This window comes from Pinus tabuliformis, chromosome 7, assembly GCF_031772625.1.
Source record: "Pinus tabuliformis cultivar Carrire ecotype Pingquan chromosome 7, CPIR1, whole genome shotgun sequence".
In the NCBI taxonomy this organism is placed as follows: domain Eukaryota; kingdom Viridiplantae; phylum Streptophyta; class Pinopsida; order Pinales; family Pinaceae; genus Pinus; species Pinus tabuliformis.
In genome coordinates this window covers 829,550,597-829,694,775 of record NC_142293.1, presented here as the reverse complement: position 1 = coordinate 829,694,775, position 144,179 = coordinate 829,550,597, and the positions used below count along the sequence as shown (strand labels likewise).

The following is a 144,179-nucleotide window of genomic DNA, read 5'->3' as shown; positions in this document are numbered from 1 at the left end:
ATGTCCTAAATCTGGACCAACAATCAAATTATATTATTTGGGTTCACGACCATGGCTTCGAAAAAAACAAACGACCATACATCCAAGCCACAATTCTGTTTGCAAACCGGGGAGGAAGAAAATGGCATGGAACCTCGCCATCTCACCTTGCAGGCTGCTGTGAAGATTTGGACGACTAAAATACCACCAATTTTACGTCAATCTTGAGTTTGTATAGCGAGTGGTTTATGGCCATTTTTATGTGAATTGTAAATTTTGGAAATATTTTTTTATTGAAATAAAATAGATATTTCATCTTAATGATTTATATGGATTGTAGATTTCTGAAATATTTTTTACTGAAATAGAATAGATATTTTTTGAAAAGGGCTGAGACTCTCTAGAAAAAATCTAGAAGAAGCTTGGTTCATATATCAAATCAATTATATCATGATTGCGTCGTCTGACTGCAACCTATCCTGTCTCATCTGCAATTGGAACTTTGTAAGGAAGTTATTATTAAACCCTCCCAACTACCCTGGATAAGTCCATTGAAATAGAATAGATACCTCAAGCATATTTTTCTATCAAAAAATCTTAATACATAATTGTTCACAATTTAATTATAAAAGAAAAAATTAATTTAATCTAATAGCTCGAAGCTAAATTATTTTTTAAAAATTTCTGACAAAAAAACTCCTTTCTTCGCAAAGAAACTGTTTATTACATACTTGATCTGTTTTCTTCCTCAGCTGTAATTTTTTAATTACAGCGTCATTGATTATAGATTTTGAAAATATTTTAGAATCTGAATTAACTCTTTGGAAACATACTTACATCGATAATCAACCATATTTATTCATGGTACTCGTAATGATAATGATCGTCCTATATAGTGGAGGTATGGAGGAAATGGTCTGAAATAATAATCACTGTGAAGAGTGGTGACAATGGATGAGCTAATAACCACACAAACCAAACATGCATTTCTCATTCTGAGGGCACTGGTAGAAGCAATTCCCGCAATGCATGGGGTCATTCTTGGTATCTACGCAGAAACCTGCACAGCAGTCCAATCCAAAAGGGCATGGCGCTCCGCATTGACCACAGTTTAAGGCATCGCTAGTGAGATCTTTGCAGAAGGTGTGGAAGCAGCAGGTGGATCCGCCATTGGGATTCTTGACAGGATCCGAGCACACACTAGCGTTCCTTGCACACCCAACATAGCGCCGGCCATTGCCATAGCTGGCTTTAAGGAATTGAGCATGACCAGACTTCAACTGTGTAGAGTCCCCTATGGTAATGGAAAAAATGAAGAGAAGCGAGAGCAATAAAAGAATATGGAGAGTAAGCTGGGACGATGCAGGTATATTAGTTATGGCCATGGCTTCCCCACCCACACCAGTCCCCCGGTTCAGAGCCTGAAATAAAGGAATGTTTATAGCATTATGTGGGCATGTGCAGTTTTCTCTTGCGACAGTTTGTCCTCCAATTCCCTCGACTCGTGCTCCACGAGATTGCATGCATGTTCAATGACAATAATGGTGTGTTTCGTCAGAATGTGCAGGTCATGGGAGCCTCGTGCTCCACGAGATCTCAGAGCTTTTCAACGGGGACAAAAAAACAATATAAGCATCTTAGCCCCTCCAGCCGACTCAGGTCGAGACTAGCGACGCTATGTCCTTTATCATGAGTGGCCAAAGATTCAACAGGGTGGCCAAAGATTCAACAGGGAGGTGATTTTTTTATGGTCACTAAGTATACGCTTTACTGTATTGTGATAAATAATAATTTTAAATCATGAGTGGCCAAAGATTTAACAGGGAGGTGATATTTTTATGCTAGTGTGATAATAATAATTTCACATTATTAGTGACTCTTAATGTTGTTGTAGAGTATTTAATGATGTGTAATTTTGCAATACATGGATCAAATTTAATTTGATTGGATTGTTAATTCAAATCCAGATTTTATATAGTTTTTTTATTCTAGAATTTTCATTAGGTTGTTTTTAGGTGATCTACATAAAAGCAATCCATATTTTTTTGGTCAAAGGTATAGTAGTACTAGTACTTACATTATGGATCTTCATATATCACTTCAATCATAAAAGTAGTATGATTGATAGAAAAAATTTCTATTTGATGAAACTTTTTCTTATCCATAAATTTATGGAACTTACAAGGAATATTTTTAATAATAATTATAGATAAAAAATTATTCACACTTAAAAAATATGTAACATGATTTTTAATCATGGAAATTTACTTCATTTTTAAATAAGTTTTATTACAGTATATAGGCTCATACCATCTATATCATGGCTTATTAATATCATGTACCCAAAAAAGTCATAACTCATCTCACAATGAAACTAATTTATATATAATTTATTTTAATTTTAATTATCATTTTCCTATATCTCTACTACTAAAAATATTTTATGGATATTATGTAGAGGTTAAATCCTTATCATTCACTTATAAGTTATTAATAATTATATTTATACTTTGTAATTCTTCTTCCAGAATAAATATATTTATCAATTATTAATAATCAAATTCAAACTTTGAAATTCCTCTTCTAAAATAAACACACTTATCAGTCTATACTCATATACATCTTAACCACGGACTTGCCAAGCCATTAAATGAAAATTAAAAAAAAAAAAATTGATCCCTCTAGGTACTAGTAAATTCTACTTAAGATGGACACTCACCAAGCATGTGTAACTTTGTATTATTTAAATTACATTTCTGAATGCATAAATAGATTTAGAGTCTAAACTGAAGTTTTTAATATATAAATGGATTCAATACCTTAAAAAACTCTCTTCACATTTGGATTGTGTAGAAAGCTTTAGCTTGCAATTCCACTAATCTTCATTAAATTTTAAGCAAAATTAACTAAAAAATATCTGAAAATAAGTCAAAATACATAATATTAAAACAACTTGAAATATTTTAACAATAAGAATTGATTTTTTATTAGATTTATATAATCTATACTAATTTTTCATGTATATATATGAATCACAGTTATCTTATTTAAATGTTTTTTTGGTTATCACTTTATGTAAATAGTATTTCTATGGGTATGTTAAAATATTTTATTTGTCACTCACGTTGAATTTTTCATTATATTATATTTTGATAAATATTATAAACATTAATTTTAAATTAAAAATTAAATGAATTACACATCTCTTTATTATTAAAAAAGTAATTGATTTTTTTTTAGTTTTAATTATTTTTTCTCTTAGCAAAATCAAATATTTTATTATGACTAATATTAAAATGATATTGAAATATATTAGTTAGCATGGATATTCACATAGTTTATTTAAATACTATATTGAATTTTTTTTAAAAAGTATAAGAATTATATAATTTCTCCATACTTGAGAGTGTAAATATAAGAATTTTCAATTTTTAATGATTTTATATTAATGAAGTTTGACAGACAATTATGTTATTTAATATGGAGATCAATTTATTTGATTTATGAGTGAAAGTGAGAATGAAATATTTTACCACATCTTCTTCCGCCTAGGTTGTAATATCAACAACCAATCCAATGAACTTGATGTTTCATAATTCTTTTAATTATTGTTTAATTTTTTTGTTTTTACTTTTGGCTGACGTAGTTTTTATTTAGAAAAAGAAAAAGAAAAAAAATAAATATATATATATATAAATAATAGGTCACATTGTTTTTTATTTATAGAATATTTTATTTTTATTTTAAAAAGAATACGTGGCAACTCAAAATTGAGCACAAAAGGAACTACACATCCTCTTGTACTTATATTAACTGTAGAATGTGCCTTTGTACAATAATTTTAAATTTAATAAATATAAAACAATTTTAAATTTAAATTTAATGATACATTTTCAAGGATAAAGCATTCAATGATTTATAATGGAATATTTATTATTTATTGTCTTAAGAGGTGCTCTACAAACCACTATGGGAGAGATAGTGTCCCATAATGTTACATTAAAAAAAACCCATATAAGAAAAATTTAAAAATGTTAATAGCAAAAAATTCTTTAATTGTTGATTATAAATAAAATACTTCAATATTCATGTTAAATAACATAATTTTACATAACTTTATATATAGAAATAAAGTAATAAGTGTTTTTTACTTAGTAAGATTCGTAATTTTATTATTTCTTACTTCTTAATATATTGGAGATATGTATTTGAATGTGCATATTAACTGAAATATTTCAATATCAAAAGTATATACATGTGCATAAGAGAGGTTTCTATTTCAATGTAATTATGTATTATATAAAACAATTAAAACAAAAACCTTATGATTTAACATATTTTCTTGGAGTATTCCTCAAAATCAAGGAGATCCAAAGAGTTGAGACATGGTGATCAGGTATAGGTATAGGTATAGGTATATATATATATATATAAATTTTGGACATACAAACTTTTTTAAAATTTTGAAATTCAAAAAAATTTACATTTTAAGAAATTTAATTGTTATTTAATAAATATAATCTCAAAATAAATCTATATAGATCATGAACTAATATTAAATCAATGATCTTTATTGTAAATAAAATTATAGAATATGAGAAAATTATAATTAAAAATATGTTTTATAAGAATAGTTTATTATAAATTAATTTATGTTAAAAATATATAGATTAATTTAAGATTAATAAAATTTTAATATTATTCATGATTATTGGATATTTTAGTTATTGTAAATTTGAATATTATTTTTTTTCAAGATTTCTGGTTTATTTTCTAATCAAATTTGTTTAAATTTCGCAGGAATTTATTGACCTCTTCCCTATTGAAGTGCCTTACTATTTTTTAGAACACTGGATTTATATATACCAACAAAAAACTAATTTAAACAACACAAATCAAGATTTGATATTCTAACCACAAATCAAATAAAAACTCCAAAAAATCACGCTAAAAACTATTAAAAAAAACAAACCAATCAGCGCTATTCTGACCTTTGCTACCTTTAACGAATACCAATTTGGTTTAGGTAATTTCTATGCCGTATTCAATCACTAGTTCTCATTTTGCCAGGCCCCACACAACGTGAGCCTCTTAATTCTTTTTCCAAAACATCATACAAAGCCACATAGCATGTTTTACATGTTGAATTTATTACGATGGCAAATTCTAGAAATATGATAGGCATGTTCTTATATGATGATAATAATAATAATCTTTTAGATGTTGTTATCAAATTTTTAATAATCAATTTTTTTTATATATTATAAATTTTAAAATTTTTAATTAAGTTTTTGTTTTTAATTTTTGTATGAATATATTTTTTAATATTTTTATGATTAACTTATATTATATAGATATATTTTTTTTGTTTTGATTTGATTTAAGGAGATTTGCAGTTTAAATTTCATGGTTTACATAATATTTCATAATAAGGTGATTGTTAATTGAGCTTTTTTTTAATTCTAAAATCCTAGTAGAGACACTGAAGGGTGACTTGTCCAAAGGAATTTTGCAAGAATAGTTAGAGTTCTTTTTTAATCACTAGAAGCTAGATGTTATAGCAACAATATAGGATGGCCTACATAGTATGAAAACAAAGAGGCTTCTAAGACTCCAGTCTTAAAGCTAGATCAAGTAAAAGTGTATGACCGAGTAAACTTGATTCTCCTATGTTTGATTTTGCTGCAAATTGGCCTTTTCTTGGGAAGCGACAAACCAGATTATGGTTTGTGTCACCTTAGCAAACTTTGCGGTCCTAGTAAATGGTGAACTTACAAATTTCTTCAAGGCTATGTATGGAATTAGACAAGGTTTTTTGCTCTTGCCTTTCCTATTCCTTTTTATTGCGAAGGCTTTCACCATTCTATTAAATTTATCAAATAGGAGCACAAACTAAAAAGCATTCATATCACAACTTTTATCAAATTACTTCAACTATTGTTTGTGGACGATGTATTCATTTTTTGTCATGTCTCTCGGGGGAGTACACTGTTATAAGTGATATCCTTAAGTTGTTTTGAGATTCTTAGGGATGGTAATCAACGATACCAAATCCTTTATTTTCTACCACGGCGTTTTTGATCATCTTTTGCTAGACTTCAGAGACTTTTTACCCTTTCAGTTTTTCCCTTTGGATTTAGTTTTTAAATATTTGGAGTATCACTTGAAAACTAACAATTACAGATTTGCAGACTTAGGGAATTGGTTAGTCAAGAAGGTTGAACTCAATATTTCTAACTGACACAATAGGTGGCTCACCTTGGGTGGTTGACTAATCCTGGTCAAATATATTTTGGAAGGAATTATAGTATATTGGATGTCGTTGGCTAAGGTTCCCAAAATGATTCTCGAAAAAATATGGAAATTGTGCTTTTCTTTCCTATGGAAGGGCAATAGAGGACTAGGGTCCCATCTTGCAAGTTGGAAAACATTGACCAAACCAAAGAAGGAGGGTGGCTAGGGATTATGTAATATATTCTGCTTTTCAAAATCCCTAGTGACCAAAAGCTTTTGGTGGTGTATGTTCAACTCGAGCCTCTAGGGTTTCCTTATGAGAAAAAAGTACTGGAAAAATCAAGTGGTATCGAATTGGTTAAGGTCATAAAACAAGACGGGATAAGGGGGATCAAATGTATGGAAAGATTTGATGGCTACATACCTCCTAGTTATAAAATATGTGGCATGGTAGGTTGGCGATGGTTAAAAGCTCGAACTCATTTCTAAGCATTGGATCTTAGGGGGTGAAGTGTCACTCCTCTCTTTAAATCTAGCATTGGATCTCAAGTTTAAATGTCTCAACAGCTTGGCTAACCTCCCGGGATGTATCTAGTAGTAAACTACAGACTTGGTTCTCAACACATGACTTGGGTCTCTCTAGTAGGCTAGTTATTGAATGGGAGGACCTTACATGATCATTAGTGTTGAACAACAACACACTAAAGCAGAGTGCAGACAGGTTGGTGTAGCCTCACAATAAAGAAAATGGCATAGTCATGGCCAAATTGGCCTATGAGGCATAGGAGAACCCTAAACAAGTCCCAATATCTTTTAGGTGATACAAACTAATTTGAAAGTGGAGATTCCCTCTAAAGATCGAGTTGCTTGTTTCGTTGGTCCTAAATAAAAAATTTCTTACTCATGACAATATGCATAAGAGAGGATGGGTCAAGGCTAGCTGGTGTGCAATTTCCAAAAAGAAATCAGAGAGCATGGATAAGCTTTTCTAGTTGTCTACCTTTTCGTTATCAATTTAGTACAGAATACAATTTTATTTGGCTTTCTCAGGAATCTGAGAGGGTCAATCACTAATTAAGTTCCTAACCAACTAAATCACCTCACCTCTACTTTCCTCCTTTTCTTTTCTACCATTATTGATTTGGAACATTTGGTTGCTAAATAATGGTGTCATCTTTGAAGAGTGGTTGGCCAACTAGGCCACAATGGTCCATAAAATTAAACAAAGTTTTGCAGTTGAAGGATGATCATCAGCTGAAGCTAGCCCACATCCTAGTGGGACCTACAACCTTCAAAAGTTTGGCCTGGTCATTTTTTTACGATGCAAAAAGGAACATCCCCAACAAATGTGGTCTTAACATTCTTCTTTTTTACAAACCTACCCACTCATTCTCTATCAAACTGAGTTTGAGTCATATTGACGCAAGCTTTTGACCTTTGTCAACAAAGGGAATGTCTCCTGGACTGAGGCATTTTTGAGATAACTCAAGACCTTTAGGATGGTCACTCCCGACAGGTTTAAAGGCTCTATTGGCCTTTGGATCGTTTTCCTCTTACACAGAAAGAACCAAGGAACTCCTAAAGTCATTTAATTGTTATATGTACATGAAAACTAAATTACTATGTTATATTAATGTGTCTAATCTACCATTTACCTAATATAATATGGTGCAAAGAAAAGACACTAGAAGTGGATGTAACTAGTAAATATGAAGAAGAATGAATGATATCTATTTCATGCAATGTTGAATGTTTAAGATGCAAACTAAACACTAGATATAAATTATAAATGCAATTATAATTTAGAATATTGATTATTCTTAATGCAATATATTAAAAAATAGAAAACTACAGTGATGCAAACCTCCAATATTTTAAGCAAATGTAGAGTAACCTAGATTTGTTTCAAATTTCACATTAACAATAATATTAAATGTAGATAACTAAAGAACTACAAAATTTCTATTTATAGGCATAACCATGAAAATATGTAACCATAACCATCTATGTGTGAGAAATAATATTTTAACCCTTCATTCACGAAATAGTTTAGAAAACAAATGACAAAGACCATGATATCACACAAACTGTTTTAGTAAATGTATTAATTCAATTCATTTGAAAATAACATCCTCAAACAATCTAATTTCCTGGAAATAATTCACAGAAACTCAGACTTGAGCAATGCACAGGTCATAATCATCCTTAAAACATAAATCAATGAAGGATTGATAATATTGATTGCATGTATATGAAAAGCACTAACACAATGAAAGAAAAATGCAATCAAGACCACTCCTTGTTCATGGATCAAAGTCACATAAAAGTAGTGCTATCCCTTGAGGATTTTCCAAAGCTAAGTTATAAAAACTCTAGAAGAGAAAATTAAAGCAACTTTGGAAATGAAATGGCATATACGTAATCATTAATCGATTGAAATAATTCAAATCCAAAAACACTTACAATGTATGCAAATTCAAACCAATTTTACATTCACCATCAAAATTCTCCCTTGCTTCTCCTATAAACTACAGCCATGTGGGTGCGCCGCCCCCCACCCCCCGCAAGAATTCGTCATGGCCTTTTATAATACATTGATAAACCCTCCTGCTCACAAATACTGGACAGATTTTTAGGAGATTGGATCCTCTAAAATCTAATTCACTACCACAAAACGATCTAAAAATTTGATACATTTTTCCTAAATGATAATTTGGTCAAACTATTGATGAATTCATATATTAAGGATCTTGGGTCAAAGTAATGATGAATTCAGATGTTTAGAAAGAATGGAGGCTTCAATATTGAGTCAATGGTTTGAGAGTGAAAACAACATGGTGGCCTTGCAAGCTGGTGTTCACTGATCTATTAGTCTAGGAGTTTTCTTGCAATGGCAACATCTTACAGGAAATTGTCTCAGTCATGGCTCTCATCCACACATGGCAAATTTGCTTCTCTGGTTTTATTCCCATTTCCACTGTTATTTTCTCATTCACATGATGACGTTCACTCCCTACTACACTCTCCTATCTATTGTTCACTCTGAGGTCCTCCATATTGTCGTTCTTATTTGTATAGCCACTTACCTCCTTACTTGTATGTTTCGTCTACACCTTCTGTCCCCTCCCAGATGTCCACATGCCCCACTGGACTGACCTCCACTGTCTCATTTGTCCCCAGTACTTCTTAGGGGGGACTGATTGTCTCCATATCACTAGTTACAACATTCTCTATCATCGTTGGTTAAATTCATTCACCATCTATCGCCCTGGCATCTCATTTGGTCTCTGTCTTTGCGACAAATGGTGAACATGCCCTGGTTGTTGTTGTTGTGATGGACATTAATTTGAACCCAATCCATTGATCCTTTATTAATCTCTCTAGGCTTACCATACTCGGCTCTGGCTCGGTTTTGACCTGCATCACTTTTTTCTGGTACTGGTTGGCTCTAGATTTCGGCAATATTTCAAATTTGACGACAAGGATTTTCTCCCACTACAGTGACATGACTGGGTTCTCAATCCCACATTCTATTCTGACATTCACCATCTGCTCATCCTGATTGGGATCTTCAACCACCGTCCTTCACCATTTCTTTATTTATTCTTCTCTAACTCTAGGTACTTTCCTCATTTGGACTTCAATTCTGGCAGCGTCCCCACCTGTCTTCACCCATTTCGGGTTCCTTTTCCAATGTTGTTTTTATCATGGATTTGACACAACGGATCCCTAGACATTCTCTGTCAGTGGCTCATTTACCCCTCACCCACCTTCTGACCTCTCATTATCATCTGCTTACATTCTCCTAGCTGTTTTGACACTTTCCCTTCTTATCACGTGGCTATGGACTTTTTGGCATCAGACAACTCAACTCAGGAGGCGTTTATCCGCACCATGGTGGATGCTGAGAATACATTCGGGTGGGGGGACCCTCCCTTGGACACATGGTACTCGTCTTATTCATCGCATCCTTTTCTAGATGGCTCACATGCGCCCTCGCCGCTGCATGGACACACATACAGATCACGACTGTCGATCTCACCACCCCAAGCGTGCTATTAAAATCACTGAAACAACACCTGCTCTGGTTTTTTGCCAAGATGTGCTTACTGATCATGTAATTATCCTACAGAAATGGGTACTCATTGGGAAGTGGCACTTTGCCGAAATGGATGACATGGAGATGTGGGTCTGGTTAAAATCTAAATGGAGAATTATGCTTGATTACATGCCTATGGTGGTTCGTCTTCTCAATGGATGGTACAACTTCCATTTTCTCTGTCATGAAGACCTCATTAAAATAAAAACCATTCCTTGGGTAAATGGGCATAACTTCCTAGCTTTATAATCCTGGTACATTGGTTTCAACCTACTGAGGGATACCCCATAGAATAATCTTATTTGGGTCAAGTTGTCGGGCCTCCCCATTGAATTATGGTCAAAACGTGTTTTCACCGATATCGGTAATTCAATTGGAAAGTTCGTGTATGTGGATCCTTGGTGTCTCGGGGCACCTAACAAAAGGGTGGCATGGATTCTTATTGAAAAGGAATACAGGGGGGCTTTCTGGACCACATTGCACTTAGAGGGAGTGACACAAAATTGATACAATGACTGGACTTCTGGGGCGTCCCATTCTGCTGTCTAAATTGTCATCGCACAGGACACTTACTGGCCCATTTCCCTCAATGTTGGGGCCCTAGACCTATGGCAACTTGACATCCTTGGTAGGGCTTTTGGCAACAAGCCAAAGGTGTATTTGCCGATGTTTCGTCTCATGGGGGGTCTAAGACTCCAACACCATCACTCGGTCTCATCTTTCCACAACATGCAGGTATTACTCAACCCTCTACTCATTGCCATTTGTTCCGTCATTCTTCTGCTTTTCCGTTAGAATCTGCTGCAATACCCATATTATCCTCCTCGCTACAATCTGAAGAGTCGAATCACCCTTCTATTGATGCCACATTACTCGGGACTGTAACTCACATTCACACTCCACGTGATTGTCTATCACACCCACCTGATGCTCCACCTCATCTGACGCTTTGTGACCCTCTCTCCTCCACTCACATTATGTATGTCCTGGCGAAGACACCACCTCACAACATTTCCCCTTCCCCGACTATTGACCTGTCTCCCGACCCGACTCCCGTATTGCCACACTCATCCCTTCACTCTCCCACGAACTCTATGGACAGTGACCTAGACTTCATCCTCCAGAAGAAAACTTTGGATCTCCGGTCACTCACCATCCACAAACCACCTGGCTCCTCCTCCCCCCACATTAGCCCTACATCTGCTGGTAACATCACCGTCCACCGCAAAAATCCATGGGACAGTAGGCACTTTCGTGGACGACCACGTCCCCATCCATCTTTTAGTCCCACTGATTCTCATTCCCTTATTGATGTTCCCATTGTTGATTCTATCCCTACTCGGACCCTTGGAGCACAAAATCCCACTCAAGGACAAACATGACCTTTATTCTTTCACTCAATATGAGGGGATTGGGGGCCACCCCTAAATTTCTAGCCCTAAAGGATCTATTCTCTTCCCTATGCCCCTACATCATTCTATTACAAGAAACTATGCACACCGCTCCCCAGGTGATTCAATATTTTCAGAAGATGCTTCCAGACTGGCACATGGCTGCCACAGATGCACACGTCTCTCGGGTGGTCTGATCATTATATGGGATCCCAGATGGGTCAAGGTCAGGGCTTTCTCCTATTTTGTTGGGATTCTCCTTGTTGGACACATTTGTAGCCTCCTGGGCCACATTCATATTCCCATTCTGCTGTCTAAATTATCATCGCACAGGACACTTATTGGCCCATTTCCCTCGGCGTTAGGGCCCTAGACCTATGGCAACTCGACATCCTCGGCAGGGCTTCTGGTAACGAGCCAAAGGTGTATTTGCCGATGCTTCGTCTCACGGGCAATCTGAGACTCCAACACCATCACTGGGCCTCGGCTCTCCACAACATGCAGGTATTTCTCGGCTCTCTACTCATTGCCATTTGTTCCATCATTCTTCTACTTTTCCATTAGAATCTACTCCAATACCCATATTATCCTCCTCGCTACAATCCGAAGAGTCGTATCACCCTTCTATTGATGCCACATTACTCGAGACTGCAACTCACATTCACACTCCACGTGATTGTCTGTCACACCCACTTGATGCTCCGCCTCATCTGACACTTTGTGACCCTCTCTCCTCCATTCACATTATGTATGTCCTGACGAAGACACCATCTCACAACATTTCCCCTTCCCCAGCTACTGACCCATCTCCCAACTCGACTCCCATATAACCACACTCATTCCTTCACTCTCCCACGAAATCTGTGGACAGTGACCTGGACTTCATCCTCCAGAAGAAAACTTTGGACCTCTGGTCACTCACCATCCACAAACCGCCTAGCCCCTCTTCCCCCCACATTAGCCCTACATCTGTTGGTAACATCACCGTTCGCCGCAAAAAGCCATGGGACAACAGGCACTTTCGTGGACGACCACGTCCCCTTCCATCTTTCTGTCCCACTGATTCTGATTCCCTTATTCGTGTTCCCATTGTTGATTCTATCCCTACTCGGGCCCTTCGAGCACAGAAGCCTGCTCAAGGACAAACATGACCTTTATTCTTTCACTCAATATGAGGGGATTGGGGGCCGCCCCTAAATTTCTAGACCTAAAGGATATCTTCTCTTCCTTACGCCCCTACATCATTCTATTACAAGAAACTATGCACACCCCTCCCAAAGTGATTGAATATTTTTGGAAAATGCTTCCAGACTGGCACATGGCTGCCACAGATGCACACATCTCTCGGGTGGTCTGATCGCTATCTAGGATCCCAGATGGGTCAAGGTCAGGGCTTTCTCCTGTTTTGCTAGGATTCTCCTTATTGGACACATTCGTAGCCTCTTGGGCTGCATTCATATTCCTAATGTATATGATCCTTACCGTGATCAGGAGAACTTTTGGCAACATCTGGTTGAGTCAGAGTTACTTGACCTTTCTTCTCTTATCATGGCGGGATATCTAAACTGCACTGTCGGATCACATGAGATTTGGGGAAGCACTAGAAGAGCTGATGTCATGGCAGACATACTTAAGGATATTATCATGGATCATAATTTGGTGGATATTTCCCCTCCACTATTATTCCCACTTGGGATAACAGACGGTCGGGTGCGAGTTATATTGCAAAGCGACTTGATCACTTCCTCCTGCATGAACAAATCATTGAGCGGCTTGGGATGGTTTCTTATGATATTATCAGCTGCCACATATCTTACCATCACTCTATCACTCTCCACTAGCACTGGGACGAGTACCGTGGTGGCTTGCCCTTAAAATTTAACCGTATTTGGCTAGAGGATCTCGCTTATATTGATCTTGTAAATGAGGTATGGCACAGAGATGTGATTCGACATCCCTCCCATATGAGGTTCTTTCTGGATAAGTTGGGGATCCTGTGGAAGGAGACGAAGCAGTGGGAGATAAGGAAGAAGTGACATTTGAATAGAGATCTTGCAACTATTAAAAAGGAACTCCTGGAGATCCGCCCCCACTTATCTGGACACTCTCCCAAATGACATTTGAAGTTGCATACATGCACTAGAATCACAAAGGTAGAAACTACTACACATCAAGGAGACTACATGGAAATTAAAGAGCAGAGCTATCTGGATCTGAGAAGGGGACTGGAACACCAAGTTCTTCCAGAGATATGAAAATTACAGACCTTGAACCAACTCTATATGGGAGATCTATGATTCAGATGGAAATAAGTGCCATTCACAAAATGATATTAGTCAGACCGCCACCTCTTTTTTCAACAAGCCTACAACCAGAGAACATTGGACTACCCTGAGGATCAAATTTTGGGGATTCAACACTACCCGAACATGTTCGATGATGATGCTAATTGGGCCCTCTACAAATCTATCTTAACGGAGGAAATTCTGGAGGTCCTCAAATCTTTCAAAGGAAACAAAAGCCCCGGCCTCGACGGCTAGACTATCGAACTATTCACTCATTTTTTCGACCTCTTTCAAACAGATCTGGTAAACTTGGTTGAAGAATCCTGGGTACAGGGATATGTTCATCCCCTCTTAAACTCCACCTATATCGCTTTGATTCCGAAGAAGCCTCTTTCTCATACCTTCTCAGACTTCCACCCCATTTCACTCTCTAATATTGTCTGTTAAATTATCTCTAAGACCATTTCAAACTATATGTGGCTCACACTCTCCTCATTCATCTCCCCCTAGCAATTCGATTTTCTTAAAAATCAACAGATACATGATGTTGTTGCTATCACACAAAAATGTCTGCATTCTATTCATACTAAGAAATTAAGTGTTGCAATCATGAAGGTGGACCTTAAAAAAGCTTTTGACTGTCTGGATTGGGGTTATTTGTGATTGGTCCTCCACAAGGTGGGAATTCAGTCCTCCACTGCTGAGTGGATCATGGCATGCGTATCAAATGTTCAATTCGCGGTGATTATTAATGGATACCCAATGTTCAAGGCCGGAAGGGGACTTCGACAAGGTTGTTCTCTATCACCCCTCCTTTTTATTCTGGATTTTGATGGATTGAGTCTTCACATTTCACATGCTACTGCTGAAGGCCAATTTAAACCACTCCACATAGCTTCTTTGTCGATGACGTGCTCATCATGGGGATCCTCAACAGGTTTTCTTGGCTACACCTTTTCTATATTTTCATTAAATTCAGAAATGAAATTGGCTTAATAATGAACCAAAGTAAATCTTATATTGTTCATGATCAAGGCAATATGGATATTACTCATTTCATTGCTAGTTTATTTGAGATTGCTTCCGAGAACATGTCTGGTGGGATGAAATATCTTGGCTTCCATATTAAGCCATGTAACTACAGGATCCTAAACTGGCAGTGGCTTGTTGACCGATTCTATTGGAAAATTTCGGGTTGGGAATTTAGACGCGTTTCTATGGGAAGGTGCTTCACTCTTACTCAGGCTGTGATAACTCAAATGGGTGTGTACTGGGCACACTTATTCCATTTTCCCATCATCATTATCAAAACATTAAATGGGATCATTTCTCATTTCCTATGGTTTGGCATGCGACAGAATCACAAATATCATCTCAGAAAGCTTGATCATATTTCCATTCCAAAGTGGCTGGGAGGCTGGGGCATCTTACATTTGATGAAATTCGGCCATACTCTTTTGCTCAAATCATTATGGTGCGGGATCTTTGGAGAAGGCACTTGGAATTCAATAATAAAACATAAATACCTGAAAGACATCGACTTTAGGGTCTGGATGCGCAGGGGATGTATTGGCTGCAACACTGGCTCTTCTCTTTGGCACAGATTTACAAATATCAGTCATCATTTTCTATCATTTCTTACATGGAAATTTGGTACTGGACACCACATTGCTATTGGACAGGATTGCATTTGGGGCCTTGACGATATTGACGCAATCTCGGACCCCCTCCTACATGGTCTTAGTGACTCGGGCATATTCTTTTGGAAACAAGTTAGTTTGACTTGGCATAACAATTGCCCAATTTAGAAGTGTTCCATGGAGCTGGGACTGCATGGACAGCCTGCTGTGGAATGGGAAAATATTTGCACACAACTATAGCTGACCGAGATCCACAGGGACTTGGAAAGTGACTCGATCACATGGCGAGGCAAAATGAAGGGCGACAACATCATGGTGGTGGATACATATCAAAAACTTTGTTGTTGGGATGCCATTCAACCTAAGGTATGCTAGTTTTCCAAATTTTGGAATTCTCACATCCCCACAAAAAACACTCTTTTTCTCTGGTTAGTCTGGAGAAACAAAAAATTGACATGGGAAAACCTTCAAAAAAGAAATTGGTCTGGTCCTGGGATTTGCATTCTATGCAGGAGTGCAGAAGAAGATAATTGGCATATTTTCATCATGTGTCCTGCGGTTTCTAAAATTTGGCAAAATTTGGATGCCACATATGGATTAAAACTCCCACATTTCACTTGCATAACTGATTGCCTTGAATGGTGGAGTAAGCAACACAATACATGGCAGTATATTCCTCCTATTTCCTTTTGGGAGATATGGAGATGGAGGAACAACATTATATTCAACGACTACAGAGAAAAGAGTGCATTGGTATTGGAAAGAATTAGAAGCATAATCTCATCGAAACTACAACTGGGCATACCCACTATAAAGCCTAGAAAACTAAAACAGACCTAGAAATCATATACCCTATGGGGTTTTTTGATGGCACATCACACTACAGCACTTGCGGATGAGGTTTCATAATTCTTTTTTCAACCTGAGCAGACATATCATGTTCACTGGGGTGCGGGTAAAGGCATCAATACAAACGCAGAGGCAATAGCATTATGGGGTCTTCTCTAGTTTTCTCTTTTTCTAGATATTCCATCTATTAACATTTTCGGGGATTCAAAAAGATCATCATAGACTATGTCCGCGGCAAGGCTACCATATGAAAATCTCACTACAAGGTTGGTTATAATAGATCACAACACTCTGGAGTTCACTCCAACACTCCTCAATTCAGCGTATTGGCAGGGAGTTCAATATAGATGTGGACAGTCTCTCCAAAAAAGGTGTCATGGACAAACTAGATGGACTTCACATAGAGATCAAGATGGGTGACACTTGGTTTGAGGTTGGGATGCTGCCATTTCCAGGATAACATTTCTATTCTAGATATACTTTTTTTGATTATCAGTTTTGATCTTCTCTGATATTCTTTGTTTTCTATTAACTAGTTACAATATTTCAGAATTCCATACCATGTCTATTATCAGCTATACATGCCATAACAGTTATATTAGATCTTTCTGAAAACCACTATTACTATAGATCTGAATATTGCTACACAGACTGGTTATAGGGATATAAATTTGTATGATTGCATGATGGCTGATATGTACCTTTACTAGCTCTGATATTGCTGTTATTTTGGATGTTATAGCCATAGAAAAAATGTAACTATTTTATGATGGAATATAACGCTTTTTTCGTTCTGAAAAAATAAAAATAAAAATAAAAATTTAGTTCAAAAGATTGAGATCTCCCTTGTCACCCTATCACTCTAATCCCTACATGTTTGCAAATCCAAATCGCCATCACTTATAACAAACTCTACTAATAAAACATCCAAAATTATCAGTAAAATCCAAACAAATATATATGTAAACAAATCAGATTAAAAATAAAAGAGAGACTACAAAATAATTTTGTAGTTACTCTAAATTTAAACTAGATCTGAAACAATAATAACAGAAAAAACAGTTTGAACTCATGGTCGCAGCCTCAAGAATTCCTATCACGCCAGATTCCTTTGGTTGAACTAAAATGAAACCCTACCTACCTCGAGGTTTGGTGAATAGATTGTTTTTCATGTTGTGTTCCTCATAAATTCCCAAATAATCAAACATTTAGATTTATTGATCTAATTTACCGAGCTGGTGCATACCACATGCATTTTCAATTTTCATTTTATCACACTAGAATAACACAATAAAAAATTGATCCCATGATTATAGTGATATGGCGGTGATCTTAGAGTTGTTTTTGGTGCAACATGCAACCATATTGTTTGAACTACGTGGCAAATATCATTAATTTCGTTGGAATATAGCATTCCCTGCATTCAAACAATAGTTGAAACAAAACCTTGTTTATTCCCATATAAACATTGCACATACTAAATGTCCCCATAATATGTAAATGGCGGAGGATATTGCATGACACAATTTAGTTATTATGACTGGAGTGAATTAGTGGGACAAGTAATGTCATTTTTATTTGAATTTACATGCAATGCATCTTCGTGTCATGCTACATAGATATGGAATTGGGAGTACTCTGGTGAATGTATTAACTCCCCTGTTGCCGGATTGTTGATGGTTATAGAATCAATTTACACATGGGGCAACACCTAGGTGGTTGGTGTGGATGGTCACAAGAGCTGCCGAAACTGGCATTGGTCTACAGCCACCTTTGCGTTCATAACCCATGAGGATTACATTATCTTATTTTATTGCATGATGGAGTGCTTATAAACTCCTACGGCCCTTCACCTGTATAACGAGGGTTTAATCCAGTACTTCATATGTAATTACTTTATGTTATAAGTTTGTGATGTTTATTTAAACTCTCGTTTATTTAGCAATATTTCATATATATATAGTGCTATACATTGTATTACATGTTGCAAAGGAAACGCCATAAGGTAGTAGCATAGGAAAGAGTAACATAGAAAAAAGAAGTAAAATTTTTATGTAATTTTGTTTTGTTTTATCTATTGACGATTGTCATAAAAACTTTGAAATTTAACATTTGCATAATTGAGCTAGAATAGTTAGGAAGACCATATATGGATATTGTGGGTATATTAATGTCATCTTCATCTTCATCTTCACAATAGACATCAACGTCTAAATGATGATGAGTGTTTGTAGCTATCTCTATGTTTGAGATGTCTTTTACGAAGTCTATCGCCTTATCCAATATTTCTCCTTGGTTGGGTAATAAGTTGTTATAAATCAATGCGTTACAGAATGACACATTGTAGGCATCCAAGCCTTTATCTTGGAACCAATCCAAAAGGTCTTACACAGTTGGATTACGATGCATGACCCATTAGTCCCATTGAGACCAGGTTTGATTCTCATGTTTAGTTACATGTGGGGGAATAGGTTCAACCATAGAAAATAGAGCGAGTGCCAAGTTTTCAACATTGATGCAATACTTTTCAACCTTGTGGCCTAATATAACCTCGTAAAGTTCCAAACACACTAGACCAATGGCCATGGTAGTGTTAGTTGCAATAGCAAGAATTTTTCTGCTAGCTATGAACTTGGCCTTGAGCTTATGCATCTTAGGTATGTTATAGTTCCTTGCTCGCATATTAGCAAGTCCAACAATCAGATCCATGTGATAATTTGTATCATCATCCTGCATTGCAATGAAGCAATAGCGAAAATTTTAGATTGGTTTTTCTTCCAGTGGATAGTGTTGAATTGATAATATTTTATTTGAGGGAGGAGAAGTGTGTAATTAGTAGAGGATAATATGGATCTTTAATGAGAAAATTTAGAGAATACCTTTTCAAACTTAACTGGATTCATGTGAAAGCCTGAAGGTGGATTTTTAACACCACATTGCAGTGTGGTGATTAATTTGTTAATAAGTTTAGCATCATCATCATCATCACACAATGTAGAAGAAGGGTTCACATATGTAGCTTTCTCATATGTCACAATTGCCATCCCTTCTTTTGGCATGAAAACTAGAATATGCACTTTGTCAACCCCCTACATGAATCTATTTGAATTTGGATTTGAAGCCCAGTCAAGAATGGGAATGGGACTGCCATATGTATTAGCTTTTACAATGGAGGTTGCAATAATTAGGGACATGTGACTGGGATCATGGGAATAAAATTCAAGGGGCTTTGGGAAACACTAAGGAGTATACCAGAATGGTGCATCTTCTCTTGTAGTTGCATCCTCGGGGAAGTTGAAAGTTGATTCACACGATTTGAAAAATAATCCTTAAACATGAATACTTAATTGAGTCAATGATTTGCAAATCTAGTTTAGTGAAATTTGATCTTTTTGTAAATAGTAAGTTGTGGTAAGATTTGTTGGAATGCAAGATGGAATGATGGAAATGAAAAGTGTAAAATCATAGAAAGGGAGGGAAGATAAAAGGAAAGGGAATTTAATTACTTACTTGATTCTAGCCCAAGACAAAATCTTCAAATGTTAGACATCGGTGTGAAACCAAACAATCGAAAATAGACTCTAGAAGTTTTCCATGTTGGAAATATGTTGTCATTGATGGAAAAGGAAAAGGCAAAGGCATTGGAAAATATTTTAAAAGGCGACTGCATTGGTAAATATTTTGTCATTGGTGGCAAAGGAAATTGATGGCAAAGGAAAATATTGTTGGCAAAGGCAAAGGCCATGGAAAAATTATTGGAAAAGGAAATCATGGAAATTTCAAAGCACTATAAATGGTGTTGTCATTATTGGGAAAAGAAAGGAAAAGCATGGAAAAGGATAATTCATAAGAAAATCATCATGGATGAGAATGGTGAAGGGACTTTAGAGCTAGTTTTGGAGTAGCATATCATCTTTGAATTATGTGGAACCCACATAGATGGAAAGAGCTCAAATTTTTTTTCTGGTGGTATGTAGAAGTTTGAAAATGGCCTCCTGGTGTGAAAGTTAGAGCCAATTAAAGTTGGTGACCCAAATTCAAACTATTATAGAGTTAGTAGAGGTTGGATGAGCTTTGGTGCACAACCAAACTTGGTAGAAATTCCAAAATCAACAGAGATGGTGGCAGAGCCCTTATGAGAAGCTCTGGGATGACTTGGAGAGACAATGCAGTAGTGGGAAGCAGTCCCATTGGTCACAGGTGGAGCCCACCTAGAGGTAATACCCTAGCAGTGTGTTAACGATGCAAAAATCTTAGCGACTCGACAGATGTGGAAAACAAAATGCAAGTCTTAGCGATCAAGCATACATGGAAGCTACAATAGCAGTGGAGAGCCTTCCCATAGGACGCAGGTAGAGCCCACATGATACAGGGACATTTTGCTTATAGATGTATCAAAAGAATCACATAACATAGAAATTTAATGTGCACATGAGAGAAGAAGAAGAAACACATAAGGCATGAAAAGAAGACAACAAGACTTGATAACGGAGTTCGTCCAACTTGGACTATGTCTCCAGACCCTACTCGATCAATGGGGAGGCCTTCATTCATTAAATGGCATGAAAAGAAGAGAATACAATCATCAATTACATAAAAGGAGTCTTATACCTCCATTCTGGAAAATGGCTGAGAAATGGAGAACTTAGATGAAGAAATGGATAGCACCACTGTGTCCATGGTGTCGAGAGGGGCTAAAAACATATAAGAATTGTCCAATTCAGACAAAATGCAATTCGCCCTTTCCTGCAAGCTCTGCCTCGAACTGTGTGCCAAAAATCCTCTCCCCTTGCACTTTTCCATGTGCATCGTGTTTTATAACCATGGTTTTGTTACAATGCCGTTGAATTTGGGGGTTCGAATGTTCATAATAGAAGCCATTTAGATGGAAGGATTGGCGGGCGCAACAAAACCCCAAAAATGGCCTTTTTCCGCTCAAAGCGATAATATACAAAAACATAAGAAAATCTGACCAAAATCCTTTCAACCAGACTTCAAATATATGAAATCGGGCTTATAAGCCCATCAGGTCTGGCCCTTTATCGAAAATTGCTATCGTGGTGTTCAATGGCCCTTGTTGTGGGGATCCACTGATCGCCGATATGCCGATCGCCGATATGATCCTAATCGTTGATTTGTTTTCCAATCCGACGACTAAGATTTCACTTTGCTATTGACATATCGCAATCGCTACGGCCCAGGGTTCTTCCATATGTCATACGCTGACACCGATCGCCGATGTTGATCCGATCATCAATCGCAATCGCTAATCGCATGTCTTAAGTCCCGATATCGGCCATCGCTTGCCCCTGATTGCGATTAGTCAGAGATCGCTAATCGGGGATTTTGCTGCCCTTACCTTAAGCTCGCCTTTGACTTCTCCAATTGTGATTTGCCTTTATAAGGCTTAAAATCCATTTTTATAAGAAATGCCTCCTTTTTCAAAGTAACTGAGGCAAACTCTTTTCACGATAACTTCATCATCTGGACTCGGATTGGAGTGTCGTTTGCACTATTGGAATCAGGGTGACGAGCACTTCAATCTGATGTCAAGATACTTGCCTTTCTACGACTTTAAATTTTGAGATTTTCCATGCCATTATGTCTGAAGATCCACCTGGATCAATCCTCCCCATAGAGGAGATTTTGGACCGCCAAAATCTTTCATTAGTCAATAGGCAAGTGAGGGAATTGTACCCTCACGCTTTCCTTCTCCAGCGATTTTGCGTTGCTTGGGTGCATTCCCTTGAAACCAACTCGAAGGTATTCCACATCTCCTCGTCGTGAAGTCCTGGTTCTTCTATCAAGGATGATTTCTTCAAGTAACTCATTGAGATATTCTGGTGCAAAATCATCAACTGTAGGAACTGTGCCCACCTCATCGGTGTCCATAATAAATGGTGGTTCATACAGCTTTAAGTTCTCCATATTCACAATGGAGTACATTTGCATATATATCAACAAATCAAGATGAAAGGCATTGTTTCCAATATTCTCCAAAATGGTGAATGGACCATACCATATTGGTTGCAACTTCTTCCCTTCTCCCTTCATCCTGTCCTTGTTGATGTGGAGCCACACTTTGTCGCCCACTTGGAATTGATGGTCAAATCAGTGTTTGTCATGTTGAGCCTTGTAACAGGCTTGACTTTTCTCCAATTGCTCTTGTACTACTTGGTGAATCAACTGGATTCGCTGAATGAACTGTTGAGCTTTGTCCCTGTCATTACGTCCACTGGAGTCATCTTCCCTTCCAAAGACCATATCAAAAGGGTCCTTTGGCAGGTAACCAAAACATGTCTCAAATGGTGAAAGCTACGTAGATGAGTGCACTACTCGGTTATAGGAACGCTGCACATATGGGAGATGCTCATCCCACAATAGCCTCGTAACAAGTGTACCACGGTGCGGTTGACAACCTCTGCCTGTCCGTCAGTTTGTGGATGAAATGTCGTGCTTCTTTTCAACTTGGTGTCCATCATCTTGCACAAACTGGTCTAGAACTCTCTGAGAAAGCGAGAGTCCCAATCTAACACGATCGATGTGGGAAGCCCAAAATGGACCCAAACATGCTGAAAGAAAAGATAAGAAGTTTTCTCCGCAGTGATCTGCTTTTTACAAGGCATTAAAATACACATCTTGCTAAAACAATCAACAGCGACATATAAATAGTCGTGACCCTTTCTAGACAAAGGCAAACCTCCTACAAAGTCCATCAACACACTTTCCCATGGATGACTCGGAATAGGGAGTGGTGTGTAGAGCTCGAGTTTTCTATTAGAGGGCTTTGAAACATAACACATCACACAACCCTTTACATAGTGAGTCACAATGTTCTTCATATGAGGCCAAAAACAAAATCTCTGTACATGACATAAATTCTTTTCGACACCAAAGTGTCCAGACACAAGAGAGGTGTGGGCCTCTCGGATTACATGTACTCGTTCCCCTGTGGGAATACACAATTTACCAAGGTGATACAATAGTTTCCCCTGCAAGTGATAGTTGTCCACCTGTGAACCATGGGTTAGTTTTGCATAAATCTCCTTAAAGTCATCATCGTTAGCATATTGTTCAGCATAAATCTCAAAAGACAATGAAGCATTATGCAAAATAACAAAAGCAGAAATAGGAGGGTGAGATAGCATATCAGCCACTTTATTGCTAGTGCCCTTCTTATACTTTATTACCAGATGAAACTATTGAAGAAAACCCATCCACCTGAAATGACGAGATTGTTGCAACTTGGTTTGTGACTGAAGATACTGCAAGGGCTGATGATCCGTATGGATGATGGTCTCCTTGCCGATCAGGTAGTGTTTCCACTTTTTCACACTCTGCACCAAGGCATAAAGCTCCTTGTCATAAGTGGGATAGTTTATCACAGCCTAAGAGAACTTCTCATAATGGTAACATATCGACTTCTTTTGCTGCATCAGTACAGCTCCCATGGCATAACCACTGGCATCTGTTTTGATCTCGAATGGCTGTTGGAGATCTGGTAAGGCTAAGACTGGCACAATGCTGATCTTTTCCTTCAATGTTTCGAAGGACTTCTACTATCTTCCTCCCCATTGGAAGACCTATTTCACACTTGTCAATGTGTGCAGAGGTGCTGCAATAACAGAGAAATTGGCAATAAATCTCCTCCAATACTGGACTGCACCTAAAAAGCTACGGACCTTGGTTACACTAGTAGGCTTAGGCCAATTTACAATTGCTTCAACTTTAGAAGGATCAATTTTTAACTGACCATGACCAATAATATGACCTAGGTAACCCAAAGAGGTTTTCCTAAACTAACACTTTCACAATTTTACATAGAGTTTTTCATTTTTCAATACATCAAGCACTTTCTTTACATGACATAAATGTTCAACCCAACTTTTACTAAAGAAAAGTATATCATCTAAATATACAAGAACAAATTCATCAATGAAAGGCCTAAAGAGATCATTCGTGACCCTCATAAAAGTGGTTGGAGCGTTGCAAAGTCCGAATGGCATCACCATCCATTCAAACAACCCCTGTTTGGTCTTGAAAGCGGTTTTCCACACATCCTGCTCTGCAATTCGGACCTGGTGATAACCATTGCGCAAATCCAATTTGGTGAAATAAACAACATTCTTTAACTGATCTAATAAGTCATCAATGCGTGGAAGAGGGTAGTGATTTTTCACTGTGATTTTGTTTAGTGCACGGTAATCCACACACATCCTCCATGTGCCATCTTTCTTTGGGACTAAGACAATTGATGAGCCACATGGAGAAATTCTCGGCCTGATGACCCCTTGGTCCAACAATTCCTACACCTGCTTTTTGAATTCCTCCATCTCAATGGTCGACATCCTATACATGCCAATATTTGGTAAAGGAGCGTCATGCTGCAAATGGATCTCATGTTGGATTTCCCTCTTTGGAGGTAGTCCCTTCGGTTCCTGAAACAACTCATCATAATTAGAAATTAATTCACATAATTCCTATTTATGTTCCTAATCACAACCCTGGAAAGCATTAGCTAATTCTGCCCCTTTTTCCTTTACAACCATAAGCATGCAACCCTTACTGGAATTCACCATCCTCTTCATTTGTCCTACACTTACAAGGCTGGCATTGATTTTGTTTTGATGAGCCCTTACTATATATTCTACCCCATCTTTTGCGATTTGGTATTTGTTTTCATGACAGAAGAAGATTGTCTTTCTATCATACAGATATGGAATCCATAACACCATGCCACAAATATCCAATGGGATCACATCCAGTTCTACTTTATCCACTAGCTTAGAAGTGATCACAAATTTTACTTTATACTGCTTAGTTACATTCAGTTTTGCTTTATCATGTATCTATCCAAGCGGGTAAGGTTTCGGATGTGATTTTGTTTCTAAGCCGAGTTTCTTTACCAAGGATTCTACGATTAAGTTTGCTTGGGATCCAGTATCAAACAGAGTTTCAACTTTAGTATGATTTACAACAACTCTGATATGAAACAATTCAATTCTATTTCCATCATTAGGAAGGGACTCATTTACAGAACTAGTGCCTTCATGTGATTCAGAATTAACATGAGGTGTAAGAGTACCTTTTGTTCCTGCTGCTGTGATCTACGGTTCATCTCCTGAATCGAATCCAAGGTCTTGCTGCACAGTTGCCATTGTCTTTTGTTTGCCTTTTCCTCCATACTTCTTCGGTCTCTTTTCTAGGTGCATTTTCCAACAGTGATCGTCATTGTGACCTTCCTTTTTGCAGTGATTGCAATATGGCCTTTCTCCTTCTTTGGTTGCTGCCATTTTCTTCTCCTTTCCTTTCCATTTCATTTTAGATTTTCCATTGGGAGGTTTGAATGGTGGTTTTCTGGAATGATCATCTCTTTCATTTTTTCCCCTGTTTTCAATATGAATTGTCTTTACACTGGCTGAGTCAATAGTGGTTGGTTCAAACAACAATAATGAATGCCTAATGTAACTATGTAGTGATCCAATGTACTTAGTTACTACTTCAAGTGTATCAAGTGCAATACACAAATTAAGTGCTTGCTTTCTAAACTCCTCTGTAAAAATTTGAACATCCTAACCTTTGCCTTGCCTTAAATACTGCCAATTCATTAAAGCTCTTTGCTTGTAACCCAAGGGATAAAATTGTTCCTTTAACGCAGAAATGAAAACAAGCCATGAGGAAAAGAGGTTACCCACATTCTTACTGCTCTGCAATTTTCTCTCCCACCAAACGAGAGCAGTGCTGCTCATCCGTAGAGAGGCCAGCTGAATCTTTGCCTCATCCTCCACGATTTGTTGAATCTTGCAATAGACCTCAATCTTCCTAATCCAATTATTAAGCTTATCTGCTTTACATTCACCATTAAACATGGGAAGATCAAATTTAACATCTAATTTAAAGAAAGGTTTCTTAGATCCATCCCTGGGATTTCTATGATTATGGTGGTGAGAGGAAGAAGAACTTTCACTCGTGGAAGGAAAAGGTGGGGGGTATTCTCCACCATTTCCATGCGTTGAACCTTGTTCTTCTGGGTTTCTCTCTTCTTCTTTCTCCAGCCTTGAAAGAAACTAACTGACATTCTCTTCCATTGAATAGAATGTTTTGCGGAAATTGCACTCCTCCTCAATACGAACCTCTTCATCCATATTTCTCCTTCGATGTGTACGCCTCGCTTCGGGATCGAAAGGCTCTAGTTCCCCTTCACCTCTTCGGAGCCTGTTTCTTGTTAGCATACAAACATGCAATTCACATCTAAAAAGACCTACTCTGATACCACTTGATCCAGGGACCTTTGCTTATAGATGTATCAAAAGAATCACATGTGAAAATTGCAGTGTAACATAGAAATTTAATGTGCACATGAGAGAAGAAGAAGAAACACATAAGGCATGAAAATAAGACAACAAGACTTGATAACAAAGTTCATCCAACTTGGACTACGTCTCCAGGCCCTGCTCGATCAATGGGGAGGCCTTCATTCATTAAATGGCATGAAAAGAAGAGAATACAATCATTAGTTACATAAAAGGAGTCTTATACCTCCATTCTGGAAAATGGCTGAGAAATGGAGAACTTAGATGAAGAAATGGATAGCACCACTACGTCCGTGGCATTGAGAGGGGCTGAAAACATATAAGATTTGTCCAATTCAGACAAAATGCACTTTTTCCCTTTCCTGCAAGCTCTGCGTCAAACTACGTGCCAAAAATCCTCTCCCCTTGCACTTTTCCATGTGCATCGTGTTTTATAACCATGGTTTTGTTACAATGCCACTGAGTTTGGGGGGTCGAATGTTCATAATATAAGCCGTTTAGATGGAAGGATCGGCGGGCACAACAAAACCCCAAAAATGGCCTTTTTCCGCTCAAGGCAATAATACACATAAACATATGAAAAGCCGACCAAAATCCTTTTAACCGGACTTCAAATATATGAAATCGGGCTTATAAACTCATCGGGTACGGCCCTTTATCACAAATCGCTATTGCACTATTCAATGGCCCTTGTCACGGGGATTCGCCGATAGCCGATCACCGATCTGTCAATCGCTAATATATTGATTCGTCGATCATCGATATGTCGGTCGTCATTTATCTATATATTTTTAACATAAATGTTAAGAGAGCGTAAGCTTAGAGCAATGGAACTATCATTTTTGGTAGTTAAATTTGGCAGCTAAGCCAAATTAACTACAGATAAAAATAGTAGGCACACTACTAAATTCTGTGAAAAGGCAGAAAGTAAAAAATAAGCAGAAAAACTTAGTTAAGTTGCATAAAAGGTTGGTAAAGGTCAGTTTAACTTGGAGATTAATCCCAGAGCAACAAATACAGTCCAAAAGACTGAAATGAGCAGGACAAAGGCAAAAAATATTAATTCATGTAGCAGATTTGACAGCAAGATAACTAAAGATCAATCCAAAAACATTAGTTAATAATTCTTTAAAGGTAGAATTTGAGTAGCATAATTGGATGGTTCCAGTGGGTAGAAGCAACAGGTGGTTGCAAGGGTTGGGGTGTTTAATGAGAATTCAAGCAGTAGATTGTGCAGTATGCAGTAGAATTCGAGAGCATCAGAGGGTTGTTGGTTTTTTCATGAGAGAGAGCATAAGAGTGCTACAAAAGGCCTATTAATTTGAGTTTGAAATTGGATGGAAGATGGATCAATAGGGATGGTAAGTGGTAGCTTGCAGATCATGGGTAGTAACTCCTTCTAGTGGGTGCTAGTAAATATTTGGGGGCAACAGTTAGCAGCGACTGATAAAAAAACAGGGGAAAAAGTAGTTTATTATAAATTAATTTATGTTAAAATTATATAGATAAATTTAAGATTAATAAAATTTTAATATTATTCATTATTATTGGATATTTTAGTTATTGTAAATTTGAATATTATTTTTTTGTCAAAATTTCTGGTTTATTTTCTAATCAAATTTGTTTAAATTTCGCAGGAATTCATTGAACTCTTCCCTATTGAAATGCAGTGTTGTTTTTTAGAACACTGAATTTATATGTACCAACAAAAAAAAACCAATTTAAACAACACAAATCAAGATTTAATATATGCAGCTTATTATATTTCCTCTCATGTATGCAGCTGTATGCAGCTTATTATATTTCCTTAATATAATTTACATTGTGATTTTTCCTCTGAAAAAAATCGAAATTTAATATTCTAACTAGATAAAAACTCCAAAAGATTACGCTAAAAACTATTAGAAAAGACAAACCAATCAGATAAAAACTCCAAAAGATTACGCTAAAAACTATTAGAAAAGACAAACCAATCAGCACTATCCTTACCTCTATCCTTACCTCTGCTACCTTTAACGAATACCAATTTGGTTTATGTAAAACTATTCCTAAGAAATGAAACCAATCGCACTATTCTGACCTCTGCGACATTGGACGAATACCAATTTGGTTTAGGTAAAACTATTCCTAAAAAAGCAAAGCAATCGCACTATTCTGACCTCTGCGACCTTTGACGAATACCAATTTGGTTTACGTAAAGGTGGCATACCAATTTGGTTTAGGTAATTTCTATGCCGTATTCAACCACTAGTTCTCATATTGCCAGGCCCCACACAACGTGAGCCTCTTAATTTTTTTTCGAAAACATCATACAAAGCCCCATAGCATGTTAAGAAATAGTTGGCACATAGATATTTTTACATGTTGAATTTATTACGATGGCAGATTCTAGAAATATGATATGCATGTTCTTATATGATGATAATAATAATAATCTTTTAGATGTTGTTATCAAATTTTTAATAATCAATTTTTTTTATATATTATATTATAAATATTATAAATTTTTAATTTTAAAATTTTTTAATTAAGTTTTTGTTTTTAATTTTTGTATGAATATATTTTTTAATATTTTTATGATTAACTTATATTATATAGACATATTTTTTTGTCTTGATTTGACTTAAGGAGATTTGAAGCTTAAATTTCATGGTTTACATGATATTTCATAATAAGGTGATTGTTAATTGAGCTGTTTTTTTAATTCTAAAATCCTATTAGAGACTGAAGGGTGACTTGTCCAAAGGAATTTTGCAAGAATAGTTCGAGTTCTTTTTTAATCACTAGAAGCTAAATGTTATAGCAACGATATAGGATGACCTACATAGTATGAAAACAAAGAGACTTTTGAGACTCCAGTGTTAAAGCTAGATCAAGTAAAAGTGTATGACCAAGTAAACTCGATTTTCCTATGTTTGATTTTGCCGCGAATTGGCCTTTTCTTGGGAAGCGACAAACTAGATTATGGTTTGTGTCACTTCAGCCAACTTAGTGGTCCTAGTAAATGGTGAACTTACAAATTTCTTCAAGGCTATGTATGGAATTAGACAAGGTTTTTTGCTCTCGCCTTTCCTATTCCTTCTTATTGCGGAGGTTTTCACCATTCTATTAAATTTATCAAAGACGAGCGCAAACTAAAAAAAACATTCATATCACAACTTTTATCAAATTACTTCAACTATTGTTTATGGATGATGTATTCATTTTTTGTCATGTCTCTCAGGGGAGTAGAGTGTTATAAGTGATATCCTTAAGTTGTTTTGAGATTCTTAGGGATGGTAATCAACGATACCAAATCCTTTATTTTCTACCACAGTGTTTTTGATCATCTTTTGCTAGACTTCAGAGACTTTTTACCGTTTCAGTTTTTCCCTTTGGATTTAGTTTTTAAATATTTGGAGTATCACTTGAAAACTAATAATTACAGATTTGCAAACTTAGGGAATTGGTTAGTCAAGAAGGTTGAACTCAATATTTCTAACTGACGCAATAGGTGGCTCACCTTGGGTGGTTGACTAATCCTGGTCAAATCTATTTTGGAAGGAATTATAGTATATTGGATTTCATTGGCTAAGGTTCCCAAAATGATTCTTGAAAAAATACAGAAATCGTGCTTTTCTTTCCTATGGAAGGGCAAAAGAGGACTAGGGTCCCATCTTGCAAGTTGGAAAACATTGACCAAACCAAAGGAGGGTGGCTAGGGATTATGTAATATATTCTCCTTTTCAAAATCCCTCGTGGCCAAAAGCTTTTGGTGGTGTACGTTCAACTCGAGCCTCTAGGGTTTCCTTATGAGAAAAAAGTACTAGAAAAATCAAATGGTATCGAATCGGTTAAGGTCATAAAACAAGATGGGATAGGGGGATCAAATGTATGGCAAGATTTGATGGCTACATACCTCTTAGTTATAAAACATGTGGCATGGAAGATTGGCGATGGTCAGAAGTTCGAACTCATTTCTAAGCGTTGGATCTTAGTGGGTGAAGTGCCACTCCCCTCCTTAAATCTAGCATAGGATCTCAAATTTAAATGTCTCAAGAGCTTGGCTAACCTCCCGGGATGTATCTAGTAGTAAACAACAGACTTGGTTCTCAACACATGACTTGGGTCTCTCTAGTAGGCTAGTTATCAAATGGGAGGACCTTACATGATCATTAGTGCTGAATGACAACACACTAAAGCAGAGTGTAGATAGGTTGGTGTGGCCTCACAATAAAGAAAATGGCATAGTCATGGCCAAATTGGCCTATGAGGCACAGGAGAACCATGAACAAGTCCCAATATCTTTTAGGTGGTACAAACTAATTTAAAAGTGGAGATTCCCTCTAAAGATCGGGTTGCTTGTTTCGTTAGCCCTAAATAAAAAATTTCTTACTCATGGCAATATGCAGAAGAGAGGATGGGTTGGGGCTAGCTGGTGTGAAATTTGCAAAAAGAAATCAGAGAGCTTGGATCAACTTTTCTAGTTGTCTACCTTTTCGTTATCAATTTGGTACAAAATACAATTTTATTTGGCTTTCTCAGGAATCTGAGAGGGTCAATCACTAATTAAGTTCCTAACCAACTAAATCAGCTCACCTCTACTTTCCTCCTTTTCTTTTCTACCATTAGTGATTTGGAACATTTGGTTAATAAATAATGGTGTCATGTTTGAAGAGTGGTTGGCCAACCAGGCCACAATGGTCCATAAAATTAAACAAATTTTTGCAGCTGAAGCTAGCCCACATCCTAGTGGGACCTACAATCATCAAAAGTTTTGCCTGGTCATTTTTTCACGATGTAAAAAGGAACTTCCCCAACAAATGTGGTCTTAACATTCTTCTTTTCTACAAACCTACCCACTTATTCTCTATCAAATTGAGTTTGAGTCATATTGACGCAAACTTTTGACCTTTGTCAACAAAGGGAATGTCTCTTGGACTGAGGCATTTTAGAGATAGCTCAAGACCTTTGGGATGGTCACTCCCGACAGGTTTAAAGGCTCTGTTGGCCTTTGGATCATTTTCCTCTTGCAAAGAAAGAACCAAGGAACTCCTAAAGTTATCTAATTGTTATATGTACATGAAAACTAAATTACTATGTTATATTAATGTCTCTAATCTACCATTTACCTAATATAATATGGTGCAAAGAAAAGACACTAGAAGCGGATGTAACTAGTAAATATGAAGAAGAATGAATGATATCTACTTCATGCAATGTTGAATGTTTAAGATGCAAACTAAACACTAGATATAAATTATAAATGCAATTATAATTTAGAATATTGATTATTCTTAATGCAATATATTAAAAAATAGAAAACTATAGTGATGCAAGCCTCTAATATTTTAAACAAATGTAGAGTAACCTAGATTTGTTTCAAATTTCACATTAACAATAATATTAAATGTAGATAACTAAAGAACTACAAAATTTCTATTTCTAGGCAGAACCATGAAAATATGTAACCATAACCATCTATGTGTGAGAAATAATATTTTAACCTTCATTCACGAAATAGGTTAGAAAACAAATGACAAAGACCATGATATCACACAAACTGTTTCAGTAAATGTATTAATTCAATTCATTTGAAAATAGCATCCTCAAACTATCTAATTTCCTGGAAATAATTAACATAAACTCAGACTTGAGCAATGCACAAGTCATAATCATCCTTAAAACATAAACCAATGAAGGATTGATAAGATCGATTGCATGTATATGAAAAGTACTAACACAATGAAAGAAAAATGCAATCAAGACCACTCCTTGTTCATGGATCAAAGTCACATAAAAGCAGTGCTATCCCTTAGGGATTTTCTAAAGATAAGTTATAAAAACTCTAGAAGAGAAAATTAAAGCAACTTTGGAAATGAAATGGCATATACATAATCATTAATTGATTGAAATAATTCAGATCCAAAAACACTTACAATGTATGCAAATTCAAACCAATTTTACATTCACCATCAAATTCTCCCTCGCTTCTCCTATAAACTACAACCATGTGGGTGCGCCGCCCCCCACCCCCCACAAGAATTCGTCATGGCCTTTTATAATACATTGATAAAACCTCCTACCCACAAATACTAGACAGATTTTTAGGATATTAGATCCTCTGAAAATCTAATTCACTACCACAAAACCATCTAAAAAATTGATACATTTTTCCTAAATGATAATTGGGTCAAACTATTGATGAATTCATATGTTAAGGATCTTGGGTCAAAGTAATGATGAATTCAGATGTTCAGAAAGAATGGAGGCTTCAAGATTGAGTCAATGGTTTGAGAGTGGAAACAACATGGTGACCTTGCAAGATGGTGTTCCCTGATCTATTAGTCTAGGAGTTTTCTTGCAATGGCAACATCTTATAGGACATTGTCTCGGTCATGGCTCTCATCCACACATAACAGGTTTGCTTCTCTGGTTTTATTCCCATTTCCACTGCTATTTTCTCATTCACCTGATGACGTTCACTCCCTACCACACTCTCCTATCTATTGTTCACTCTGAGGTCCTCCATATTGTCATTCTTCTCTATATAACCACTTACCTCCTTACTTGTATATTTCGTCTACACCTTCTGTCCCCTCCCAGACGTCCATATGCCCCACTGGACTGACCTCCACTGTCTCATTTGTCCCCAGTACTTCTTTGAGGGGACTGATTGTCTCCATATCACTAGTTACAACATTCTCTATCATCATTGGTTAAATTCATTCACCATCTATCGCCCTTGCATCTCATTTGGTTTCTGTCTTTGCGACAAATGGTGGACATGCCCTGGTTGTTGCTGCTATGACGGACATTAATTTGAACCCAATCCATTGATCCTCTATGAATCTCTCTAGGATTACCATACTCAGCTATGGCTCGACTTCGACCTACATCAGTTTTTTCCGGTACCGGTTGGCTCTAGATTTCGGCAATATTTCAAATTTTCCGACAAGGATTTTCCCCCACTGCAGTGACGTGACTGGGGTCTCAATCCCACATTCTATTCTGACATTCACCATCTTCTCTTCCTAATTGGGATCTTCAACCACCGTCCTTCATCATTTCTCTATTTATTCTTGTCCAACTCTAGGTACTTTCCTCATTTGGACTTCAATTCTGGCGGCGTCCCCACCTGTATTCACCCATTGTAGGTTCCTTTTCTGTTGTTGTTTTTATCGCAGATTTGACACAACGGATCCTAGACATTCCCTGTTAGTGGCTCGTTTACCCCTCACCCACCTTTTGACCTCTCACTATCATCCGCTTCCTACATTCTCCTAGCTGTTTTAACACTTTCCTGCTTATCCCGTGGCTATGGACTTTCTGGCATCGGACACCTCAACTCAAGAGGCGTTTATCCGCGCCATGGTGGATGTTGAGAATACATTCGGGTGGGGGGCCCCTTCCTTGGACACATGACACTTGTCTTATTCATCGCATCCCTTTCCAGATGGCTCACATGCGCCCTCGCCATTGCATGGACACGCACATGCGAATCATGACTGTCGATCTCACCAACCCAAGCATGCTATTAAAATCACTGAACCAACACCTGCTCTAGTTTTTTGCCAAGATGTGCTTACTGATCATGTAATTATCCTACAGAAATGGTTACTCATTGGGAAGTGGCATTTTGCCGAAATGGATGACACAGAGATGTGGGTCTGGTTAACATCTAAATGGAGAATTATGCTTGATTACATGCCTATGGTGGTTCGTCTTCTCAACGGATGGTACATCTTCCATTTTCTTTGTCATGAAGACCTCATTAAAATAAAATCCATTCCTTGGCTAAATGGGCATAACTTCCAAGCTTTATAATCCTGGTACATTGGGTTCAACCCACTGAGGGATACCCCATAGAATAATATTATTTGGGTCAAGTTGTTGGGCCTCCCCATTGAATTCTGGTCAAAACGTGTCTTCACTGATATCGGTAATTCAATTGGAAAGTTCGTGTATGTGGATCCTCGATGTCTCGGGGCACCTGAAAAAGGGTGGCATGGATTCTCATTGAAAAGGAATACAAGGGGGGACTTTTTGGACCACATTGCACTCAGCGGGAGAGACACAAAATTGATACAGTGACTGGACTTCTGGGGTGTCCCATTCTGTTGTCTAAATTGTCATCGCACAAGACACTTACTGGCCCATTTCCCTCGGTGTTGGGGCCCTAGAACTATGGCGACTCAATGTCCTTGGCAGGGATTTTGGTAAATAAGCCAAATGTGTATTTGCCAATGCTTCGTCTCGCGGGGGGCCTGAGACTCCAACACCATCACTCGGCCTCGTCTCTCCACAACATGCAGGTATTACTCGGCCCTCTACTCATTGCCATTTGTTCCGTCATTCTTCTGCTTTTCCGTTAGAATCTGCTCCAATACCCATATTATCCTCCTCGCTACAATCTGAAGAGTCGGATCACCCTTCTATTGATGCCACATTACTCGGGATTGCAACTCACATTCACACTCCACGTGATTGTCTATCACACCCACCTAATGCTCTGCCTCATCTGACACTTCATGACCCTCTCTCCTCCACTCACATTATGTATGTCCTGGCGAAGACACCACCTCATAACATTTTCCCTTCCCCGGCTACTGACCTGTCCCCCGACCCGACTCCCGTATTGCCACACTCATCCCTTCACTCTCCCACGAACTCTATGGATAGTGACCTGGACTTCATCCTCCAGAAGAAAACTTTGGACCTCCGGTCACTCACCATCCACAAATTGCCTGGCCCCTCTTCCCCCCACATTAGCCCTACATCTGCTAGTAACATCACCATCCACCGCAAAAATCCATGGGACAGTAGGCACTTTCGTGGATGACCATGTCCCCATCCATCTTTCAGTCCTACTGATTCTCATTCCCTTATTGATGTTCCCATTGTTGATTCTATCCCTACTCGGACCCTTGAAGCACGGAAGCCCACTCAAGAACAAATATGACCTTTATTCTTTCACTCAATATGAGGGGATTGGGGGCCGCCCCTAAATTTCTAGCCTTAAAGGTTCTATTCTCTTCCCTATGCCCCTACATCATTATATTACAAGAAACTATGCACACCGCTCCCCAAGTGATTGAATATTTTCAGAAAATGCTTCCAGACTGGCACATGGATACCACAGTTGCACACGTCTCTGGGGTGGGGATCCCAGATGGGTCAAGGTCAGGGCTTTCTCCTGTTTTGCTGGGATTCTCCTTGTTGGACACATTCGTAGCCTCTTGGGCGACATTCATATTCCCATTCCGCTGTCTAAATTGTCATTGCACAAGATGCTTATTGGCCCATTTCCCTCGGCGTTGGGGCCTTAGACCTATGGTGACTCGACGTCCTCGGCAGGGCTTCTAGTAACAAGCCAAAGGTGTATTTGCCGATGCTTCGTCTCACGGGGGGTCTGAGACTCCAACATCATCACTAGGCCTCGGCTCTCCACAACATGCAGGTATTTATCGGCCCTCTACTCATTGCCATTTGTTCCATCATTCTTCTACTTTTCTGTTAGAATCCGCTCCAATACCCATATTATCCTCCTCGCTACAATCTGAAGAGTCGGATCACCCTTTTATTGATGCCACATTACTCAAGACTGCAACTCACATTCACACTCCACGTGATTGTATGTCACACCCACCTGATGCTCTGCCTCATCCGATGCTTTGTGACCCTCTCTCCTCCACTCACATTATGTATGTCCCAACGAAGACACCATCTCACAACATTTCCCCTTCCTCGGCTACTGACCCGACTCCCATATCGCCACACTCATCCCTTCACTCTCCCATGAACTCTGTGGACAGTGACCTGGACTTCCTCCTCTAGAAGAAAACTTTGGACCTCCGGTCACTCACCATCCACAAACCGCCTGGCCCCTCTTCCCCCCACATCAGCCCTACATCTGTTGGTAACATCACCGTCCACCGCAAAAATCCATGGGAAAACAGGCACTTTCGTGGACGACCATGTCCCCTTCCATCTTTCAGTCCTGTTGATTCTCATTCCCTTATTGATGTTCCCATTGTTGATTCTATCCCTACTCGGGCCCTTGGAGCACGGAAGCCCGCTCAAGGACAAACATGACCTTTATTCTTTCTCTCAATATGAGGGGATTGGGGCTGCCCCTAAATTTCTAGCCCTAAAGGATCTCTTCTCTTCCCTACACCCCTACATCATTCTTCTACAAGAAACTATGCACATTGCTCCCCAGGTGATTGAATATTTTTGGAAAATGCTTTCGGACTGGCACATGGTTGCCATAGATGCACACATCTCTCAGGTGGTCTGATCACTATCTGGGATCCCAGATGGGTCAAGGTCAGGGCTTTCTCCTATTTTGCTGGGATTCTCCTTGTTGGACACATTTGTAGCCTCTTGGGCCACATTCATATACTCAATGTATATGATCCTTACCGTGATCGGGAGCACTTTTGGCAACATCTGGTTGAGTCAGAGTTACTTGACCTTTCTTCTCTTGTCATGGCGGGAGATCTAAACTGCACTGTCGGCTCACATGAGATCTGGGGAAGCACTAGAAGAGCCGATGTCATGGCGGACAGACTTAAGGATATTATCATGGATCATAATTTGGTGGATATTTCCCCTCCACTATTATTCCCACTTGGGATAACAGACGGTCGGGTGCGAGTTATATTGCAAAGCAACTTGATCGCTTCCTCCTGCATGAACAAATCATCGAGCGGCCTGGGATGGTTTCTTCTGATATTATCAACTACCACATATCTTACCATCACCCTATCACTCTCCACTAGCACCGGGACGAGTACCGTGGTGGCTTTCCCTTCAAATTTAACTGTATTTGGCTGGAGGATCCCGATTATATTGATCTTGTAAATGAGGTATGGCATAGAGATGTGATTCGGCATCCCTCCCATATGAGGTTCTTTCTGGATAAGTTGGGGATCATGTGGAAGGAGACGAAGCAGTGGGAGATAAGGAAGAAGCGAAATTTGAATAGAGATCTTGCAACTATTAAAAAGGAACTCCTGGAGATCCACCCCCACTTATCTGGACACTCTCCCGGATGACATTTGAAGTCGCATACATGCACTGGAATCACAAAGGCAGAAACTACTACACATCAAGGAGACTACATGGAAATTAAAGAGCAGAGCTATCTAGATCCGGGAAGGAGACCGGAACACCAAGTTCTTCCACAGATATGCAAATTACATATGTTGAACCAACTCTATATGGGAGATCTATGATTCAGATGGAAATAAGTGCCATTCACAAAATGATATTAGTCAGGTCGCCACCTCTTTTTTCAGCAAGCCTACTGCCGAAGAACATTGGACTACCCTGAGGATAAAATTTGGGGGATTCAACACTACCCCAACATGTTCGATGACGATGCTAATTGGGCCCTCTACAAATCTATCTTGACAGAGGAAATTATGGAGGTCCTCAAATCTTTCAAAGGTGACAAAAGCCCCGGCCTCGACGGCTGGACCATCGAACTGTTCACTCATTTTTTCGACCTCTTTCAAATAGATTTGGTAAACTTGGTTGAAGAATCCCAGGTACAGGGATATGTTCATCCCCTCTTAAACTCCACCTATATTGCATTGATTCCGAAGAAGCCTCTTTCTCATACCTTCTCAGACTTCCGCCCCATTTCACTCTGTAATCTTGTCTATAAAATTATCTCTAAGACCATTGCAAACTATATGTGGCTCACCCTCTCCTCGTTCATCTCCCCACAACAATTTGATTTTCTTAAAAATCGACAGATACATGATGTTGTTGCAATCGCACAAGAATGTCTGCATTCTATTCATACTAAGAAATTAAGTGCTGCAATCATGAAGGTGGACCTTAAAAAAGCCTTTGACTGTCTGGATTGGGGTTATTTGCAATTGGTCCTCCATAAGGTGGGTATTCAGTCCTCTGCTGCTGAGTGGATCATGGCATGCGTATCAAATGTTCAATTCGCGGTGATTATTAATGGATACCCAATGACATTCTTCAAGTTCGGGAGGGGACTTCGACAGGGTTGTTCTCTATCACCCCTCCTTTTTATTCTGGCTTTTGATGGATTGAGTCTTCACATTTCACATGCTACTGCGGAAGGCCAATTTCAACCACTCCACATCAGCAGAAATATTTGTATCTCCCATAGCTTCTTTGTCGATGACGTGCTCATCATGGGGATCCTCAACAGGTTTTCTTGGCTACACCTTTTCCATATTTTCATTAAATTCGGAAATGCAACTGGTTTAATAATGAACCAAAGTAAATCTTCTATTGTTCATGATCAAGGCGATATGGATATTACTGATTACATTGCTAGTTTATTTGGGATTGCTTCCGAGAACATGTCTGGTGGGATGAAATATCTTGGCTTCCATATTAAGCCATGTAACTACAGGATCCTAGACTGGCAGTGGCTTGTTGACCGATTCTATTGGAAAATTTCGGGCTGGGAATTTAGATGCCTTTCTATGGGAGGGTGCTTCACTCTTACTCAGGCTGTGATAACTCAAATGGGTGTGTATTGGGCACACTTATTCCATTTTCCCATCACCATTATCAAAACATTAAATGGGATCATTGCTCATTTCCTCTGGTCTGGCATGCGGCAGAAGCACAAATATCATCTCACAAAACTTGATCATATTTCCATGCCGAAGTGGCTGGGAGGCTGGGGCATCCTACATTTGAAGAAATTCGGCCATGCTCTTCTACTTAAATCATTATGGCGCAGGATCTTTGGAGAAGGCACTTGGAGTTCAATCATAAAACATAAATACCTTAAAGACATTGACTTTAGGGTCTGGATGCGCAGGGGATGTATTGGCTGCAACACTGGCTCTTCTATTTGGCACAGATTTACAAAGATCAGTCATCATTTTCTATCACTGCTTACATGGAAACTGGGTACTGGACACCACATTGCTATTGGACGGGATTGCATCTGGGGCCTTGATGATATTGACGCAATCTCGGACCCCCTCCTACATGGTCTTAATGACTCAGGCATATTCTTTTGGCAACAAGTCATTTTGACTTGGCATAACAGTTGCCCAATTTGGAATTCTTCCATGGAGCTGGGACTGCATGGACAACCTGCTGTGGAATGGGAAAATATTTGCACGCAACTACAGCTAACCGAGATCCACAGGGACTCAGAAAGTGACTCGATTGCGTGGCGAGGCAAAATGAAGGGTGACAACATCATGGTGGCGAATACATATCACAAACTTTTTTATTGGTATGCCATTCAACTTGAGGTATGCTAGTTATCCAAATTTTGGAATTCTCACATCCCCACAAAAAACACTCTTTTTCTCTAGTTAGTATGGAGAAACAAAAAATTAACACGGACAAACCTTCAAAAAATAAATTGGTCCAGTCCCGGGATTTACGTTCTATGCAGGAGTGTAGAAGAAGATAATTGGCATCTGTTCATCATATGTCCTACGATTTCTAAAATCTGGCAAAATCTGGATGCCACATATGGATTGCAACTCCCACAGTTCACTTGCATAACTGATTGTCTTGAATGGTGGAGTAAACAACACAATACATGGCGCTATATTCCTCCTATTTTCCTTTGGGAGATATAGAGATGGAGGAACAACATTATATTCAACGACTACAGAGAAAAGAGTGCATTGGTATTGGAAAGAATTAGAAGCATAATCTCATCGGAACTACAATTGGGCATACCCACTATAAAGTCTAAAAAAACTAAAACAGACCCAGAGATCATATACCCTACGGGCTTTTTTGATGGCGCATCACACTGCAGCACTTGTGGATGAGGTTTCATAATTCTTTTTTCACCTGAGCAGACATATCATGTTCATTGGGGTGCAGGTAAAGGCACCAATACAAACGCAGAGGCAATAACATTATGGGGTCTTCTCTGGTTTGCTCTTTTTCTAGATATTCCATCTATTCACATTTTCGGGGACTCAAAGATCATCATAGACTATGTCCGCGGCAAGGCTACCATATGCAAATCCTCACTACAAGGTTGGTTACAATAGATCACAACACTCTGGAGTTCACTCCAACACTCCTCAATTCAGTGTATTAGCAGGGAGTTCAATATAGATGCGGACAGTCTCTCCAAAAAAGGCATCATGGACAAACTGGATGGACTTCACATAGAGATCAAGATGGGTGACACTTGGTTTGAGGCCGGGAAGCTGCCATTACCAGGACAACATTTCTATTCCAGATATACTTTTTTTGACTATCAGTTTTGATCTTCTCTGATATTCTTTGTTTTCTATTAACTAGTTACAATATTTCAGAATTCCATACAATGTCTATTATCAGCTATACATGCCATAACTGTTATATTAGATCTTTCTGAAAACCACTATTACTATAGATCTGAATATTGCTACATGGACTAGTTATAGGGATATAAATTTGTATGATTGCATGATGGCTGATATGTACCTATACTAGCTCTAATATTGCTGTTATTTTGGATGTTATAGCCATGGAAAAAAATATAACTATTTTATGATGGAATATAATGCTTTTTTCATTCTGAAAAAAATAAAAATAATAAAATAATTTAATTCAAAAGATTGAGATCTCCCTTGTTACCCTATCACTCCAATCCCTACAAATTTGCAAATCCAAATCGCCATCACTTACAATAAACCCTAAACCCTATTAAAAAAACATCCAAAATTATCAGTAAAATCCAAACAAATATATTGTAAAAAAATCAGATTAAAAATAAAAGAGAGACTACAAAATTTTATATTTTGTAGTTACTCTAAATTTAAACTAGATCTGAAACAATAATAACAGAAAAACAGTTTGAACTCATGGTCGCAGCCTCAAGAATTCCTATCACGCCAGATTCCTTTGGTTGAACTAAAATGAAACCCTACGTACCTCGAGGTTTGGTGAATAGATTGTTTTTCATGTTGTGTTCCTCATAAATTCCCAAATAATCAAACATTTAGATTTAATGATCTAATTTACCGAGCTGGTGCATACCACATGCATTTTCAATAAAAAATTGATCCCATGATTATAGTGATATGGCGGTGATCTTAGAGTTGTCCTATCACCAATCTTGGTGATAACAATCACTCGAGACATAATCACTTTTCCTATGATGTGGTGTTGGCATAAGTTGCCATTTGGCGAGAGTCATTGCTATCCGGGATCCTGTAATGTAAGGTTGATCCATATTGTTTGAACTACGTGGAAAATATCATTAATTTCGTTGGAATATAGCATTCCCTGCATTCAAACAATAGTTGAAACAAAACCTTGTTTCTGAAATATTTCCAATATAAACATTGCACATACTAAATGTCGCCATAATATGTAAATGGCAGAGAATATTGCATGACACAATTTAGTTATTATGACTGGAGTGAATTAGTGGGATAAGTAATGTCATTTTTTATTTGAATTTACATACAATGCATCTTCGTGTCATGCTACATAGATATGGAATTGGGAGTACTCTGGTGAATGTATTAACTCCCCTGTTGGCGGATTGTTGATGGTTATAGAATCAATTTACACATGGGGCAACACCTAGGTGGTTGCTGTGGATGGTCACAAGAGCTGCCGAAACTGGCGTTGGTCTGCGGCCACCTTTGCGTTCATAACCCATGAGGATTACATTATCTTATTTTATTGCATAATGGAGTGCTTATAAACCCCTATGGTCCTTCATTTGTATAACGAGTGTTTAATCAAATTCTGGTTTATTTAGCAATATTTCATATATATAGTGTTATACATTGTATTACATGTTGCAAAGGAAACGCTATAAGGTAGTAGCATAGGAAAGAGTAATATAGAAAAAAGAAGTAAAATTTTTATGTAATTTTGTTTTGTTTTATTTATTGACTATTGTTATAAAAACTTTGAAATTTAAAATTTGCATAATTGAGCTAGAATAGTTAGGAAGACTATATATGGATATTGTGGGTATATTAATGTCATCTTCATCTTCATCTTCACAATAGACATCAACGTCTAAATGATGATGAGTGTTTGTAGCTATCTCTATGTTTGAGATGTCTTTTACCAAGTCTATCACCTTATCCAATCTTTCTCTGTGGTTGGGTAATAAGTTGTTGTAAATCAATGCGTTACAGAATGACACATTGTAGGCATCCAAGCCTTTATCTTGGAACCAATCCAAAAGGTCTTGCACAGTTGGATTTCCATGTATGACCCATTAGTCCCATTGAGACCAGGTTTGATTCTCATGTTTAGTTACATGTGGGGGAACAGGTTCAACCATAGAAAATAGAGGGAGTGCCAAGTTTGCAAAATTGTTGCAATACTTTTCAACCTTGTGGCCTAATATAACCTCGTAAAGTTCCAGACACACTAGACCAGTGGCCATGGCAGTGGTAGTTGCAATAGCAGGAATTATTCTGCCAGCTATGAACTTGGCCTTGAGCTTATCCACCTCAGGTATGTTATAGTTCCTTGCTCGCATATTAGCAAGTCCAACAATAAGATCCATGTGATAATTTGTATCATCATCCTGCATTGCAATGAAGCAACAACGAAAATTTTAGACTGGTTTTTCTTCCAATGGATAGTGTTGAATTGATAATATTTTATTTGAGGGAGGAGAAGTTGTGTAATTAGTAGAGGATAATATGGATCTTTAATGAGAAAATTTAGAGAATACCTTTTCAAACTTAATTGGATTCATGTGAAATCCTGAAGGCGGATTTTGAACACCACATTGCAGTGTGGTGATCAATTTGTCAATAAGTTTAGCATCATCATCATCATCATACAATGTAGAAGAAGGGTTCACATATGTAGCTTTCTCATATGTGACAATTGTCATCCCTTCTTTTGTCTTGAAAATTGGAATATGAACTTTGTCAACCACCTGCATGAATCTATTTGAATTTGAATTTGGAGCCCAGTCGAGAATGGATATGGGAATGCCATATGTATTAGCTTTTAAAATGGAGGTTGCAAGAATTAGGGACATGTGAATGGGATCATGGGAAGAAAAGTCAAGGGGCTTTGGGAAAAACTAAGGAGTATACTAGAATGGTGCACCTTCTCTTGTACTTGCATCCTCGGGGAAGTTGAAAGTTGATTCACACGATTTGAAAAATAATCCTTAAACATGAATACTTAAATGAGTCAATGATTTGCAAATCTAGTTTAGTGAAATTTGATCTTTTTGTAAATAGTAAGTTGTGCTAAGATTTGTTGGAATGCAAGATGGAATCATGGAAATGAAAAGTATAAAATCATAGAAAGGGAGGGAAGAGAAAAGGAAAGGGAATTTAATTACTTACTTGATTCTAGCCCAAGAGACGAAATCTTCAAATGTTAGACATCGGTGTGAAACCAAACAATCGAAAATAGACTCTAGAAGTTGTCCATGTTGGAAATATGTTGTCATTGATGGAAAAGGAAAAGGCAAAGGCATTGGCAAAGATTGGAAAAGACAACTGCATTGGTAAATATGTTGTCATTGGTGGCAAAGGAAAACATTGTTGGCAAAGGCAAAGGCCATGGAAAAGATTTTTGGAAAAGGAAAGCATGGAAATTTCAAAGCACTATAAATGGTGTTGTCATTATTGGGAAAGGAAAGGAAAAGCATGGCAAAGGATAAGTCATAAGAAAATCATCATGGATGAGAATGGTGAAGGGAATTTGGAGCTAGTTTTGGAGTAGCATATCATCTCAGAAATATGTGGAACCCACATAAATGGAAAGAGCTCAGAATTTTTTGTTGTTGGTATGTAGAAGTTTGAAAATGGCCTCCTGGTGTGAAAGTTAGAGCCAATTAAAGTTGGTGACCCCAAGTCAAACTATTACAGAGTTAGCAGAGGTTGGATGAGCTTTGGTGCACAACCAAAGTTGGTAGAAATGCCAAAATCAATATATATGGTGGCAGAGCCCCTATGAGAAGAAGTGGGAAGCAGTCCCATTGGTCATAGGTGGAGCCCACCTAGAGGTAATACCCTAGCGGTGTGTTAACGGTGCAAAAATTTTAGCGACTCGATAGATGTGGAAAATGACATGCAAGTCTTAGCGATCAGGCATACATGGAAGCCACAACAACAATGGAGAGCCTTCCCATAGGACGAAGGCAGAGTCCACATGATCTAGGGACCTTTTACTTATAGATGTATCAAAAGAATCACATGTGAAAATTGCAGCTTAACATAGAAATTTAATGTGCAAATGAGAGAAGAAGAAGAAACACATAAGGCATGAAAAGAAGACAACAAGACTTGATAACGGAGTTCGTCCAACTTGGACTACATCTCTGGGCCCAACTCGATCAATGGGGAGGCCTTCATTCATTAAATGGCATTAAAAGAAGAGAATACAATCATCAGTTACATAAAAGGAGTCTTATACCTCCATTCTAGAAAATGGCTGAGAAATGGAGAACTCAGATGAAGAAATGGATAGCACCACTACGTCCATGGCGTCAAGAGGGGCTGAAAACATATAAGATTTGTCCAATTTAAACAAAATGCACTTTTGCCCTTTCCTACAAGCTTTGCCTCGAACTGCGTGCCAAAAATCCTCTCCCCTTGCACTTTTCCACATGCATTGTGTTTTATAACCATGTTTTTGTTACAATGACACTGAATTTGGGGGGTTGAATGTTCGGAATAGAAGCCATTTAGATGGAAGGATTGACAGGCGCAACAAAACCCCAAAAATGGCCTTTTTATGCTCAAAGCGATAATACATAGAAACATAAGAAAATCCGACCAAAAGCCTTTTAACCGGACTTCAAATATATGAAATCAGGCTTATAAACCCATCGGGTCTGGCCCTTTATCGCAAATCGCTATCGTGTTGTTCAATGGCCCTTGTTGCAGGTATCCGCCGATCGTCGATATGTCGATCCGTCGATCGCCGATATGATCTTGACCGTTGATCTGTTTTCCGATCCGACGACTGAGATTGCACTTCACTATCGAAATATCACATTCGCTACGCCCCAGTGTTCTTCCATATGGCATACACCGACGCCGATCGCCGATGCTAATCCAATCGTCGATCGCAATCGCTAATCGCATGTCTTAAGTCCCAATATCGGCCATCGCTTGCCCCTGATTGCGATTAGTCAGAGATCACTAATCGGGGATTCTGCTGCCCTTTCCTTAAGCCCGACTTTTACTTCTCTGATTGTGATTTGCCTTTATAAGGCTTAAAATCCATTTTTATAAGAAATACCTCCTTTTTCAAAGGAACTAAGGCAAACTCTTTTCACAATAACTTCATCATTTGGACTCAGATTGGAGTTCCGTTTGCACTATTGGAATCAAGGCGAAGAGCACTTCGATATGATGTCAAGATACTTGCCTTTCTACCACTTTAAATTTTGAGCTTTTCCATGCCATTATGTCCGAAGATCCACCTGGATCAATCCCCCCCATTGAGGAGCTTTTGGACTGCCAAAAGCTTTCATTAGTTAATTGGCAAGTGAGGGAATTATTCCCTCAGTCTTTCCTTCTCCAACCATTTTTCCTTGTTGGGGTGCATGCCCTTGAAACCAACTCGAAGGTATTCCACATCTCCTCGCCATGGAGTCCTAGTTCTTCAATCAAGGATGATGTCCTCAAGTAACTCATCGAGATATTCTGGTGCAAAATCATCAATTGCAGGAACTGTGCCCACCTCATCGGTGTTCATAATAAATGGTGGTTCATACAACTTTAAGTTCTCCACATTCACAATGGAGTACATTTGCATATATATCGACAAATCAAGACGAAAGGCATTGTTTCCAATCTTCTCCAAAATGGTGAATGGACCATACCAGATTGGTCGCAACTTCTTCCCTTCTCCCTTCATCCTGTCCTTGCTGATGTGGAACCACACTTTGTCACCCACTTGGAATTGATGGTTGACTTAGTGTTTGTCATGTCGAGCCTTGTAACGGGCTTGAATTTTCTCCAACTGCTCTTGTACTACTTGGTGAATCAACTAGATTCGTTGAATGAACTGCTGAGCTTTGTCCCTGTCATTACGTCCACTGGAGTCATCTTCCCTTCCAAAGACCATATCAAAAGGGTCCTTTGGCAGGTAACCAAAACATGTCTCAAATGGTGAATGCTGTGTAGATGAGTGCACTTCTCAGTTGTAGGAATGCTGCACATATGGGAGATGCTCATCCCACAACTTAGGATGTTTCCCACAATAGCCTCGTAACAAGTGTACCACGGTGCGGTTGACAACCTCTGTCTATCCATCAATCTGTGGATGAAATGTCGTGCTTCTTTTCAACTTGGTGTCCATCATCTTCCACAAGTTGGTTTAGAACTCTCAGAGAAAGCGAGAATCCCGATCTGACATGATCGATGTGGGCAACCCAAAATGGACCCAAACATGTTGAAAGAAAAGATAAGTAGTCTGCTCTGCAGTGATCTGCTTTTTACAAGGCATTAAAATAAACATCTTGCTAAAACGGTCAACGACGACATACAAATAGTCATGACCCTTTCTATACAAAGGCAAACCTCCTACAAAGTCCATCGACACACTTTCCCATGGATGACTCGGAATAGGGAGTGGTGTGTAGAGCTCGAATTTTCTATTAAAGGGCTTTGAAACAGAACACATCACGCAACCCTTTACATAGCAAGTCACAATGTTTTTCATATGAGGCCAAAAAAAATATATTTGTACATGACATAAAGTATTTTCGACACCAAAGTGTCTAGACATAAGAGAGGTGTGGGCCTCTCAGATTACATGTACTCGTTCCCCTGTGGGAATACACAATTTACCAAGATGATACAACAGTTTCCCTCGCAATTGATAGTTGTCCACCTGTGAACCATGGGTCAGTTTTGCATAAATCTCCTTAAAGTCATCATCGTTAGCATATTGTTCAGCATAAATCTCAAAAGACAATGAAGCATTATGAAAAATAACAAAAGCAGAAATAGGAGGGTGAGATAGCATATCAGCCACTTGATTGCTAGTGCCTTTCTTATACTTTATTACCAGATGAAACTATTGAAGAAAACCCATCCACCTAAAATGACGAGATTGCTGCAACTTAGTTTGTGACTGAAGATATTGCAAGGGTTGATGATCCGTATGGATGATGGTCTCCTTGCCAATCAGGTAGTGTTTCCACTTTTTCACACTTTGCACCAAGGCATAAAGCTCCTTGTCATAAGTGGGATAATTTATCACAGCCTAAGAGAACTTCTCAGAATGGTAACATATCGACTTCTTTTGTTGCATCAGTGCAGCTCCCATGGCATAACCGTTGGCATCTGTTTCGATCTCGAATGGCTGTTGGAGATCTGGTAAGGCTAATACTGGCGTGGTGCTGATCTTTTCCTTCAATGTTTTGAAGGACTTCTACTATCTTCCTCCCCATTGGAAGACCCTTTTCACACTTGTCAATGTGTGCAGAGGTGTTGCAATAATAGAGAAATTGGCAATAAATCTCCTCCAATACTGGACTGCACCTAAAAATCTATGGACCTCGGTTACATTAGTAGGCCTAGGCCAATTTAAAATTGCTTCAACTTTAGAAGGATCAATTTTTAACTGACCATGACCAACAATATGACCTAGGTAACCCAAAGAGACTTTCCTGAACTCACACTTTGACAATTTTACATAGAGTTTTTCATTTTTCAATACATCAAGCACTTTCTTTACATGACACACATGTTCAACCCAACTTTTACTAAAGACAAGTATATCATCTAAATATACAAGAACAAATTCATTAATGAAAGGCATAAAGAGATCATTCATGACCCTCATAAAAGTGGCTGGAGCATTGGAAAGTCCGAATGGCATCACCATCCATTCGAACAGCCCCTGTTTGGTCTTGAAAGAGGTTTTCCACACATCTTGCTCTGCAATTCGGACCTGGTGATAACCACTACGCAAATCCAATTTGGTGAAATAAACAACATTCTTTAACTAATATAATAAGTCATCAATGCGTGGAAGAGGGTAGCGATTTTTCACCGTGATTTTGTTTAGTGCGCGGTAATCCACACACATCCTCCATGTGTCGTCTTTCTTTGGGACTAAGACAATCGGTGAGCCACATGGAGAAGTGCTCGGCCTAATGACCCCTTGGTCCAGCAATTCCTGCACCTGCTTTTTGATTTCCTCCATCTTAATGGTCGACATCCTGTACATGCCAATATTTGGTAAAGGAGCGTCATGTTGCAAATGGATCTCATGTTGGATTTCCCTCTTCGGAGGTAATCCCTTCGGTTCCTGAAACAACTCATCATAATTAGAAATTAATTCACATAATTCTTGTTTATGTTCCTGATCACAACCCTAGAAAGCATCAGCTAATTCTACCTCTTTTTCCCTTACAACCATAAGCATGCAACCCTTACTGGAATTCACCAACCTCTTCATTTGTCCTGCACTTACAAGGCTGGCATTGATTTTATTTTGATGAGCCCTTACTATATATCCTACCCCATCTTTTGTGATTTGGTATTTTTTTTCATGACAGAAGAAGATTTCATTTCTATGATACAGATATGGACTCCCTAACACCATGCCACAGATATCCAATGGGATCACATCCAGTTCTACTTCATCCACCAGCTTAGAAGCGATCACAAATTTTACTTTACACTGCTTAGTTACATTCAATTTTTCTTTATCATCTATCCATCCAAGTGGGTAAGGTTTCGTATGTGCTTTTGTTTCTAAGCCAAGTTTCTTTACCAAGGATTCTGTGATTAAGTTTGCTTAAAATCCAGTATCAAACAGAGTTTCAACTTTAGTATGATTTACAACAACTCTGATATGAAATAGTTCAATTATTTTTCCATCATTAGGAAGGGACTCATTTACAGAACTGGTGCCTTCATGCAATTCAAAATTAACATGAGGTGTAAGAGTACCTTTTATTCTTGCTGCTATGATCAACGCTTCATCTCCTGAATCGGATCCAAGGTCTTGCTGTGCAATTGCCACTGTCTTCTGCTTGCCTTTTCCTCCATACTTCTTTGGTCTCTTTTCTAGGTGCATTTTCCAACAGTGATCATCATAGTAACCTTCCTTTTTGCAGTGATTGAAATACGACCTTTCTCCTTCTTTGGCTGCTGCCATTTTCTTCTCCTTTCCTTTCCATTTTTCTTTAGATTTTCCATTGGGAGGTTTGAACGGTGGTTTTCTAGAATAATCATCTCTTTCATTTTTGCCCTTGCTCTCAATATGAATTGCCTTTACGCTAGCTGAGTCAATAGTGGTTGGTTCAAACAACAATAATGAATGCCTAATGTAACTATGTAGCGATCCAATGTACTTAGTTACTACTTCAGGTGTATCAAGTGCAATACCCAAATTAAGTGCTTGCTTTCTAAACTCCTCTGTAAAACTTTGAACATCCTAACCTTTGCCTTGCCTTAAATGCTGCCAATTCATTAAAGCTTTTTTCTTGTAACCCAAGGGATAAAACTATTCCTTTAACACAGAGATAAAATAAAGCCATGAGGAAAAGAGGTTACCCACATTCTTACTTCTCTGCAATTTGTTCTCCCACCAAACGAGAGTGGTATTGCTTAGTTGTAGAGAGGCCAACTGAATCTTTGCCTCATCCTCAACAATCTGTTGAATCCTGTAGTAGACCTCAATCTTCCTAATCCAATTATTAAGCTTCTTTAAGTTACTTTCACCATTAAACATGGGAAGATCAAATTTAACATCTAATTTAAATAATTGTTTCTTAGATGCATCCCTGGGATTTCTATGATTATGGTGGTGAGAGGAAGAAGAACTTTCAATCGTGGAAGGAGAAGGAGGGGGGTATTCTTCACCATTTCTATGCGTTGAACCTTATTCTTCTAGATTTCTATCTTCTACTTTCTCTAGCCTTGAAAGCAACTGACCGACATTCTCTGCCATTGAATAGAAGGTTTTACGGAAATTGCACTCCTCCTCAATACAAGCCTCTTCATCCATATTTCTCCTTCGATGTGCACGCCCCGCTTCAGGATCGAAAGTCTCTAGTTCTCCTTCACCTCTTCGGAGCCTGTTTCTTGTTAGCATACAAACATGTAATTCACATCTAAAAAGACTTGCTTTGATACCACTTGATCCAGGGACCTTTGCTTATAGATGTATCAAAAGAATCACATATGAAAATTGCAACTTAGCATAGAAATTTAATGTGCACATGAGAGAAGAATAAGAAACACATAAGGCATGAAAATAAGACAACAAGACTTGATAATGGAGTTCATCCAACTTGGACTACATCTCCGAGCCCTGCTCAATTAATGGGGAGGCCTTCATTCATTAAATGGCATGAAAAGAAGAGAATACAATCATTAGTTACATAAAAGTAGTCTTATACCTCCATTCTGCAAAATGGATGAGAAATGGAGAACTCAGATAAAGAAATGGATAGCACCATTGCGTCCGTGGCATCGAGAGGGGCTGAAAACATATAAGATTTGTCCAATTTAGACAAAATGCACTTTCGCCCTTTCCTGCAAGCTCTGCCTCGCACTGGGTGCCAAAAATCCTCTCCCCTTGCACTTTTCCACGTGCATCATGTTTTATAACCATGATTTTGTTACAATGCTGCTAAATTTGGGGGGTCGAATGTTTAGAATAGAAGCTGTTTAGATGGAAGGATCAGCAGGCGCAACAAAACCCCAAAAATGGCCTTTTTCCGCTCAAAGCGATAATACACAGAAACATAAGAAAATCTAACCAAAAGCCTTTTAACTAGACTTAAAATATATGAAATCGGGATTATAAACCCATCGGGTCTGGCCCTTTATCCCAAATCACTATCACACTGTTCAATGGCCCTTGTCGCGGGGATCTGTCGATCGTCAATCGTCGATCCGTCGATCGCCGATATGCCGATCATTGATATGCCAATCGCCGATATGATCTTGATCGTTGATCTATTTTCCGATCTGATGGCTGAGATAGCACTTTTCTATCAGCATATCGCAATCGCAACGGCCCAGGGTTCTTCCATATGGCATATGCCAACGCTGATGCCGATCGCTGATGCTGATTTGATTGATTGTCCGATCGCCGATCGCAATCACTAATTGCATGTCTTAAGTCCCAATATTGGCCATCGCTTGCCCCCAATTGCGATTAGTCGAAGATCGTTAATTGGGGATTTAGCTGCCCTTGCCTTAAGCCCGCCTTTGACTTCTCCGATTACAATTTTCCTTTATAAGGCTTAAAACCCATTTTTATAAGAAATGCCTCCTTTTTCAAAGAAACTAAGGCAAACTATTTTCGCGATAACTTCATCATCCAGACTCGAATTGGAATGTCGTTCACACCATTGGAATCAAGGCAACGAGCACTTCGATCTAATGTCAAGATACTTGTCTTTCTACCACTTTAAATTTTGAGATATTCCATGCCATTGTGTCTGAAGATCCACCTGGATCACCAAAATATAGGCTGGCCTGATGATGGCAGGAAAGCGGGTGCACCCCGAAAGATTTTGTAGGGCACAAACGACTAAGCCTCGGGAGGAAAGAGTCGGGCCACGTGGCGACTTCCCGATGGCACTAGAGACAAACCTTTAAATGCATTTTTTGGTCACGAGAGGTGGTTTCTCGCACAGTTGATCGCGTAGATCAACTGTGGAGATCCACCCTGGGGGCACCCTTCTGAAACCATAATCCACTTAGGAGTGGTGTCATGGAAAGGGCTTAACTTGGTGGTTTTTGGGAAAATAAAATTATAAAGGAAAATGGTCGCAAAACAAGGCCTCAGAGGACCTTTCTCTCTACTCTCTGACATAGGACAGATGGCAACATATCATTGGTCCAGACAACAGAGAATGGTGATATCAGCAAAATCCAATGGGAGTGTGACACATGGTAGGTATATTTGGCATTTTTGGGCACCCTAATGGCCCATCTTTGGGTGACACATGTCACCAATAACAAGTCGACACTTGGTGTAAGTGACGTCATCCCGCTGGAAATAGTCTGAAAGTTTCACTATGTTGCTAGAGCAATTTTAACATGAAGAAAGCACCAGGACACATTGACACTGACAACATGACAACGGTCATCCAATGAGAAGAGTGTCAGGAGCACCCCATAGGATAGCTCCTTGCATAGGATTTACCTCGACTGGATTGATAATAGTTCTTAGCAGAGGCATCGGGAAGCAGGAACTGGGCCACGGATTATAAAGGGTTCTAGGTAGTCCCCACGGGACACATCGACCCATTTGATAGACCCTGTTGGGTTTACAAAGGCGCACACAAACGAAATTACCGAGGTGTTGGGGACTATGAGATAAGAGCATGTACATGGCCCTATGCCACAAGTAGAAACCAAAGGCACAAAGATATAAAGAGTCGTGAAGGCTCCAGGAGCGGTTGAGCGCCAGATCATTAGATTGTTTCACATAGAAACAAAATAGAGTTGGCCTTTACCTAATGGTTGGTCACTTCACGTAGAAGCGGGACCAACAGAAGGAGAGTTGTTGAAAAAAGAAATTGGCCCACATAGGGCTCAAAGGGCTTAAGTGCCTAAAGTATTTAGCCAAAGGTCAAGGGGAGTGGTCCTATGTTGGAAAATAGGTAAAAGGAGCCAGCGAAGAGAGCTTAAGCTTAGAACAATGGAACTATCATTTTTGGTAGTTAAATTTGGCAGCTAAGCCAAATTAACTACAAATAAAATTAGTAGGCACACTACTAAATTCTATAAAAAGGCCGAATGTAAAAAATAAGCAGAAAAGCTTAGTTAAGTTGCATAAAAGGTTGGTAAAGGTCAGTTTAACTTGGAGATTAATCCCAGACCAACAAACACAGTCCAAAAGACTGAAATGAACAGGACAAAGGAAAAAAATATTAATTCATGTAGAAGATTTGACAGCAAGATAACTAAAGATCAATCCAAAAACATTAGTTAGTAATTCTTTAAAGGTAGAATTCGAGTAGCATAATTGGATGGTTCTGGTGGGTAGAAGCAAAAGTTGGTTGCAAGGGTTGGGGTGTTTAAGGACAATTCAAGCAGTAGATTGTGTATTATGCAGTATAATTCGAGAGCATCAGAGGGTTGTTGGTTTTTTCATGAGAGAGAGCATAAGAGTGCTACAAAAGGCCTATTGATTTGAGTTTGAAAATGGATGGAGGATGGATCAATAGGGATGGTAAGTGGTAGCTTGCAGATCATGGGTAGTAACACCGTCTAGTGGGTACTAGTAAATATTTGGGGGCAACAGTCGCTTTTAGCAGAGACTGATAAAAAAGAAGGGGAAAGAGTCCCTTCCGGTGGGTACTGGTAAACGAGTAGGGGCAACAGTCCCTTTCAGTAAAGACTGATAAATGAGCAGGGGTAAGAATCCATTCTAGTGTTTACTGGTAAACAAGCAAGGGAAGAAGTCCCTTTCAGTGGTAGTTGATAAACGAGCAGGGATAGGATTTACTTTTAGTGGTAGCTGATAAACCTACGAGTGGTAGCTTGTGGAGCCATGATGTAATCAAGTTGAAGCTTGTAATAAAAATAATATTGGTGTCTTATGTATATGTTTCTCATCTGCTTGATGTTTATGATGTTATACATGATTGAGTTGTGTTGTTGATCCATCAATAATTGTTAAAGCGATTAAAAAGTGAAATTTGTGAAGAATTGTATAATTTGACCACACTATTTCTCAGTTTCCATTGTTGCTAACAATTGGTATCAAAGCCAATGTCCTTGAGGATCAGTTTAACAGCTAGAAGGAAGATAAAGGATCATGGAAAACTAGAACTAGATTACCTTAGATGGGGTTCCATCTTTGAATGACTCAAATTATACAACTTGGAAGGTAAGGATGAGAATCTACTTGCAAGCTCTTTATTTGGATGTGTGTCTATCTGTGGAGTATGGAGTAATAAATGAAAATTTTGACAAATTAGCAAGGAAGGAAATAAAGATAGGGTTTTCTAAGGTAGAAATTGAGAAGTTAATATGTTTTAATACTATGAGGGATATATGGGTCAAATTGGATTCCATCTATGAAGTAGAAATGCAAGTTTCATGTGATGTTAAGAGGCTTTCCTTAGTGGATGGAGAAGTCATTGACTCAATCAAAGACTCAAATAGCATTGAATATCATGAATTAGGTGATGATTCTTCTATATCAAGAGGCCAAATTGTTTATCAACACCCCATAGGAGATGCAGACTGCAAGTAATTTGTTGTTTTGTAGAACAATAGACTATTTATCTTCAAATTGCTCAACTGCAAGTACTAGTGAAAATGAGAATTTCTCATCAAGTTGTAGTGAACATAGAGCTATCTTAATAGAAATAGAAGACATGGAAAGTGGTCAATAAGATAATGGGTCCACCTCTGGTGAAGAAGAAGAGTCCCTAGAGTCATCAAGGGAACAAACTCTTGAACAAGATGAGAGTGAAATAGACACTCATTGTGCATCTAGTTTCTCCTCTAGTGACTTGGAAGATATTGATGAAAAGATCTATTTGAAGAAGGATTTCATATCATCTCTTAAGGAGATTAATAATTTCATAGCTATAAATATGAAGATGGAACAGGAAAATAGAGCATTGAAAGAGAAGGTGTTGAATATTCAAAATCAACCAGAGAATTATGAAGTGTTTAAAGACAATCAAACCAGAAATTGCTACTCTCAGGCCAACATAACAATTGAAGATGATTGTGACTGAATAAAAGCGTTAAAGGGATCCAAAAGTTTGGTTAAAAGAACATCCGACAACACTGCAATGGAAAAGAAAAAAATGCAGCAAAATAAAGGGACTTTTAGGAGGCAAAATAAAGGTATGCAACCCATTATATACTTTTGTTGTAATAATGCAAGGCACTTTGCCTCCAAGTGCCTAGAAAATAAAAATAAGGTGCAACAACAGAAGTGGAACTCGTTGTTTCATCCACAACCACAAGTTGCTAAGAGCAATTTGAACAACCAAGCACAAAGATAATTTTTACCTCAAAGACAATTTTTTTAGTGGCCCAAGAACAACAATAGAGAAAATTACAGTACAGGAAATTGGACAGGCGCAAGGTTTAGTTTGAAGTATAATTATTTTGTCCCCTTCTTGAATAAAGTTGAATGTTACAGGTGTAATAATTTTTTGCATAAAGCAGCTACATGCAAATCTAGTAAGAAATTATTTTTCCAGAATGTTGCAAATAGAGTTGAGAGCCAACAAAAAGAACTGCATATGAGCTATTTCAGCACCTAGAAGAAAGGAAAATCGAATGGTGAATGGAGGCAGCGAAAAAAAGTGTTGGATTAAGAAGATTCATAATCTGGAATTCTAGTGGTTAATCTCTGCTACAGTAGAGACTCTAATTAGTTAAAAGAAACAACATCAGACATGAAAGATCTCCAAATAAATATAGTGAGAAAGAATAGCAATAATGGTTTGTATGCTTAGGCATAAATCCACCCAGTCAAGAAATTCAATGCATGAAACCAACACATGGTGTCAATAAAATTCAGAATATGTAGGTATGGAATAAGAAGGAAGATAATATACTCAGGGGGAGTAGATTTTTTGTTCCTCTTCATTGAAAAGAAGGGGTTGGCTTCAGGGAAGCCAGAAAAGTTAGATGCAAGGAGAAGAAAGGAACATGCCAAGGAATGCATCTGAAGGATAAAGGGAAGTATGCCTCTTTCATTTTTGAATAGTGTGGTTGATTGAATGTTGTTTTCAAATCAATTGATAGTTTGAGCATGTGTAGTTGGTGATGATCTATTTACAAGCTTTTCTAGCAAGTATTTCTTACAAATTTCTAATGCAAAGAGGGAGCATGGCCATAGGGGGAGTATACTCAAGTCAAGATTTGAGTATGCATTGAAAATTGGTATCATTAATTGGTATTAGTTATGTGTTGCATGACAGAGGCTAATGATGTTTGTTTCATGTTATCTTGAGTTTCTAATATGATAAATGGATTGTCTATTATGATGTTGTTCTAATTGGTAACTAGTTTTAGGCATCATATTTGTTGGTGAAAGAAGCATGATTAGAGGATGAGATCACTCTGTTATCAAGTGCTCAACAATTGGTATCACTGGCATCATTTTAAATTGGTATTTATAGTCATTAGACTCCTTGTGAGAGTATGGTTTTCATGCTATCAGTATGAGATTGTAAGTCCAAGTGCTGGTAAATGAGTCCTAATTTATATGACTAGTTCTTGATGGGCCAAATGTATCACAGTGATTTTATTGTCATTAGAAGTCTACTAAGTGAAATACAAGTGAGTTTTTTAGGCATGCATTGGTGAGATCCCCTCTATGGTTGTAAAGTAAGAACTTCTAAGTGTTGTAATTTGTTGTTCATCAGCTAACAATTGATGGTGTCATGCATAGCAATGGTTGTTCTTGTTGTTAGAGGTTAAGTGTATGTGTCTAGGTAGGCACTATTATGAATGTAATCCTAGCTGAGACTTAGACAAACGAGAGTTATTTTTCATTCCTCAGTTGCACAAGCATGTGTTGTTTCAACAAGAGATTCATATTGTTTGCTTGAGGCAAAGTTATGGAGTAAACACTCCTCTCCCTTCTATTCAATCTCCTGTAGAAATTCTTACTGTAGATCACTTAATAATGCAATATACTAAAGCAAAATACTTGATCTACTTCTACAAACAAACTTGCGGAAGCTTAATCGATTTTGAGAAAGATCAAATAGAACACATATAACAGAGAATGAGAAATCAATCACACATGAACACAGAAGAATACTCTGGGGAAAGCCTCAGCTAAAAACCCCGATCTTTGTATTATCATACAAGTGGAAATATGTCCGGATTACAGAAATATTTAGCTCATAATCTATCCATCTCTCAGTACAATCCCTCAATACAGCTCATAGACTGAATAGACACAACATATGCCTTCCTCCAATCCTCCAAGCCTCCTATTTCCTTACACAGTTTCTCCTGGGGTCCAATGCTGGCACCTGTGTGAATTCCCACATCAGACACTCATCAAAACTCAAAAATAACTGCACAATCCTCAAGGAATGAACTCCTTCTGCATGCAAGAGATATCCTCAATGGAATATTCCTGCAACTAATAGTACACTATCCCATCATCTGATCTCAACTGGGTCTTTGACTGAACTGACATGCATGAGTTATTTATGAGAGAATATTTAGTTATTTGAAGTGCAGTAGTTACATGCATGCATGCATTAACTAACTGAACTTGCAATCAGTTCAACAAACTATTTGAACTAATCTAACTGGACTTAACTCAGTTAACTGAGCTAACTAATTACAACTCAAAGTAAAACTCATCATGATCTCCTTAATCAAGGGATAACTTCCTCAATCAAAGAGGAAATTGTTGCATGTATTCACATAGACTTCATGTTTGATTTTCTACAACTAATTAACTCAAGATGAATTAATTAATTATTTTACAAACAACTGCTAAGATCAATTTTTAATTTTAATTCTCAATTTTAGTTCAGGGACTAACTAAAATTGGAGTGTATCCCAAAATGCTATTTATATTAGTGCTATTTTTAGCATTTATTGTTGCTATTTTCAACATCTTCTTCACATGATAGAAAGGAAGCTACTTGGATCATATCAGAGGCATCTGAGTTTTTCAGCTTAAGAAGTAGTTGGTAGGTCCACAAGATCAGAAGACAAAGGATGCTTGTTGACATGGGGAGCATGTTAGTATATTTTCCATTGATTTCAAAGGGGGGGAATGTTAGGTCCCTATAATATTAGTGATTACCCCATTACTATTGTAGTTGTATCCCTTATTAATATTGTTGTGCCCCTATTGTACCCATATTGTTATTACTGTGCCCCATAGAATCCCTCTATTATTATTTTGTGGCTTTATATTATTATTATTGTTAGGTTGGCTAGGTTATATTGTGACTCCTTAGACTCCTATATATAGAAAGGAGGTTTTGTCATTTGAATCATCCAAGAATTGTTCATTTATGTAATGTAAAGGAGGTTGCCCCCTCGAAGAGGCTGAATTCTAAGGCATTGATCTATCTTTTCTATCTTTTTGTCAGCTGGTTTCATAACATTTGGTATCAAAGCTTTGGATTCTAGGGTTTCGCTGCTCCAAATAAGTCATCGTGGCATTTTCGCTATAACTTTTTTTCTGCGACGTTTTAGAAGCTAAAAAAAACCCATTTGAGAAGAAATCGTACTAAACCTCAGTCCAAATTTCAGATCTTTTCGCATTACATTTACATAGGTATGACCTGAGGAAGTTGGTCTTTTTGCAGACTCCTGAATTACATTCCAAACAGGTGACCTGCGGAAAATCATCATAACTTTCTGTTTGAGCATCAGATTGAAATTTTGTAAGAAGGTACAGAAAGAGGACGAACTGTAGTTTCTTGTATATATTTTTTAGAGCCAAAGGTCGAAACAGTGACTCGTGGCATGTCATACAACTTCGCTCTACTGAACTAGTCTATAATCAGGCCACTGTGGGAGAGTTGGCATAACTTTTCCCTGGAGAATCCAATTTGGATCAAACTGGTGGCATTGGAAAGAGGACACAGAGGGCTATTGCAAGTCACAATTTCATAAATGGATGATCTGCATTTACAGAGATACATCATATTCAATATCAAGCTCCTACAAAGTGAAAAAAGGTGTGTAGTTTTTTTAAATTTTTGCATAAGCTTGGTTTGAAAAATTAGTTTGAAGGAATTCAAAGGGCATAGTAAAGCATTATTATCAGTAATTGATGCCTTGAGGAAAGAAAATGCAAACACCTAGTAAGCAACTTGAAAACTCTTGCATGACTCATAAAGAAGAGGAAGAAATGCAACATGATATATCAAAATTAGGAGACCAAGTGCAACAAATGTCACTTGCACAAAAAGTAACATAATCTAAGATGGATGGTTTAAAGAAAGATGTAGAAGCTAAGTTGGATGGTTTAAAGAAAGGCGTAGAAGCTAAGATGGATTGTTTAAAGAAAGGCGTAGAAGCTAAGACGAATGAAGTGGAAGCTAAGATGGACGATTTGTAGATAGAATTGAAGACAGATTTGAAGACAGGCATGGAAGATTTGAAGACAGATTTGACAAAGTTTTACAAGAAATGATTACTAATGGTGAAAGGGTAGTAAAGGAAACTCATGATGAGAACAAAAGAAATTTTAATCATGATTTCAAGACTCTAATGTTGGACCGAAGACCCACCATATTCCAAAAATCGATATGAGGAAGTTTGATGGCAAGGATCCCGCAACATGGATATTATAGATGGAGCAATTTTTCAATCTTAATAATGTGCAAAACACACAAAAGGTATGTATTGCAACTTTATATTTGGAACCAAATCAGTTTGTATGGTATCAATGGCTTTGCTCTCGTAAACAAATAATCACTTAGGCAATTTTTACGGAAGAATTGACATCACATTATGATGATACAAAAAGAAACACTTTTTTTAGCCAATTGATAAGTCTCAAACAAAAGGGTTCAATAATGGAGCACATTGAGGAGTTCCAAAAATTGAACATAAGGGTAAAAAATATTCCAGAGGAGCATAGGATTGATGTGTTCATAGGGACTTTAAAGGATAATATCCAACATGATTTCACCTTTGGGAACCTGATTCATTAGAGAAGGCATTCAGGTTAGCAAGAAAAATGGAAAGCAAAATTATGGCAACCAGGAAGCATACCACTCACAACTATAAAGATGGAAGTGTTGTTGCCCCTAGTCTTCCACAACCTATAAGGTTGACACCACAACAATTGGAAGAAAAAAGAGCAAAAGGGCTTTGTTATAGTTGTGATAGAAAATACACTAAAGGTCATAAGTGTGCTGAGAAGAAATTATTCTACATAGATTGTGAAGAGGAAGAAGAAAAGGAGCAAGAAAGGTCAAAAGAAGAGGATATACTCCAGGAACAAAGCCTAGATAAAGAAGAAATGAATCTGACCATATCTTGTATTGCATTGGCTATAATTACCACTCCTCAAACTATCAAGATAGAAGGACAAATCAAGAAGAAAAAGGTAATAGTGTTGATTGATTCAGGAAGTACCCACAATTTTATTCATTGTAAGATAGCAAAAGAATTGAATTGCTTCCTATATCCAACACCAAAGTGTCAAGTGATGGTTGCAAATGGAGGAACGATAAATTTCTCTGGAAAGTGCCATAATATCAAGCTATCCATGGGAGAATATGTATTGACTAGCCCAATGCTTTCCATTCCAATGGGAGGTGTTGATGTTGTACTAGGAGTCCAATGACTACAATCCTTGAGTACAATAGCTTTTAATTTTCAAGAAATTTTCATGAAATTTTCTGCGGAAGAAAAGGAAGTTGAATTAAGGGGTATTGCAGGGAAATCCGGAAAGATAATTAGCTCTAACAGTATGACAAAGCTTCTAAAAAAGGAAGAGGTGTAATTGCACAATTATGTTCGCTAGATGTTTCCACATCAGAATCATCTATTTCTCCAGATCTCCAAAAAGCCTTGGACAATCATTCCAAGGTATTTGAGACTCCCAAAGGTATCCCACCTATTTGTGATCATGATCATGCTATTCATTTGATTCCAGGAAGTGTTCCTCCAAACATCAGGCCGTATAGATATCCCTATTCCCAAAAGAGTGAAATTGAACATATGGTTGTAGAAATGCTAGAGGCTGGTATAATTCAACCTAGTCAAAGTTCTTTCTCTGCTCCAGTAGTATTGGTGCACAAGAAGGATGGATCATGGTGCATGTGTCCGGATTATAGGGAGCTCAACAAGCTCACTATTAAAGATAAGTTTCCCATTCCGATCATTGATGAATTACTGGATGAATTGTATGGATCAATTTACTTCACCAAGTTGGATCTTCATTCAGGATATCATCAAATCAGAATGAAGACTGAAGACATTTCGAAAACAACATTTAGAACTCATGAGGGTCATTATGAATTTTTGGTCATGCCTTTTGGCCTTACCAATGCACCTTCTACATTTCAAGGTTTGATGAATTCCATTTTCAAACCCTTCCTTAGAAAATTTGTGTTAGTATTTTTTGATGATATACTAATCTACAACAAGTCTTGGAAGGATCATGTTGAACATGTTGACAGGGTGCTACAACTATTGGAGGAGAAACAATTATATGAAAAAAGATCCAAATGTTTCTTTGGAGTACAAGAGGTGGAATATCTGGGTCATATTGTATCTGAAGGAGTTAAGGTAGACCCTATCAAAATTAAAGCCATTAAGGAATGGAAAATCCCCACATCCATAAAACATCTGCGAGGATTTCTTGGGTTGACAGGGTATTATCGCAAGTTTGTTAAGAATTATGGGAGAATAGCAGCACCTCTAACAACATTATTGAAGAAAGATGCATTTTCATGGACTCCAAAAGAAACAAAGGCCTTCAAACATCTTAAAAAGGCAATGTGCCAAGCACCGCTCTTAGCTACACCGGACTTCACAAAAACCTTTATTGTGGAATGTGATGCTTCAGGAAATGGAATTGGTGCTGTTTTAATGCAAGATGAAAGACCCATTGCTTTTGAAAGTCATCCAATCAAGGGAAAGTTTTTACACAAAGCTATTTATGAGAAGGAAATGTTGGCAATACTACATGCACTTAAGAAATGACGACCCTACCTAATGGGAAGACACTTCAAGGTAAAAATGGATCATGATAGCCTTAAATACTTTTTAGAACAAAGATTATCCTATGAAGAGAAACAAAAGTGGGTCACAAAGATGTTGGGTTATGACTTTGAAATCATCTACAAAAAAGGGAAGCAAAATGTGGTGGCAGATGCACTCTCAAGAAAGGATGAGGATGTGGAAGCATTGTTGTGTGCCATTTCTATTATCCAACTAGATTGGATAAACGAAGCAAGGGAGGAATGGAAGAATGATGAAGAAGTGTGGGCACTTATTCGAAAGTTACAACAAGATTCCAGTACATCTGATACATTTAGTTGGCAAAATGATTCGTTATGGTACAAAGATTGCTTATACCTCTGTAAGAATTCCCAACTCAAACAAAATATTCTTATGGAATTGCACACTTCTCCCTTAGGAGGGCACTCAATATTTTTAAAAACTTACCACAGGGTTAAGAAGGAATTTTTTTTGGATGGCCTTAAATCGGATATTCAAAAGTTCATGGCGGAATGTTTGGTTTGCCAACAAAATAAAGTTGAAACAATTAAGACCCCGAGTCTATTACAAACTTTATCCATTCCAAGCCAATGTTGGGAGGAGGTTTCAATGATTTTATCACAGGTTTACCCAAGTCTAAGGGTTTCTATTGCATTTATGGAAACAATTCAAAAGCTACATGGAAACCCAAAGATTATTGTAAGTGACAGAGATCCCATTTTCACTAGAAATTTTTGGACAGAATTATTTTCTTGTCTTGGTACTCAGTTAGCTCATAGCTCATCTTATCATCCTCAATCTAATGGGAAAACTGAGATAGTAAACAAATTCTTGGAAGGATATCTTCGTTGCTTTGTATCTGATAAACAGACACAATGGGTCAAATGGTTGCCTCTGGCAGAATGGTGGTATAACACTTCCTTCCATAGAGCAACAAAAATGACCCCATTAATGGCACTTTATGGATATCAGCCACCATCCATCACGTCATATTTAAGAGACAATTCTAAGGTTCAAGCAGTGGAACATCACGTCGAGCATCAACAACAAGTCCTCCAACTCTTAAAGGATAACCTCGTGTTGGCACATAATAGAATGAAACAACAGGCAGATCAACATCGCAGCGAAAGAAGTTTTGATGTAGGTGATTAGGTATTACTACAGCTACAACCATATAAACAAATGTCCCTCAAGAAAGCTAAGAAGGATAATAAATTATCACCAAAGTATTATGGTTCGTACAAGGTGTTGCAAAAGATTGGTACTGTGGAATACAAATTGGAGCTTCCTGCAGCTTCTCGAGTGCACCCAGTTTTCCATGTTTCATGTTTAAAGAAGGTTATAGGCGACAAGCTCCTAGTTCAAACAATATTTCCAGAACTTGACGAGGAAGGAAAAATTATATTGGAACTGGAAGCAATCACAGAAACAAGAACTCGACAGCTACGAAATCAATCAATTTCAGAGTATCTCATCAAGTGGAAGAACTTATCCGCTAAATATTCCACATGGGAGGATGAGAATTTTATACAGAAGCATCTAAAACTACTCAAGCGTTGAGGACAACACTTTTTTGAAGGAGAGGGGCATGTTAGATCCCTATAATACTAGTGATTACCCCATTACCATTGTAGTTGTATCCCTTATTAATATTGTTGTTCCCCTATTGTCCCCATATTGATGTTACTCTACCCCATAGAATCCCTCTATTGTTATTTTTGTGGCTTTATATTATTATTGTCAAGCTGGCTAGGTTATATTGTGACTCCTTAGACTCCTATATATAGAAAGGAGGTTTTTTCATTTGAATCATCCAAGAATTGTTCATTTATGTAATGTAAAGGAGGTTGTCCCCTTGAAGAGGCTGAATTTTAAGGCGTTGATCTATCTTTTCTATCTTTTTGTGAGATGGTTTCATAACAAAGAAGTATTGTTGATCAAACATAAGATGGTAAATGATCATTGAAAAAGCACAATGAAAAGTATCAAAGAAAAGTACTCATCATTAGTAATGATGTGTTGTTTGATCTTGGTGTTTCCATCAATAACAAAGGGGGAGATTGTTGGAAATATGTTTTCATTGATGTAAAAGGAAAAGGAAAATGCATTGGTAAATATGTTATCATTGGTGGCAAAGGAAAACATTGTTGGAAAAGTAAAAGGCCATGGCAAGGATTGTTGGCAAAGGAAAGCATGGAAATCATTAGTGGTAAAGGAAATTATGGAAATTGAAAAGAACTATATATGGTGTTGTCATTTTTGGCAAAGGAAAATGAAAATCATGGTAAAGGATTAGCCATAAGAAGATAATCGTGGATGAGAATGGTAGAGGGACTTTGGAGCTAGTTTTAGAGCAGTATATCATCTTAGAAGTAGGTGGAACCCAGACAGATGGAAAGAGCTTAGAAAAATATTTCCAGTGGTATGCAAAAGTTTGAAAATGACCTCCTAGTGTGAAATTTAGAGCCAGTCAAAGTTGGTGACCCTAACTAAAACTATTACAAATTTAGCAGAGGTTGGATGAATTTTGGCACACAACCAAAGTTGGTAGAAATTCCAAACTCAATGGATGTGGTGGCAGAGCCTCTACGTGAAGCTTCGAGCTAACTTGGAGAGACAGCGTAGCAATGGGAAGCAGTCACATTGGTCACAGGTGGATCTCACTTGGTGGTAATACCCCGACAAATATACCCCAACGGTATGTTAACGATGTACAATTCTTAGTGACCGGGAAAATGTGGAAAACAGTTCCCAGGTCTTAACGATTGGGCATACGCGGAATCCACAACAATAGAAAAGAGCCTTCCCATAGGCTAGAGGCAGAGCCCATAATACAGGTTTTCCTAGCAGAGGCAGCCTAGCTGGTGCACCTTGGAAGATTGTGTAGGGTGCAAACAACTAATCATCGGGAGGAAAGCATTGGGCCATGTGGCGGATCCCTGATGGTATTGGAGACAAACATTTAGATGGTATTTTTGGTTATGGGAGGTGGTTTCCCACACAGTTGATTACGTAGGTCAATGGCAGAGATACACCCCAAGAGAACGCCTTCTAAAACCACAATCCACTCAAGAGTGGTGCTGTGGAAAGGGCTTGAAACTGGTGGTTTTTGTAAAAATAAAATTATAAAGGAAAATGTTCACAAAGAAATGCCTCAAAGGACCTTTTTATCTCCTCTCTGATAGAGGAAAAGTGGCAACATATGGTTGGCCTAAAAAATAGAGAATGGTGATGTCAACAAAAGCCAATGGGAGTGTGACATGTGGCAAGTAGATTTGGTGTTTTTGGGCACCCTAATGGCCCATATCTAGGTGACACATGTCACTAATCACAGGTCTACACATGGCGTAGATGACATCATCCTGCTGGACATAGCCCCAAAGGTTCACTATGTTACACAGAGAAAATCTGTCGGGCAACAAACGTTGGGACACGTTGACACTGATAGCACGACAAAGGTCATATAATGAGAAGAGTGTCAAGAGGACCCCACAGGGCATCCCATCCCGTAGGATTTACACCGACGGGATTGATAACAATTCTTAGTAGAGGCATCGAGCAGAAAGCATTGGGCCACGAAGTCAAAGTAGCAACCAATTATAAAGGGCATCGGGCAGTCCGCACGGGACATGTCAACCCGGCTGATAAACCCCAATAGGTTTACAAAGGTGCACACAAATGAAGGTGTCAATATGTTGGCAGCTACAAGCTAAGCGCCTGCACATGGCCTTATGCCATAGGTAGTGTTATCACTCAGGTTGTTCCCAAAAGTTGTAAGAAAGGGAATACGACCGAGGTAACCATAAACCAATATTTTAGACATAGATTCTAGCCAATATGCATCTGGAGAGGGCTCTCTCTTTATAATTTAGCGTTATTTTTAGGGATATTAGGCTAGTTATGAAGAACAAGGGGTTGTTTGGTTTTTGGATGGTGATATTCAATAGGTCAGGGGTGTAAATCTGAGAAGTTCGGTCCATTGGGCTAATGGAGTCTATGAGGATGAACTGCTGGATACGGTTTCTTTGACAGAGAGTGGTACTACAGAGCAAGGTAATCAATCAAGGAACAATTTATAAGCTGGAATCAAATCGGGTGAATTCGGTGGGTGAAGGGCAATTAAGAATCCTTCATCATGCAGACAGAGGGAAAGTGGATGATTATTGCTAGGGAGCAGTTAAGAATTCCTTAGCTAATATTCAAGATGTAAGAACCAGGGGAAACAAGAGCAGTTAATAATTCCTGCTTATGCTAATTCTGAAGAAAACATTAATAATAACAGAGATTGAACACAGAGTGCAAACAAACAAATTCTGAGTTATTCTTTCTCTTTATTATTCAGATCATGAAACATATATGATATAGTAAACACAGAAACTGCAAACACAAGTAAGAGAGACTTATTGATCCATAAGATGATTCAAGAATTCTGTAATAGGTCCTCTGCTATCAATTCCACATCCAGAGAGTTCAGCAACAATGGATTCCAGCAGCTTTTTTATTCAAAAGATTTTCAGAGTTACAACGCAGTCTAAGAAATGTATCACCAACCCCAAATACTTCGCTTGGGGAGGTATTTATACAAAAGTGTTTACAAAATATCTCAAAGAGATAATATCTAGTAATAACTCATCCTACCTACTTTATAGGAGAAGTAAATGATCTTGAAAACAGGGAGAAATAAATGAAGAAGTAAATGCTGTTGTGCTGGCTGCTCAGTTGGTGAGATGTGTTAACTGTAAGCTTGGTGAGTCGGCCGGTGGCTGTTTCCACTGATATTCCGCGCTACTACCTCGGCTTTCTCGAGCGTATTTAATTTTGATTTGATAGACTGTTACCCTGCATGACTCTTATCCGTTCCTATTCTCCGCTTTATGGGATCTGTTGTATCCTGGGTAAAGCAAAAGTTAAAACATGCCAATAGGATTTCCAACATGCTTTGCCACCACTTCTCTTTTGGTAAATTATGTCTTTGTAGCTTTCTCAAAATCTCATCAGAGTCTGTGTACTTGAAGAAGCTAGGCTGGACGGTAAAAAGATGTTTCACTTCATGCTCAATATAAAACAGATTTTCCAAGTTGTTGTAGAGAGTTTGGCCAGATGGAAGGGCCTTCTCTGCTGAAGTACTTGATGATGCATTTACTTGATTGGCAGCATGTTTTTCCAACTTGTGTGTGTACTCAACTTGTCTCAACAGGCGTTCATTGCTTCCCAACAGACTTGGCAAGCCCCTTTCATGCAAAACTGCAAATCTTTCTATAAAAGAGTCTATCTCCACTTGCATATCCTGGCACCTTCTTTCCAGATTTTTCATCAGGGTTCTCTTGGTGAGAACTCTTTTGATTGTTAGGGTGGTGCCTATCCTGTCTCTGATGTCCAGTGTTGCTAGTTCTTGACTGGTCTTAGTGTTCAAAAAATGGATTAGCCTGTTGGCCTGTTCAGGCTTATGTCCCAATAGAGTTCTGGCCTTTTGAATTTCCACTTGGGCTACTGCTATCAAGTCAATCTACTCATAAATAGTTTGAATAAATCTCCATACATTACTAATGGATTGACTGATGTTAACCCACAAAATGCCTTTGATTTTTTCCAGAGGATTATCTAAAGAGAGGTCCTTTTCCAATGTTTTTACCTTGTTCTCTAATGCTTTCACCTCTCTTGTCTTTTCTGCTACGGTCATTTTGGATTTGTCATAACTCACCTCTAATTTTTCCAATTTCTCTTTGGTTTCTTTCAATTCTATTACTTGGATTTTTAGTTCCAACATGGCTTTTATTAACTCTTCTGTGGTCATAGTAGTGTTGTTGCCTACTACTGTTGTTGTTGCTGAAGTACCTATGGTGATTGCTGCTGTTGTTGATGTTGGAGGGGCAGTTGTGACTGTTGGAGCTACTATAGGTGGTTGGGAGGTCGAGTCTCCCTGCTTCTCTCTTATTGCTTTCTCCAATGCCTGCTTTGTCTCACTTAGTCTCTCATTCATTTTCATAAGCAGATCCATCATGTCCTCCTCAGCTTTTTGTTGTACAACCTGTAGTTTGTGGATGCATAGTAGTAGGCAGCTTCAATTGTTTCCTGAGGGCAGCAATGTCCTCTTCCTTCTTTTTCACCAATGCTTTTATTCCTGTGGCATCCTTGGGATCATGTCCCAGTTCGATGATAATATCTTCCAAGGACTTTATTCTGTTGTCTTTGGCTAAAGAAGATGCCTTCTCCAAGTCTAGTTGGCAGATGTTTTGTTCAATGAGTTTTGCAATTTATAAGCCAACATTGCCTTATCTGCCAATGTAGAGTAGACCATCTCTCCAATTTGCTTATGTAGCTCAATTTGGTCCATAGGATGAATGTCTTTGGCAAGGATCTCCAAATTTGTTCTAATGTAGTCAGCTGCTGACTGAGGCTGTTGCACTGGTTGGTGGGGGTCATCTTGAGAAGCTGATTATAAAGTTGCAGCCTCAGTGGATCATTTTGGGCCTTTATCTCTGTGAATGTCTTTTTGATCTCAGAGTCCTGCTTGCTTTGTGGTCTTGTGGATGAAAATTCCACACTGTGCTACCTTTTTGGGTCCTGCCTATGAGAACTGGTAGATGTTTCTATTACCGGGGAGATCTGTGGGCTGGTTTCCCTCTCACCTCTTAGGCTTTCTATGGTTTCCTCAATAATTTCCTCTTCAGGTAGAGGATTTACTCTTTGCATTTTTGCCCCTAGTTGCTCTGCTAGTCCACTTACAGGTGTTGGCTCTTCTCTGTTTCTTTTCCTACCCCTTTCCTCATTTAGAGGAGTTTGTAATGCTGGTATCTCTGGTGCTTTGGTTTGGACAAGAGGAGTTTGTCCTTGGCCCTGTTCCTTTGATGTTGTTGGCTGATCTGTCATTATGTGATGCTCTGTATCTAGCACTTCTTTGCCCTTTGATGTCCCTGTAGCTGGTGTAGTGCTTTCTTGGGCAGGTTGCTGTGAAGTTCTAGCAGATGATGTACCGACTCTGGTTTGCTGAGGCAGCTTGAAAAATACCTGTGCAAAAGAGTCCAGGTCAAGAGTCTTTTCTAGATTTTTCATAGCTTGTTCCATTTTCTCTAGCTGAGTAAGCTCTTCTATCAATGTGCCCTCCACCCACTCATCTTGATTAGGAAATTGCTCTATTTTAGGGATCCTACAATGTTTATAGGATGATAGCCTGTTTTTTACTTTTCTTTCACTGATAAAGCCATTTGGGTCATAGGGTACCCACCAAAAGCTCTTCTTTAATTTGAGTTGTTCCCCCAGCATTTTATCAGCACCTTCCCATGCTTCCCTTTTGTTAAGGATAAAAGGGCCTAGTTGGTTTCCTATTTTCAGCTGGGCCTTTTTCTTTGCATTATAGAAGTGAGTTAGATCTGAATTTATTAGTTGCCTAAAATATTTTAATGCAAACAGTCTCATAGGCACATACTTGGGTAGCTTATAAGGACAAAACTCGCAGCCATATAGCTTGATTTCAGTGTGATCCTGGTAGAAGTACTAGTCACTTATTCTGTAGCTTTTGGAGAGCTATAAAATCTTCCTCATGTCACTAGAGAGCCTAGGAGGAGAATTTCCTATTAATAGAGAGGAAGCAAGATGTATAAACAGGTCAATAAACTCACAGTAGGTATAAGGAGTCTCACCAATTCTGTGGAAAACAGAGGTCCAAAAGATTACAGGCATCCTCTCTCCTTTGGAATCTAATTTCTTGATGGGAAATACAAAAATGTCTGGATGAGAATATAACAACAGGTGGTATGTAAGTTGTGTATTTAAACACTCCTTCTCTTTCCAAGTTCATGAATTGAGCATGGATTTTTCCAGCAATGAAGGAGGCATAATCATACTTAATAGTAGGAGACTGTGCTAGAATAAAGGTGGATAACAGAACTAAGACCATCTCATCCACATACTCACTGGACCTAAATCCCAAGATTGCTGAGATCATGTCAAGAATAATTCTCCCAGTCTCATTAAACCAGACATGTAAATAAGGAGGTGGCCCCTGGGGCTGGCAATTTGGTTCCATGAATAACTTAGCAATCCGGCCTATTTCTGTAGTGGATAGTTGAGAGCCTTGCTCAAGTAAAAATCCCATAGACAGAGGAGAAAGAGGCTGAATTGGATGGAATTGTAGCATTTCACTGATAGAATCAACAGTTATGTAGAAAAGGACATCTTGTGATGGAGAGAGGGCTGCCTTAGTGACAGGGTCATAATTTGCACAACAGTGGCAAATTATATCTGGGAATATATTGACTGAGGAAAGGTAATATCTGGGGAGATTGGATTCCCATATTCCATAGATATCAAAGTTGTTCAAATGACTATTTCTGACTAGGCAGAAGGTACGAAGACGATTTTGGCAGCTAATTGGGTCCTCTATCTGGAAATCTCTGTTAGCTAAGGGCAAATGATGTTGCTCAGTATGAGGAGAATTGAGAGGCGCAACATCAAGGGCCACGAGAGCTTCCATTATTCAATTCTCTGTGTTTTTTAAGTTGGGGGTCAAGTTTCTGTGGGAAGAATAGGCCAAATGGGAGTTCTGGTGAATTTTGGTGGGCTGACAGACTGTTCTGTTCTTGAATTTGGCTCTCACAGGTATAATTTTACTGAGGAAAGCTAAAAACATAGGTTCGGAAGGCGGAATAAGCTAAACACCTGTGTTCTTGCGGCGAACGAGCGTAATTTGCAGGTTGGATGATGAATTGTAGAGCGGGATGTCGGATTATGCTGGCCAGGGTGGCAGACTGGAGCTCTAGTAGCAGCTTCGACGTACTTTGCATGCACCGGTCTTGTGAAAACACCCAATAGAAATGAGTGAAAATGACAATTTTTCACGTTTTTAACAAAATTTTGGCTTTGGCGAGCTTTTAGCGCTTTTTGGTTGGCTGACGTCAGCATGACGTGATGTTTTGTCGTGATGCGGGGTACGAAGGTTGACACGGCAATGACACAGAGGTGACGTTAGCGGATGATGTGGTGATGATTTCAGTCGGGGGGTCAGCAGGGGCGGTAAGCATTATCGGCCCGCACCGCTTTTAAGCCAAAATGGTATTGAGTGGGAGGGCCGCGAGCATACCGGGAGGGCGCCACCTGTCCTTGGTACGACGGTAATACCGTCGGCTCCCTGGGCGGTAATCATTGGATGCGAAGGATGCAGCGATATGATCGCAGGCCATCCAATCAACGAGCCCGGATCCAACGGTTAGCGGTTGATGGAATATGGCAGAGGGTTGCGGAGGGGAGGACCCACATACGTAAACATTGACTTTAATACATTGGGGCGGGTTTGACTTGTTAATTAACTAGGTGTTAATTAACCGTAAATTTTTTGAGCGTGGGGAGGGTTTTTATATGGTTCCGGATAAACCATTAATTCCCTTTGTAAAATAAAAGTATGGCCGTAATCGACCGGGGGCGGGATTATTAAACTTTTTTGGGGTTTTTTGATATCTTTACATAGTACGGGGGAGAGATAAATTATGTAGGAGTTATATAATAAAGTTAAGGTTAATATGAAAATTGATATATGTAAAAGGATAAGCGCTAAGTTATAATGTTTTAGCCACTTAGGCTTAGGAGAAAACAGGGATTTTTACACAAGAAATGTGGCTTCTTTGCCTTAGCAAGGTAGAGTTTTAATCAGGCTTCTTCAAGAAATGGAGGGATTTAAGGGTATTGAGCAAATCCCAATATCTTTAGGGGGAGGTTAGTAAGTGTTTTTAGGAAAAAGTGTGAAGGGAAGTTAGACATGCTTCATTTGACCTGTCACCACATAGTTGCCATGGTACTTATGATAGTAATAAGATGAATCACCTTTGAAAGACAAAATTACTCATAAGCCCGCTTCTGCAACATCATAACTGCCTACCCAGCGTATTATACCTAACATTTTTTCTTCCTTTCTCCTTGGGTGCATTTAAACTAGCAAACCCTTACTCTCTTCTTTTCTTTTAACTGGCATCCTATCTAAGTCTGCCCCTATTTCTTCGAGGGGTTCAGATTTAGCTGTTGAGCTCCTTTACTTCTCTATCTAACTATTTATCTTCCGAGCTTGAACTGTTTGGACAGATTTTATTCTCTATCTCTAAAACAAGAAATTTAAACATGAACTGGACAAGATTAAGCTGTTTGGCCATCCATCCACTGTGACAAGAGTCAACTGAAAGCACATAATGAGATTCTTTGCAAAAATAGAATAGTAGTGGCATTTTGGACTAGCACACTTTCTTGGTCTTCTTCATTTGGGGTTCATTTCCTTTCTTTTTAACCATTTCATTCTTTTTTCCCTTTGATCTTTCTTTTAGGGCATACCCTCTTTTCATTTTTTCATTTTTTTATTTTTTCAAAATATGGAACCTTTGCAGCATGGAAATGATGAACATATTTGGACTTTACCAGTCAATCATGAAATATGACACCTATTGGTATAGGAGCATAACACTGGTTCCACTTGGGGATGGATTTTCCTAGTGAAAAGTCAAGAACAACAGGTCAGATGGCCTTATATTCAATTCTTGCTGCATTCTGAAATTTTCCCTTTGTTGTAAGTAAACAAAATTGTACCTCTGCAACATATATACATTTCTCATGAGCTCATTCAAACAATTGCAGCTCTATTTTGGATAGTTTGTCTGAATGTTTGTTCTCCTATTTACAGCTCCCAAGTCTTCTTCTTCAATTTCTGGTAAACTAAAAAGGTAACACAAAGAGGTAGCACAGTTCCTTGACTGTTCCTCAAAATTTGCTACATATTGCTTCCTATCTTATTGCTGTAATAAACTGCAGAAAGTAAACATTTTTATGTACAAGTTAGAGTCCTGACATATCAACAAACTGGATCAAAATAATGCTTCAGCATCCGACCATTAACTGGTCCATCTTCTGCTTCTGTGCCATTCAGACTTTTCAAAAAGTAGGTGTTGTTTCCTTGTGAGGCCTGAATAACAAAAGGTCCCTTCCACAGGGAGTCAAACTTCCCATGTTTTCCTTTATCTTCCCTTCTAGAATCCCATTTCAGAACTTTGTCTCCTATGAAGAAATCTTCTGCCTTAGTCTTCTTGTCAAATATCTTCTTAAGTTTTTCTTGTAGAATTTGAGATCTCTGATATACCTCTTCTCTAGTCTGCTGCAAATGTATAGTCTGATTTATTCTTCTTTGAATGTCATTGGGTTCTACCTGCACTTCTTGCAACAACTTTATCACAGGGACTGCCAAAGATGTATAAACCAATTCATAGGGGCTTGTTCCAATGGATCTCTTTGTAGTCAATCTGTTTGCCCAAAGTGCATTGATAAGCTTCTTATGCCAGTTTTTCTTGTTTTCCTCCAATACTTTCTTAATGATATTGATTAGGCTTTTATTGGATGATTCAGCTAGACCATTACCTTGAGGGTAATAGGCTATGGAGTGGCCTAAGGTAATGTGGTATTTGTGACAGAAATTAATCATTCTCTTGGATTTAAAAGCAACAGCATTGTCGGTTATAATCTTTTCAGGACAACCAAATCTGGACAGGATATTGGTTTCTAGGAATTGCATGATTACTGAATCATTGGCCTGTCTACAAGGGATGGCTTATATCCACTTGGTGAAGTAGTCTGTGGCAGTCAAAATCCATTTATGCTGGCCAGAAGAGGGAGGGTGAATTTCCCCAATGAAATCTAAACCCCATTGTTGAAATGGTCTTTCAGTGGAAATTGGTCTAAGGGGTAGAGGTAGAAGTTTTCTCTTGCCTTCAAAAATTTGACATTTGTGGCAAGAAGTTACAAAATTTTTGACATCAGCAAACAAAGTGGGCCAATAAAATCCAGCCCTTAGGATTTTATCAGCAGTTTACTTCCAATACAAATGTCCACCACAGTCCCCTGCATGAAATTCTTTTAGCACTTTGTCAATTTCATCTTTGTTAAGCAACTCAGTAAAATGCCTTCATGATTTTTCCAAAATAAAACATTATCTAAAATACAGAATTTTGAAGCTTTCATTTTTAGAAATCTTTTCTTAGTTCTGGATAACCCTGGAGGAGCCTGCAGGTTGAGAAATACATAAATTATATCAGCATACCAAGGCGATTGTAAAAAGGCTTGATTGATCTGTGGAGTCACCATCTCCTGTTCATTATCCAGTTCATTGATGTCAAGGGCTTGAAAGTTGGTTTCAGTCATAAGTTTAGCTAATCCTTGTCCTTTTATCAGCTTTGTTGGTTTAATTTCAATGTCATATTCCAAAATGTTAGCTATCCACTTGCCTTGTTTGCTTTCAATTCCTTCTTGAGTTAGGATATCTTTGACAACAGTGTTTGGCACATAAGCTATTACATGAGAGAATAAGATATAAACTCTGAATTCCTTAATAGCTTCTACAATTGCATAAACCTGTTTTTCCATAATTTGATACTTAAGTGGTACATCTCTAAGAGCTTTGCTGAAAAAAGCTATGGGTTTCTCACACCCCTGATCATCTTTTTGTAGTAAAACAACAGCAATAGTATGTTCAGATGCAAATGAGAAGATTATGAAGTCTCTGTCAAATTTTGGGCTTGTAAGGACTGGTGTTTTGGTTAAAGCTATTTTGATTTCTTCAAAGGCTTGTTTAGCTTCTATTGTCCACTTGACCTTGGAATCCTTCTTTAACATGTTGTTCAGCAGTCTGATTAATTCAGCCAGATTAGGTATGAATCTTCTTAGAAAGTTGATTTTCCCCAGGAAAGCTTGAAGTTCTTTGATATTTCTAGGGTGAGGAACTTGCAGAATGGCTTGTATTCTGTCTGGATCTATTCTAATGCCTTCTTTGGAGATGATGTGACCTAACAATTTTCCCTCTTCTAGGCCAAATAATGATTTCTTTGGGTTTAGTGATATACCATATTTTCTGCAGATTAAAAACACTTGTCTGAGATGATCTAGGTGTTCCTGATCTGATTTGGAAAAGGCAGTGAGATCATCTAGGTATATGACCAGAAAATCATGAATTTCTTTAGCAAAAGCTATGTCCATGGCTCGTTGAAAAGTTGCCCCTATGTTCTTCAGTCCGAATGGCATCTTTACATACTTGAAATTTCCCCAAGGTGTTGTAAAAGTAGTTCTTTCTTGATCATCAGGGTGAACTAAAATCTAGTTGAAGCCTGAAAACCCATCTAGCAGTGAAATTCTAGAGGCTCCTACTACCCTTTGTAAAATGTGATCCATCTTAGGTAAGGGGTAGTGATATTTTAAAGAGACTTTATTCAAATTTCTCAAATCAACACACAATCTTATTTCTCCTGTTTTCTTCCTAGTGGGCACTAGATTGGATATCCATTCTGAAAATCTAATGGGTGCAATTATGCCAGCTTCATACATTCTCTTGACTTCTTTTTCAATGAGAGGAAGGAGTACAGGGTTGACCTTTCTATGTTTTTGCTTGAAAGGTTTTTGATTTTCATTGAGGGGTATTGTATGCTGAATTATAGAAGTATTATAGGACTTGAGATCTTCATAAATCCATGCAAAAACTTCTTGAAATTATTTAAACAGTTCAACATATTTCAACTTTTGGTCAGGAGGCAATGCTTTGGATAATTTTATCATTTTAGGATTTTGTTCGGTCCCTATGTTGCAGTCCTCAATTTTTGCAGTTAATGGCTGCATTTTGGGTTTCCTTGAGATATCATTAGAATCAGAAATGTCTTCCAAAGGAGGTAATACTGTGGGTAAAAAATTGTCCTTTAAATCAATAACTTCAGACTCTCCTTCAACAATTTCATCAAAGTCTATTTCTTTCAGCTCTTGTAACTCTTTGTTGGTAAATTTTGTTGGATGTAGTATTTGAGTTGTTGTTTCAGCTGAAATGTGAGTTTCAATTTTGTCTATTTGGTCAACTTCACCAACAATGCCTGTGTCTATATTAGTGCTGGAAAATTCTTCTTTTAAAGTCAGGAAATTATTAATCTGAGTGTCATTGTCAAACACTTGCCAGTTTTTAACGTTGTTAGGTACAGTCGGCCTGTGTTTAATCTCAGCTGTAAAATGATGATTAGGCTCAAATGGCAGTTTACAAGTGCTGGCAAATGTTGCCAAACTGTGAGCATGCAAATTGTGATTCCTTGGAATTTTGGCAAGCTGTGATTCTAGAAAGGTATTGAGTATTTCAATTGCTGCCCCTCTATAAGATCTTAACCTGAGGTCATTTGTGAGGAAGTTTCCTTTCATTTGTTGAATAACTAAATCAGAGTCTCCCAAAATTGATATCCTAACTGCCCCTAAACTTTTGATCAATTTGAGTCCTAGCAGGAGGGCTTCATATTCAGCCATGTTATTTGTGCATCTAAAATTCAGCTTGTATGCATGTCCTTCAGCATGATCATTTTCCATGTTATGTATCCAAATCCCTGCCCCTGCTCCTAGCTTATTGACAGATCCATCAAATTCTAAATACCATAGGATTTCTTGATTATAGCTAGCATCAGGAGTTTTAAAAATTTGCTTAGTAGGCAGATTTGGATTTTCAGTTTCATGTGGTTTCCCTTGTGTGTCTGTTGTATCATTGGTCACAGAAATTTCTTGAATCTGAACACTAGATTTTTCATTTATGACTTTTTCTTGTGCTGATGCTAAAACCTTGTCATTAGTTGGAGGGAAAATTTCAGCATTGTATAGGATGAAAGAGTCCATATCAGAATGCATGGAATAGATGGGAAAATTCTGGGGTTTCTCCTGGGTGCCTAACACATATTTCATCAAATTTTCTCGATACAATCTCTTTGGCTGACCAAATACTGAAATGGTAGCATAGGACATGTCCAACTGTAAGGATCCTTGGAGCTTTGCACCACAAGATCTGGACAACAACATGCCATATTTTGGTGGGATATCAGCTACCACTACATCCATTAAAATTGTCTTGGCAGAGTATTGAACTAATGATACGCATAAGTCTTTGATCAACCCTAGGCATTTGACTTGGCTAGAATCAAAAGAGAACAAGTCTTTGTATGGCCCGGTGATATCTAGGTCCAACTTTTCCATCACATATTTGGGCATTAAATTATGGGAAGCTCCATAATCAAACATTGCATTGTGAAGTACTTTGTCATGAATATTCAGACTTACATAGAAAGGAGGAACTCCTCCATCTACTGATTTGCCATTTACTTCAGGGCCAAAAATTAATTTTGGTTGGTCATCAAGGACATTTACTGCATCTCTGTTTTCTGAAATTTGAAGTGATCTGTTGATTTGTTCTCTATAGACATCATGTTTAGCCAATTCGGACAGTGGAATGGCTATCTTTAACTTGCCTATTTCGGTCTCAAGGTTGAAAGGTTTTTCTATTTGAATTTTTGCATTTCGGGCAGCAAGATTTTCTTTTCCTGCTGTATTTTCTGTGTTATTTTCCTTTTCAGGAGTGCTGTTATGAGCTGAATCTATTTCCAAGTCCATTTCTGGAGGCTCTTCCACAGTTCCTTTGAGAGGAATAGAAGTTGAAGGTTGTTTGCTAGGTTGTTTATTGTCTGATATATCTTCAACTATTGGATGATTTGGATTATGAATTGTTTTAGGAGACATTCGTACAAGAGGGTTGTTAGCCTTAGCTTTAATAGATTTCTTGGTTTGTTTCTGTTTATTGTTTTCAGAGACATCTATCTTTCTGCTTCTCAGATCGTACTGCTTGTGAACCTCATAGACAGTTGTATCATATCCTTCCCTAAAATCGAATGATTCCCCAGATTGGGTTTGGAATTGATTAAAAGTATGAGCTTCTTGGTCATCCTGGGTCAAAAAATTTGTTGTCCACTATTGAGACCCATTAAGTTAATTTGAGTGTCCTCTGTTGGCTCACTAGAAGTTGAAGCTTCAGCATAGTTTTCTTGGAATGGAGGTCTAATGTTTTGGTCAGGACCAACCTTTCCAGTATTGGGATTCTGATTTTTTCTGAAATTTGGGTTTCTCCCAGTGTTTCTCGGTTGACCATCCCAAGAGGATTTCCTCTCAATTGTTTCTACTCTATCACCCAGTCTATCCATTCCTTTAATAATTGCATCTAATTTTTGTTCAAATGCAGAGGGTTCTTCTTTGAAAGGTGTTCTCCTTTCAGCTCTAGCTCGAGCTCGTTTAGAAATTAGGTTGGCCTCTACACTAACAACTATACTCTGCATGTCTTCTAAGCTTAGAGGAGCTCTTTCCCTAAGCTGATTTTCCATGTCAGGATCAAATCCATCAGGGAATTTGATCAAGGCCAGGTCTGGTGGAGGTCTGAGATTCTGAGGGATAGCATTGTATACATTATTAAATCTGGCACAGTAATCTTGAACGGTTTCTTGTGGGCCTCTTTTCAAGCTTTCATATTCTGATAGGATGTGTAAAGGGTCCTTATTCTTTTCCCATTTGTTCAAGAAAGTTTGATAAAGGGCATTTGGGTCAGCTATAGTGTTTACAGGGAGTGCCCTAAACCAGGTCCTAACATCATCAGTGAAACTCTAAACAAATATCTTCATTCTGACATCATCAACATCAATATCATAGTTTTCAAAATAATCTGCCATCTTCTTGGTATGTTGTTGAGCTGTATAGGTGTCAGTACCATCAAAATAGGTAATTTTGCTTTGATAATCTTGAGGCATAGCCCCTATATTTGCGGGTAATTGCAGGGGAGCATATCGGTTTGCCATATTTGCAGGGATAAGTGTAACAGCTGGGAGAACAGGGATAACAGTTGAGATATATGCAGTGAGTGGGGGAGTGGAAAAGATGGTTTGAAGTGCTGATGGTGAACTAGGAGAAGCAGTAGTGATGTCCGAATCGACTTGTGATTTTCCAGCAGTAAGCTCAGTTTGGATAGGGTTCTGCTGAGGTGTGTCAAGGTGTGAACTAGCAGAATGTTCTTGACTTTCTTGGCTTCTAAGGTTCTTAGGGATCAAATTAGGATTTTCAAAGATAGGTGGAGGATTTGGATCTGGATTTGATCTGGTATAACGGATCTTCTTCTTTGGAGCCAGCTTCTAAATATATTTTTTGGTTTTTCTTGAAATATTTTGAAGGACACAACTTTTGACAGTATCTTTCTAGGAAGCCTAAAATATAGGAGTTTTGAATTTTCCTGTAGATATATTGAAACAAGGAACTGATCAAATATTTGAGACAGCTATTCAACACCTAAAACTAGACTGGAGATAGACTGAAGCAACTTTTATTTACTCCTGTAATTGCATAGCAAAAGCAGTTTCAAAGGCTAGCTGGCTAACTTCAAGCTCCATCTGTAGCTTTAAAAATAAATAGTAGTAACAAACAATTTATTCAGATCCCTAGTGGAGTCGCCAATGATGTTAACACTCAGGTTGATCCCAAAAGTTGTAAGAAAGGGAATACGGCCGAGGTAACCACAGACCAATCTTTTAGACACAGATTCTAGCCAATCTGCATCTAGAGAGGGCTCTCTCTTTATAATTTAGTGTTATTTTGAGGTATATTAGGCTAGTTATGAAGAACAAGGGTTTGTTTGGTTTTTGGATGGTGATATTCAATAGGTCAGGGGTGTAAATCTGAGAAGTTCGGTCCATTGGGCTAATGGAGTTTATGAGGATGAACTGCTGGATACGGTTTCTTTGACAGAGGGTGGTACTACAGAGCAAGGTAATCAATCATGGAACAATTTATAAGCTGGAATCAGATGGGGTGAAGTTGGTGGGCGAAGGGCAATTAAGAATCCTTCATCATGCAGATAGAGGGAAAGTGGATGATTATTGCTAGGGAGCAGTTAAGAATTCCTTAGCTAATATTCAAGATGTAAGAACCAGGGGAAACAGGAGTAGTTAAGAATTCCTGCTTATGCTAATTCTAAAGAAAACATTAATAATAACAGAGATTGAACACAGAGTGAAAACAAAAAAATTTTGAGTTATTCTTTTTCTCTATTATTCAAATCATGAAACATATATGATATAGTAAACACAGAAACTGCAAACACAAGTAATATAGACTTATTGATCCATAAGATGATTAAAGAATTCTGTAATAGGTCCTCTGCTATCAATTCCACATCCAGAGAGTCCAACAACAATGGATTCTAGCAACTTTTTTATTCAGAATATTTTTAGAGTTACAGTGCAGTCTAAGAAATGTATCACCAACCCCAAATACTTCGCTTGGGGAGGTATTTATACAAAATTGTTTACAAAATATCTCAAAGAGATAATATCTAGTAATAACTCATCCTACCTATTTTATAGAAGTAAATGATCTTGAAAACAGGGAGAAATAAATAAAGAAGTAAATGCTGTTGTGTTGGCTGCTCAGTTGGTGAGATGTTTTGACTGTAAGCTCGGTGAGTCAGCCGGTGGCTATTTCCACTGATATTTCGTGCTGCTGCCTCGGCTTTCTCGGGCGTATTTAATTTTCATTTGATAGACTATTGCCCCACATGACTCTTATCCATTCGTATTCTCCGCTTTATGGGATCTGTTGTCTCTTGGGTAAAACAAAAGTTAAAACATGCCTATAGGATTTCCAACATGCTTTGCCACCACTTCTCTTTTGGTAAATTATGTCTTTGTAGCTTTCTCAAAGTCTCATCAGTGTTTGTGTACCTGAAGAAGTTAGGTTGGACGGTAAAAAGATGTTTCACTTCATGCTCAATATAAAATAGATTTTTCCAAGTTGTTGTAGAGAGTTTGGTCAGATGGAAGGGCCTTCTCTGCTAAATTACTTGATGATGTGTTTACTTGATTGGCAGCATGTTTTTCCAACTTGTGTGTGTACTCAACTTGTCTCAACAGGCGTTCATTGCTTCCCAACAGACTTGACAAGCCCCTTTCATGCAAAACTGCAAATCTTTCTATAAAAGAGTCTATCTCCACTTACATATCCTGGCACCTTCTTTCCAGATTTTGGATCAGGGTTCTCTTGGTGAGAACTCTTTTGATTGTTAGGATGATGCTTGTCCTGTCTCTGATGTCCAGTGCTGCTAGTTCTTCACTGGTCTTAGTGTTCAAAAAATGGATTAGCCTGTTGGCATGTTGGGCTTATTTCCCAATAGAGTTCTGGCCTTTTGAATTTCCACTTGGGCTATTGCTATCAAGTCAATCTACTCATAAATAGTTTGAATAGATCTCCATAAATTACTAATGGATTGATTGATGTCAGCCCACAAAATGCCTTTGATTTCTCTTAGAGGCTTATCTAAAGAGAGATCATTTTCCAATGTTTTTACCCTGTTCTCTAACGCTTTCACCTCTCTTGTCTTTTCTGCCACGGTCATTTTGGATTTGTCATAACTCACCTCGAATTTTGTCAATTTCTCTTTGGTTTCTTTCAATTATGATACTTGGAGTTTTAGTTTCTCCATGGCTTTTATTAACTCCTCTGTGGTCATAATAGTGTTGCTGCCTGCTGTTGTTATTGTTGTTGTTGAAGTACCTGTGGTGATTGCTACTGTTGCTGATATTGGAGGGGCAGTTGTGACTGTTGGAGCTACTACAGGTGGCTGGGAGGTCGACTCTCCCTACTTCTCTGTTATTTCTTTCTCCAATGCATGCTCTGTCTTACTTAGTCTCTCATTCATTTTCATAAGCAGGTCCATCATATCCTCCTCTGCTTTTTGTTGTAAAACCTCTGTAGTTTGTGGATGCATAGTAGTAGGCAGCTTCAATTGTTTCCTGAGGGCAGCAATGTCCTCTTCCTTCTTTTTGACCAATGCTTTTATTCCTTTGGCATCCTTGGGATCATGTCCCAGCTAGATGATAATATCTTCCAAGGACTTTATTCTGTTGTCTTTGGCTAAAGAAGATGCCTTCTCCAATTCTAGTTGGGCAGATGTGTTGTTCAATGAGTTTTGCAATTTATAAGCCAACATTACCTTATCTGCCAATGTAGAGTAGACCATCTCTCCAGTGTGCTTATGTAGCTCAATTTGGTCCATAGGATGAATGTCTTTGGCAAGGACCTCCAGATTTGTTCTAATGTAGTCAGCTGCTGATTAAGGCTGATGCACTTTAGGTTTAAAGTGGCTCAAGATCATTTTTCCTTCTTTAATGTCATATGCAAACATTAACCTTTGCTGGTTGGCGGGGGCCATCTTGAGAAGCTGATTATAAAGTTGCAGCCTCAGTGGGTCATTTCGGGCTTTTATCTCTGTGAATTTCTTTTTGATCTCAGAGCCCTGCTTGCTTTGTGGTCTTGTGGATGAAACTTCCCCACTGTGCTGCCTTTCTGGGTCCTGCCTATGAGAACTGGTAGATGTTTCTATTACCGGAGAGATCTGTGGGCTGGTTGCCCTCTCACCTCTTAGGATTTCTATGTTTTCCTCAATAATTTCCTCTTTAGGTAGAGGATTTATTCTTTTCCTTTTTTCCCCTGGTTGCTCTGCTGGTCCACTTACAGGTGTGGCCCCTTCTCTGTCTCTTTTCCTGTTGCTTTCCTCATTTAGAGGAGTCTGTAATGCTGGTATCTCTGGTGCTTTGGTTTGGACAGGAGGAGTTTGTCCTTGGCCCTATTCCTTTGATGTTTCTGGCTGATCTGTCATTATGTGATGCTCTGTATCTAGCACTTCTTTGCCCTTTGATGTCCCTGCAGTTGGTGTAGTGCTTTCTTGGGCAGGTTGCTGTGAAGTTCTAGCAGATGATGTACCGGCTCCAGTTTGCTGAGGCTGCTTGAAAAATACCTGTCCAAAAGAGTCCAGGTCAAGAGTCTTTTATAGATTTTTCATAGCTTGTTCCATTTTCTCTTGCTCAATAAGCTCTTATATCAATGTGCCCTCCACCCACTCATCTTGATTAGAAAATTGCTCTATTTCAGGGATCCTACAATGTTTATAGGCTGATAGTCTATTTTTTACTTTTCTTTCACTGATAAAGCCATTTGGGTCATAGGGTACCCACCAAAAGCTCTTCTTTAATCTGAGTTGTTCCACCAACATTTTATCAGCATCTTCCCATGCTTCCCTTTTGTTAAGGATAAAAGGGCCTAGATGGTTTCTTATTTTTAGTTGGGCCTTTTTCTTTGCATTGCAGAGGTGAGTTAGATCTGAATTTATTAGTTGCCTAAAGTATTCTAATGCAAACAGTCTCATAGGCACATACTTGGGCCGCTTATAAGGGCACAACTCGTAGCCATATATCTTGATTTCGTGATCCTGGTAGAAGTACCAGTCACCTATTCTGTAGCTTTTGGAGAGCTGTAAAATCTTCCTCATGTCACCAAAGAGCCTAGGAGGAGAATTTCCTATTAATAGAGAGGAAGCAGGATGTATAAACAGGTCAATAAACTCACAGTAGGTATAAGGAGTCTCACCAATTCTGTGGAAAACAGAGGTCCAAAAGATTACAGGCCTCCTCTCTCCTTTGGAATCCAATTTCTTGATGGGAAATACAAAAATGTCTGGATGATAATATAACAGCAGGTGGTATATGTAAGTTGTGTATTTAAACACTCCTTTTCTTTCCAAGTTCATGAATTGAGCATGGATTTTCCCAGCAATGAAGAAGGAATAATCATACTTAATAGTAGGGATTGTCCTGTAATAAAGGTGGATAACAGAACCAAGACCATCTCATCCACATACTCACTGGACCTAAATCCCAAGATTGTTGAGATCATGTCAAGAATAATTCTCCCAGTCTCATTAAACCAGACATGTAAATAAGGAGGTGGCCCCCGAGGCTGGCAATTTGGTTCCATGAATAACTTAGCAATCCGACCTATTTCTGTAGTGGATAGTTGAGAGCCTTGCTCAAGTAAAAATCCCATGGACAGAGGAGCAAGAGGCTGAATTGGATGGAATTGTAGCATTTCATTGATAGAATCAACAGTTATGTAGAAAAGGACATCTTGTGATGGAGAGAGGACTGCCTTAGTGACAGGGTCATAATTTGCACAGCAGTGGCGAATTATATCTGGGAATATATTGACTGAGGGAAGGTAATATCTGGGGAGATTGGATTCCAATATTCCATAGATATCAGAGTTGTTAAAATGACTATTTTTGACTAGGCAAAAGGTACGAAGACGATTTTGGCAGCTAATTGGGTCCTCTATCTGGAAATCTCTGTCAGCTAAGGGAAAATGATGCTGGTCAGTATGAGGAGCATTGAGAGGTGCAACATTAAGGGCCACGGGAGCTTCCATTATTCAATTCTCTGTGTTTTTTAAGCTAGGGGTCAAGTTTCTGTGGGAAAAAATGGGCCAAATGGGAGTTCTGGTGAATTTTGGTGGGCTGACAGACTGTTTTGTTCTTGAATTTGGTTCTCATAGGTATAATTTTACTGAGGAAAGCTAAAAACATAGGTTCGAAAGGCGGAATAAGGTAAATACCTGTGTTCTTGCGGCGAACGAGCATAATTTTCAGGTTGGATGATGAATTGTAGAGCGGGATGCCGGATTATGCTGGCCGGGGTGGCAGACTGGAGCTTTGGTAGCAGCTTCGACGTACTTTTCATGAACCGGTCTTGTGAAAACACCCAATAGAAATGAGTGAAAATTACAATTTTTCGTGTTTTTAACAAAATTTTGGCTTTGGCAGGCCTTCGATGCTTTTTGGTCAGCTGACGTCAGCATGACGTGATGTTTTGTCGTGACGCGGGGTAAGGAGGTTGACGCGGTGATGACACGGAGGTGACATCAGCGAATGATGTGGTGATGATGTCAGCCGGGGGGTCAGCGGGGGCAGTAAGCGGTATCGGCCCGCATCGCTTTTAAGCCAAGGTGGTATTGAGTGGGAGGGCCGCGAGCATACCGGGAGGGTGCCACCTGTCCTTGGTACGGCGGTAATACCGTCGTCTCCTCGGGCGGTAATCATTGGATTCGGAGGATGCAGCGATATGATCGCGGGCCGTTCGATCAACAGGCCCAGATCCAACGGCTGGCGATTGATGGAATATGGCGGAGGGCTGCGGGGGGGAGGACCCACATACATAAACATTGACTTTAATACATCGGGGTGGGTTTGACTTGTTAATTAACCAGGTGTTGATTAACCGTAAATTTTTTGAGCGCGGGGAGGGTTTTTATATGGTTTCAAATGAACCATTAATTCCCTTTGTAAAATAAAAGTATGGCCATAATCGACTGGGGGCGGGATTATTAAAAATTTTTGGGGTTTTTTGATATCTTTACATAGTACGGGGGAGGGACAAATTATATAGGAGTTATATAATAAATTTAAGGTTAATATGAAAATTGATATATGGAAAAGGATAAGCGCTAAGTTATAATGTTTTAAGCACTTAGGCTTAGGAGAAAACAGGGATTTTTACACAAGAAATGTGGCTTCTTTGCCTTAGCAAGGTAGAGGTTTACTCAGGCTTCTTCATGAAATGGAGGGATTTAAGGGTATTGAGCAGATCCCAATATCTTTAGGGGGAGGTTAGTAAGTGTTTTTAGGAAAAAGTGTGAAGGGAAGTTAGACATGCTTCATTTGACCTGTCACCACATAGTTGCCATGGTACTTATGATAGTAATAAGATGAATCACCTTTGAAAGACAAAATTACTCATAAGCCCACTTCTGCAACATCAAAACTGCCTACCCGGCCTATTATACCTAACATTTTTTCTTCCTTTTTCCTTGGGTGCATTTAAACTAGCAAACCCTTACTCTCTTCTTTTCTTTTAACTGCCATCCTATCTAAGTCTGCCCCTATTTCTTCCAAGGGCTTAGATTTAGCTGTTGAGCTCCTTTAATTCTCTATCTAACTATTTATCTGACAAGCTTGAACTGTTTGGACAGATTTTATTCTCTATCTCTAAAATAAGAAATTTAAACATGAACTGGCCAAGATTAAGCTGTTTGGCCATCCATCCACTGTGACAAGAGTCAACTGATTGCACATAATGAGATTCTTTGCAAAAATAGAATAGTAGTGGCATTTTGGACTAGCACACTTCCCTGGTCTTCTTCATTTGGGGCTCATTTCCTTTCTTTTTTCCCTTTGATCTTTCTTTTAGGGCATACCCTCTTTTCATTTTTTAATTTTTTGTTTTTTTCAAAATATGGAACCTTTGTAGCATGGAAAGGATGAACATATTTGGGGCTTTACCAGTCAATCATGAAATATGACACTTATTGGTATAGGAGCATAACAGGTAGAAACCAAGTCCACGAAGATATAAAGAGTCATGGAGGCTATGGGAACAGTTAAGCGCAAGCTCCTTGGATTATTTCGCATAGAAACAAAGGAGCACTGGAATTTGGGCTAATGGTTGTGTTAGCACTTGAAATTTCACCTCAGGCTGAAAAGGAAAACCTCAAAGCTACATCAAACCATTCAACCTCGTAGCTAGCCCTACGGGGCAGGAGAAGGCTCTCTCCGGTCAATCTCGGTAGATTTTCAATAGGATGAGTTGACCAACAAGGTAACACTAATATTAGGCTAGTAAACTGATTATAAAGGTTGATTTGGGGGGTTTTGGTGGCAAATTGAGGAGCTGCAATTTAGGGTGCGGGGATTGGACACAGTTTCTGCAGGGGGGTCTTTGGGGCGAGGTAGGAGCCTGTATTGATGTCTTTAGCTGAAGTGGATGATTAGGAAGAAAGATAAGAAGGCTAAAGAGAGAAAACAATGAATTTGAATTCTCTTTAGACAGTAGAAAACATAGAAATTAAACAAATTTAAAAGTAGAGCATGGCAAGCATGAATTCTAACTTTATCACTTCATTTGTTTAATATGCAGCAGTATAGAAAGGAAATGAATCACATAACAAAGCTTAAAATAACATGGAGAAACACACCATCAACACATGAGTCCACAAGAATCCCAAAGATGACTGCAAAACCCTGGTCTTCCTTAGCCAAAAATTGCAGAGATACAAGTGAATAATACAATGATAGCTTCTCCCTCAAGAGTCCAACCATGAAAATGAGCAAGAAAGTACATAATATAGATGATCTAACCTCTTTCCCTGCCTCCATGGGTCGAGCTCACTATCCTAGGAGCTGTTTGAACCACTTCTAAACTAAGCACTAGAAAATAGGCAGTCAAAACAACTTGCCTCTATAAACTTGGAAACCAGTTCATACATTCAATTTTTACCCTTTACATGAAAGAAACTTCTAGAAGAGTTAAACAAGAGTAAAAGTATCCAAAAAGTGTCATAATTACATCCAAGAGGACCACCATCCACCTCAAAAAGTCAAACTGGAGCCAAACTGCGTTTTCTGGGCTGAACTGGTCAAATCTGGCAAAGTTTCCTCAACAGGTCGCACACATTTCCTCAACGGGTCGCGCACTTTGGAGCTCTGTTTGGAGGCCTTCCTGGTGTCAGAATGAGGTGCAGGATAGCTCGTTGGAAAGGTATCTGAGTCTAATTTCCAACCCAACTGGAATTTTTGGATTTGGAGATCATTTGCCCAGTCAAAAGTAAATTCTCCCAAGACTGTTTCTGCAACTCAAAAAAGGGGCAGAAAGTCAAATTTTGCCTGTATTTTGACCTTTTGGAGGCCCAAAACTCCATAAAAACTCAAGTCCATCCATAGGCATGTGTAACTTTACATGAAAAATCTAGAAATGTTGAGTTTTTGCAAAATAGAGCTACGATGACAAAGGGTCTCACCGGGGGTGAGACCCGTTGAGAAGCCAAAACCTGTAAATTTCCAAAAAATTCCAAAATTACCCAAAATTCTCAAAAAATTTTGGGATTTGTGCTGTAGCTGATGCTAGTGAGTGCCATGATCTCTGAGGGATGCCTCAGCCAAGATACGGAGTGGATTGGTCTTCTTCCTCCGCTTAAGAGCCTCGGACAACCTCCTTTGGAACATTTTCATTTTGGCTTTGCAAACATGCATCCTTGCCCAATAATGATTCTTCATGTTTCTCAGCAGCCTTTTCTCTTGGTTGGCCTTAGCCAACAACCTCTCCAAGTGGGCATTCTCCTGAATGAGCAATGACTCTCGGTCAGCAGGCAATGGATCACCGGGCCTCCTACGGTTCAAGACTCGGTCGCTACGAATCCTCCATAGCTCATCAAGTGCCTTCTCCTCCTCTAGCTGTGTGTTCCGCTGCTCTAGGTAGGTGATGGTCCATTGGGCACCCTCAAGTCTCCTCTGTAAAACATCATTTTCAGCCCTAAGATGCTGAATGATCTCCTTGGCCTCTTGGCTAGGAGAACTGGCCTCGAGATCAATCACCGGATCCTCATGAATCATGGGCTCTTTGCCCCTCTGCAGTACCTGTGTTGATGAAGAAAGCGAGGCCCCTTCCACCTGATGTGGAGATAACACTCGTTGAGCTGAAGAAGAAGGCGAGACCCCTTCCACCTGCTGTGGAGATAGTACTCGCCTAGCTGCTGCAAATAAGGCCCTTGGGCCTTTCTGATAAGTGACCAAAGGAGTGGAGCTGACATGTCGGGTGACGGGAGCATTAGGCTGCTGAGATGGTCCTCCCTCCTCATAAATGACCTCCTGATGTGGCTGAGGTGGCACTGTGAAAAACTCACGAGAGATGAACTCCTCCCATGAGATGCCCTGCTGTGTCAACTGATGCAATACTACTAGCTGAATCAAACCATAATGGCAAAGGCTCCTGTACTGCTGGGCCGGGGTCTTCCTCTGCAACATGGGCACCATCCTCTGAATGTTATGAAACAAGAAGACCGGGATGTTCATCATCCTCACTCGGGTGAAATGCATCAAAAGGCGAATATGATATGAATACATATGTGAAAATATGCCCTCACAGGTAAAATAATGCATAATAAGCCTCATGAGGGGGGCATACTCGCTCCAGAGAAATCTGAATGGGAAAATACCCGTCAAAAGTCTCACAAATGATGGCCGGACATAAGGCTCAAAGTGAACAAAATCAAGCAACCTGCGCTTAGGCCACACCTCACCCACATTTGGTATCCCTGTAGCCTGTGAGATCACCTCAGGTGTCAATGTGAAGTTCACCCCTGCCAGAGTGACATGTCCATCATGGAGGTGTAAGACAAACAAGCGGGCCAACTCTCTATGATGCTGGATCTGAGAGATCCTCTCACAAAACTGATAGCAAGACATGTACTGGAAGCAATTCACTGCCAAAGGACAAGCCTGTAATTCTGCCAAAGAAGTAGGCTCCTCCCGCTTATGATGTCCTCCCTTACCCCCTCTACGAGGCCTCCTCTATTCCTCAACCTCTGTAGATGATGAATGGTCATCACTTTGCTCATAGGTTTCGGTTTTTGACATGGTTTTGGAGCAAAGTGGACAAACAAACTGCTGTCTTTGCCTGCAAAAAGTGCTGAAATCTATGCTGTTTCAAGGGGAAGCAAACATGAGGGAAATGTTAGGGGAGGGAACTTCTTAACCAGGAATGGGAATATGTAAAAATAACAGGGAGTTTTTAAGGGAAATTTTGCAAATCATATTCATATAGGAACACATTTTTGTAATAAGGAAATCATTTGCAAAGAGTATTACATATGGGAAAAACATGCATACAAGTGAACATGGGAACATATGCATACATGTTTAATAGGGAAAAACAAAAGGGAACCATACACCACACATGTTGACATTTTATCAACAGTTTTTGTTATCTTGCATATGCATATGGTAGAGGGGAATTAGGGTTTCACTTTGTTTTGTTTTTGATGCTTTGGGAGAGAGGTAGGGTTATCAGTTTTAGTGATTTAGGGATGGGAAGGGGATTTGTATTTCATTTATAAAATAATCATGGGGAAAAGAAATGTACATATGAGTGTGGGCAAAAGGGAAGGGAAGGAAACCAATCAAAAGGGAAAAAACAGCTTGAAACACCATAAACCCTAGCACAATTTGCACATGAATTTTGCAGCCATATAAGTCTTTTCATTTGCATGATTTGAGGTTAGAATCATAGCATACAACCTTATATTCATCACCATTCTCCAAATCAATGTGTAAAGAGCCTACCTCGACCGATTGAGATGAGTTGAAGGGAGATTGAGGAATTCGTTTGAAGTTTGGAGGCAAACAGCTCAACGGGTCGCGCAGGCCTCCCAACGGGTCGCGCACCTCCCAACGGGTCGCGCCCGTAGTAATTTTGCACTGCGGAGGGGTCCTGGACGGGTCGCGCACCTCCCAACAGGTCGCGCACCTCCTTCAACGGGTCGCGCACCACTCTGCTACCCGAAATCACTGCGATTTTGCTCCTTTCGCCAATCACTCTCTCAAACCACTCTTTCAATCGTTGGGATGCACAATGAGAATAAAAGGTGGGAAGTTGAACCTTGATAAACTTCATTTGAAAAAATTTCATCCATAAACCCACTTTATAAAGTTTATTTTTGACACTTTTTTAAAACACTGATTTTTTGGTTTCCTTTATTCTGAATTTGACTTTTTGAGTGCTTTGACTTGATTCTTTTTGCAGGTAGATCATCTGAGGGACTGTGGCAAGGGGACCAGGGTTATTGCTGCCTTTTTGAAGACTTTTTGGAAATTTATTCTTTTTACAAAAATCTAACATGACCTTGGCTTTAAAAACAGAGTTTTTAAATCCAAGGTTAAAAATGAACTGTACATGATGAAAATATCAAAGAAACATATTTACAATCCTCCCTCTGGCTTGCTGGGCACTCAAGGACTTTCAAAGACATGACCTTGCTGAGACAAATGACCAAAACCCTAGACCTAGGACCTTTGACCTTAAGACCAAACAAGACAAGTTTGAAAAACTCAATGACTGATATGACCTGATCCAGCAAAGCCAAGAGGGATATAAATAGACCAGCTCCTCCATCAGGGTTATGGCATGCCTAACGGGATGCAAACTTTGACACTGATGAGACACCTACTAATGCAAATGAAAAGAGCTTTGATCACTGATGGAGGGCTTTCAAGACCAACACTAACAGGTTGATCACTTCACATAGAAGTGGGACCAACAGGAAAAGATTTGTTAAGAAAGGAAATTGGCTTGTGTAGGGCTCAAAGGGCTTAAGCGGCCAAAGTATTTAGCCAAAGGTAACAAGGACCGGTTCTATGTTCGAAAATAGGTAAAAGGAGTCAGCTGAAGGAGCTTAAGCTCAGAACAAAAGAAATATCAATTTTGGTTGCGAAACTTGGTAGTTAAGCCAAATTAATTCTAGATAAAAATAGGAGGTGCACTGCTAAATTCTATAAAAATCCAAAATGTAAAAAATAAGTAGAAAAATTTAGTTCAAGTTGCAGAAAAGGTAGTAAAGGTCAGTTTGACTTGGAGATTAAGCCAAAAATAGAAAACATAGTCCAAAAGACTGAAACGAGAAAGACAAAGGAAAAATATGTTAATTCATGCAACAGATTTGACAACAAGATAAATAAAGATCAATCCAAAAATAGCAGTCAATAATTCTTTAAAGGAAGAATTCTAGTAGCAGAATTGGATGGTTGAAGTGGTGAGAAGCAGCAGGTGGCTATAAGGGCTAGGGTGTTGAATGAGAAATCAAGCAACAGATTGTGTATTCTGCAGTAGAATTCAAGAGCAGCAGAGGGCTGGTGGTGGTTGCATGAGAGAGAGCATTAGAGTTTTGCAGGAGTAGGTGTGTTCAGTAATGAAAAATTGTTGAACATATTAGTGATTTGTTCAACAACTAGATATTATTGAAGGTGATTTTATTAGTAATCAAATATTGTTGAAGATTTTGGTGATTAAAGAATACAATTATTTTGAAATAAGAGAAGGCATATTGATCTAAGTTTGAAAATGAATGAAAGATTGATCATCAGGGTTGGCAAGTGGCTGCTTGCAAATCAAGGGTAGAAGATCCTTCTAGTGGGTTCTAGTAAATATTTGGGGGTAGCAACCCCTTTCAGCAGAGACTGATAAACAATCAGGGGCAAGAGTCCCTTCCAGTGAGTACAAGTAAATGAGAAGGGGTACCAGTCCATTTCAGCAAAGACTGATAAACGAGCAAGGACAAGAGTCCCTTTCAGTGGGCACTAGTAAATGAGTAGGGTTAGTAGTCCCTTTATCATTGGTAGTTGATAAACGAGAAAGGATAGGAGTTTCTTTTAGTAGTAGTTGATAAACCTACAAGTAGTAGCTTTTGGGGCCATGATGTAATCAAGTTGAAGCCCTTAATAAAAATAACATTGGTGTCTTGTGTATAGGTTTCTCATGTGCTTGATGTTTATGATGTTATACATGATTGAGTTGCGATGTTGATCCATGAATAATTGTTAAAGTGATTAAAAAGTGAAATTTGTGAAGAATTGTATAATTTGGCCAGACTCTTAATTCACCCCCCCTCTCAGTAGTGTCCTGATTTCTAATGTTTCTAAAATTCAAGCTTGAGAATCCCCTGTAAACTTGATTACTACTATGTATTCTTCTGATTTTGAAAGAAAAGCATTTTCTTCAGCTGGATTTTTGTCTAAGAGACCTTCAAATTCAAATCTTTCACATGTGAGACATTGATGAATATTATGTGGAAATTAATGAAGCATGCACATGGGTGCCTAATTTCAAGGGGGATCTCGTGATGCTCCATAGTTCTCAGTGAAGTGAGGGATAACCATTTGGGTGATGCACTTGGTTCCTAGTGTTATAGACTCTAGCAATGGCTTCTAGAACTAAAGACACCTTGAATCTACATACAACCTGGCATTGACATTATCAAGAGCATTTAAAACAACATTAACCTCACCATTCCAGAAGGAATCACCAAAGACATTTTCGGTATTTGGGGTCACACGATTCTCCATTGCTTGAACTTGCAAATGTGGGTTGATTGCAGTGGTTGTTGATGCTTTCACTCTTGAATTTGCGTGCCCAATATTACAATCTCGCAAGAGGAATTGTCTACTAAGATTTCTCTTCTCAATAACATCATCATCTATTATAGTAAACTTTCCCTGGATCCCACAAGAGACTCCCATAAGGGTTAAGTTCTTTAGAATCTCACATCCCAAAGCACCAACCCACACAACAAAAAATTTCGCATCTTCCAACTTTTTTTGCACCTCTTTTTCAAATAAATAAATATGGGCATCGTAATAGTTATTCAAAGGCCTCACATCCTCTGGTGCAAGGGGTTCTATAGGAGGAGACTCCAATGAATTGAAATAGAAGAATTTCACAAAAAAGAATATATATCTTTATATTAGATAATAAATAATTGAATGCTTTGTTTCCTTGTGTATATAAAATGGTACAATTCCATTTATATTTAAGAGAAATACATAAAAAGGGTAAGTAGGGTGCCAAAGAAATAAAACCTGGAAAAGTGGATGAAACTTGCCGGAACAGGCTTTCACAACCTCCTGCCCAACAATTCCACCAAACATAGCTGCCATGGGATTCAACACTGCACGGGAACCACTTGCAAAATGTTTGAATACATTTACATTTTCATCAATGGCACTGGCATCCAACTTAGTCAGGTAGCTGGAACTATCATTTAAATCCCTTGCCACATCAATGAATCTTCTCTCATCTACCTCTGATGCAGCACATGACAACTTACTGTGAAGAGATGATACAACCCACAAATGATTGTGTTGACATTCAATACATGCTTCTAGTCTTCATGCAGAATATTGAGGCACACATTTCCTTCGAAATCAATATTGGGGTGGTAAATCTCAGTAGAGATTACAAATGACAAACTAAGAAATAGATAGCTGAGATCCATATATCTACAACTTTCCAAAATTATTTCCCTTTAAGAAAAATATTTTCATGTAAGAAATCATGAAGGTTATTGGAAATATCTCCAGGGCTCATACCTTTGTCTTACATTTCACCTTTGGTGCATCATGGGGGTAAAGTGAATAGACCTTGAAAGTAAACAAAAATGAGCCACCTCTAGATCTAGAAATCATTCAGATTAATTTATTTAAAGAAAACTATTGTTAATTTTTATGCCCCTGTTGATGCTGGACTGATTAGAATCATATAATTCATAGACATTATCAACTTCGGCAATGATCAATGAAGCACTCCATTTAGGATACATACTTCCAGATGTAAACTCCACTCCCAACACACTAGTTTGCAATGACTATGCAAGTTATACATTTTCAACATATTCAGAACAATAGCACTATAATGCAGAGATGTTATCTACAAGTCACCAATTTGTCAAATAATGAAAAATAATAAACAATCACATTGACATTGGTGTGTTTAGGTAATCAATTAAAAACATGAAATTTACTCTGGACAAGTCAATCATTTGTCAAAGAACCAAAAATAGAAATCTCATTAACAATTGTGAGCTTAAGTAATCAATAAGTATGCTTACATGAATGAGGGGCCTTTCTTACAACTACTCTAGTAAAATAATCAACTCTAAATTATAGTGTGATGAACAACTAAAATGAAAATTCTAATATTGTCTACCAAAGAGATGACCCCCAAATTTTTAGGTGACAGAAAGCGACAATGTTCTTTTTCATTGCTATTATGAAGGTTCATAGAAACCAGAGTTCATTTTACAGAAAATGAAGGTTCATTTTACAAAGAGAAGCCATAAAAACTTCAGCAAGACTTCCATTTCTAAAATGGTAAGTATTATGATAAATATGAGTTCCATAGCCATAATAGATATGACTAAATATCCTTTCAGGATTAAAAATAATTAAGTGAAATAGAACAAGAGTCAAGACAAAGATCAAAGATTTGGAAATATGAATACAATTCTCTTTGTCTCATAAAAAGCATCAGGGTATGACTATGCACACTCACCAATGTGTTAAGTTGTGTCATCATTTCTTCATTTTGTTCTTTTTGTTGCTTAGATACATTTTTTCATCATTTTCAAATTCAATTATACTCCTCTTAATAATAGTTTTTGCTAAATCAACCTTTTGACTGCTTTGTTTCTTCCCTTTAGTGTCCTTAAATCCATGTTCTTTATCTTTATAGACATCTCACGTCTCCTTTTTATAGCCCAAATACTATAAAGATATTTTATACCCCAAATAAGATAGAGAACTTTCATATCTCATTTATTAAGTTCAAAGCCACACCATAAAGCTTGAACCCATTAAAAAATGTATTGGTATTACATGCATCTTGGGAAATAAGTAGATCCATAACCCCTTGTCATAGCCATTTTGGCATTGCTTCTAAACGCTTTTTGGTTATCTCTCATCACAACAATAACTTCCTGATTAAGGGGATCCTCGTGATTCAGTTTTTACAATCAATATCACACTCGCCATGGTAAGTACTATATTTGAACATAAATACAAATTTTTAATAGAATTGAAAGCAATAATTGTAAAAGAAAATTTCCCTATACTAGAGATATCATAAGAGAAGGTAGCCCCAAAACCTAAAACTGAAAGATAAATCGAACCTAACATTTTCATGCAACACTAAAATTTTTGTTTATTCAATCTTTGGTAAAGCAAGAACCATATTAAACAACCAGAGAGGAAAATAAACCCAAACTTAAAATAAAATCCTTTGTCACATCTTATTTAAGCTTGTGGATGAAAGATCTGTGATTATGTAATGGGTGTATATGACTTAGACAAAACACTCATCAAGGAAAATTTTTGTTTAATATAAATATGATATGTGCTAGAAGCTAAACCACAACTCCCTATCTTCATGCCATCATCACTCCTTCAAGCTTGTCCCCCGCACCATCCAAAGAATCAATATGATATGTGCTAGAAGCTAAACCACAAATCCATGTCCTCATACCATCATCACCCCTTCAAGCCTGTCCCCCACACCATCCAAAGAATCAAGTAAAAAAGCATACAAACACAAGAAATCAAATCTTGTAACCACAATCTTCAAAAGCTAAGTACAAATGCTTTGTAACCACACATATTAGAATCAATAATATGTTGTGATTTGAAAATTTGCAAAAATCAGGCAACTTACCATGAAGAGATGATACAACCCATAAATGATGGTGTTGATATTCAGGACAAGCTTCCAATCTTCATGTGGAATATTGAAGCAAAAATCTCCTTCGAAGTCAATATTCAGGTGGTAAATATGAGTAGATATTACAAAGTTAAAGACAAACTAAGAAATAGATAGCTGACATCCATATATTTATCTAGAACTTCCCAAAATTATTTCCCTTAAAGAAAAATATTTTCATGTAAGAAATCACAAATATTCTTGGAAATATCTCCAGGGCTCATACCTTTGTCTTACATTTCACCTTTGGTGCATCGTGGGGGTAAAGTGGAGACACCTTGAAAGTAAACAAAAAGGAGCCACCTCTACACAATATTCAGATCAAGAAATCATTCAGATTAATTTATTTAAAGAAAACTATTGTCCATTTTTATGCCCATGTTGTTGTTGGACTGATTAGAATCATATAATGCATAAACAATATCAACTTTGGCAATGATCAACAAAACACTCCATTTAGGATACATACTTTTGGACTTAAACTCTACTCCCAACCCACTAGTTTGCAATGACTATGCAAGTTATACATTTTCAACATATTCACAACAATAGCACTATAATGCAAAGATGTTATCTACAGGTCACCTATTTTTCAAATAATGAAAAATAATGAACAATCACATTGACATTGGTTCATTTAGGTAATCAATTAAAAACATGAAATTTACTCTGGGCAAGTCAATCATTTGTCAAAGAACTGAAAATAGAAATCTTATTAACAATCATGAGCTTAAGTAAGCAATAAGAATGCTTACATGAATGAAGGTCCTTTCATACAACTACTCTAGTAAAATAATCAACTCTAATTACAGTGTGATGAACAACTAAAATGACAATTCTAATATTGTCTGCCAAAGAGACGACCCCAAAATTTTTAGGTGACCCAAGCAACAATGTTCTTTTTCATTGTCGTTATGAAGCCTCATAGAAACCATAGTTCATTTTACATCAAATGCAGGTTCATTTTACAGAGAGAGAAGCCAAAAAAAATTCAGCAAGACTTCCATTTATAAAATGGTAAGGATTTTGATAAATCTGGGTTCCATAGCTACAATAGATATGACTAAATATCCTTTCAGGATTAAAATTAATCAAGTGAAATAGAACAAGAGTTAATACAAAGATCAAATGTTTGGAAATATGAATACAATTATCTTTGTCTCATACCAAGCATCAGGGTCTGACTATGCACACTCACTAGTGTGTCAAGTTGTGCCATCATTTCTTCATTTTGTGCTTTTTGTTGCTCGGGGACATTTTTTCATCATTTTCAGATTCAGTTATACTCCTCTTGGTAATAGTTTCTGCTAAATCAACCTTTTGACTACTTTTTTGCTTCCCTTCAGTGTCCTTAGATCCATGTTCTTTATCTTTACGGACATCTCCTGTCTCCTTTTTCAACTACCCTTGTTGCACTAGGAAAGGATCCTCTTGAGGTTGGTGTTGAAGTTGTTCGACAAGCCCTAAATGTGCATCATTTATCTTTGACATACCCTTTTCAGCTTCATGTGCATCCTTCACCTTTCGGTTTGCTAAATCTTGTCGAACTGCAAATCGGTCCTCCACATTTGTCATTTATGAGGCCTTTTCAAGAGAAGGTGCTTCATCGACATTCAACTTTTCTAGACCATTTTTAGTTGACTAAGATTCAGTTCCTCCCAAGAGTTTATTAGTAGATGTCAAGCTCTTAGTTGGAATCTTTGGTTCATATTTTCTATCATTGCATTTTGAATTGGAGTGTTTAAAACCATTATTTACATTATTTCATTCTGTCGCAGGGTGATCATAATCATTATTTTCCCTCAATTCCAAAGGGTATAAAGTCTTGAAATCGGATTCCACTATACTAGTGACATGAAAAATAACACAAAATATTATTGAAAGCACAAGGAAACTAAGCATATTACGAGTCATGTAGTAATAAATATGGATAACTCACAACATTGAGGGTCAATTTCCATAATTTCTTCAAATGCAACCTTATTTGCAGTGTCCCTTGGATTGCTTGCAGGATCTCCAGTGTAGGAAGCTCCATTAATATCAAATTTGTTGTAAAAGTACTTGTAAAATGATAAGTTGGAGGAGGTAAAATGACAAGTTGGAGGAGGAATTTTTAGTTCTATTATGAGTCACGTAGGGATAACTATGGATAAATCACAACATTGAGGGTCAATTGCCATAATTGCTTCAAATGCAGCCTTGTTTTCAACATCCCTCAGATTGCTTGTAGGATTTCTAGTGTAGGAATATCCATTGATCTTCATAGTTGCTGTAAAAGTCCTTGTAAAATGATAAGTTGGAGGAGGTATGTTTTTCTTTAAAGCAAGCTCCATAAGGACAATTTTAGTTCATTTTCTTTCATGCTTTGTTGTCGACAGATGTAACGAAGAATCAACCATATTCAATCAAAATCACTAGAATTGCTGACAAACCCAATACTTTCCTAAACCAGAGAAAAGAAAAATTAGAAGTAACATTCACATTATATGGTTGCAAAAGTAGACTAAGATTTCCCATTGCTTTCTCATCCAGCTCTTATATCTGATTTACCAGTGTCCTGCAGAACTATTTTACAGAGACCCTTGCTTCTGATACAATTTACAGGAAACCTTATACCATCACTTCAAAGCTGGAAGGAAAAGGATTTTTATTTCCAACTTTGTAGGACTCTCTGCATATGACTTCATTTTCATAATTCCTTGTGCTAATTTTATCACAACCTCCCATATCCCCATCTTGAATCCATTGATTCAATGCATGCTTTAGATCTTGGTAAAAGAGAAAAGACATCAAATTAAATGAAACCCTTACCTCCTTGGGAGCTGGTCTCATTACATCGTTAATCCGGCCAGCTGAATGAAACCCTTATTTACATATTAAATAGAATGGTGTCCAGAAGAGGAGCGGGTTGGTCTCATTACACCGTGAATATGGATGGATGAATGAAACACTTGTTTACAAATTAAATAGAATGGTGTCCAAAAGAGGAGCCAATGGAGTATTTGGACCACCCACTATGATGTTGTATGGAAGGGGTCACCCACCACTAAACTGTGGATGATATTTCTTGTTTGTGATCTGGTCTAGTTGTGCCATTGTGGTCACTAGGAAGGGCCCACAATAATCTAGTGTTTGAAATAGTGTTTCTATTAGAATTTTTCTTGGTACATTGTTAATGAGGTTTTGTGTAGTTACATATGCACAAAGGAAAAACAAGAACTGTCAAGTGAGTCACAACTGCCACCGAAAATTTCAAATCAACAGGTGAGCATAATCTAATCGTCTAATAGAGGATCGAAGGGCACAAAGTGATGGCAGAAGGACAAGAGGGTATTTCTTCTCTAAGGGAATGCCTTACGACATAATTATGCATAATATTAGATAAAAAAACATATATTAATGTGTAATAATAGTAATAAATGATCTTTTATATTTTTTATGATATATTCACATGGGTACAATTTATTTTATAACATATATTAATTTATATACATTTGTATTTACACATTTTCAAAATGGACGAGAAATATTGAAGGTGTCACATGAAAACCAAGTGAAACCAACACTTATCAAGAAATTAAAAGTGGGAAATCGGCAAATCAAGGCGCCAAAATGATGAAGGAGGTCAAAATTCGAAATAGCTAGTTGTTGACGTTGTTGGAAACTGCTAGCATATAAAGTGTCTCCCCAATATGAAGTCCCAACTAGACCTCACATCGTTTGGAGTAGGAGCCCCATCCGGGAAACAGGGTTGGCTTCCATATTCTTAGTGATATGCCTTGGCTACAATAAGAGACACAAGAGAAACACATATACTTTCAAGATGAACAAGTAAGTTAGCCTTGTGAAGTATTTTGTTGCAAAGTATATAATGCTTCTTTCATAGAAGGGAAGAGGAAGTGAGTATTTAAAAGAAAAGTAATAGTATTATCCCAATAAAGAGACACACACATATATAAAAGAATAATTAGTTATCTTGTGAAATAGCTGACAAAGAAATAATGATCATGAAAACAAAAGATGCACAATCCAAAGATGCATACTAAATCTGGAAAAATAGTTCATTTTCATTAGCATGTAGAAACATAAACATACAACACAAACAATGAAATAATATTCTTACAACCATTCACAACATATGCATGAAAGTGTGCGGCTCCAAGAGCTTCAAATTAAGTGAAATTCCAAAGATACACCATCACAATGATACAACACTAGTTACAATAGTGGAACGTTAAGCCACCACTTTCTCCTCAAAAGACTAATCTTCTCTCCTATGCCTAGCTTGAGAAGCCAAGGTGAAAATTCCTTTGCTTGGGCTATGAGGGTGTATTTTTAATAAATGAGGTGACTCTCCACCTCCCTTGTCGCTCTTGACCTTCTCTCATGACTCTTGAGCTCCCATGTGACTTTTTGAATTCCTATGTGACCTTTGAGATTCTACATGATTTTAGACTTTGTAGTGACTTTTCACATTCCATGTGGGACCCTTGGGCTTCCACACATTTACATTTTCTTATTTTTTTTAAAACACAATATTACATGTGACAAAATACATTGAAAACATATTACTTTAGTGTGACACTTTGAGAAGCTATGACTTGGTGATGGTGACATGAAACTTCAATGCCAAGATCTCTTCCTTGTTGTTGTCTTCTCGTATTCATGATAGATTTGCTTGTACTTCATCTTCATCCTCAAAAGGGATGGATATAGAGTATTCCATGTCATATTGGTCTTTATCCATTTGTCATAGTCCATTGTTCTTCTTACAACATCTTATTGATGTTCTCCTTGAGAATCATCCTGCCATGCTAAGATAATAAAACCTGCAAGTGGAGTTTATTCATGACAAGACAAAATCAATCCCAAAACCACCTAGTCTACCTTGTTTCTCATGCAGTATGCTGACTGTGATGGCTTTGTGCAAAATATTGATGAGAGAGCCCTTCTTGAGTGCACTACACAGGAGCAGGAGGGTGTGTAAGAGGATGAGGAAGGCAGTGAAGGAATAGGCATTGTGATTGTGCAGTGCATAGTGAACATGGACAGTAAAGTGAGGGATTGCACATTGGGAAAGTGTAGGAGGAAAGAGTCACATTCTTGGGGATTGTGATTGCATAGTGTGTAGTTGATGAGGGAGAGAACCTAAGGATTATGCAGTTGATCATGGGAAGGGTTCAGGAATGACTTGACTGTCCACTAGAAGTGTGTAGTGCATAACACTGGGCAAGTTTGGTAAAATACTATGCATTGGGAAAGTTTAGTCAGCAAATTAGAGTGACTGGGATCTGGGATTGCGCAATGCACAAATCTAGGAGGTAGGAACTTCACCTCTTTGGCTTTAAAATACATAGTGCACAATTGGAGAAGGTTGGAGGATTAGGTATGAATTGTTTAAGTTAAGAGGACTAAGAAAACTCCAAAATTGACTAAGTGTGGAATCAATAGGAAAATAAGGTAAAAATGAAAGCATGAAAAGAATTTAACATGATCACACACTCACAATGATCAATCACATAACAAGGAAGCACTTAGTACCCAAAATCAACATGCACTTTCTAAAACAACAATAAAATGACACTTACTTCCAAGTGCGAAATTAAATAAATACCTTTACGACACAAGTGCCAACTGTAAAGAGAAAGTGTGCAATACCTTAAGAATGATATTAATGCATGTCCTTATGATAGATATGATCCATTCATACACGAGAATGCATCAGAGTTTCCTCTTGAAGACATGGCATAACTACCTTTCACAAAGAACGACACTTCCCTTAACAAAAGACAACACTTGGGATTCCTTTAGAAAGGAACATGAAAACCTATAAAATAAGTGTAGAATCATCATAACAACTAGAAACTATAGCTCACATGATCAAAGGGAGGCACCAAAATTTGAATGTAGACCAAAATTTGGAGGGTGTTATAGCAATGAAAACACTTGATGATTCGCTAGAAGAACCCTAGCTTCTCTGTTTAGGTCTAGATTTATGCATAGAGTCAAGTCCTTCAGGAAGTATTGATTCAATGTGTGGATTACCTCATCTTCCTCATTTATCATGGTTTTATATATATCTTATCCTATTCCTTTTCTAAGCTAAACACATTTACAATGCTTATCACATCTCAATTATTTTGATCCAAGAGAAACATAGTATATATCCATGAGTTTAGAATGTCAGAGTTTTGATTCCATTTCTAGTGTTGCTCCGCTGCCAGCAGGATTGTTCAGTACCCTTGTGGAGTTAATTTCAAAAAAAGAAGCATTTCTACATTTCCAGTGAGCATGTTCAATAACCTAGTGAAGTTGCTTAATTCACCTCTCTGCATAGGAAGGTTTTATCTTCTTTCACCCCTTATTTATTTTCAATATGCTCATTGGCATTTTATTGGAATTTATATCACTAGGTGGAAGAGGGATCCCAAATTATTGAGAGAAAGAGAGTTTTTCCTATTGCATAGACTCTCATATACCTCTGAAATTAATATGCTCATGTTTAGTTTTCTCCTTTCCATTCTCTACTTGATTGGATCAACAAGAAAAACACTACTCAATTACAAACCTAAGTCAAGGAACAAAAATCATAAAATGGATACAGGAATCATGGTTTTGCTTAAAGTTTTCTATTCGAATAAATCATAATTTCCATTCAGACATCATTGACCTTTAATATATTAGACCCAAGAAAAGAAGAGGGATCAGAGGTTAACCAAGTGTTTATGGGTGTCACAAATCCCTTTAAAAATATTCTCACATTTATCAAAACTAAACAAAAATCTTTCACATGAGGTCTTATTTACATACACTGACCACAACAGAGTGAAAACAAAGGACAAGACATGGCATGAACCAAACAAGAATAAAACAAACAAGGAAATAAATATGTACATAGGTAGAAATGCAAGCCATGGTTTCCACTGAAAACAACATTTGAGATATTGGCCATTAATGGGAGAAGAGTCAATCTTCCCATCTAAGGATTAAAGATGATAATTATGGTGGCTAGGATTTATTCAGAGAAGTAAGGGGATTTATTCAGAGAGGGCTTAGGGGTAACATGGTCAGCCCATAAATCATTCACCAATGCATTATGCCAGTGCCTTTGCTCATAGTAAACATTTTTCTTTATGATGTGAATTAAATTCTTATTAGTAGACTCAACTAAACCATTCCCCTAAGGGTAGTAATAAGATGAGTGCTTTAAAATAATACCATTTTATAATGCAAAGTCATAAATATTTAGCGATAAAAAGTATGTTGCATTATCAAACCAGTGACGTAGGAACGCCAAACTTGGTGACAATATTCTTCTTAAGAAAGTGAATGGATTCTTGCTCGTTCACTTACTTCAGTGGAACTGCTTCAACCCACCAAGTAAAGTAATCTATGACAATTAAGATATATTGGTGTTGCTTTGATGAATGAGGAAAAATCTCACCAATAATGTCTAATCCTCATTGTTGAAAAGGCCCTTCAACAAAAATGGGTTGTAATGGGGACGCTGACTTTCTGTTGTGGCCCAGTTGTATCACCTTCGTAGTTTCCACTAGCTGGCCCATCATGAACGTCTTTCAATATCCTTTCAAAATCTTATTCCCTCTAAGCATCTAAGTAGGACACCATTATAGTTCTTCCGAAAAATCACACCATGTACAAGTTGATAAGATAAATATTTGAGGAGAATTGCCTTTTTTGTTTTGTCAATAGGTTTGAGGGTAAGGTGCCTTGATCTAGATACTAACGTACATCAGTGTACCAAGAAATGGATTCTTTTGCAAGGGTAGCTTGCTCAATGTTATACATTTCAATTTCTTGTTCCCATCTAGAAGAATCATCTTCTGGTGAATTGAATACTTCTGCTGCAAACTGACAGAGATCGTGGCCTTTTATTCTATGAACTGGTTTGAAATATAGATCATATTCTTGAAGTATTCTCATCTATTTCAACCTCCTCTCACCCAACCTTTGTTGCACAAATAGTGATATAACTGTTGGGTGAGGTACAAAGATGATAATATGGCCTGTCAAGGGGTAAATCCTAAAGTTATTTACTGCCTTGTGAACTGCATAGGCTTGCTTATCGATAATGGGATAATTCAATTCTAATCCTTGTAGGCTAGCTATCATAATTGATATGGGCCTCTCATTTCCTTGATTGTCCTTATAAGTAAGAACAACTATAATAGATGTGTCAGAAGAAAAAATATACAACAAGAAATATTTATTAAGATTTGGACTATGTAATGTTGGAGTATTGGCAATTGCTTATTTAATCTAGGAAAAGGAATCTTTATCCCTCTGGTCCCATTTGTAAATTACATCCTTCTTGATCATCTAATGCAAAGGTTTAATGATTTTTGTATAATCATAAACAAAAATTTAAAGAAAATTAATTGCCCCCAAGAAGGATTGCATAACTTTCTTGTTCACTAGAAAGGGAATCTGAGCACTAGTCTTGACCCACTCTGAGTCCACTTTAATTCTTCTCTTAGTTATAATGTGTCCCAAGAGGTTGCCGTCGGACACTCCAAAGATGTTATTATTTGGATTTTAAGATATACCATACTTTCGACACCACTCAAATATTTTCCTTAGATGATGAAAATGGTCAGATATTTTCTTTAAAAATATTGTAACATCATCTAAGTACACGACCACACTTTGTCTGATAAGTCCATGGAACGTGATGTCCATAGCCCATTGAAAGGTAGCACTAGCGTTTATGAGTGCAAAAGGCATCCGTCGAAATGCGAATGTATCCAATTTAGTTCTGCATGTAGTATTTACCCTATCGATTTTTTCTACTAGAACTTGGTTGTACCTAGAAAATCCATCTAATTGTAAGAACATCTCTAACCTATATACCGTATGGAGTATTTGTTCCATAAATTACATGAGATAATTATCCTTATTTGAAGCCCAATTCAAGTTTCAAAAAGTGACAGATAAATGTATCTCTCTAAACTAATTTGTAATAGGAACTAAATTAGAAACCCATTTAGAATGACGAACTTAAATGATGATTTGAGCATCCAAAAACTTCCTTAGTTCTTTTTGAATCAGGGGATTGAGCATAGGATGAAATTTTCTTAACTTCTTCTTAAATGGCTTCACCCCCTCCTTGATAAGTATCACATGTTGGATGATTCACGTATCATAAGTTTTCAAATCATTATATGTTCATGTGAACACATCTCAATACTATTTGAAACGATGAATAAAGGCTTGTCACTCTTAGAGATAACAATAAGTACTGAGGTTCACATACTTCAGATCTTCCTTGGTGCCCAAATTAACTTGTTCATGCAACAATGTAGAATTATGGGTTTTTTCATTGATTGGTCCCTTGAGGCGGTTTTGTAGGTCATAAATCTTCTCTAAAGACACCACACCCTTAGGCATGAGGTTCCCTTTATGTGTCGGAGTTGATTCCTGCAAAGACATTTTGTGTTCATCTTCCTCAATTGTTGCATCGTTAAACACATCCACATTAGCCATGAAATCCAATATTTGTTGGTCATCATTGAAAATGCATAAATTAGTGACATTATAAGGAAATGATGGCTTATAAATAATCTCAACAAAAAAAAATCTCTATGTGGTGATAACCTAACAACATTATTAGTTAATGTGTCAACAATTACATTGTGGATCCTAGGAACAAAATTAATATTAAAAGCTTGAAAGAAAGAAATAAGATGCCATAACTCTTGCTAGTAGTTTTTAAGATTAGGTGACACACAATGAATAGTATTTTGTACCTAATGTGTAATAATCTTTGAGTCACCTATTAACCTTAGCACTTCTAGTTTGAGGTTTATTGCTTTCTTTAGTCTAAGGATGAGTGCCTCATATTCTGCAATATTGTTTGTGCACTCAAACTCCAATTTCATGAAATCAAATACTTATGCTTTTGAGGGTCAATCATAATACAACTAGTGCCAAAATCCTCATGTGCTTTTGAACCATCAAAATATGAAGTCCAAATGTTAGCAACAATAGGGTTAGTCTCTATGCTAGTAATATTTACATCTATGTTACAAAGGTCATTAACACTAGTTGGATTGCAAGGAAGAAGTTCCAATTGTTTATATGATGGTACAGAGGATGGTTTCACAAGATAACATCCATGATCAACTTCTAAAAAACAATTTCTGAAAATTACTTGTGCATAGCTAATCGACTCATTAGGTGCCTCAAGCATCATAATTGTATGCTTCAAAAAAGGCTCACTTTCCACTCGAATATGATTAAATTTTCTCTTATAAGGAAGCCACAAATGCGACCAACCAGTAGCAAAGTATCCTTACAACTTTCTAGACCAATCCCTACTTATAAGCAGTCCATAAGATTCTAGAATGTCCACAATAACGATATAAATACGTTAGTGAACTCTATGATCTTAAGATAAGTGAATTATGAGAGTGTTCAATTCACCAATTATCTGCATTAGATATCTATCTAATTATATGATTCTGGTATCAGTCTTTTCCCATTTAGCATTGATTTTATTTGCAAGAGATAAAGGCATAACATTCACAAATGCACGAGAATCAACAAGGAAATTATGGACATTATAATTGAAAATTTAAAAGTTTAAAAGAGAAGCGAGGAAGGTAGATATAGAATTTATATTAGCGGCATTAACTACCTATTCGAGGATAGTGGGAGACCTATTGAATGAGGCTTGGGAAGAAGAAACTGTCTTACTCGATGGAGTTTGAGATGCAAATGCCTAGATGATTAAATCACGTTGGCTTACCAACTTTTCTAACTCAAAGATGGAAATATTTGCAAGAGATTTCTTCATATCTTCAAGAATGTTATAATCAATGTCTTCATATTTGGAAGGGTGTGCTAAAGTGGTGGGTGGTGAAACTTTGTTCGGTACCTATTGAAGGCTCAAAAATCTCTACCTCAACATTATAAGGGAGACCACCCGGTCGGGAACTTAAAGCAACTCATTTTCTGTTTGGGATGGTGGTTCCAACTGGTTAAACTAGGTCTAGTTACCTTCTCTCTATCTCTACTGGCTCAAAGTATGCATTTTTTTTACCAATAGAGAAGAGCCATCAGATCAGCCCTCTTGCTGAGCTTAGGAAAGAAAGTGATCCTTAAGCTGATCTAGGGCTCAGCCAAGCCACAACTAAAGTTTTCCTCTTTGATAAGAGGACTTCTAGAAATGTAGAATTAAATCTAAATGTGAATTAATACTAGAATGTAAACAAAAAGAAAAATATCCTAAGCCTATCTTGATTAGGAAGATGTAGATCTAACCCAACCAAGAGAAAAGTAATTAAATGATTGGGATTTAAATATGTTCGGCTTATAATGAATATCAAGCTAACGAAGTAGTTCAATTAAATGATATTATGAATACCAAAACACATCATGTTTAGAGATCTATTAATGGTGAATAATTAATCAAGAACATTTAAGGAAGTAGTTCATAAAATGATGATGCTTATTAGTTCAATAACTCGAATGATTAAACCATAATATAAGGAAATAGTTCACAAAATGTTATTGTTTGTTAAATCAAAATTAAAAGGCTGATTTCTGAGTAAATAGTTACTTAGAAATCAAAGTTCATCACACAAGAGAAAAGATAAATAACCACAGATAATTGAGGCAAATTACTCGTGTAGACAATAGTGCACAAACATGAATGAAAACGACACACTTCTACCATTATAAAATGAAATCAGTATAAAAAATAGTATTTTAATAACAATTTATTGAGATTGTTTCTCTTGCTGTGATCTTCAACAATCCTTTAGAATGCTTGAACTCTGCTGCAAAAAAAATCTAGTTGCAGTAGTGCAAACTTAGCTCCCCAAATACAGACTAGAATGCAAAAGAAAATTCCCAAAATTATCCCTCAGATATGAGATTTTACTCTCCTCTCACTTACAACTCTAAATTTTCATTACAATAGTGCTTTTAAGAATTCCATAATTGTAGAGAAGAGAAGCCCTTTCTCTATTCTTCAAACTACTATTTATAATTACAAAAAATAATTTCAAATAAGAGAGTTGTTGAAGAATGATTAAGCTCCAACAATTTTCATTGGTCCAAATTATTTTTCTCTTACTAGAGTAATACCATTGATTAAGATCTTCTCTTCCTTGTCTCTTCCACTATTTTCCTATAAAAAACCAATCAAAATTTAATTAAAATAAAAAAATATTAAATCTGGAAAATAAAACATATTTTAATAAAAAAAAAAAAAAAAATATGAGTTTTTCATTGATCCTTTTAAATATCTTATTGGTCAAGGAGAACATAGTCAAATAGATCTACACTCAACAAAGGCTATGAGCAAATTAAAATGCAAAAAATGAAACTTAGAAAATTAATTTTGTTTACAAAGAGAGTTTGATCTTTTACTAAATTTTAGACTCTTTAATGACATAATATTGTCATACAAACACTTCAAAATATTCTCCATGATTTTATCTTTCCAATGAGTCATTTTGGGCCTCATTTGGCCAAGTAAAACTCAATTTATGAGCTCCCAAAGTTAAAGTGTTAAAATTGCCAGAATTCTGGAAAAAATGTTGTGTGGGCTAAAAATATGGATTTTTTAATTAAAAATCAAATTCTAAATTAAATTATAAATTAATAATTAATCAATATTAATTTAATTGTAATTACAAAATTAAATTAATTAAGTACAAACTAATTATATACGATCAAAACAAATTTGAATTAAAAATTAAAATGGATTAAAATCTAATTAAAATTAAAATTATATTATATTAAATTTATAATTAAAATATAATATGTTATAATATTAATATAATATATATTATAAAAACAAATTCAATATAACAAACCCCACGCGGCTTTAAGATTCACAAGTGAATCGAAATGAATGGAGGAGGAGGAGAGGTGGGAGGTATGAATAGACCGACTTTAGGTTAAAAACAAATAGTCACGACATAATTTATTATCGGATATCGGAACTTAAGTAATATCGTAAGTTTCTTAAGTGCGCACAAACCCAAAACCCGATATCTGATATCCTATATTGAAATATCGGAAAAATTTCAAATATCGAGTTTCATTTGAAATATCAAGAATTTTTTATTTATCGAGAAAATTTTATCGAGACTTTTATAAAGGAAGGGAGGAGGTGATTTGAAGTGGGGCCCACTTGGAGTGGAACTCCTCCATTATAAACTAAAACCACTTTGGTAATTAAATATCCTACAAAATGAACTACAACCACTTTGTAATTTTGAGATTTTGGGTCTCAGAATGTCTTTTAAACTTAGAAATTGGAATCGATTACCAAAATCCCGAAAATGCATAATTTTAATTGTTCTACAATTTGGCTGGAAGATTCTATAGGACCATTAATGAAAAGTGAAAAGATTAGTAAAAATTAACTATGAATTAATATTTAAAATGAATCACTAATTTATTTACAAAAATTAAAATAATCTATATTTTGTACATTTTTAACCTAGGTAGTAAAAATTATCGAACATTGGATGAACACCATTTGCAAATTGTGTAACCAAATGATATGAAACTAGTACCGATGGAAAGGTAGCAAAAAGTTGAACTCAATGAAGTAATCAAAATAGAAATCCGATGCAAATGAAAAAATGACAAAATTGTAGGACACAACCACCAGAAAATATAAAAAATGTGATTTAGCAAAATAATTATGGAAAAGTTCTCGATTATTTGAAATAAATAAGTCGAAAATAGGGGTGTTGAATTCACTACAACACTAGTGACACACTGGGAAGAACCAGTTATCTTTGGTCAAAGATAATTAACTTTGATTTACCCAAAGGTTAAAAATTATGGATTTCACGAAATCATCTAATAGTAAAACATTTCCATGGGCCCCACATAAATAGATTAAGCAATATGAGTTTGAAAAGATAAGTACTCAAAGCAGACTTGACTAAAAATCATGAATCCAAATTTTGGGAATTTTTTTTTTAAATTCCTTGTATGAGAAATAGAGGGTACATATATGATTTTTTTGATAAAAAAATATATCTATCATTATGAATGGTCTCTGGCATCGCTTCACTGTCAGTGAGCCTGAACGATTCCCCAACTAAGTTGTATTTTATGCAATACAAGCCTAGCCCCGCTGCCAGTGATCGTCCATAGCCCCGATGGGCTTACTTGTATTTCCCATGCTTCCTATTTTAATTATCCTTTTGATAAGCATATTTGCAAGCTTTTAATTTATGATGTGCATGAGTGAAAGAGGTGGAATGGTAATAAAGACTTATGTTAATGGATGCAATATTTTCATAATGTTGACTCGAAATTATTTTCCCGTGACTATCAATCAGAGGCTTTTTATAAAGTGGAGGGGTGGGAAGGATTCATTGAGTTGAACTCAGATCAATTATTTCCTTGAAAAGGTGAACCCTATCACTTAGAAATGATGTGTGTTCATCCATGAAAAATATTTAAAACAAGAGGGATTTATGGTTCCATAAGGATATACCTTTAATGATAAATGAAATTCATTGAAATAGGCAGAGTAAAGATTTCCCATGTATGCCAACCATTGTTGGGTGAGGAAAATACCTTCCATATAAATCTTAGCATAGTCATCAAAATCAAGCCATAATCAAAAGAAAAAGGAAAATGATTTCAAACTTAAGTGAGAAAGAAATCAACAAACTAAGAAAATTTAAAAATAAAGAAAGCAAAAGAAGAAAGAAAAAAATTTAAACTTAAAGAACTAATTCCAACAAGTTTAAACTATAAAATGTGTCTCAACAAATGAATAAAACAAGAAAATCATATGTGTGTTTGTCTTATGTTGAGAATCCAGTAAATTTTATCTTGTGTAGTTATAAGAAATTAAGCTTCTGAATAGCAGTGATGAGAGATAATAAGCTAAACGAGAAGTCTTTGTCTGCTACAAATTTTCTTGTTTCAAAGAAAAACCTGCATAAAAGCATCTCAACCATTTTCTAATAAGAGAAATGTTTAAGAAACATATTAAAGATTCTGAAACTCCCCAGTTTAGCTGATTCGATGAGGATCATTACTAGTTCTCCCAAAAACTTGAAATCAAACTAAACAAAGGAGAATGAGCTCCAAATCTGATCTGGTAGAGGCATGAAAATTTTATGAAGAGTTGCAAAAACAAAGTTTTATATCAACAAAAACTAAAAACAAAACTGAAACCAAAATTAAAGATCATTTTCTCCAATAAAAATAACCTCTTCTTTTAATTAGAATTAAAAGTATGAAGAAGTTGGATTTTCTGAAATCTTATTGAACCAAAATCATCATTTATTAAATTTAAACTAAGACAAGCAGTAAACTAGAAGAAAACAATGTCACATGTTTAAGGAATTTGAAGTAAACCAAATCCATCAGAAAAGAGAATGAAGATATGCTTCTTTATGAATTGCATCGACGATCGTTCTCTTTGTTTTTTTCCATACTAAATTGATATCAGCCCCAAATTTTGAAATCGATTCAAAATCCCAAATAATTTAGCAATTATGTGTATGAAGAGGACTTGAATCTTTATATGATAAGTATGGTGTAATATATCAAAGATTAAAATAAAAGAGAATTCAAACATGAATTAACTATGGTCCATTACCTTTACTTGTTCCAAATTCCTTATCAATTGTTGCATTACCATAGTGGTTTCTCAAGAGTGCCTTGAAAAACAAATGAATATGCTCATTAAAATATGATTGAGATAATAAAATTTGCATCCAATAATGAGCCAAATGATAAAACGTAAATGAACCATAGGTGACGAAATTTCTCATTAGCCAAGTAGATTGCCAAAAAGAGTAAAAGAAGCCCATGTTCACATACTATGAATAATGTATATCCCTAAAGTCACAAAGTCATCCCGATGAATGAATGCTTAGAATTGACAAATTTATGATTAAAATACATCCAAGCTCTTGAACACCATGATAACATGAAAGTAGCACATATATACAAAGATAATCAAATGGGATTTCATGTGAGCATAATGAAATATCAAAATGAATTGATCAGAGACCTACGAAGATACTTAACCCGATATTCTGAAGTTCTGAGTTTCCAAGAGAATCAAAGTGAAAGGTAAGAGCTCAAGTTTTCCAAAAATTCTTAATGGGGAAAACTCCGATAAACAAAGACTTTGCTTCATAAAGTTTTCGGTGACATTTGTTTTCGGAAGTTTAATTAAATTTCACCTCCAATATAAGAAGTCCTGATATTTAGAATATTAAAGGGAAGCAAGATCTTGGAACATTTTTTTTGGTAACTTTTACAAACAAAATTTATGATATTGATCATGCCCGATAACAAATGTTTTTTTAATGTATAATGTGGGAACATTGTCTTTATAATACATCAAACATTCATGTATTGGAGGTAAAATTTTCATAAGAGTTTATAAAATAGTTATGATGACTTTCATTATGAAAATGAGATAACTTGAAGTTTTGTAAAAATGATTGCAAGAGCACTTGCATTTACCTGTAAAATAAGCTTCCAAGGAAAGGAGTCCAAGATTTAATAAATATGAGAATAAATCGAGCGTCGAAGATCTAGAAAACCTTTTTTAAACTCAAATCAACTTATAAGACTTTGAGACCATAAGATTCTAATGAACACAATGAAATAGGGGCCATTTCCTTTGCTAAGTGTAATGGACATGATAGTGGAAGAAAAGAAAATGTGGATTTCAGAGAGGTAAATATCATTTTTTTTTAAAATATTCCAATATAATACAAACCCAAGAGTCTAATAAGTAAAAAATTCTAAAACTAGCATTTGCACCAAATGTTGCAAAGGAAATGCCGTAAGGCATAAATTGAAGAACAATCTAAATAAGATGGAGAGATGTAGCAAAAATGAAATTCTAATGTTGCATAAAATGAAGTTGATTTAGGGTGCCTAAGACTATATTTTTTATTAATTATTGAATTAATATTGCATATAAATCTCATAAAATTCAACCAAGCAATAATTTTGATTGACTTCTTTATAAGAGGGCATTAGATGAAGCCAATGTGAGATTGGATGAGTCTCTTGTGGTTCAAAAGAGAGCATTGGAGAAATCTAAGAGTGATAAGTTGTTCACCAATGAGCTTGAGGAGGACACCATTGAGGCTGCTCACAAGAGGGATTAAGGCCCGATAGTCTGAACTTGAAGCTGTGTAGAGACAACATGCTTTTGATGTAGTTTCCTTGAAATCTACACATCAAGAGCTTCAACAGGTCAAGAAAAACCTCTCCATTGCGATGGATTCTAAGGAAATCTTGGCTAAACAGGGCATGGATGCAATCAATGCTTCAAAGGCCAATGCTTCATCTAATAAATCAAATGACAATTCTGTGTCAATTGCAAAAGAAGAGTATGATTTTCTATACAAGAAAGAACAAGAGGCTGAAGAACATCCAATTAAAAGAATAGAAAATGTCCTTTCCCAGGTGGAGCATGCTAATATCAAGGAAAAGGAAGCCCTGTAGAAGTTAAATGCATTGAATTCATATCTCTAGAAGAGTAGGGAAATTACAGATCAATCTTCAAGAGTGAGAAGTTGTCGACCGATGATCTTGTGCAGGACACCATTGAGGCTGATCAGAAGAGGGATCAAGGCCGACAGTCTTAACTTGAAGCTGTGTAGAGACAATATGTTTTTGATGCGATTTCCTTGTAATCTACACATCAAGAGCTTCAAAGGGTCAAGAAAAACCTCTCCATTGTGATGGATTCTAAGGACACCACGACTAAACATGGCATGGATGCAGTCAATGCTTCAAAGGCCAATGCAAAAAAAATCAGAGGAATTGTCTACAGAGATATGTTTTCTGAAAGAGGCTCTTGATTCGGAATATGCAATATGTTTAATGGTTGAGGATGAAAAGGTTGCTATTGCTGCAAAAATGGGAATCTGAAGCCAAATAAGCACATGCAATGGCAAGTAAGGCTAGTAAAGAGGTTCAATTGTTGAAGAAATAATTGACCAATGTCAAGGATATTGGGTTGAAGTTGTCTGATGCACCAAAGTTGAGGTTAACATAGCCAAAGAAAATTCAACTAAATTATTAGATTCCTTTGAAGAAGTTGCAGCTCAGATCGTTGTAGCAAAAGAAGATGCACAAAGTGCTAATATGGAATTTCTGTTGTCAAATATCCTTTGGTTAACTTAACCAAATAAAATGCAACTAAATTAATAGATTCCCTTGAAGAAGCTGAAGCTGAGATCGTTGCAGCAAAAGAAGATGTAAAAAGTGTTAATATGGAAATTTATATTGTCGAAGATCCTCTTCTAGACAAACAAAATGAGCTTCATCTAAGAAATCAGATGACAATTATATGTCAATTACAAAAGAATAGTATGATTTGCTATACAAGAAAGAACAATAGGTTGAAGAACATGCAAGTAAAAGAATAGAAATGGCCATTACCCAGGTGGAGCATGCTAATATCAAGGAAAAAGAAGCCCTGCAAAAGTTAAATGTGGTGAATTCAAATCTCTAGAAGAGTAGGAAAATTACAAATGAATAGCCAAACTAGCCCTAGAAGCAAATTTGAAGAAGTCGAAGGAAGGGGCAGGGTACTAGAAGAAGGTTTTTGCAGTAACGACATCTCACAATGGAGAAATGAGTGGAAAGATAGCTAAATTAACTATGTATAGCCAACATTTCACAATGGAGAAATGAGTGGAAAGATAGCTAAATTAACTAAGTATAGCCGACATCTCACAATGGAGAAATGAGTGGAAAGATAGCTAAATTAATTAAGTATAGGTCAATGTCAATCTAGAGTCTCATTCAACATATTGGAAGTAGGTGTAGAAGACTTGCAAGCATTATTAGATTAATTATTATTCCAAATGGAGACAAAACACCTTCAACAATAAAAAGATATAATTTAATAAAACTAAGACCAACTCAAGAAACAAAAGAAGATTGAGTATATTTAGCATGTCAAAATAAGGCACACAAAACCAAAATAGATAGCTACATGCATATTTAAACATTGTACATGCTTAAAAGTATATAGCAATAAATATCAATAACACTAACATAATAAAAGACAAAATGAAGATATCATCATCACAACATACAAAAAGTTGTAGAAATTATATAGCAATAATATCAACAACACTAACATAACAAAAGACAAAATGAAGATATCATCATCACAACATACAAAAAGTTGTAGAGAATGCACAAGGCGAGTGAATGTGTATGGAATATTGTTTACTCAACAATTTGTCCAGTTGCAAAATCGACTAAATAAAATTCAATACTAAAAAAATTCAGAAATATACATATTACAACTATTTAAATATGTCCATTAACAAAGGAGACAATTAAACTAACCATTAAAACTGTTACAAATTATATAATATAATATACAATAGAAATTGAATTTCTATATAAATTTTGTATTACAAATACATACAAATTTCACATTATCATACATTTTATATTTAGAATAAAGTTAAATATTTTTCAAAATATAAATTGTTAATTAATAATTAATTAAAAAAACAACCACTTGAAAATCTAACTTAAATTTGTATGGAGGGGATATATCCTAAATATAAATGGTGAATTATATTCAAGTAATCACCAAAAGAAATCACCTCTTGTATTTCCAAATTCACAATTTTCCCCAAACTCTAATATAATAAATAGGATTCAATAAGGTTGTTGGAAATGTGACCTAAACCCGAGGCATCCCTATTTTCTTCTTGATTCTAGGGAAATTAATTAAACCCTCATTTAAAATAATTTAATTTAATCACTTAAATATTAATCTCATTGTTAATATTTAAATTCATTATTTCATGAAATTTAGGTATAATTTATGTATAACTATTTTATATAACGATCATAAAATGTATATTTTTACCTTTGACTATCTCCATCTCAAATGATGTACTTGTAGTCATTCAAATTATGATGGAAACTCTGCCATAGTTCAAAATTTTCACCTATAAATTCATGGTAAACACTAACTTTCCAATATATCATGGCATTCACTTTTGTACATATTTGTAAAGATACTATCTTTAAAGAACAGTGTGATCAAAATTAACATATAATACTTTTTCCCATCTGAAATCTAGAGTGTGTGTTATATTCCAATATAATACAAACCCAAGAGTCTAATAAGTTGAAAATTCTAAAATTATGAGGAAAGATCTCGGAAAAATTAAAAGCGAAGGATTGGGATTCCTAAATTCATCAATTAGAGGCTCTGAGTCCCTTCGGAAGAAAGGAATATGACTAAAAGGAAAACCATATAAACAAATGTGATGCAATGGTTCAACTCAACTTGGAAATTGTAAGATTTGGATCGGGCATAGATAAAATAATGGATAAGATCATTCACTACAAGAGTTGTGTGTAAATTTTTCTCTGTTTGTAGTAATTCTGAACATTAAAAAATGTAAGCATTTCATTTCATTTGCATCCATAAGAGGCATAATATTATTATTGACTCATTGCTAAATGTAAAAACGTGAATTCACATTGGTCTGCACACATTAGCATGTCCGAATAAATATATCAGAGAAATCACTTGCCTCTATTTTATAAAGCTACGATATATGAAACTTATGATAAATCATATTTAAAGAAATAACAGATAATAAAGAGAGGCAGGAAGTGATATCGGAACTTTTATATCGACTATAGTATATGAGGGATTTAAATAGCAAGAATCCGATATGAAAGTCCCGATATAGGATTAGGAGGAGAACATCAGATATCGGAAGTAAGAGGCATCAGAAATATTGAGATATCGAAAGTCTTGAGTATGACACACTTTATAAGTTACGATATTTGTGAATGTCGATATGCAAAGTGACAGTTGTGGGGTTGGAAGATCTTAAAGTATTTAATTTAAAAGGAAGTGCTCAACTCAATTTCTCCTTTTAACAAAATCCCCTTTAATAATTATATTAACTATTGGGAATATTTGATTAGAGAATGATTTTATCGTAACTTATTTATGATGAACGTTACAATATTATAAGGATCTGATATGAATCTTCCGATAATATATTAATTTAATACAAAAAATCTTATCAGGGTTTTTAATGAATTGAAGCAAAACGAAGAATACCCAAATTCGGGTGAAACAACAAATACTTCCCTGGACATGTTGCAAATTATAAAGGACTCACTGCTTGCTCATCTCAAGTCTCCAAAATCATGTCAATGAAGACCTGCAAAAGAAACAAAATAGAAATAAGAATTAAACTATATAAAAATAAATAAAAACTAACAACAGATGAAGATGATACTGTTAATGTATACCTGGAAGAATATTGACTATAAGTTTACTTCATGAATCTTCGAGTTCTCCCATGCATTTCTCAAATTTTGCATATGTTCAAGCTTCATTTATTTATTCAATCTAAAATGATAAGTAATGAACTATTAATTGCATCCACTTCAAAATTACATTAGAGGAAAAGAGTGGTGAATATAAACCTTTTTAGAAATACTTGTGAATAAAAAAATTGTCAAGTTGTAGCAATTCCTTGGAATTTCTTCATATATGATTAAAAAAACATTTTTAACAATGTGATGAGGTTTTCTAAAAAATAAGACAATCAAGTGCTTTCACAAGTGTGTATGATCCGACTATATAAGAACTATGATATGTTCTAATCCACTTTTCTAGAAAATGAAAGGGGATGCCAAGAAAAACTTGGATTCATTACTTTCTTATTAAAAATATGCAATAATGAAATAAATGCTATATATATATATATATATATATATATATATATATATATATATATATATATATATATATATATATATATATATATTGTTAACTCAATGAAAAGAAACATGACTATGTATAGTCATACTTCCAATACAACCATTTTCCCATTTTAACTATGTGCAGGTCAAACATTAGTAACAAGAATATAGTTAAATGAACAAAAATAAATTTGAATATAGTATGTACACTAATTTCTAATATATTTACAAGAAGAAATTTATTTACAACCACCTTTTCTTGAAATGTCCTTTCCAACAGAATTTCAATTAAATCATAGAAATCTAAATAGATTTCCATTAGTGATTGGGAGAGGTTCAAAAGAGGGGATAACAAGTCAAATTTTGGAAATGAAATTTTAGATACAATGGCCTTCATGTGAGTCTTATGTACATATGTTAAATTATTAACAATATTCTGTGTCGGAAAACTTTTCAAATGTCTTTCAAATGGGTCAATGAAAAATGAATGGAAATCTGATAGTTTCAACGCAATATCATTAATTGAATTAGATTGATGGTTATATTGCAAAGATATACTCTCTTGTTGGCATTGCTTTTGAGAGGAAATAACAAAGTGATAAGAGATGAACATCAATTGGAAGAGTAATAGCTTTTGATGTTCATGATTATGATTTGAAACTTCATTTTCCCATTCAGGCAATGCATCAATTGAGTGTTCAATATTGAATTGCTCAATATGTCAGCATAAGATATCTAAAAATTGAAAAATGAAAACAGAAAAGAAATCTAAAATTAAATAAAATAAGTGAAGGAAAAATAACAAAATCAAATCACAATTTACAGTAGTATTACAATTATTGTTACAACACAATTGAAGCTGGCTTGAAGTAATTTCCTCTTCACAATAATTGGCCAGAATAATGTAGTTAGAATGATAACCAACACCACCCTGTGAATTAGAGAGGGGAACACGACTACATATATGAATAAGAGCATGATGCATTGGGATGGTTTCCTGAATGCTGAAATCATTAGTATAATTAAATGTTTGAAAATGAGAACCAATTGGAACAATTTATGTATTGAGTTTGTCTTCATTTTCAAGTATAAACTGATTTGGAACTTGAGGATTTAATAGGGAAGGAGACAAATCAACCTCCTCAATGTTAAGGAAGTCATCATAAGTTATTTCAAGACATTCACTAGTATTCTCTTTATTCTTATTTGATGTATCAAAACAAGAAGGAATATGGAACACATGTTCATTAATGTCAGAAGAATGATCAACATTTGTCTCTTTCTCTTGATAAAGACTAATAGGAAATTCATTTATATCAGCCTCTTTGTTTTCTGGAATAACATTGAAGCAAAGAGGGGATAAATTTCTATCAGCAAAAATATCAAGATAGAGTTGAAAATTTGAATCAGAAGTAATGAATTTAAAACTATCTCTATTTGCAGATTCTTATAAATTCTTTCCATTGCAAATTTCAGATTCCAGACTATTTATTTGGATAATTGTGCTTTCTTAAAGAACATTCTTTGGCTGCCCTGAATTTTGTAATTGATCAGCATGAAATAATTCATACACTTCTGCAGTCGATTGCATATTATTGAAAACCTCAATTTCTGCTTGTACTTGTTGATTTATAATCTAATTTCTGAATTTTAATTCAAAGTGATTTTCAGATTTTGTGGTAGATGGTCCAATTTTGTTACTGATTTCTTCTTGTGGTTGTTTATCAAATTCTTGCAAGCTTTGTAATAATGGTTCATTAGAATTATTATCATTAACACTATAAGAGGCGTGTACTAGATTGAAGAATTTATCATACATGACTGAGGCCACTTCATCATGATTAATATGCATCTCTAAATCAGAGTTTTTTGTAGAAATTCTCACTGTAGATTAAACTAATTATGCAATGTACTAAAACAAAATACTTAATCTATTTTTACAATCAAACTTGCAGAAGCTTAATCGATTTTTTTGAGCAAGATCAAATAGAACACATATAACAGAGAAGAAGATTCAATCACACATGAAACACAGAAGAATACTCTAGGGAAAGCCTCAGCTAAAAACCCCATTATCTGTATTATCATACAAGTGGAAATATCTCAGGATTACACAAAGCTTTAGCTCTCACAACTATATAATTCTCAGTACAATCCCTCTCTGTAGCTCATAGACATAATAGACAACACATATGCATTCTCCTCTATCCTCCAAGCTTCCTATTTCCTTGTGTTGTTTCTCCTAGGTGATCCAGTTGTAGCCTGTGTGATTCTCACCTCACACACTACTTTAACCTCTGTAGAAACTGCGCAATCCTTAAGGAATAAATTCTTTTTGCATGCAAGAGATATTCTCATAGGAATATTCTAGCAACTGATAGTACACTGTCCCTGCCTTTAATCTTAACTAGTTCTTTGTTTGAATTTACATGCATGAGTTATTTATAAGAGAATACTTAGTTATCTGGAGAACATTAGTTGCATGCATGTATGCATTAATTGACTGAACTCACAATTAGTTCCTCCAACTGTTTGGAACTAATTTAACTGGACTTAACTCAGTTAACTGAGCTAACTAATTACAACTCATCCTTATCTCCTTAATTAAAGGCTAACTTCCTCAATCAAAGCGACAACTGTTGCATGTCTTCACAAAAACTTCATGTTTGAATTTCACCAATTAATTAACTCAAGATGAATTAATTAATTATTTTTCAAACAATTGGTGAGACTAAATTCAAATTTAAATTCTCAATTTTAATTCAAGGACAAATTAAAATTGGAATATATCCTGAAATGCTATCTATAGCAATGCTATTTTTATCATTTCTATTTTTAGCATTTCTTGTTGCTCTTTTCAACATTTTTGATAATATTATTAGAAGTTGAAGGACAGTCATCAAAGCTTGCAATTGTTGCATATGGATTTGAAATTTGAGGGAGAGAAAAAATATACTTAAACCAATCGATCAGTTCAATTTCTGAAGGTTTATCTTCAGCTTTGAATCTTAAGCAAATTAATTGAAATCTAACAATAAAATCTATAAGATATACATTTTCAAATCTTCGTAAATACTCAAATTCACCACATACTTGACACTCATAACCATCAAATTTATAAATGAACATTGTGATAAATTGATCCCAACTGTGAATATAGGCAACTAGAAAAGATTGACACCAATTTCTGGCTTTTCCTAAGAATGTGAGAGTTAAAATCCTACATAGAATACCTTCATCAATATCATAAAAAGTAGAATTTTAAAAGTTTTTAATAAACTATAAGGCATGATCAAATGTAGAAACATTCTTTTTACCGTTAAACTTTACCTTTTACAAGTGTCTTACTATTTCTGGTGGAGTATTGGCAGATGTGCATCGAGAGATACAACTCCAAATGGGGATTTTGAGAGGAGCCATTGTGATTAAAATAAAACCTTAAAATAAAAAAATTCTAAAAGACAAGAAGTCTTTAGGCCATCCTTCTAGCACCAAACATGTTGAAGGTTCGAAAATATTTGCCTCAACATTATAAGGGAGACCGTCTGGTCAAGAACTTAAAGTAACTCATTTTCCGTTTGGGATGGTCGTTCCAACTGGTTAAACTAGGTCCAATTACCTTCTCTCTATCTCCAATAGCTCAAAGTATCTCTTTTTCTTACCAATAGGGAAGAGCGATCAGATCAACCCTCTTGCTGAGCTTAGGCAAGAAAGTGATCCTTAAGTTGATCTAGGGCTCAACCAAGCCACAACTAAAGTTTGCCTCGTTGATAAGAGGAATTCTAGAAATGTAGAATTAAATCTAAATGTGAATTAATCCTAGGATGCAAGAAAAAGGGAAAAGATCCTAAGCCTATCTCGATTAGGAAGATGTAGATCTAACCCAACCGAGATCAAAGTAATTAAATAATTGGGATTTAAATATGTCTGGTTTATAATGAATATTAAGCTAACAAAGTAGTTCAATTAACTGATATTATGAATACCAAAACATATCTTATTTAGAAATTTATTAATGGTAAATAATTAATCAACAATATTTAAGGAAGTAGTTCATAAAATGATGATGATTAATTATTCAGTAACTCGAATGATTAAACCATAATATAAGGAAATAGTTCACAAAATATTATTTTTTGTTAAATTAGAATTAAAAGGTTGATTTATGAATAAATAGTTACTAAGAAATCAGAGTTCAACACACAAGAGCAGAGATAAATAACAATAGATAATTGAGGAAAATTACTCACATAGACAATAGTGCACAAACATCAATGAAAATGACACACTTTTGCCATTATAAAATGAAATCAGTATAAAAAAAATAGTATTTTATCATCTTCAACAATCATTTACAGTGCTTGAACTTTGCTACAAAAAAGCGAGCTGCATTAGTGCAAACTTAACTCCCCAAACACAATCCAGAATGAAAAAGAAAATTCCTAAAATTATCCCCTAGATCTGAGATTTTACTCTCCTCTCAGCTACAGCTCTAAATCCCCATTACAATAGTGTTTTTAAGAATTCCATAATTTCAAGGAAGAGAATCCCTTTCTCTATTCTTCAAATACTATTTATAATTACAAAAAATAATTTTAAATAAGAAAGTTGTTGAAGAATGATTATGCTCCAACAATTTTCATTGGTCCAAACAACGTAAACTTTGAAACAAGAACTATAAACTTAAAATGAGAACTCTGGCTAAAAAAAAAAAAAAAAAAAGCCTAAAAACAAAAATGTTGATTTCAAAACATTGAAATGCTGGAAAGCCTTACAATTTTGACAATTTTTCAATCATGACATTATGGAAAAATTTTATGACTAAAAAAAATTAAAAATGAACACCTGAATGAAAGAGTCATTATACCAAAAATAGTTTCTTTTTTAAATGTTAAAAATATGACGACTTTAAAATTTTATCCTAAGACGACTTAATACATTGCAAAAAAAGTTTAAAAATCAACCATCAAATTGAGACAGTATAGGCAAACTCGACCCACTGTAATAAAAACTTAAATATCAACCATGAAATTGACACATTGTGATGGCAAACTTGATCCTTTATAGCAAAAACTTTAAAAGCGACAATCAAATTGATACAGAATGAGATCGGGTCACTAGTTGAGGATCGACATGGACCCTGTAGGAAAAATAAATAAATAAATATAATAAATAAATAAAAATGAAAAATACAAAAGAAAAGAAAAATTAAAACATTGAAAAAAATTAGAAAAACAAAAAAAACAAAACAAAAAAGTTAAAAAAAATAATAATAAGTAAATAAAAATATATATATTAAAACATTAAAAAAATAAAAATAAAACATAAAGAAACAAAATAGAAGACATTGAGAAACATTAAAAAAAATAAAAATAATAATAATAATAAGTAATAACAATATATATTAGAACAAGAAAAAAATTAAAAAATATGGGCAAAAGAAATAAATATAAAAAACATGGAAAAAAAGCACAAATATAAAAACATATTTAAAAAAGACAATAAATAAATCAAACATAAAAAAACGTCCCGGAAATAAAATTTAACATAAAAAAAATGAAAAAGAAAAATATATTAAAAAAACTAAAAAAAAAATACAAAAGACATTTAAAAACAACACTAAAAATTAAAAACCATTAAAATTATAATAAAACCATTAAAAATACAACACAAAAACAATATATATATATATATATATATATATATATATATATATATATATATATATAATCAAATAAAAAAAAACCAAAAATTGGAAAACATTAAAATTAAAATCACACTTATAAAAACAAACTAATGACAAGACTTTATTCAAAAAAAAAATCAAAGGCCTTAAGCTTGGCAGGCAGGCCGATTCTCGAAATCGTCTTGCCAAGCCCATGGTCGGCTCAGCCGCCTTGGGCTTGCTTGGTTGATTCCCGGTCAGGTAAGCCCAGGGCAACCCTAACTGCTGGGCTGGCCAACCATTTGTTTGGTAGGCCAATTCCAAGAATCAGTCTACCAAGCCCAGGGCCTCCGATTTTTAATCTTTTTAATTTCTTTTCTAAAGTCTTTTTAGTAAAAAAAATTCAGTATATTTTTTATTTTAATGTTTCAATTTTTTTTTTATTAATTATGGTTTTTTTTAATTGAAATTTTTTTTATTATAATTTTTTTATGTTTTTAATTTAATTTTAATATATATTTATTTACTAAATTATTTAAAATTGTTTTTTTTGTTAATCTTCTAGATTTTTTTTTTTTTTAATCAGGTTTGTTTCTATTTTTTTTAGTTTTTAAAAAAATTTGTATTTGTATTTATTTATTTTTATAGTTTTTTTATTTATTTATTTTTTATCTTTTACAATATTTTTTTTTTTCATATATATATATATATATATATATATATATATATATATATATGAATTGTTTTTTTTTAAAGTAATAAACATTTGAAAAATGAGAAATAAAACAACTAGAAAATTTGTTAAGTAATCAATCTTTAAAAAACAATTGTGCATAAATAGGACATAAAAAATTTTAAAGTGAAAAAAAATGTTTTTAGAAAAAATGTTGATGATTTTCAAAATCTGCATGAAAATCGCCAACATTTAAAAAAAATATCCACATTTAATACATTAGAAAATTTAAAGTGTTAAAAATAAGCCCTCTGAAAAAAGAGGTTGATGTTGCATCTACATGTTTCAAAATCAACATGAAAATCACTAACATTTAAAAACAAATATTTATATTTGATACATAAAAACATTTAAAGTGTCAAAAATATGCTCCAAAAAAAAAGGTGTATTCTGAATGAGTGCTTTTCAAAATCGAATGTTTTTTGCTACCTCAAAAAAACGGGTAATTGTATGAGTTCAATTTTCAAAGTTTACTATGTTTCCAAAATATTTTTTCCTCTTGCTGGAGTAATACCATTGATTGAAATCTTCTCTTCCTCATCTCTTCCACTATTCTCCTATCAAAAACCAAAATTTAATTAAAATGCAAATTAAAATAAAAAATACCAAATCTGGAAAATAAAACATCTTCCAATCAAAACTTAACTAAATAAATAAATAAAAGGAAATATGAGTTTTTCATTGATCCTTGTAAAGTTATTGGTCAAAGAGAACATAGTCGAATAGATCTGCACTTAGCAGAGGCTATGAACGGATTAAAATGTAAAAAATGAAACTCAGAAAATTAATTTTGTTTACAAATTCGGAGATAGATATTCTGTTAAATTTTAGACTTGTTAAATCACTGAATCTGGTAATGCAACCACTTCACAAATAATCTCCATGATTTTATCTATCCAACAAGTCATCTTGGGCCTCATTTGGCTAAGTAAAATTCAACTTATGAGCTCCCAAAGTTGAAGTGTCAAAACTAACATAATTTTGGAAAAAATATTGTCCGAGCTAAAAATAGGGATTAATTAAATTAATTAATTACAAACTGATTATATGCCATCAAAACATATTTTAATTAAAAATTGAAATGGATTAAAAGTTAATTAAAATTAAATTTATAATTAAAATATAATATGTTATAAAATTAATATATATTATAGAAACAAACTCAATATAACAAACCCCATGCGGCTTTAAGATTCAAAAGTGAATCAAAATGAATGGAGAAGGAGGAGAGGAGAAGCGTATAAGGAGACCGACCTTAGCTTAAAAACAAATAGCCGTGACATAATTTGTTATCGGATATCAGAACATAAGTAATATCGTAAGTAAATGTGCACAAACCCAAAACTTGATATCCAATATCCGATATCGGAATATCGGAAATAAATAAATAAATAAATAAAATAAAATAAAATTATATAGGGAAAATTTCAAATATCAGAACTTATTTGAAATATTGGGAAAAATTTATCTGAATTTTATAAAGGAAGGGAGGAGGTGAGGTGAAGTGGGACCCATTTGGAGTGGAACTCTTCCATTAAAAACTAAAACCACTTTGGTAACTAAAAATCCTACAAAATGAACAACAATCACTTTGTAATTTTGAGATTTCGGGTCTTGTAATTTCTTTTAAAATTAGAAGTTAGAAGTGATTACTGAGATCTTCAAAACACATAGTTTTAATTGTTCTACAATTTCGCTGGGCTATTTTGTAAGACCATTAGTGAAAAATGAGAAGATTAGTAAAATTTAATTGGGAATTAATATATACATGAATAACTAATTTATTTACAAAACTTAAAATAATATACATTTTGTACATTTTTTAACCTAGGCACTAAAAATTATCGAACTTTGGATGAGCACCATTTGCAAAATGTGTAACCAAATGAGATGAAACAAGTACCAATGGAAAGCTAGCGAAAATTCAAACACAATGCAATAGTAAAAATATATATCCATCACAAATGAAAAAATGGTAAGTAAGACACTTAACCAACATAAAATATTAAAAAGGTGATTTAGCCAAAAAAAATAATGGAAATGGTCCCCATTATTTGAAATAAATAAGTCAAAAATGGGGGTGTTGAGTTTTCACTACAATGGTATCTCGGGAGTGAAAGGCATGTTCTTATTATTTTCAGAAGTACCCTTTTGAAGTTAATCATTCCTGGACTTAGTCTGAGTGCCCTAAGCAGGATTACTAAGAGGTAATATTTTTCTCAACAATTGCTTCCTTACATGGTTCTCAGGCACTAGCCCTTTCCTCCTCAAGTTATATTTCTTATTAGGTTTTTGAGAAAGAGATTCACTCATTGGGGGCTCACTGGCACCTTGTCTATCATTTTTCAAGGTAAGATCAAATGTAAAGGCTGGATCATCAGTCTCTTGAGTCTACTCTGAATACTCTTTTCCTGACAAAATTTCTATAACATTAGAAACCAAAACATTCATTTTTTGTTTCCATTGAGGGCATGTTTTCTCAAAATGTGCTTCTTTATGAAAGGAACAATAGCTATCCATGCCAAAATTCTCAACATTGACTGCAACATTGAGTTTTGTGTAGACTTGGCCAGTTGGTTGAGGTTCCTCTTAAGAAACTACTTAAAGGAATTATTATTAGTAGAAGCCTCACTTGACTTCCTTTTGATTTTATTAGTTAACAACTTCAAGGATTTAGTCAAGTTGTCCATATCAAAATGATCTTTCTCTTTAGTCTTAGCAGAAGAGGCTTGAGACTTCTTATTAGTGTCTTTGGAATCTTTTTAATCTTCCGGATCAACAATGACACCAATATACCTTAAGTCCTTTTCAACAACAATTGCTTCTACAAAGTTAAGAGCCAAAGTTTCCTTCACACCTTGTTTAACAAAGACATAAATGTTATTAGGCAATGCCGCAGTATAGTAATCCTTAGTGATTGAAACATGAGGTTTCACATTAGTGGGGAATTTGTTCAAAATACATGTAAATATCTGATTAAAATTCTTAACTGTTTATTTATCCCCATTATTAATGTTTTTGAGTTCTTTAAGTAACATGGCAGGAGTTTTATCATCAACAAACTTTTCTAAGAATAATTGTTTAAACTCCCTCCAATTATGAATTGAATTTGGTGGAAGGTTATGGTACCAAACTAATTCTCTTCCTTCTAGAATATATAAAAATAATCTACAAGAAATATCATCAAAATTTACCTCTAACATCCATAGATGCAAGTAGAAGTCATCAATGCGATCTTCGACCTTCACTTTCTTATCTGGATCATACTTCATAAGTAGTTTTTATGGGTGCTTTGGTAAGCGATGATGGTTTCCGGGAAAAGAAAGAGGCCCTTGGGCCATCCAATCCAATTGGTCATTAGCCATGTCTTCATTTTCCTCCTATTCTTCACTCTCTGATTTTGAAGACTCTTCTCCTTCACCATTCAGATTGTCATTGTTATCTAGTTTTTCGTTATACCTTTGTTGTTCCTCATTAGAGAATTGAAAATCCTCCTCGTCTCCCCCTATATTTTCACCAATAAGTGGTGGAAGAACCCTCGATGAAGATATTCTTCACGTGAGACAACTAAATATTCAAGGGTTTTAGTAACCAATTCTTCCACTGAAGAAACCAACACACCACAGTGGGTTGTCTGTTTTTTTTATTACTTATGAGGAAGAGTGGATGTGACAAGAAGTAATCCAAGAGATCTATCAAATTGACAAGTAATGGGCCAGAGTTTCTAGCATTTCTCATAAGTGCCTTCAAAATCATGTTACTGACCTTGGTGAGATGACTCTCCTTTCTCAAATACATGAGTTGGAGTTGGGCTCAAACAATTGCTACCTTGAATAGAAGGTTCTTTATGTGAATGTGGTGAATTATCAGCCATAAAAATGCTTCCATCCTTCTAAATCCAGAATGTTGACAGTGTTGGAAACCGCCAACATACAGGGGATCTCCCTGATATGAAGTCCCAACTAGACCTCACACCATTTGAGGTAGTAGCTCCATCCGGGAATAGGCATGACTGCCATATTCTTAGTGATATGCCTTGGTTGCAATAAATGACAAAAGAGAAACACATATAATTTCAAGATGAACAAGTAAGTTATCCTTATGATGTATTTAGTTACAAAGTGTATAATGGTTCTTTCATGGAATGGAAGAGAAAGTGAGTCTTTACAAGAAAAGTAACAGTACTATCCTAGTAAAGACACGTGCATATATCTAAAAGAATCGTTATTTATATTTTGAAATAGTTCATAAAGAAATAATTGTCATCAAAACAAAAGACGCACAATCCAAATATGCATACTAAAGCTAGCAAAATAGTCCATTTTCATTACCATGTAAAAACATAAACATACACTAGAAACAATGAAAGAATAGTCTTACAAGCATTCACGATATATGCATGATAGTGCATCGGCTCCAAGAGCTTCAAATTAACTGAAAGTCCCAAGATACACCATCGCAATGCTACAACATTAGTTCCAATAGTGGAACATTAAGCCACCACTTGTTCCTCAAAAGACTAATCTTATCTCCTATGCCTAGCTTGAGAAGCCAAGGTGAAAAATCATTTGCTTGAGCTATGAGGGTGTATTTATAACAAATGAGGTGACACTCCACCTCCCTTGTGCCTCTTGACCTTCCCTCATGACTCTTGACCTTCCATGTGACTGTTCGAATTCTTATGTGACTTTTGAGCTTCTACATGACCTTAGAACTTTGTAACGACCTTTCACATTCCATATGGGACCCTTGGGCTTCCACACATTTACATTTTCTCATTTTTTCGAAAATACAATATTACATGTGGCAAAGTCTACAAGTTTTGTTTAGCACAAGAGTGTTTCTGAGCAAAAATCCCAACCATTACTTCAGTGGACTTCGAGTGCTAGACCAAGGAGGGAGTCTCATCTATTCTAGTTCATACCAGCAATAGGGAGTGTGAGTTCGTGAGGAGGTTCAGGAACAACAGCGGTGGGAGTGCACAATTCTTGGAGGAGGCACGCTTGGAGGTTAAGGAGAGAAGTGAGTTTGGGGCTGAAACTTGAGGAGGAGTTCGGAGAAGTATTTTGGTGGAGATTACAACTATTTTGGGGGATTTGTCCAGCAGGATTTATAGGTGGGTCGAATTACTTAGCAACAGAGCCATTGAAGGAAAATAGGGCTGAAATTATAAGGTCAACCATTGGCCAATTCCTTCATGGGTTATTCTGGGAATTTGTTAGAGAGCTTGGGTTTAATTTCCCAGAATTTTCTGAGAACTAGAGGAGGCCCTAGCTTCCATTCTACATAGCTAGTAGCTCATTTTTTGGGTATTTCAATGTAGATCCAAGGAGAACTATCTACCACGCTTGGAGGAGATCTCACACTCATCACTAGGGCTTAGCTATATTGCCTTGGGAATGCCTAGGTGAATACTTTCCAAGCACATATTGTACTTCATGATTTATCAAAACAATGGCTCAGCAGCATAGTTTTTGTCTCTAAATTGGTGTTCTGATGTTTGAGTAATTTTCTGTGTGTTTATGTCTATGCATGCTTTGATTATTTACTATAAAATTTCCTTAGGGATATTACACCTATTTTCTACTGGGGGAAAATATCAAAATCCCTCTAAAGGCATGGGATGACATGTAAACATAGCCTTGATAGGGACATCTCTTAAACTCATTTTACCTGACTGCTTTTATCCCAGGAAGACAAAATAAAGAGGATATAGAACCATGAGAAAATATGCTAATCTCAATTGAGACCATCTAGTAAATGGAGGAGCGGGTCTAAAATATCCTTAAGAGATAGGATGACATAAAAGGTCAAATGTTTACTAGAGTCATTGACTTCCTTATTTTCTTAATCACAGATTCCTTTTCAAGTGAACTTGTTTTGTATTATTTTTGAAAAGATATTGTCTTTGGATAATAGTTGAAAAATTCTACTTGATTCTTCAATTGATAGAAATTGAAAAAAATATTTATCAAGGTAACAAATTTCAACAAAACAAGAATGTCCTTAATTTCAAAATTTAGATTTGTTTTGATGGAGGTATAAAAATAGACCCAGTAGTAAAACCAATGTCAAAGGAGAGAAAATTGAAAACATAAACATAGGCTAAGAACTAGTGAACATCAAATAATATTAAATTACAAGTTATTATTAATAAAAAGATCAAACTTTGAGAGATTGAAAATTTTAAATGTTACCCAATTTGATCTTTTAATAGTATTCTTGTGTAAAAAATGAATTTAATTCAAAATTGTTAGCAATTTTTCATAGAATTGGCCATGTTATTAGATGATTAAGAAATCAAAATGCTCAATCAAAATAAATCTAAATCAAATGAGCAGTCATGATACTAATAAGAGCCATAACAATTCCATAAAAGAAAATTTTATGAGCAATCAAAAGTAAATTAATTTACTTTAAACATTCTCCTTCCAAGATCTTTATGATTCTACCAAGTATCAAAACATAATGAACAATAATAGAAAAAGTGAAAGAAATAAAATCAACAAAATTTTCATGGTTGTGTTACGATGATCGCATTATTCCAACAAGAAAAAGTAAAAATCAAATGCAAACCAATCTAATTCTAAACCTACCCTAAACTAATCAATGGTCACAACAGTAAGAGTAGTCATATTTCCAATGTAACCACCATAGTAACTCCAATCCTACAAAAATAAGGAAGTTTTCAATTAGTAAAGTGGAATCGAGTGTTAGGAAATTAATTGTAAACAATTCATGCTTACCTTGAAGATCTTGATTTAAGAACAAAGTAAGTATGACTTTACCATTTTCATAAATAAAAACATATGAATCCTCAAACCATTTCATAATCCCTTCATAAGGCTTGTGATGTAAATTATTACTTGGATAGGGTAATTTTGGTAATGAAAATTGTATCTTTTGAGGACTCAATGAGGAAATGAGATAATTGGTTGGAGCCTTCCCATTGGTTAAATCAATTAATTCAAGATGTGATGATGAGGCATGAATATTAGATCCAATCAATGGATGATTTAGGAATGTGGGATCTTCAAATTCAACAAGGAAGGGTGTATAGTTAGGAATTAGTAAAATAAATTCATCATATAACACACATCTCTTTGTTGTGAATGATTGAAGAAAAGGAGGATCATGTTCTACTTGATAAATATCATGTTCGATAGTTACATCACATAAACTTATCATATCTAAAGGATCTGATTGTGATGACACCATGTGAGTCAAGTAGATAAAGGTTGATATGCATCAATATATGAGAAAATATTTGGATACGAAAAGTAAAAGGAATTGGAGACAAGGAAACGAAAAAATTCTCTTGAGCTGTCACAATTATGGTCAACGATAATTTCAAGAGATCCTCTTCGCTTTCCTCATTGTTTTCATTATTCTTAGTGACGAATCATCAAACATTAAGTGATCATCAAGATTTTCCTCTTGCATGTTCGACAAGTTGAAAGATTCATAAGCATCTAATCTTTCTTGAAAATGAGGTGTAATTTTTTGGCTAAGATTTGTAGTTTCCTTTTTGAAAGGAGGTTCAATATCCCTAACTTTGTTTATTAAAACATTAGAACCATCAAATATCAATATCAATATGTTCTTTAACAATTAATTCTAAGAACGGATTAAAGTGAGAGTTAACCAAAGATACATCTTGATCAACAATTGAACCATCTTCCACTTTGTCCCTAGTAGAAGATTGCTCTAAAGCGAGACTAGTGTGTTTATAAATATGGTTGTGCTCAATTGATTCTACCCCTTGTTCCTTTTCAGTGAAACTTTGAGAACGTATATTTTCTAAAGGATCCATCTCATTTGGTAAAGAAGATTCATGATGTAATTTGGTGTAACAATATTTATCTAATCTTCCAAATGCAATTGGATCGAGATCAATGAAAGGGGAAAAGCATCAGAAATGATATCTAACATAAGAGACAAATCATTAAGACAAAATTTAAAAAGAACATGATTATTTTTTGTTGGAAACCTCTTTAAAAATGAATAATCCTTAATTAATAAAACCCTTAATTTCTTACATATCTTATTTTGACCATAGGTTTTAAAAGCGTCTAGAAATTCTTCTACGAATTGAAACCAATTAAAAATAGAATGTGGTGGAAAGCTTTTTTACTAGTCTTTAATTCTTCCCCTAAATGTGAAAGAAAATAACATGCAAAAAAAACTTAAATTAATAATATTATACTTGATGCATTTGCACCAAAATTTATCAATATGTTTCATTTCATATATACTCCCTTCATCATTGAATTGGAGTTCTGACAAGAGATGATTAGTGTCATGAGGAATATATCGTAATGAGAAAATGAAAGCATCCTCACATACAATGATCTAGGAAGAAGTCATCGATTGGATACATAAATAAACAAAATGACTCCAAATAGGTTAGCTTGTCCTCTAACCTTCCTTCTAGTGTGTGGTGAAATGACACATAAAAGAAGGATTAAAGACTTGAAAAAATTAGAGACTGTGGGATAAATGTTATAATCAATTAATTTACCATGTGCCCTCCTTCGAGCGCCATTTTTGTTGATGTGGGATTTTTACCTTTGTCAACAAAATGGATGTGACTAGGATCGAGGCTCTTTAGATAGCCCATGTAATTTGGGATGGTCACTCCTGATAGGTTTAAAGGCTTTGTTGGCCTTTGGATCTTTTCCTCTTACGAAGAAAGAATCATGGAAATCCTAAAGTATCTAATTTTTATATGTACATAAAAACTAAATTACTATGTTATACTAATGTGCCTAATCTACCATTTACCTAATATAATATGGTGCAAGCAAAAGGCACCAGAAGATGATGAAAAATGAATTTTATCTACTTCATGCAATGTTGAATGTTTAAGATGCAAACTAAACACTAGATCTAAATTATAAATGCAATTATAATTTAGAATGTTGATTATTCTTAATGAGATATATTAAAATATGGAAAACTACAGTAGTGCAAGCCTCTAATATTTTAAATAAATGTGAAGTATCTAGAGTTGTTTCAAATTTCACCTCAAGAATAACTCCAAACACAAATAGTTAAAGAACTACCTAATTTCTATTTCTGAGTCGAACCATGAAGATAGGTAATCATAACAATCCCGATGAAACAAATAATATTTAATACTTTATTCATGAAATAGTTTAGAAAAAAAATGACGAAGACAATAATATCACAAAAAATGTTATAGTAAATTTATTAATTCAATTCATGTGAAAACAACATCCTCAAACAATCTAATTTCCTGGAAATAATTCACAGAAACTCAGACTTGAGAAATGTACAGGTAATAATCATCCTTAAGACACAAATTAAGAAGGATTGATAAGACCGATTGCAAGTATATGAAAAGAGCTAACACAGTGAAATAAAAATGCAATAAAGAACATTACTCGTTCATGGATCAAAGTCACATACAAAGCAGTGCTATCCCTTGAGGATTTTCCAAAGCTAAGTTATAAAAACTCTAGAAGAAGAAACTTAAAGCAACTTTGGAAATGAAATGGCATATATGTAATCATTAATCAATCAAAATAATTCAAATCCAAAAAATACTATGATGTATGCAAATTAAAACTAGTTCTATAGTCACCATCAAAATTTTCTAGCATTTTCCCTCCTTTCTCCTACAACTTATAACCATGAGGGATTAAGGCCCGATAGTCTAAAGCTGTGTAGAGACAACATGCCTTTGATGTAGTTTCCTTGAAATCTACACATCAAGAGCTTCAACTGGTCAAGAAAAACCTCTCCATTGCGATGGATTCTAAGGAAATCTTGGCTAAACAGGGCATGGATGCAATCAATGCTTCAAAGCCCAATGCTTCATCTAATAAATCAAATGACAATTCTATGTCAATTGCAAAAGAAGAGTATGATTTTATATACAAGAAAGAACAAGAGGCTGAAGAACATCCAATTAAAAGAATAGAAAATGTCCTTTCCCAGGTGGAGCATGCTAATATCAAGGAAAAGGAAGCCCTGTAGAAGTTAAATGCATTGAATTCAGATCTCTAGAAGAGTAGGAAAATTACAGATCAATCTTCAAGAGTGAGAAGTTGTCGACCGATGAGCTTGTGCAGGACACCATTGAGGCTGCTCAGAAGAGGGATCAAGGCCGACAGTCTGAACTTGAAGCTGTGTAGAGACAACATGTTTTTGATGCGGTTTCCTTGTAATCTGCACATCAAGAGCTTCAAAGGGTCAAGAAAAACCTCTCCATTGCGATGGATTCTAAGGACACCACGACTAAACAGGGCATGGATGCAGTCAATGCTTCAAAGGCCAATGCAAAAAAAATCAGAGGAATTGTCTGCAGAGATATGTTTTCTGAAAGAGGCTCTCGATTCGGCATATGCATTACGTTTAATGGTTGAGGATGAAAAGGTTGCTATTGCTGCAAAATGGGAATCTGAAGCCAAATAAGCATCTGCAATGGCAAGTAAGGCTAGTGAAGAGGTTCAATTGTTGAATAAATAATTGACCAATGTCAAGGATATTGAGTTGAAGTTGTCTGATGCACCAAAGTTGAGGTTAACATAGCCAAAGAAAATTCAACTAAATTATTAGATTCCTTTGAAGAAGTTGCAGCTCAGATCGCTGTAGAAAAAGAAGATGCACAAAGTGCTAATATGGAATTTCTGTTGTCAAATATCCTTTGGTTAACATAGCCAAATAAAATGCAACTAAATTAATAAATTCCCTTGAAGAAGCTGAAGCTGAGATCGTTGCAGCAAAAGAAGATGTAAAAAGTGTTAATATGGAAATTTCTATTGTCGAAGATCCTCTCCTAGACAAAGAAAATGAGCTTCATCTAAGAAATCAGATGACAATTATATGTCAATTACAAAATAATAGTATGATTTGCTATACAAGAAAGAACAATAGGTTGAAAAACATGCAAGTAAAAGAATAGAAATGGCCATTACCCAGGTGGAGAATTCTAATATCAAGGAAAAAGAAGCCCTGCAAAAGTTAAATGTGGTGAATTCAAATCTCTAGAAGAGTAGGAAAATTACAAATGAATAGCCAAACTAGCCCTAGAAGCAAATTTGAAGAAGTCGAAGGAAGGGGCAGGGTACTAGAAGAAGGTTTTTGCAGTAACGACATCTCACAACGGAGAAATGAGTGGAAACATAGCTAAATTAACTACGTATAGCCAACATTTCACAATGGAAAAATGAGTGGAAAGATAGCTAAATTAACTAAGTATAGCCGACATCTCACAATGGAGAAATGAGTGGAAAGCTAAATTAATTAAGTATAGGTCAATGTCAGTCTAGAGTCTCATTCAACATGTTGGGAGTAGGTGTAGAATAGTTGCAAGAATTATTAGATTAATTATTATTCCAAATGGAGACAAAACACCTTCAACAATAAAAAGATATAATTTAATAAAACTAAGACCAACTCAAGAAACAAAAGAAGATGGAGTATATTTAACATGTCAAAATAAGGCACACAAAGCCAAAAATAGATAGCTACATGCATATTTAAACATTATACATGCTTAAAAGTATATAGCAATAAATATCAATAACACTAACATAATAAAAGACAAAATGAAGATATCATCATCACAACATACAAAAAGTTGTAGAAATTATATAGCAATAATATCAACAACACTAACATAACAAAAGACAAAATGAAGATATCATCATCACAATATACAAAAATTTGTAGAGAATGCACAAGGCAAGTAAATGTGTATGGAATATTGTTTACTCAACAATTTCTCCAGTTGCAAAATTGACGAAATAAAATTCAATACTAAAAAAATTCAGAAATATACATATTACAACTATTTAAATATGTCCATTAACAAAGGAGACAATTAAACTAACCATTAAAACTGTTACAAATTATACAATATAATATACAATAGAAATGGAATTTCTATACAAATTTTGTATTACAAATACATACAAATTTCACATTATCATACATTTTATATTTAGAATAAAGTTAAATATTTTTTCAAAATATAAATTGTTAATTAATAATTAACTAAAAAAACAACCACTTGAAAATCTAACTTAAATTTGTATGGAGGGGATATATCCTAAATATAAATGGTGAATTATATTCAGGTAATCACCAAAAGAAATCACCTCTTGTATTTCCAAATTCACAATTTTCCCAAAACTCTAGTATATTAAATAGGATTCAATAAGGTTGTTGGAAATGTGACCTAAACCCGAGGCATCCCTATTTTCTTCTTGATTATAGGGAAATTAATTAAACCCTCATTTAAAATAATTTAATTTAATCACCTAAATATTAATCTCATTGTTAATATTTAAATTCATTATTTCATGAAATTTAGGTATAATTCATGTATAACTATTTTATATCACGATCATAAAATGGATATTTTTATCTTTGACTATCTCCATCTCAAATGGTGTACTTGTAGTCATTCAAATTATGATGGAAACTCTGCCATAGTTCAAAATTTTCACCTATAAATTCATGGTAAACACTAACTTTCCAATATATCATGGCATTCACTTTTGTATATATTTGTAAAGATACTATCTTTAAAGAACAATGTGATCAAAATTAACATATAATACTTTTTCCCATATGAAATCTAGAGTGTGTGTTATATTCCAATATAATACAAACCCAAGAGTCTTATAAGTTGAAAATTCTAAAATTATGAGGAAAGATCTTGGAAAAATTAAAAGCGAAGGATTGGGATTCCTAAATTCATCAATTAGAGGCTCTGAGTCCCTTCAGAAAAAGGAATATGACTAAAAGGAAAACCATATAAACAAATGTGATGCAATGGTTCAACTCAACTTGGAAATTGTAAGATTTGGAAAAGGCATAGATAAAATAATGGATAAGATCATTCACTGCAAGAGTTGTGTGTAAATTTTTCTCTATTTGTAGTAATTCTGAACATTAAAAAGTGTAAGAATTTCATTTAAGTTGCATCCATAAGAGGCATAATGTTATTATTAACTCATTGCTAAATGTAAAAACGTGAATTCACATCGGTCTGCACACATTAGCATATCCGAATAAATATATCAGAGAAATCACTTGCCTCTATTTTATAAGTTACGATATATGAAACTTATGATAAATCATATTTAAAGAAATAACGGATAATAAAGAGAGGCAGGAAGTGATATCGGAACTTTTATATCGACTATAGTATATGGGGGATTTAAATAGCAAGAATCCGATATGAAAGTCCCGATATAGGATTAGGACGAGAACATTAGATATCGGAAGTAAGAGGCATTAGAAATATTGAGATATCGAAAGTTTTGAGTATGGCACACTTTATAAGTTACGATATTTGTGAAGGTCGATATGCAAAGTGACAGTTGTGGGGTTGGAAGATCTTAAAGTATTTAATTTAAAAGGAAGTGCTCAACTCAATTTCTCCTTTTAACAAAATCCCCTTTAATAATTATATTAACTATTGGGAATATTTGATTAGAGAATGATTTTATCGTAACTTATTTATGATGAACGTTACAATATTATAAGGATCTGATATGAATCTTCCGATAATATATTAATTTAATACAAAAAATCTTATTGGGGTTTTTAATGGATTGAAGCAAAACGAAGAATACCCAAATTCGGGTGAAACAACAAATACTTCCCTGGACATGTTGCAAATTATAAAGAATTGACTGCTTGCTCATCTCAAGTCTCCAAAATCATGTCAATGAAGACCTGCAAAAGAAACAAAATAGAAATAAGAATTAAAATACATAAAAATAAATAAAAACTAACAACAGATGAAGATGATACTGTTAATGTATACTTGGAAGAATATTGACTATAAGTTTAGTTCATGGATCTTCGAGTTCTCCCATGCATTTCTCAAATTTTGCATATGTTCAAGCTTCATTTGTTTATTCAATAAAAAATGCTAAGTAATGAACTATTAATTGCATCCACTTCAAAATTACATTAGAGGAAAAGAGTGGTGAATATAAACCTTTTTAGAAATACTTGTGAATAAAAAAATTGTCAAGTTGTAGCAATTCCTTGGAATTTCTTCGTATATGATTAAAAAAACATTTTTAACAATGTGATGAGGTTTTCTAGAAAACAAGACAGTCAAGTGCTTTCACAAATGTGTATGATTCGACTATATAAGAACTATGATATGTTCTAATCCACTTTTCTAGAAAATGAAAGGGGATGCCAAGAAAAACTTGGATTCATTACTTTCTTATTAAAAATATGCAATAATGAAATAAATGCTATATCTATATCTATATCTATATCTATATCTATATATATATATATATATATATATATCTATATATATATATATATATATATATATATTGTTAACTCAATGAAAAGAAACATGACTATGTATAGTCATACTTCCAATACAACCATTTTCTCATTTTAACTATGTGCAGGTCAAACATTAGTAACAAGAATATAGTTAAATGAACAAAAATAAATTTGAATATAGTATGTACACTAATTGCTAATATATTTACAAGAAGAAACTTATTTACAATCACTTTTTCTTGAAATGTCCTTTCCAATAGAATTTCAATTAAAACATAGAAATCTAAATAGATTTCCATTAGTGATTGGGAGAGGTTCAAAAGAGGGGATAACAAGTCAAATTGGGGAAATGAAATTTTAGATACAATGGCCTTCATGTGAGTCTTATGTACATATGTCAAATTATTAACAATATTCTGTGTAGGAAAACTTTTCAAATGTCTTTCAAATGGGTCAATGAAAAATGAATGGAATCTGATAGTTTCAACGCAATATCATTAATTGAATTAGATTGATGGTTATATTGCAAAGATATACTCTCTTGTTGGCATTGCTTTTGAGAGGAAATAACAAAGTGATAAGAGATGAACATCAATTGGAAGAGTAATAGCTTTTGATGTTCATGATTATGATTTGAAACTTCATTTTCCCATTCAGGCAATTCATCAATTGAGTGTTCAATATTGAATTTCTCAATAATTCAGCATAAGATATCTAAAAATTGAAAAATGAAAACAGAAAAGAAATCTAAAATTAAATAAAATAAGTGAAGGAAAAATAACAAAATCAAATCATAATTTACAGTAGTATTACAATTATTGTTACAACACAATTGAAGCTGGCTTGAAGTAATTTCCTCTTCACAATAATTGGCCAGAATAATGTAGTTAGAATGATAGCCAACACCAACTTGTGAATTAGAGAGGGGAACACAACTACATATATGAATAAGAGCATGATGCATTGGGATGGTTTCCTGAATGCTGAAATCATTAGTATAATTAAATGTTTGAAAATGAGAACCAATTGGAACAATTTATGTACTGATTTTGTCTTCATTTTCAATTATAAACTGATTTGGAACTTGAGGATTTAATAGGGAAGGAGACAAATCAACCTCCTCAATGTTAAGGAAGTCATCATAAATTATTTCAAGACATTCACTAGTATTCTCTTTATTCTTATTTGATGTATCAAAACAAGAAGGAATATGGAACACATGTTCATTAATGTCAGAAGAATGATCAACATTTGTCTCTTTCTCTTGATAAAGACTAATAGGAAATTCATTTATATCAGCCTCTTTGTTTTCTGGAATAACATTGAAGCAAAGAGGGGATAAATTTCTATCAGCAAAAATATCAAGATAGAGTTGAAAATTAGAATCAGAAGTAATGAATTTAAAACTATCTCCATTTGCAGATTCCTATAAATTCTTTCCATTGCAAATTTCAGATTCCAGACCATTTATTTGGATAATTGTGCTTTCTTGAAGAACATTCTTTGGCTGCCCTGAATTTTGTAATTGATCAGCATGAAATAATTCATACATTTCTGCAGCCGATTACATATTATTGAAAACCTCAATTTCTGCTTGTACTTGTTGATTTATAATCTAATTTCTGAATTTAATTCAAAGTGATTTTCAGATTTCATGGTAGATGGTCCAATTTTGTTACTGATTTCTTCTTGTGGTTGTTTATCAAATTCTTGAAAGCTTTGTAATAATGGTTCATTAGAATTATTATCATTCACATTATAAGAGGTGTGTACTAGATTGAAGAATTTATCATACATGATTGAGGCCACTTCATCATGATTAATATGCATCTCTAAATCATAGTTTTTTGTAGAAATTCTCACTGTAGATTAAACTAATTATGCAATGTACTAAAACAAAATAATTAATCTACTTTTACAATCAAACTTGCAGAAGCTTAATCGATTTTTTTGAGCAAGATAAAACAGAACACATATAACAGAGAAGAAGATTCAATCACACATGAAACACAGAAGAATACTCTAGGGAAAGCCTCAGCTAAAAACCCCGCTATCTGTATTATCATACAAGTGGAAATATCTCAGGATTACACAAATCTTTAGCTCTCACAACTATCTAGTTCTCAGTACAATCCCTCTCTGTTGCTCATAGAACAATGTAAACTTTGAAACGGGAACTCTGGCCAAAAAACCCCAAAAAAACATCAAAAACAGTGCTAAAAACGAAAAGTGTGTATACTGGAAAGATGTTTTTTTTTTTTAGGTGTCAATTTTGAACGTGTTTTAAAAATGGCAGTGACTACAAAATTTACTACGAAATTTTTGTGCAAAATATAGCTTCAAAACGAAAGTGTTGATACTGGAATAATGATTTTTTTTTTTAGGGTCAATTTTCAAACTTTTTAAAAAATGCTAATAAAACCAATTTTTTATGTCTCAAACAAAGTTAAATTTTAAGGAAAAAACACATTAATGTTTCTGGTAGAATATCATTTTTCTTTCCTAAGTATAAATTTAACATGTTTGCAACCACAACATGCTAGATACAAAAGAAATTGAAATTTTTTCAACTATAAAACTAAAAAAACATGACATTATGAACAAATTATATCACTGAATGAATTCAAAAGTCTTTATTTGTATACTGAATAAAACATACATTATATCTCTAATTTGATATTGCATTGTAGATATTTAAACAATAAAATTTATCATACTTAAGACATAATCCAACAACATAAAAATGCTTCATAACTTCTCATTTAACAAAATATGGAAAACATTAATTTTATTTGAAGATACGATGCATACATCAGTTATATAAACTGTCTTAAACAATTATTCAAACTCAATCACCCAATAACCGTGGGTAGGTCGTCGTCGTGCCCCCTTCCCCCAACCCATTACCGATCTTTCCCATTCACCCATGCCCTCTTCCCCCTTCTGCCCTACCCATGCGCCAGCCCTTGCTACCCCCAACTCACCCACCCATGCACCATTTCCCCAACTCTTCCTTCCCTACCCCACAACTCTCCTCCCCATAAGCCCACCCCCTAACTCCCATTCCGCTCCAATCTCAACTCCTTCCCCCTTCCTTAATGCTGGCCCCATGGGCCTCGCGCCCTACCCCCCTCCACCCTACCCTTACCCCCTACCCCCTACCTTCCCCCATCCCCCACCCTTACCTTACCCGCCACCCCCCTACCCCTTACCCTACCCAGCCCCCCCAACCCCTACCCCCCCCTCCCCCCTGCCCCCCTCCCACCCCCTACCCTTACCCCCCCCCACCCCAACCAACCCCCTGCCACCCCCTACCCTACCCCTTACCCCCCCCCTACCCTTACCCCCCCCTGCCACCCCCCTGCCACCCCTTACCACACCCCCCCCCCGCCCTACCCCTACCCCTACACCCCCCTAACTCCCATTCCCCTCCAATCTCAACTCCTCCCCTCCTTCCTTAACGCCGGCCCCATGGGCCTCACGCCCTACCCCCCTCCACCCTACCCTTACCCCTACCACCTACCTTCCCCCACCCCCCGCCACCCCCTACCCCTTACCCTACCCCCCCCCCCCCCCCCCAACCCCCTACCACCCCCTACCCTACCCCTTACCCCCCCCTCTCCCCCTCCCCTTACCCCCCCCACCAACCCCCTGCCACCCCCTACCCCCCCACCCCTACCCTTACCCCCCACCTACCACCCCCTACCCTAACCCTTACCCCCCCCGCCCTACCCCTACCCCTACACCCCCCTACCATTGGCCAATTCCTTCATGGGTTATTCTGGGTATTTGTTAGAGAGCTTCGGTTTAATTTCCCAGAATTTTCTGAGCACTAGAGGAGGCCCTAGCTTCCATTCTACATAGCTAGTAGCTCATTTTTTGGGTATTTCAATGTAGATCCAAGGAGAACTATCTACCACGCTTGGAGGAGATCTCACACTCATCACTAGGGCTTAGCTATCTTGCCTTGGGAATGCCTAGGTGAATACTTTCCAAGCACATATTATACTTCATGATTTATCAAAAAATGGCTCAGCAGCATAGTTTTTGTCTCTAAATTGGTGTTTTCATGTTTGAGTAATTTTCTGTGTGTTTATGTCTATGCATGCTTTGATTATTTACTGTAAAATTTCCTTGGGGATATTACACCTATTTTCTACTGGGGGAAAGTATCAAAATCCCTCTAAAGGCATGGGATGACATGTAAACATAGCCTTGATAGGGACATCTCTTAAACTCATTTTACCTGACTGCTTTTATCCCAGGAAGACAAAATAAAGAGGAGATAGAACCATGAGAAAATATGCTAATCTCAATTGAGACCGTCCAGTAAATGGAGGAGCGGGTCTAAGATATCCTTAAGAGATAGGATGACATAAAAGGTCAAATGTTTACTAGAGTCATTGACTTCCTTAGTTTCTTAATCACAGATTCCTTTTCAAGTGAACTCGTTTTGTATTATTTTTTAAAAGATATTGTCTTTGGATAATAGTTGAAAAATTCTACTTGATTCTTCAATTTATAGAAATTGAAATAAATATTTTATCATGGTAACAAATTTCAACAAAACAAGAATGTCCTTAACGTCAAAATTTAGATTTGTTTTGATAGAGGTATAAAAATAGACCCAGTAGTAAAACCAATGTCAAAGGAGAGAAAATTGAAAACATAAACATAGGCTAAGAACCAGTGAACATCAAATAATATTAAATTACAAGTTATTATTAATAAAAAAAGATCAAACATTGAGAGATTGAAAATTTTATATGTTACCCAATTTGATCTTTTAATAGTATTCTTGTGTAAAAAATGAATTTAATTCAAAATTGTACGCGATTTTTCATAGAATTGGCCATGTTATTAAATGATTAAGAAATCAAAATGCTCAATCAAAATAAATCTAAATCAAATGAGCAGTCATGATACTAATAAGAGCCATAACAATTCCATAAAAGAAAATTTTATGAGCAATCAAAAGTAAATTAATTTACTTTAAACATTCTCCTTCCAAGATCTTTATGATTCTACCAAGTATCAAAACATAATGAACAATAATAGAAAAAGTGAAAGAAATACAAAATTTTCATGGTTGTGTTACGATGATCGCATTATTCCAACAAGAAAGAGTAAAAATCAAATGCAAACCAATATAATTCTAAACCTAGCCTAAACTAATCAATGGTCACAATAGTAAGAGTAGTCATATTTCCAATGTAACCACCAAAGTAACTCCAATCCTACAAAAATAAGGAAGTTTTCAATTAGTAAAGTGGAATCAAGTGTTAGGAAATTAATAGTAAACAATTCATGCTTACCTTGAAGATCTTGATTTAAGAACAAAGTAAGTATGACTTTACCATTTTCGTAAATAAAAACATATGAATCCTCAAACCATTTCATAATCCCGTCATAAGGCTTGTGATGTAAATTATTACTTGGATAGGGTAATTTTGATAATGAAAATTGTATCTTTTGAGGACTCAATGAGGAAATGAGATAATTGGTTGGAGCCTTCCCATTGGTTAAATCAATTAATTCAAGATGTGATGATGAGGCATGAATATTAGATCCAA

General features: G+C 36.2%; 2 pseudogenes; both read right to left on the bottom strand.

Moving 5' to 3' along the window:
* Positions 1–18,547: 18,547 nt before the first annotated feature.
* Positions 18,548–20,092, bottom strand: LOC149250185 (ubiquitin-activating enzyme E1 1-like; annotated as a pseudogene).
* A 22,539-nt stretch (positions 20,093–42,631) lies between these two features.
* LOC149250184 (ubiquitin-activating enzyme E1 2-like) lies at positions 42,632–97,738 on the bottom strand (annotated as a pseudogene).
* Between the last annotated feature and the right edge of the window lie 46,441 nt (positions 97,739–144,179).